Below are 144,179 nucleotides of genomic sequence, written 5' to 3' on the forward strand. Positions count from 1 at the left end.
ACCAACCCCTCAGAAGCCCCCTTGCACCCCCTTTCACTCACAGAGTCCATCTCTTGCCCCACCCAGAGTAACTACCTACTTAGTCTTCTCCCCCATCCAAGTACTAACTAGGCCTGCAGCTGCTTAGCCTCTGAGAGCAGAGAGATTGGGCACATTCAGGGTGATATGGCTGTAGGTCTCTCTTATTTACTCTTCTGACTTACAGCACTGTGGCTTTTTTGCTTGCGTCTGAACGTCATGTAAGTGGATAGGCACGATATTATTTAGGTCCATCCAGGTTGCTGCAAATGGCAGAATTTCATTCTTTTTCATGGCCAAATAATATTCCACTGAGTGTGTATGTGTGTGTGTGTGTGTGTGTATAATCTCACATCTTCTTTATCCATTTATCTGTGAGGGGCATTTGGGTTGCTTCCATATTTTGCTATTGTAAATAGTGTGTAAATAATGTTGCTACAGATATGGGGGTGCACGTATCTTTTTGAATCAGTTTTTTTGCTTTTTTGCAGATATACCCCCAGGAGTGGAATTGCTGCATCATATGGTAGTTCTATTTTTAGTTTTTTTGAGGAACCTCCACACTGTTTTCCATAGTGGCTACACCAGTTTACATTCCCACCAGCAGTGTCCAAGGGTTCCCTTTTCTCCACATCTTCTCCAACATTTGTTATTTGTGTTCCTTTTGATGATAGCCAATCTGATAGGCGCGACTGTTGTTTTATTTCCATTTCTCTAATAATTAGCAATGTTGAGCATTTTTTCACGTGCCTGTTGGCCATCTGCATGTCTTCTTTGGAAAAATGACTACTTAGATCCTCTGCCCAGGGACTTCCTTGGCAGTCCAGTGGTTAAGACTCCATGTTTCCATTGCAGAGGGGGTGGGTTCAATCCCTGGTTGGGGAACTATGATCCCATATGCCCTGTGGTGCAACCAAAAAAACAAAACGTCACTACATCCTCTGCCCATTTTTAATCACATTGTCTTTTTGCTATTAAGTTCTATGAGTTCTTTATATATTTTAGATACTAACCACTTATCAGGTATATGATTTGGAAATATTGTTTCCCATTCAGTGTGTTGCCTTTTCATTGTGTTGGTGGTTTTCTTTGCTGTGCAGAAGCTTTTTAGTTTGATGTAGTCCCGTTTGTTTATTTTTGCATCTGTTGCTTTTGCCTTTGGTGTCATATTTGGAGAATCATCACCAAGACCTTAAGACCAACGTTTTCCTGTAGGACTTTTATGGTCTTAGGTCTTAGGTTCAGGCATTAACACATTTTGAGTTAAATTGTTTTGCATTTCCTGTTTTCTCAACAACATTTATTGAAGAGACTTTCCTTTCCCACTGTATTTTTAAAGTACCATTTGTAATAGCAAAAATCCATTGAATACTTTGCTATGTCATACACTATACATGCAAGAGCTACATCCTGAAATTACAAAACACCGATTAAAGAACTCACAGAGAACTAGAGAAATTGATAAAGAAATTGATAGAGACAACATATTCATGGATTGGAAGACTCAATATTGTTAAAATGTTGACTCTTCTGAAACTGATCAGGAGGTTCAGCACAATTCCGATTAAATGCCAGCAGGAGTTTTTTGGTAGTACACATGAACAATATGATTGTAAAATGCATATATGAAGGCAAAGAAACTAAAAAAGTAAATTTACTACAGCTAAAATAATTGGAAAATTGTGGTATTAGAGAAAAGAGAGAAATATGAATCAATACACAGTGTACAAAACACCATATAGAGTCCAAAATAGGTTCACTCATGTATCGTCCACTGATCACTGACAAATGTGCAAAGACAATTCAGTGGAAAATGGTCTTGTCAACCAATGATGCTGGAAAACTTGGATTTCCACGTGAAAGAAGAAACTTTAATCCACACCTCACATTCTCAAAAAAAAAAAACAACCCAGTCTTGATGGGTCGTATGCCTACATGTTGGTATGAGTACTGAGAGGGTTTCCATGACACCCTGTTTCCTGGAGTCAGAGAAGTCCCTGAGCAGGAAGTTTGGAGCTTGAGGAGCAGAACTGAGGTGAGGTGCTGAACCCAGTGCAGAATTCAGCTACTGGTTCCTGCAGCTGTGGCTGGAATAGGAGATGAGGCTGAGAGAATTGAAAAGGGGCACGAGAAGTGTCTGGTGTAGTTCTCAAGAGAAGAGAGCTTCTACCAGGGGAAGTAACAGTGGTTTCATTGAACTGGAAGTTGAGCCAACCACTGGGACATTTTGTGGTTCTTATATGACCCCATATGCAAAGAGTAGGATTCCCAATGAGCCTGGGGTGGTGCTATAGATTAATAAGGGAAAACTGGGTTCTTCCACATGACCGGAGCAGAGAGGACCATGTCTGCAATTCTGGGGAGTTAAGTGCCACTTAGTATTTTCTGTCCAAAAATAAATAACAACAAAATTATAACAACTTGATAAGGCAAGACCAATGAGGATACTGATTCCCAAGGAATGAAGGTTTGCATTGTACATCCGAGTAAGAACCCCATACAGCTGAGATGATGGCCGAGGAGAACATGGAATGGGTAGTGAAAGGTGTCCAGAGTTAAGTGCAGCATAAAGAAGAGGTGGCAACTAGGAAGTATCCTGACACATGTGGGGAGTATTAGAGATGATGGTGGTGGCGGGTGCCATTAATGTTTTCCCACAGAGGTAAGAAGGCAGAAGTACCTTAATGGGATTCAAACTGGGTTTTCTTTTCTATCTTGGCTTGAGGAAGAATTCAACATGATCAGGGAGAGTTTGTCTTTTCACTTATTCCAGTACTTTCTATATATCTGCATATGATTGTGTCATAGATATCCACTCCCTGTTAGCTGCAAGTGGTTTATGGGAAATGGTGTTGTATTCAGAGGTTCTGCCACCTTGAGACTCTTTCCCAAATATGTGTCTTTATAAGCACTTTGCTCAAACCACCAATGGCTTCTTGTTGCCCACCGAAAACAGCCTGCTACACTGCTCAGATACTTTAGGATATTCACAGTATGGTCCTGGGCTGTTTCATGGCTTCACAAACCATCCTCTTTCATTTCCCAAAGTGTAGACTCCAACCACAAAGGTCTACTGTCCATTCCCTAAACAGGCAGTGATTAAACTTTCATGCATGAGCTTCTCTCCATCATCACTTTCCCTAAAGTATAGTCAGGTGTAATCAGTGACTAAAATCAGTCCCTGCTCCAGGACCCTGAGAGCACTTGTCCCAGAGAGGCCTTGGGTAAGTAGTTTGTCTTTAATGAGTTCCTCCAGGATTCAGACTCCTCTGGGATCCTCCAGGATCCTTTTGGCCCAAAGATGTGCAGAATGAGAGACGTGAGAAGGGATTTGGCAGATGCAGGTGATGACTACAGAGGCTGTTACTTCACATGCCTTAGTGAATAAAGGGGAACAGGACCTCAGGTCCACATCCTGGAGTCACCCTCAGACACACTGGGTAAGTTGGACAGAGCATGAATGAGCTGCTCCCTTAGGGTCCTTCCAGCTTGAAGGTCTTGATTTCCCAGGTTGTATGGTGTTCTGCAGGAGAGTTTTTCAAGTATGGTAATGCTCCTCTTTTCCACCTCTCTGCCACCTAAAATGTCACTATGTGTGAGATATTTTTTATTAATGTTCACCAGTTACAATCTGTTTCATTAATGATAACATTCTTCTGTATTACTTACTATATCAATTATTCCCACAATATTGTGTAATTTCAGCATACAAACTACTCTTGTAGGCGTTAATGCAATAGTTCTGGACCCTTGTTTTATTTTAGAACCACCTTGGAGATTGAAAAAATTATCTGCAGACATCCTCTCAAAGATTGTGGTTAAATTTATCTGAAGGGTTCAGTAATCTCTATTTTCAAAAGCTTCACGTATACTTACTACTCACTGTGTAGTCCACGGACTGCAGCATGGACGTAAACAGCCTGCTAACTTAAAATGTAGAACCTGACCTGCTCAATCAAAAACGGTGGTACATCAGAACTCCTAGGGGATTTCCATGGACATTACATTTTAGAAGCACTGTCCTAGGTTTTCTTAAGTGCAATCCTGGCTGAGAAATACTGACTTCATGGGTATAGAAGGTGAGAGGCTCACTGCATCATCAGTGACAACATCCTCAAGTGCTGTCTCTGGTTTCTGATCCCCAGTCACACTCTTGCTACAAGAGTCAGGTCCAGCTCATTCACCAGCGGAAAAAATTCTGAGAAACCAGGTCTTTCTTCCCAGTGTGACGCCAGTACATAATATCCATGTGTAAACCTGTTGACTTGGCTGGGTCAACCAGCACCAAAGAGTGAAATCCCAGCAGGTGGATTCAGTTTTGTCTTTACTGAAGGAGCTTCCCCATCTCATGATGCTTCTCCTCTGCTTTTTCTGCCAGCTTTGAGGCACACTGAGAGGTATTAGGGTTCCCCAGAGAAACGGATCCAGTAGCGGTTTACATCTCTATAACTCTGTCTATCTAGATACATGTATATATTTCTATTGTCTGTATTACCTGTATTGGCGAAATCATAGTGTGTTTGAGGCACCAAAACAAATTTCACGGGGACAGAATTCCTCCAAAATTTTTGTAATACAGTGTCAAATTCAGTGCTAGATGGTTGAGTGTAGTGGGTTGTTGTTCAGGGAGGATTTAGTAGTTTTAGTGATTCTAACTTAAAAGGAGTCTTGCTGCCTTCACAGTTGGAGGAATGCATGTCTTAGCCTGAAGCACAACCAATAAACAGTTATGAAATACCACCTGCATCCCAGCACTGGGGCAGGTGCTGGCTGTGCTGCCGTTGTGAAGGCAGACATGACCTTTCCCACATGGTGTTTATAATCCGCTAGGGAAGGCAGCTATAAAGAAATAATCCCATTGGTATGGAGCACTGTGGGGACAAGCACAGGACGCTTGGAAACATAGCAGGTTCTCATGTGGTCTGGGGAGACAGGGAAGGTCTGCTGGGTAAGTGCCATGTAATATATGAGAAGGACAAATAGGGACAAGCCATGTGAAGAGGGTGCAGAAGGAAGAGAATGCTGGGGAAGAGGACCAGCAAGTGCAAACTGCTAGAGCAAGATTGCTGCCCTGAAGTCCAGCTGTGCTGGTGAGTGAACTGTGAGTGTAGCTGTGGGGCCAGATGAGGCTGTGCAGGTAAGCAAGGGTCAGGTCATGGGTCACCTTTTGAAAGCAATTTGCCTTTAAGGAATTTGCCTTTATGTGAAGAGCAGTGGGAATCCACAAAGACTTTATGGAGAATGCTGATCAGTTCTTCGTCTTAGAATGCCTGGTGTGATGAAGGATACTGACGTGGAGGGTTTCAAGCCTGGAAGCAGGGAGATGAATTAAGAGGCTGTTCCGAAGATTGGGATTGACATGTACACACTCCTATACATAGAATAGATCATAAATAACTAGTAAGGACCTACTGTATACCACAGGGAACTCTACTCAATACTCTACAATGGCCAATATGGGAAAAGAAACTAAAAAAGAGTGAATGTATGTATATGTATAACAGATTCACTTTGCTGTGCACCTGAAACTAACACAACAGTGTAAATCAACAATACTCCAATAAAAATGTTTAAAAAAGAGGTTGTTCCAGTAGTGCAGACAATATGTGATGTCAGGCTGATCTTAAGGTAGTGACAGTGTAGGTAAGGATTGGATGAACGAGAAAAAGAACTTATAGGTCTTGCTGACAGATTGGATGTTGATAAGAGAAAGGAGGAAATGAAAGCTCTCATGTTTCTGTCTGGAGCACCTGAGCTCTTTTCCTGAGATATGGGAGACTAGAGGAGGAGGGACTTGGGAAAAGGGCAGCGTGGGAACCTGTGTTTCTTCTGGAATCTGTTTAGATGAAGATGCATGTGATACATCCAAGGAAAGATAACAATTACTCAATTGAGTATATTCTCGTATAGGTTAGAGAGACATTTACACCTGAGGTTTAAATGGTGATCAAAGCCATTGGAGTATGTGTTAGTTTTTCTTGGTGTTTAATGTAGAATTACAAGAGAATAGTGTTTAGGAAAAAGCCCTGGAACATCAATCAGTGTGAAGATATTGACAAAACAGAAATGAAATACAGTTACTGAGGATGTGTGGCCAGGCAGGTATGAGGAAAACCACTGTATTATGTGTCTCAGAAGCTAAGGGATAAGAGTGTTTTAGAAAAGTTGGAATATTGTTTCATGTTAAAAAGATGTGAAGAAAATAAGTCATTTCTCATCATAGAGATTTTGATTATAGAGAATTGGAGTACCATAAAGATTGTGATTATGTTGTGAAAAATATAGTATTTTTGCAAAGCATCTAACGGTCCATGTATCATAGAAATATGTTCATGTGGAAATGCAGGTTTTCATGGACACTCTGATTTCTTCCTAAAAATCCTGGAGACAGAGCATGACAGGGAGGAATGAAACTGTTGTCTCAGAGTTCATCCTGCTGGGACTGCCCATCCAGTCAGAGCATCGGCACCTGTTCTCTGCCCTGTTCCTGGCCATGTATGTTACCACCATCCTGGGGAACCTCGTCATCATGGTCCTCATTTGCCTGGACCCCCACCTCCACACACCCATGTATTTGTTTCTCAGCAATTTGTCCTTTTCTGATCTCTGCTTTTCCTCTGTCACAGTGCCCAAGTTGCTGGAGGACATGCAGAGCCAGGTCCCATCCATCCCCTATGCTGGCTGCCTGACCCAAATGTACTTCTTCCTATTTTTTGCAGACCTTGAGGACTTCCTCCTTGCGGCCATGGCCTGTGACCGCTATGTGGCCGTCTGCTTCCCCCTGCACTACACCACCTTTTGTGCAGACAACGTGATCCCCCACTTTTTTCTGTGATTTGTCTGCTCTGCTGAAGCTGTCCTTCTCTGACACTCGAGTTAATGAGCTGGTATATTTATCATCGGAGGACTCATCATTGTCATCCCATTCCTACTCATCATCCTGTCCTGTGCTCGAACTGTGTCCTCCATCCTTGAGATCCCTTCTGCCAAGGGCATCTGCAAAGCCTTCTCTACCCGTGGCTCCCACCTTGCTGTGCTGTCCCTGTTTTATGGGACAATAATTCGTCTCTTTTTATGCCCATCAGCTAATAATTCTACTGTTAAGGAGACTCTCATGTCTATGATGTACACTGTGGTGACCCCATGCTGAACCCCTTCACCTACAGCCTGAGGAACAGAGACATGAAGGGAGCCCTGGGGTGTCTTTTGCAAAAAGAAAATTCATTTCTCTCTATGATCATAAAGCTTGGGATTTTTACATAATTTTATCCAGTAGATATGTTAATATTGGAATGTTATTCCAGATTTCTACCTCACCATGGAAACTTTTGTTAAAATTACATAGTACATAATTGTTCAATAGGTAACGTGTAGTTGCATGGTTGAGCTATGGAAGGGTGTCTTCGTAACCTCGTAGCAAGGTCTTCCTCTTTATGCTCCCTAGGGGACCCTGAAAAATCATATTTTAAGATCTGTTATTTTGTTTATTTCATTTTTTAAAGATTTATTATTTATTTATTTATTTATTTATTTATTTATTTATCCATGTTTGGCCGCGTTGGGTGTTTTTTGCTGCACATGGGCTTTCTCTAATTGCAGCAAGTGGTGGCTACCTCTTGTTGTGGTGTGCAGGCTTCTTAGTGTGGTGGCTTCTCTTGTTGCGGAGCATGGGCTCTAGGTACGTGGGCTTCAGTAGTTGTGGCTCATAGGCTTTAGAGCACAGGCTCAGCAGTTGTGGCGCATGTGTTTAGCTGCTCCACGGCATGTGGGGTCTTCCCAGACCAGGGATCGAACCTGTGTCCCCTGCATTGGCGGGTGGATTCTTAACCACTGCACCATCAAGGAAGTCCAAGATCTGTTATTTTAAATGATCTTCATGCCTTGCATGCTTACACTAATTTAATACAGGAGGTTTGTTTGTTTGTTTCTTTATTTGTTTTTTAGCTAGAATTCTGCTTTGATTGTGGTACTATTTTAAAATAATTCTCTGTGAGGAAAAAGATGGCGGTGAAGTAGAGGGACGTGGAATGCATCCCTCTCCACAGATGCATTGGGAATGCACCGAAGGACGCAATAATTCCCACAGAGAACCAGCTGAACACCAGCAGACAGCCTTGGACATGAGAAAGGACCATAAGGAGCCCGACATAACCGGTCGGGAGGCATCTACGAGGGCTTAAAGAGGGTGAAGCGGCGGAGCTGTGGCAGACGGGAGGGAGTGAGAAACACACGGAGGGTCCGCAGCGCAGCTCAGCGTTCCTGGACCGAGACATCGATTCACAGCTGAACAGAGGGTCCGGGAGCGGAAGCGTGGGAACCGGAGAGCTGGTTCAGGGTGAGAAACATTGTTGCCAGTAAGGTGACGGACTGAGAGGACAGGAGGGAAGAGGTCCATGGCGAGGAGTGCCCACCCCTGAGAGCTGCCCAGCCATGATGGCGGCTTGAGGCTGCAGGCTCAAGGGCGGGGGGTGAGGGGGGGGAGGAGCCGTGGCCATAGCCTCTCTCTCTCTCTTTCCGGCGCCTCTGCAACAGGCAGTGGAGAGACGCACTGCGGGCCACTTAAGGCACTCAGGGATAACAAGCACCCTCAGGCACTTGGGTGGGGCTAGATTAAAACCCCTTGGAACCCAGCAGCAGGGAGGCTGCCGAGAAAAAAACAAACAAACAAAAACCCGAGAGAGGCCCAACTCTAAGACTTTCTGTTTACACCTGAGCCACCAGCGTCCCTCTGCAACAGGCACCTCCAAGCCCGACTGAAACAACAGTGTGCCACTGCTCACTCACTCCCAGGGGAAGGAGCCACTATTGTACCCTCTCCCTCCCCACACACCGAGGCTTAGACACTTACAGACGAACAATAAAGAAACCTCTGCTGGTCACACAATAATACAAAAGAACCCAAGGCGAGTAGAAGGACACTTACAGCTGAGACTCTAAGGAAATAGAAATATTAGTATCGATCCTATTGAACTGGTCCATTCTGGGACCAGTTCTGGATTTTTGTTTTTCTCTCTCTTTTTTTTTTCTTTATTAACTATGATCTTAGTCCTAAGGGATCTACAAGTTTTATAATATAATTTTTTAAATGATATTTTTTATTCTATTTTTATTTTTTTGCCTTTTTATATACTTCTATATCTAGCTAAGTTTTTGGTAGTACGGACAATATATCTCTCATACTTTCCTTTCATCCTTATCTTTTATACATTTCTATTCCTTTCTTTTTATTTCCATATTTCCAACCACACTACGCTCTTCTGTTCCCCTTTCTTCCAGCCATTTTAAGTTTATTTTATCTTAACATACTTATAAGCAACACTATCGATCTGCTCAGACTCCTTGCTGTATACTTCAGGTGACGCACCACCTTGGTATTTAATATTAGGTTTTTGTCTTTATCTTAGTTCTTAGTACAACTGTCTAATTTCATTCTGAGAATCTCCATTCTGTCTGGTGGTACTCTAGCTCTTTTCTATATTTGATCCTAGCTTACAAAATCTCCCTGGATTAGTGTTTGTATGTGTAAGGTGTTATTGGTTTGTTTGTTTGCTTTTGCTTTTGTCTCTGATTTGTTCTGTTTCATTGTCAATTTCTGTTGGGTTTCTCTTTGAATATCTGATAGCATACTGGGGTTCCATCAGGTCTTTCCAGAGCCTTATGTCTTAATGGATTCAGTAATTGTGTGTCTTATACATGTATGTGTTTCCTAGACTTCGTATTTGTTTAATCCAATACTTGGACATTAGTCTGAGGCTTGCACAGTCTTCTATAAACACCTCTATTGCCAGGTCAAGCAACCCCAAAAGTTTGGACAACCATGAGGAAACAAAGAAACACCATGCAGGCAAAGGAGCAGGAAAAAAACCCACAAGACCAAATAAATGAGGAGGAAATAGGAAAAATGCCTGAAAAAGAATTCAGAGTAATGATAGTAAAAATGATACAAAATCTCGATAACAAAATAGAGAAAGTACAAGAAACAGTTCATAAGAACTCAGAAAAACAAACAGCAATGGATAACAAAATAACTGAAATTAAAAATACTCTAGATGCTCTAACCAGCAGAATGACTGAGGCAGAAGAATGAATAAGTGAGTTGGAAGATAGAATGGGGGAAATAAATGCCACAGAGCAGGAAAAAGAAAAAAGAATAAAATGAATAGAAGACAGTCTCAGAGAACTCAGTGATAACATTAAGCATACCAACATTCGAATTATAGGCATCCCAGAAGAAGAAGAAAACAAGAAAGGGGCTGAGAAAATATTTGAAGAGGTTCTAGTGGAAAACTTCCCCAACATGGGAAAGGAAATAATTAACCAAGTCCAAGAAGCACAGAGAGTCCCATACAGAATAAACCCAAGGAGAAATACACCAAGGCACATATTAATCAAACTAACAACAATTAAACACAAAGAAAAAATATTAAAAGCAGCAAGAGAAAAGCAACAAATAATATATAAGGGAAAACTCATAAGGATAACAGCTGACCTCTCTACAGAAACTCTGCAGGCCAGAAGGGAATGGCAGGATATACTGAAAGTCCTGAAAGAGAGAAACCTACAGCCAAGAATACTCTACCCAGCAAGAATCTCATTCAGATTCAATGGAGAAATCAAAAGCTTTCCAGACAAGCAAAAGTTAAGAGAATTCAGCACCACCAAACCAGCCTTACAACAAGTGCTAAAGGAACTTCTCTAAGTAGGAAACACAAGAAAAGGAAAACACCTACAAATACAAACCCAAAACAATTAAGAAAATGGTCATTGGAACACTCATGTCAATAATCACTTTAAATGTAAATGGATTAAATGCTCCAACCAAAAGACACAGACTGGCTGAATGGATACAAAAACAAGACCCTTCTATATGCTGCCTACAAGAAACCCACTTCAGACCAAGGAATACATATAGACTGAAAGTAAAGGGATGGAAAAAGATATTCCATGCAAATGGAAGTCAAAAGAAAGCTGGAGTAGCAATACTCATATCAGACAAATTAGACTTGAAAGTAAAGACGATTAAAAGAGACAAGGAAGGACACTCCATAATGATCAAGGGATCCATTCAAGAAGAACATATCACAATGGTAAATATCTATGCCCCCAACATAGGAGCACCTCAATACATAAGGCAAATGCTAACAGCTATAAAAGGGGACATTGACAGTAACACAATAATAGTGGGAGACTTGAACACCCCACTTACATCAATGGACAGATCATCCAAACAGAAAATAAAGACACACAAGCTTTAAATGACACATTAGACCATCTCGACTTAATTGATATTTATAGGACATTCCATCCAAAAATGACACAATACACTTTCTTCTCAAGGGCACACGGAACATTTTCCAGGATAGATCACATCTTGGGTCACAAATCAAACCTCAGCAAATTCAAGAAAATTGAAATCATATCAAGCATCTTCTCAGACCACAATGCCATGAGACTAGATATCAATTACAGGAAAAAAACTGCAAAAAATACAAACTCATGGAGACTAAACAATTCACTCTTAAACAACCAAGAAATCACTACAGAAATCAAAGAGGAAATCAAAAAATATCTAGAAACAAATGACAACGAAAACACAGCAACCCAAAACCTATTGGATGCAGCAAAAGCAGTTCTAAGAGGGAATTTTATAGGATTACAGTCCTACCTTAAGAAACAAGAAAATGATCGAATAAACAACCTAACCTTACACCTAAAACAACTAGAGAAAGAAGAACAAAGAAACCCCAAAGTGAGCAGAAGGAAAGAAATCATAAAGATCAGAGCAGAAATAAATGAAAAAGAAAGGAAGGAAGCCATAGCAAAAATTAATAAAATTAAAAGCTGGTTCTTTGAGAAGATTAACAAAATTGATAAACCATTAGCCAGACTCATCAAGAAAAAAAGGGAGAAGATGCAAATCAACAGAATTAGAAATGAAACAGGAGAAGTCACAACGGACACCTCAGAAATACAAAACATCATGAGAGACTACTACAAGCAACTATATGCCAATCAATTGGATAACCTGGAAGAAATGGATAAATTCTTCGAAAAATACAATCTTCCAAGACTGAATCAGGAAGAAATAGAAACCATGAACAGACCAATCACAAGTACAGAAATTGAGGCAGTGATTAAAAATCTCCCAACACACTTAAAAGCCCAGGACCAGATGGGTTCACAGGTGAATTCTAGCAAACATTTTGAGAAGAGCTAACACCTATCCTTCTCAAACTCTTCCAAAATATCGCAGAAGGTGGAACACTCCCAAACTCATTCTACGAGGCTACCATCACCCTGATACCAAAACCAGGCAAAGATGTCACAAAAAAAGAAAACTACAGACCAATATCACTGATGAATATAGATGCAAAAATCCTCAACAAAATACTAGCTAAGAGACTGCAACAGCACATTAAAAAGATCATACACCATGATCAAGTGGGGTTTATCCCTGGGATGCAGGGATTCTTCAATATACGCAAATCAATCAACGTGATACATCATATCAACAACTTGAAGGATAAAAACCATATGATCATCTCAATAGATGCAGAAAAAGCTTTTGACAAAGTTCAACATCCATTGATGATAAAAGCTCTCCAGAAAATGGGCATAGAAGGAAATTACCTCAACCTAATAAAAGCCATATATGACAAACCAAAAGCCAACATCGTTCTCAATGGGGAAAAACTGAAAGAATTCCCTCTAAGAACAGGAACAAGACAAGGCTGTCCACTCTCACCATTATTATTCAACATAGTTTTGGAATTTTTAGCCACAGCCATCAGAGAAGAAAAAGAAATAAAAGGAATCCAAATTGGAAAAGAAGTAAAATTATCACTCTTTGCAGATGACATGATACTATATATAGAAAACCCTAAAGACTCTACCAGAAAACTGCTAGCACTCATTGATGAGTTTAGTAAAGTAGCAGGATACAAAATTAATGCACAGAAATTTCTTGCATTCCTATACACTAACAATGGAAGAGCAGAAAGAGAAATTAAGGAAACTCTCCCATTCACCATTGCAACAAAAAGAATCAAATACCTAGGAATAAACCTGCCTAAGGAGACAAAAGATCTGTATGCAGAAAACTTTAAGACATTGATGAAAGAAATCAAAGACGACACAAACAGATGGAGGGACATACCATGTTCCTGGATTGGAAGAATCAACATCGTGAAAATGACTGCACTACCCAAAGCAATTTACAGATTCAGTGCAATCCTGATCAAATTACCAATGGCATTTTTCACAGAACTAGAGCAAGAAATCTTACGATTTGTATGGAAACGCAAAAGACCCCAAATAGCCAAAGCAATCTTGAGAAGGAAAGATGGAGTTGGTGGAATCAGGTGTCCTGACTTCAAACTATACTACAAGGCCATAGTGATCAAGACAGTATGGTACCGGCACAAAAATAGAAAGGAAGATCAATGGAATAGAATAGAGAACTCAGAAGTAAGCCCAAACACATACGGGCACCTTATCTTTGACAAAGGAGGCACGAATATACAATGGAAAAAAGATAGCCTCTTCAATAAGTGGTGCTGGGAAAATTGGACAGCAACATGTAAAAGAATGAAATTAGAACACTTCCTAACACCATACACAAAAATAAACTCCAAATGGATTCAAGACCTACATGTAAGGCCAGACACTATAAAACTCCTGGAGGAAAACATAGGCAGAACACTCTATGACATCCATCAAAGCAAGATCCTTTTTGACCCACCTCCTAGAATCATGGAAATAAAATCAAGAATAAACAAATGGGACCTCATGAAACTTAAAAGCTTTTGCACAGCAAAAGAAACCATAAACAAGACTAGAAGGCAACCCTCAGAATGGGAAAAAATAATTGCCTATGAAACAATGGACAAAGGATTAACCTCCAAAATATACAAGCAGCTCATGCAGCTTAACACCAAAAAAGCAAATAACCCAATCCACAAATGGGCGGAAGACCTAAACAGACATTTCTCCAAAGAAGACATACAGATGGCCAACAAACACATGAAAAGATGCTCAACATCACTCATCATCAGAGAAATGCAAATCAAAGCCACAATGAGGTATCACCTCACACCAGTCAGAATGGCCATCATCACAAAATCTGGAAACCACAAATGTTGGAGAGGGTGTGGAGAAAAGGGAACTCTCCTGCACTGTTGGTGGGAATGTAAGTTGGTACAGCCACTATGGAAAACAATTTGGAGGTTCCTTAAAAAACTACAAATAGAACTACCATATGATCCAGTCATCCCACTACTGGGCATATACCCAAAGAAAACCATATTCCCAAAAGAAACATGTACCATAATGTTTACTGCAGCACTCTTTACAATAGCCAGGACACGGAAGCAACTGAAATGCCTATCAACAAACGAATGGATAAAGAAGATGTGGCATATATATACAATGGAATATTACTCAGCTATCAAAAGGGATGAGATGGAGCTATATGTAATGAGGTGGATAGACCTAGAGTCTGTCATACAGAGTGAAGTAAGTCAGAAAGAGAAAGACAAATATTGTATGCTAACTCACATATACGGAATCTAAAAATGGTACTGATGAACTCAGTGACAAGAACAAGGACGGAGATGCAGAGAATGGACTGGAGAACTCGAGGTTTGGGAGGGGGTGGGGGGTGAAGGGGAAGCTGAGACGAAGCGAGACAGTAGCACAGACATACATATAACACCAACTGTAAAGTAGATAGCCAGTGGGAAGTTGTTGTATAACAAAGGGAGTTCAACTTGAGGATGGAAGATGCCGTAGAGCACTGGGACGGGGAGGGTGGGGGGGGGAGTCAAGGGAGGAGGGAATATGGGGATATGTGTATAAAAACAGATGATTGAACTTGGTGTACCCCCCCAAAAATAATAAATAAATAAAATTAAAAAAATAAAATAAAATAATTCTCTATACTCTTAGTCAATGATAAATAAAATTGAAACTTCTCATCCTCCCAGCCTTACTGTAAATGTATCCTATTCACTTTTCCCATCTTCACATCATTTTATATCTTAGCTTTTTTCCCCCTCTGATTTATTTTTGTGTTTACCCTAGGTTTTCTGACCTTGTTCCTGAACTCAGGTTCAGCTGCTCATGGCTCAAGAATCCAATACTGAGAGACAAGTGTTGGGTAAAAGGAAAGACAGCTTTATTGAGGAAGCTGGCCATCCTGGGGAGCAGTGGACTCATGTCCCAAAGAACCAACTCCCCATTCTCCTGGTCTTGCTCAGAGATTATACAGGGAAAAGAGGAAGGGGCTATGTGCTGGGGAGAGGGTTATAGGGTCCATGATCAGCCCAGGGACATTCTTCTGATTGATTGGTGATGAGGTAACCGGGAGTCAATATCATCAACCTTCTGGTTCCAACCCATCTGTGGTCTGTTAATCCCGAATTCCTAATTTATCCTTCCCCTCCTTACTTACCCCTTTGTTAACCATTAGTTTGTTTTCTGTGTCTATGAGTCTATTTCTGTTTTGTAAATAAGTTCATTTGTATCACTTTTTTTAGATTTTACATGTAAGTGATATCACATGATATTTGTCTTTTTCTGCCTGACTTACTTCACTTAGTATCTCGAGGTTCATCCATGTATTTCATTCCTTTTTATGGCTGAGTAATATTCCATTGTATATATATATATATATATCACATCTTATCTATTCATCTGTCGATGGACATTTGGGTTGCTTCTATGTCTTGACTATTGTAAATAGTGCTGCAGTGAACATTGTGGCACATGTATCTTTTCAAATTAGAGTTTTCATCTTCTCCAGATATATACACAGGAGTGGGATTGCAAGGTCATATGGTAACTCTATTTTTAGTTTTTTGAGGAACCTCCATACTGTTTTCCATAGTGGTGGCACCAATTTACATTCCAACCAACAGTGTAGGAGGGATTCCCTTTTCTCCACACCTCCAGCATTTATTATTTATAGATTTTATGATGGCCATTCTGACCAGAGTGAGATGATACCTTATTGTAGTTTTTATTTGCATTTGAAGAGTAATTTTTTATACAGTAAAATCAATCCATTTGAAATTGTTCATTTTGACAAACTTTGAAAGCTCAATATTTTAACATTAGTTTTCCTCAAATATATTCAATGCAATCAAAATCAAATTCTCAATGGAATTATTTTTGTGGAAACTGACAAGTTTATTTTGATGTAAGAAAGTTTGACACATTTGACCACATAAACATATGAAAATAGTAAGAAAAATTAAGAAAGAGAAGTGACAGACTGTAACATGTCTAACAGACACGAGATTAAAATTCAGAATATCCATTCCCTGTATCTGCTTCCCTGTTCTTGTCACTGAGTTCATCAGTACCATTTTTAGATTCCGTATATGTGAGTTAGCATACAATATTTGTCTTTCTCTTTCTGACTTACTTCACTCTGTATGACAGATTGTAGTTCTATCCACCTCATTACATATAGCTCCATCTCATCCCTTTTTATAGCTGAGTAATATTCCATTGTATATATATGCCACATCTTCTGTATCCATTCATTTGTTGATGGGCATTTAGGTTGCTTCCATGTCCTGGCTATTGTAAAGAGTGCTGCAATAAACATTATGGTACAAGTTTCTTTTGGGATTATGGTTTTCTTTGGGTATATGCCCAGGAGTGGGATTACTGGATCATATGGTAGTTCTATTTGTAGTTTTTTAAGGAACCTCCAAATTGTTTTCCATCGTGGCTGTACCAACTTACAGTCCCACCAACAGTGCAGGAGAGTTCCCTTTTCTCCACACCCTCTCCAACATTTGTTGTTTCCAGACTTTGTGATGATGGCCATTCTGATTGGTGTGAGGTGATACCTCATTGTGGCTTTGACTTGCATTTCTCTGATGATGAGTGATGTTGAGCATCTTTTCATGTGTTTGTTGGCCATCTGTATGTCTTCTTTGGAGAAATGTCTATTTAGGTCTTCTGCCCATTTGTGGATTGGGTTATTTGCTTTTTTGGTATGAAGCTTCATGAGCTGCTTGTATATTTTGGAGGTTAATCCTTTGTCCGTTGTTTCATAGGCAATTATTTTTTCCCATTCTGAGGGTTGCCTTTTAGTCTTGTTTATGGTTTCTTTTGCTGTGCAAAAGCTTTTAAGTTTCATGAGGTCCCATTCGTTTATTCTTGATTTTATTTCCATGATTCTAGGAGGTGGGTCAAAAAGGATGTTGCTTTGATGTATGTCAAAGAGTGTTCTGCCTATGTTTTCCTCGAGGAGTTTGATAGTGTCTGGCCTTATATGTAGGTCTTTAATCCATTTGGAGTTTATTTTTGTGTATGGTGTTAGGAAGTGTTCTAATTTCATTCTTTTACATGTTGCTGTCCAATTTTCCCAGCACCACTTATTGAAGAGGCTGTCTTTTTTCCATTGTATACTCGTGCCTCCTTTGTCAAAGATAAGGTGCCCATATGTGTTTGGGCTTACTTCTGAGTTCTCTATTCTATTCCATTGATCGTCCTTTCTATTTTTGTGCCAGTACCATACTGTCTTGATCACTATGGCCTTGTAGTATAGTTTGAAGTCAGGAAGCCTGATTCCACCAACTCCATTTTTCCTTCTCAAGATTGCTTTGGCTATTCGGGGTCTTTTGCGTTTCCATACAAATTGTAAGATTTCTTGCTCTAGTTCTGTGAAAAATGCCATTGGTAATCTGATCGGGATTGCATTAAATCTGTAAATTGCTTTGGGTAGTACACTCATTTTCACGATGTTGATTCTTCCAATCCAGGAACATGGTATGTCCCTCCATCTGTTTATGTCATCTTTGATTTCTTTCATCAATGTCTTAAAGTTTTCTGCATACAGATCTTTTGCCTCCTTAGGCAGGTTTATTCCTAGGTATTTGATTCTTTTGGTTGCAATGGTGAATGGGAGAGTTTCCTTAATTTCTCTTTCTGCTCTTCCATTGTTAGTGTATAGGAATGCAAGAGATTTCTGTGCATTAATTTTGTATCCTGCTACTTTACTAAACTCATCAATGAGTGCTAGCAGTTTTCTGGTAGAGTCTTTAGGGTTTTCTATATATAGTATCATGTCATCTGCAAAGAGTGATAATTTTACTTCTTCTTTTCCAATTTGGATTCCTTTAATTTCTTTTTCTTCTCTGATTGCTGTGGCTAACACTTCCAAAACTATGTTGAATAACAGTGGTGAGAGTGGACACCCTTGTCTTGTTCCTGTTCTTAGAGGGAATTCTTCCAGTTTTTCTCCATTGAGAACAATGTTGGCTTTTGGTTTGTCATATATGGCTTTTATGATGTTGAGGTAATTTCCTTCTATGCCCATTTTCTGGAGAGCTTTTATCATCAATGGATGTTGAACTTTGTCAAAAGCTTTTTCTGCATCTATTGAGATGATCATATGGTTTTTATCCTTCAAGTTGTTGATATGATGTATCACGTTGATTGATTTGCGTATATTGAAGAATCCTTGCATCCCAGGGATAAACCCCACTTGATCGTGGTGTATGATTTTTTTAATGTGCTGTTGCAGTCTGTTAGCTAGTATTTTGTTGAGGATTTTTGCATCTATATTCATCAGTGATATTGGTCTGTAGTTTTCTTTTTTTGTGACATCTTTGCCTGGTTTTGGTATCAGGGTGATGGTAGCCTCATAGAATGAGTTTGGGAGTGCTCCGCCTTCTGCAATATTTTGGAAGAGTTTCAGAAGGATAGGTGTTAACTCTTCTCGAAATGTTTGATAGAATTCGCCTGTGAATCCATCTGGTCCTGGGCTTTTGTGTGTTGGGAGATTTTTAATCACTGCCTCAATTTCTGTACTTGTGATTGGTCTGTTCATGGTTTCTATTTCTTCCTGGTTCAGTCTTGGAAGATTGTATTTTTCTAAGAATGTATCCATTTCTTCCAGGTTATCCAATTGATTGGCATAGAGTTGCTTGTAGTAGTCTCTCATGATGTTTTGTATTTCTGAGGTGTCTGTTGTGACTTCTCCTTTTTCATTTCTAATTCTGTTGATTTGCATCTTCTCCCTTTTTTTCTTGATGAGTCTGGCTAATGGTTTATCAATTTTGTTAATCTTCTCAAAGAACCAGCTTTTAGTGTTATTTATTTTTCTTATGGTTTCTTTCCTTTCTTTTTCATTTATTTCTGCTCTGATCTTTACGATTTCTTTCCTTCTGCTCACTTTGGGGTTTCTTTGTTCTTCTTTCTCTAGTTGTTTGAGGTGTAAGGTTAGGTTGTTTATTCGATCATTTTCTTGTTTCTTAAGGTAGGACTGTATTGCTATAAACTTCCCTCTTAGAACTGCTTTTGCTGCGTCCCATAGGTTTTGGGTTGTTGTGTTTTCGTTGTCATTTGTTTCTAGATACTTTTTGATTTCCTCTTTGATTTCTTTAGTGATTCCTTGGTTGTTTAATAGTGAATTGTTTAGCCTCCATGTGTTTGTATTTTTTGCAGTTTTTTTCCTGTAATTGATATCTAGTCTCATGGCGTTGTGGTCTGAGAAGATGCTTGATATGATTTCAATTTTCTTGAATTTGCTGAGGTTTGATTTGTGACCCAAGATGTGATCTATCCTGGAAAATGTTCCGTGTGCACTTGAGAAGAAAGTGTAGTCTGTCGTTTTTGGATGGAATGTCCTATAAATATCAATTAAGTCGAGATGGTCTAATGTGTCATTTAAAGCTTGTGTGTCTATTTATTGTCTGTTTGGATGATCTGTCCATTGATGTAAGTGGGGTGTTCAAGTCTCCCACTATAATTGTGTTACTGTCGATGTCCCCTTTTATAGCTGTTAGCATTTGCCTTATGTATTGAGGTGCTCCTATATTGGGGGCATAGATATTTACCATTGTGATATGTTCTTCTTGGATGGATCCCTTGATCATTATGTAGTGTCCTTCCTTGTCTCTTTTAATCGTCTTTACTTTCAAGTCTAATTTGTCTGATATGAGTATTGCTACTCCAGCTTTCTTTTGACTTCCATTTGCATGGAATATCTTTTTCCATCCCTTCACTTTCAGTCTATATGTATCCCTTGGTCTGAAGTGGGTTTCTTGTAGGCAGCATATAGAAGGGTCTTGTTTTTGTATCCATTCAGCCAGTCTGTGTCTTTTGGTTGGAGCATTTAATCCATTTACATTTAAAGTGATTATTGACATGTGTGTTCCAATGACCATTTTCTTAATTGTTTTGGGTTTGTATTTGTAGGTGTTTTCCTTTTCTTGTGTTTCCTACTTAGAGAAGTTCCTTTAGCACTTGTTGTAAGGCTGGTTTGGTGGTGCTGAATTCTCTTAACTTTTGCTTGTCTGGAAAGCTTTTGATTTCTCCCTCAAATCTGAATGAGATTCTTGCTGGGTAGAGTATTCTTGGCTGTAGGTTTCTCTCTTTCAGGACTTTCAGTATATCCTGCCATTCCCTTCTGGCCTGCAGAGTTTCTGTAGAAAGGTCAGCTGTTATCCTGATGGGTTTTCCCTTATATGTTGTTTGTTGCTTTTCTCTTGCTGCTTTTAATATTTTTTCTTTGTGTTGAATTGTCGTTAGTTTGATTAATATGTGTCTTGGTGTATTTCTCCTTGGGTTTATTCTGTATGGGACTCTCTGTGCTTCTTGGACTTGGTTAATTATTTCCTTTCCCATGTTGGGGAAGTTTTCCACTAGAACCTCTTCAAATATTTTCTCAGACCCTTTCTTGTTTTCTTCTTCTTCTGGGATGCCTATAATTCGAATGTTGGTACGTTTAAGGTTATCACTGAGGTCTCTGAGGCTGTCTTCTAGTCTTTTTATTTTTTTATCTTTTTCCTGCTCTGTGGCGTTTATTTCTTCCATTCTATCTTCCAACTCACTTATTCGTTCTTCTGCCTCAGTCATTCTGCTGGTTAGAGCATCTAGAGTATTTTTAATTTCAGTTATTTTGTTATCCATTGCTGTTTGTTTTTCTGAGTTCTTATGAACTGTTTCTTGTACTTTCTCTATTTTGTTATTGAGATTTTGTATCATTTTTACTATCATTACTCTGAATTCTTTTTCAGGCATTTTTCCTATTTCCTCCTCATTTATTTGGTCTTGTGGGTTTTTTTCCTGCTCCTTTGCCTGCATGGTGTTTCTTTGTTTCCTCATGGTTGTCCAAGCTTTTGGGGTTGCTTGTCCTGGTGATAGAGGTGTTTATAGAAGACTGTCCAAGCCTCAGACTAATGTCCAAGTATTGGATTAGACGAATATTCAGTTGGCTATGTCAGGTTCCCCGCAGTCCTTTCTGGTGTCCGAGGCCGTCTGCTGGTGTTCAGCTGGTTCTCTGTGGGAATTACTGCGTCCTTCCGTGCATTCCCAATGCATCTGTGGAGAGGGATGCACTCCACGTCTCTCTACTTCGCTGCCATCTTTAGGATCCTTCTAGGGAAGAGTTTTTAAAGGCAGTGGCCTCTTTCAACTGGCATAATGTTTTCAAGATTCATCCATATTGTAGTATGAACCAGTACTTCGTTTATTTTTATTGCTGAATAATATTCCACTGTAAGGATATACCACATTTTATTTACCTAGCTATCCGTTGATGGTTGTTTCTACTTTGGGGTTATTGTGAATAGTGCCACTGTGAACATTCATATACAAGCATTTGTTTGAGTACCTCACATTTTTTAGGTGTATACCTGGGAGTGGAATTTCTGGGTCATGGAGTAATTCTATATATGACTTTTTGAGGAATTTCCAAACTGCATATCACTCACCTCTCCCTTCTTCCAGGGACCCCCATCCTCTGCTCTCCTCCACAACCACACACTGTATCTCAGCCACAATGAACTTGTTACACTTTGTAAAAAGCACCAGGCTCTCTCACCTCCGGATTTTTCCATTTACCAGTTTCTCTCTCTGGATACTTTCATTGCCTTTTCCTAGAAGACCCCTCAGACACCACCTAAACTTCATTTTAAAAAATGTCTTGTCTGACCCGCTGGATGTGCACTCCTTGGTATGTTCTCTTATCTCATCCTCTATTCCCCCTATGATAACATTTGTAACACTTGATTGTAGCTTGTTTCGTGGTAATGTCTGCCAGCTAGACAACAAGCTCCCAGAGCGCGCGGACCGTGTCTTCCTTGGCCACTGTTTTTCTTAGGGCACATGGCTCAGTGTCTTGTACATGGCGGTTACCCAGTAAATATTTCTTGAAGGACTGCATTAATGATTTAATGGATTAAGTATTTCCTGGGTGAGTCCATCTACACATTACTGGCTGTCATGGAGCTTAAAGCCCAGCTGGGGAGAGAAGGCTGGTATATTTGGAAGCAATCATTGGATGACAGAAAATAGTGGGGATGAAGTGCTACAGTATTGGATTCTGATGACTGTTGTAGAAGGCCAGACACTGCAGAAGATAGAGAAGGGAGATATCGTGGGCTGTGATGGTCAAGGAAAATTTCCTTGAGAAGCTCTGACTTGCGGTGAACCCAGAATTCTGTCTCTGCACATGACTTATTCAGCAATGTGGCTTGGAACTGTGACTCAGTAAGGGGTGGGGGTGGGGAGGCAAGTACTGGGTTTGTTACTAATGAGTTTCTTTGGGACCCAGAGATCCCAGGGGTCAGGACATTGTAGAAGAGAGGAGTCAGAAGACCGTGGCAGAGGCTCTGGCTGGAAATGCATGATGTGGAAGTAGCAAACAGGAAGCCGGCTTGGAGCCACACTCAGGCAAGCTGGGTAAGCTGGGACTGCAGAAGTTATTCTAAAATTCCTTTTAATGAATGTTGGGATTCCATAATTCTGCAGGGCCACTCCTGCAGGATGATTTAGAAGTCCTCATCCTCATTGTTTTCTGCTCTCAACAGTGATTCCCAGAGCCGTTAATGGGAACTAATAAATTGTATATTTGTGGAGTACTTTATTCTTTGCAAACATCCGTCATGCTAAACCCACACTTCTTCGAGGTGTATAAGATTCACTGATGGTGGAGCATAAGGTTGGAAATTTGCCAAGATCACAGGCCGGTAAATGACGGAATCTTATTCCTCTGGGTTCCTACATAGTTGCTTGAGGGTGGGGTAAATAGAAAGAGGCCATCCTGGGAGCCCCTTTCCATGAAGCCAGTCTCCCTCACTCTCCTTTGAACTGCCCTAATGTTAATATTTTTGACTCGGGATAGATTCAATTCATAAGTTGAGAGGAAACTCTCACTATTTGGGTTTCAACCTGGCATTGCCAGGTCTGCCCTGTTCTTTAGATCCACTGACCATCCTCCCACCCTTCCTCTGCCCCCTAGCTCAAGGAAATCTCTTTTTGATTTGCTGGGACCAAGCTTAATTCACCTCCTAATTCTGGCCAAATCATTTTTTCTTTACCAGTAAATTCTGTCCTCAATCTGGGGCTCAGCCTTTTGGAAATAAAAGCCAGGAAAACATGTGGACAATTTCTGCTTTTCTGCCATATCTACATCCTAAGGCGATGAACACAGCGCTGACTACCTACCTGAATGGGGGGACGTGAAAGTGAAAAGCAAGGAAACAAAACCTTCGAAGATTAATGTCTCAAAAATTGCTCCAGCCATAATTTTTGAGATAGTCACAAATTGAGAGAATTCAAGATTAATGTCTCAAAAATTACTCCAGCCATAAATTTTGAGATATTCGCAAATTTAGTTTCTCATTCCATGAACTGGTTGTTTTGCCCCACATGTTTCCTGGTTTCTGATGCTTTTGTGCACCTCCACCAAAGGGAATATTTTGCTTGCTCTCCTGCTCTATTCTATGACCAAGAGGAGGTGGTTGTATTTTTGGGTATTCTGAAACTGTCTGTGGGTATCTCTCTTTAGTGATCAGATGTGTAAATAAAAACATTCCCCTGAATTTCCTGGCAATCCAGTGGTTAGAACTCTATGCTTTCACTGCTCAGGGCCCAGGTTCAATCCCTGGTTGGGGAATTAAGATTCCTGTGCAGTGTGGCCAAAAAAAACCCCATATTTCCCACTCCCTCTTCCAGAATAATTTACTCTCAGAACTCATTCTCTCTGTGCTTCCATCCGTAAGACTTTCTCTCAATAATACATGCTCACCTGCAATGTGTAACTCAGTCCTGGAAGCCCTCCTGGCTAAAAGTTAAGCTCTGAAGTTAGAATGTTGGACTTAAGTACCAGATCTGTTGCTTCATAGGAGTGTGACCTTGGGCAAGTTACTTAATTTTTATCTAAAAAAAAGTGAAGGTAGTAGTACCTATCTCATAGGGTTGCTGTGAAGAGTAAATGAGTTGATGCATATTATGCTTTTACCCCAGTGTTTGGCAAAAGCAAGCACTGACAGATGTTTTCATGGTCTTATTACCACTGTCATCAATTGTCATCACCATCACCACCACCAGCACCATCATTTTTTTTTTTTTTCTGTGTTGGGTCTTCATTGCTGCGTGTGGGCTTTCTCTTGTTGCGGCAAGCAGGGGCTACTCTTCATTGTGGTGTGCAGTGGCTTCTCTTGTTGTGGAGCACAGCCTCTAGGGAGCACGGGCTTCAGTAGTTGCAGCATGCAGGCACAGTAGTTGTGGCTCAAGGGCTCTAGAGTGCAGGCTCAGTAGTTGTGGCACATGGGCTTAGTTGCTCCACTGCAATGTGGGATCTTCCCGGCCCAGGGATCAAACCCATGACCCCTGCATTGGCAGGTGGATTCTTAACCACTGCGCCACCAGGGAAGCCCACCAGCACCATCATCTGAATCACCATCAGCATCATTCCTGAGTGGAAAGGATGCTGACTGGTTTTCTGGTTGATATTATACTATTTGTATCTCTAAGCGAGAGGCATACAGAGTTAGACGACTTCCTGTCTACTTTCAGATCACATTGTTCTGACCCCATTCATGGTTCTGTTATGGAACATTCATTTAGAATTCTAGAATCTGATTGAATTTGACCCATAACTTCATATATTCTTGCGCTTTTCCTTTATGCAAATATTTATTTACATTTCTCGGGAGATGTCAAATAAATCATTAAACTTAATTGTTATTACTTACAGGTATTAAAAATATCTTTTTGAAATTTCTGCAATGTGTATATATATGTGTGTGTGTGTGTGTGTGTGTGTGTGTATACTCATACTTTCATACAGATTATTCTTAATTTTTAAAAAGGTAAAATGAAAATCAGCAAAATGGGAAACCAAACTGTCATCTCTGAGTTCCTCCTTCTGGGCCTGCCCATTGAACCAGATCAGCGAGACCTGTTCTCTGCCCTGTTCCTGGCCATGTATGTTACCACCGTCCTGGGGAACCTCCTCATCATGGTCCTCATTTGCCTGGACCCCCACCTCCACACACCCATGTATTTGTTTCTCAGCAATTTGTCCTTCTCTGATCTCTGCTTCTCTTCTGTGACAATCCCCAAGTTGCTGCAGAACATGCGGAGCCACGTCCCATCCATCCCCTATGCTGGCTGCCTGGCCCAGATGTATTTCTTCCTGCTTTTTGCAGACCTGGAGAGCTTCCTCCTTGTGGCCATGGCCTATGACCGCTATGTGGCCATCTGCTTCCCCCTGCACTACACCACCATCATGAGCCCCAAGCTCTGTCTCCTCCTGGTGGTGCTGTCCTGGGTGCTGACCACGTTCATCTCTTTGTTGCACACCCTGCTGACGGCTCGGCTGTCTTTCTGTGATGAAAATGTGATCCCTCACTTTTTCTGTGACATGTCAGCTCTGCTAAAGTTGGCCTGCTCTGACATTCAGATAAATGAAATGGTGATTTTTATCTTGGGAGGGCTTGTCATTATTGTTCCATTCCTGTTGATCTTTTCATCCTATGCACGAATCATGTGCTCCATCCTCAAGGTCCCTTCTGCCAGGGGTATCCGCAAGGCCTTCTCCACCTGTGGCTCCCACCTTTCCATGGTGTCTCTCTTTTATGGGATGATCATTGGCCTCTACCTGTGCCCTTCAGCTAACAATTCTTCTGTTAAGGAGACTGTCATGGCTGTGATGTACACTGTGGTGACCCCCATGCTGAACCCCTTTATTTACAGCCTAAGGAATCAAGACATAAAGGGAGCCCTGGGAAGAGTCTTTTCAAAGCGGACAATTCACTTTTCTCTTAGTGACTTTACAGATTAAAGTATGTTTCCAAACAGTAGGTGTAATATTGACAATGAGTAGTATTCTAAATAGTCTAGTAACACCTAAGCTTGGCACTGCTAATTCAGCCCCCATAGCACTTCCAAGGGGGAGTTTTCCCAACTGTCATTAGAGGCAGGTACACCGTGCTGCTTGAGTTTACTACTGCGTCTTCGGTGTGATGCAGCACAAGGACTGACATGTAGTGGACACGCAATAACTATTATTCAATTTTGAATAAATACCACTTAACCTTGGTGTCTATTGCACTTAAAGAATGTATAGTAGTTCCTAATTCTCTAAGAAATAAATCCAAATTTCTCAGCCAAACATATCCATTCCACAAAGAATATCTTCCAATGTATTATGTGTTGCTCTCCAGGATCATCATTTCTCCCCTTTCTAACCTATTCAGGTTTTTTAATATATAAATTTGTTTGTTTGTTTGTTTGTTTGTTTACTGCATTGGGTCTTCATTTCTGCACACGGGCTTTCTCTACCTGTGGCGAGTGGGGGCTACTCTTCATTGTGGTGCGTGGGCTTCTCACTGCGGTGGCTTCTCTTGTTGCTGAGCACAGCTCTGGGAGCGTGGGCTTCAGTAGTTGCAGCACACGGGTTCAATAGTTGTGGCTCACGTGCTCTAGAGTGCAGGCTCAATAGTTGTGGTGCACGGGCTCAGTTGCTCCTCGGCATGTGGGATCTTCCCAGACCGCGGTTCGAACCCGTGTCTCCTGCATTGGCAGGCGGCTTCTCAACCACTGTGCCACCTAGGAAGTCCCATAACCTATTCAGTTTTTAATTTTATTTTCAGGTATTGATTGATTCATTCATTTAATGATCACATTCTAAAATGATCTCTTTTTCCTTTAACTGTACCAGGTAATGAGAAGTTAATTTCTTCTTTTGATAGTATCTGTATTTTGGATGAGAATTCCTCTTTTGAATTAAAATCATATTACATGGAATGAAGCATAGAGTTCTCTTATGCATTGCTTAATTTATAGACAGTAAAATGGTGGCCCATCTATCGCCTAAGGTAGCACAAATAGACAGAAGAACTAGAGTCTGTTCATGACTCCCAGGTAGATTTTTTTCCTCTGGAATATTATGCTGAAATCATGTAATGCTTTCTTTGTTTACTTCTTTTCTTACCAAGTATATTACAAGTGTCTTGAAGGCAGGTGCCCTCTACTCTCTGCAGTGCCTCGTTCAGTGCCTTGTATCTGATAGATATGGAATAAATATTTAGTGATTTGATTCGAATGCACTTTGATATGTTTCTTGAAATGAATTTATGTCTTTAAAAAAATCTCACCTTTTAAAAAGTCTTCCTAATAATGCCAGCTGTTACTTCATTTCTTCTTCAAAATTTTTTTTATTGATTATGAAAATAATACATTCTCACCGGAAAACATCCAAACAACAAAGAAAGAAATAATAAAGTGAAATATGTGGGTCCTCCGCTGTTCTGTACCCCTATCCATGATGGCAGTTAAAAGTTATGGAGTACTCTTCCAGATATTTTCTATGTACAGACTAACTTTATATATAATAATAAATAGGACTAAATCATAGCTGCCATTTTCTCGTTGTTGTCACTTAAAATATATTCTGAATTCATCATTTCATATAAGGACATGTAACTCTTCTAGAAGCTAATAATGTCTTGTTAAATGGATGCATTTATCATAATTTGTTTAAATGATCTATTCTTGATGGACATTTGGGTTGTTTTCAGTTTTTTATTACTTTGAACAATGCTTCAATTTTATTTCCTGGTTCATATCCTTGTTTTGTTCATATGCTCTGTTTCTATGGACATGTTCTTAGAAATGCATATACTCAATCAAAGGATATGAACATTTTATAACTGGGTAGAAACTGCCAGATTGCCTTCAAGGAATTCTTCTAAGGTAAACTCCCTCCAAAATTAAATGAGTGGTCATTTCTTTACAATGTTCCCAATGCCAAATATTTTGCTTTCAAAATATTTATCAACCTGATATTCAAAATATGAGGTTTTACTATTTTTTTCCACCTGTTTATTGGAGTATGATTGCTTTACACTGTTGCGCCAGTTTCTGCTCTGCACAAAGTGAATCAGCTGCATTTATACATATATCCCCACATCCCCTCCCTCTTAAGCCTCCCTCCCACCCTCCCTATCCCACCCCTCTAGGTCATCACCAATTGTCGAGTTGATCTCCCTGTGTTATGCAGCAGATTCCCATACCCTGAGAAAACCATAATTCAAAAAGAGATTTTACCATTTTAAAATTGAATTTCTGTTTGTGTCAGTGAGGTCAAACATCTCTTTATATTGATTAGCCTTTGGTATGTTATTTGTGTGTGTGTTTTGCCTTGAGTCTATTTTCCTTTTTCTTACTATGGATAGTGTCAACCTAAAACCTATCTTGTAGGTTACATTTCCCTCAGTTTTTTATTCATCTTTTGACTTTGATGTGGTGTATTTTTCCCCTCATTGGAGATTGTAAATTTCAAAGCAGACAACTTGATTTTTATTTTGGATATATATTTTTTCTTTGCCATGCTTGGAAAGGGCTTTTCTATCCCAAAATTGTGTTATCCATTCTTTTTTTCTAGTTCTTGTACAATTGTTTCTATATCTTTGTCTTTGGCCCACCTGATTTGGTTTGGCTTATGGGCAGTTACCCTCTTTCTCGTCTCCCTTCCCCCTCCTGTCTCCATCTTCACGGATGTGAAAGACTATAATTACAATGTACTGAGTGTTCATATGTACTTGGTCTATTTCCAGACTCTATTGTATTGATGTCATACTATTTATGTACTAGTACTATATAATGTATGCCTTCATAATAATATGTTTTAAATACCTTGTATGACAAACCTTCTTCAATATTCTCTTCCAAACTTTCCTGACACACTTATCCTTTCAGATATGTTTCAGATCTATCTTGTTATATGCCAGTAAAAAAAAAGCAGGGAAATTAACTGGAGTTATGTTGAATTATGATTGAATTATGATTTACGAAACAGGGTGGGCTCTTTATCAAGTTGTCTTACAAACTGTAAATAAAAAATACCTTTTCATTTATTCAAGTTTTTTTTCCAAGTTGAATTCTGTAGATTTCTTAATGTGTTATCTACTTTCTACATTTAGTACTAGGTATTTTACATTTTTTTTAAATGTTGGAGGGAGGAGGTCACTACTGTGTTTTTGGACAGGTAATTTTTTGTACCGTTTGCAATTGTTTGGTGTACCAATTTTGCAAGTCTACCTTATTAATTACTAATTGTACTCTAAGAAGGATTTTCAGTTACACATCTTGGGCACTGGAGATACACAATCACATCTAACATAAATATTGATGTGTGCATATTCCTTTTAAATATTTTGCTCTATTATTTATTTCTCTTTTCTAATTGCATAGACTACCATTTCGAGAATAATGTAAAATACTCGTGTTTCTAATGAGAGTTTGGATGTTAGTGTGGCACCCTGGCCTTTGTCCCCCAACAACCAGGTGAGGGGATGATAGACTCTTCCAGATAGTTCTGGGTATTGGAGGGCACAGTGAGCTTTCCCCGCTTGTTGGGTGGTACTCCGGGAGAAGGCAGCTTTGCAGACGAGCCCACCACTACACGGGGCAGCCACCTCATGGCAGGGCTGGTCTAGGAAGGGGTGTCTATAACTCCACCTGCACCTTCAGATGCACACAAACATGTATCTTCTCAACCACCTCGGGCCATGAATGACCGAAAAGTTCTTACACACACTGGTGGAGCCCAGACAGTAGCTAGGAGTTGAGAGCCAGTGTGTCTCCAGAGGCTGTCAGAGTAAGAGGTGAGGGGACCCTGTAACAGCAGCTAAGGTCACAGCCCAGAACCAGGTAAAAGACACGGCTGAGTCTAAAGGAATCAGCAGAACCAGTGTGCCCCGAGAAGGTCATCAGCTCCCTTTTCAAAAGAAGAGCCATGCATTGTTCCTGTGAGAAGAGAGATGCCAAGTTCCACCAACAGTGGCTAGTAGCAGAGACACCCTCTCCTGAAGTCACGAGGATACATAAGCCTTGAGAATCTAGAAAAAGTACAATAAAGTCAACACAAAGAAAACAAGAAGAAGGAATTAATACATACGGAAGTGAAAGATTACTGGAGTTGAAGACCAAGAAACAATAATAATAACAAACTAAACGTTGGTTCTTAGGAAATATTAGTAGAACAGATAAAATGCTGGCATGTAAAACAGGACCAAAAAGAGAAAAGGCATAAAGAACACTAGGAGTGAAAAAGAAGCAAAATCAACTAAAGGGGCAATTTAAAAATCAGTATATACAACTTTCAAGTCCCCAAACTGAAAATGTGGACAAAATTATGTTTTAGAAACATAACTAAAATTTGCTCGATGTGATGAAAAAAACTGAGTAGACTACAAATTGTTGAAGAAGATGAACTTCTTGGTCTTATGACTTTGGGGAAACTGCTTGGTTTCTCTAAGCCTGTTTCCTGTCTTGCGCAACAACAAGAATAATGGTATCTCCCTCCTGGGATCTTGTGAGGTTTAAATGAGATATATGCATAGAGCATCTAGGACAGTGCCTGGCACATAACAATTCCTCATTAAATGTTATATTTTATTATTTTATTACAGAGATTACACCACTGTAATAATGAAACATTGGAAAAGCCTGAGTATTTATCCATAAGGGAATGGTTAAACAGTAGAACATCCACAGTTCAGGATTCTATGCCCTGAAGTTAAAAATGAAGAAGTTCTATTTGTAGTGATTAGAAAAGATCTCATAGATGCATTGTTTCATGAAAAAGGGAAATTTCAGAAGAATATGTGGAGAATGAAACTATTGATGTTTCAAAACTGGGAGGGTGGGAGTGAGAGACACACACAGAGACAGAGACAGAGACAGAGAAAGCGAGGCAGAGAAGGGGTATTGAATTAATAACTGGGGTAGGAGTTGAGTTTGAATTGGGTGGTTGCCAAGGAGAATTTTATCTTTATCTCTGTTTTTGAATTCTTACCATGAAAAAGGTGGATATAGTATCTAAGGAATGGAATAATTTTTTTTAAACTAAAAAAAAATAACTAGATCTTTCCCAATGTTTCTGGAAAAGGAGCCTGTCGAGGTGTGGGCTACACTGCATAAAAAACCTCTTAAAAATCCTTAGCCCTGCCTTGTTTCCCCAGTTTCCTCTCCACCCACGGGTGGCAGCTGCTCAGGCTGCCTTCTCTCCACAATATTCATTCCCCACTCTGCTGTTTTTTCCCCTCTCATTTTCCCAAAATTTAAAAGTAGACTCTATTTCAAACATTCAGACAACACGGAAACACCGGTAGCTTATTGCTCTGTACCTGTCCCTATGAATAAACACTTTGTCAAGTTGGCTTCAGGTCTAATTTTTAATATAACAAGAAATAAGACCCTGTAGGATTAAAAATTGCTAGTGCTTTGGAAAGCAACATACAAGGGTGGGTGGGGTTCTTTGGTAATCCTTATGATTGAAATGCCAGTAAATCCAGACCTGCCCTCACACCTCTTGGGGTGCAGCCCTCCATCGGAGCCCCCTTTTTAGGGCGCCCTTGACTTCTTTGTTGCGAAGGCTGTAGATGAAAGGGTTCAGGGTCGGTGTGACCACCGCATAGACCACACTGGCCAGGCGATCGTAGCGGGCCGAGTAGGCAGACGCCGGCCGGAAATAGACGGAGAGGACCGAGCCGAAGAAAAGCAACACCACCACCAGGTGGGTCCCGCAGGTGGAGAAGGCGCGGTGCCGGCCCCCTGCCGACCGCACCCCCAGCACCGCGACGAGGATGCGCGCGTAGGACAGGGACACGAGGAACAGCGGGGTCAGCACCACGGCCAGGCCCTCGGAGAAGATGGCAGTCTCCGAGGCCGACGTGTCCGAGGTCGCCAAGCGCAGCATCACCGTCATGTCGCAGAAGAAGTGGCACACGGGGGCGGGGCGCGGGAAGGAGAGCCGGGAGATGAGCAGCGTGTGCAGCAGCGAGTGCAGGTGGGCCACGGCCCAGGACGCCCCCACCAGCGCCGCGCAGCGCCGGGGAGTCATGAGCGCGCCGTAGTGCAGCGGGCGGCACACGGCCACCGCGCGGTCGTAGCACATGGCTGCCAGCAGGTAGCTCTCGGTGATGCCCAGCGCCACGAAGAAGTACATCTGCGCAAAGCATCCCTGGGAGGACACGGCCTGGCCCGGGTGGAGCAGGCCGGCCAGCAGTCTGGGGACCGTGACGGTGGTGAAGCAGATGTCCACGAGGCCCAGGTGACCCAGAAAGTAATACATGGGGGAGCGGAGGGCCCCGTCGGACCTCACCACCACCACCACCATGCTCAGGTTGCCCAGGGCGTTGACCAGGTAGACGCCAAGGAAGAGCAGGAACAACAGCGGGTGGATGTCTGTTCCGTCCATCAGGCCGAGGAGGAGGAACTCGGGGGCGGAGGTGAGGTTCGCCAGAGCCATGCGGTGCCCGCACCGGAGGGGGTGCTGAGGGGAGAGAGGAGGCAGCCGACCTTAAAGGCTGGCATCTCTAGGTCGATTTCTGCATGTTTTAAAATATGGAATATTTTAAAACTTCTGCCTGCTAAAATGGTTTAGAAACCAGATTGTTCGTCCAGTAATCCTAGTTTTATGAAGAAACCGCATCTCAGAAGTGTGTCCTGGAGTACTGGGTAGTATCAAGCTTTGAAATAGATCTGACCTGATTTTGAGTCCTGGCTCTGTCGCTCAGGTGGTATGACCTTTCTCAGTTTCCTCTTCTTTAAGTGAGAAAAACACTAGTCGCTACCCCTACAGTTGTGAGGATAGAATGGGTAATAAATCTAAAATACCTGGCACAGTGCCCAGCACATAATAAGCATTCAAAACTGTCATCTGCCTATCATCTATCTGTCATCTGTCTATTATCTATCATCTATCTATCATCTATCTATTATCTATCATCTACTTATTATCTATTTATCTAGCTATCTATCATCTATCATCTATTATCTATTTATCTAGCTATCTATTATCTATCAATTATCTATTTATCTAGCTACCTATTATCTATCTGTCATCTATCTATTATCTATTTATCTATCTATTATCTATCTATCTTCTATCTATATCTATCTATCATCATCTATCTATCATCTATCTATCTATCTTCATCAAAATCCTCATCATTTGTTTAGTCAAACCAATAGTTAGGGGCAGAATTGGGACCGAGGCCATATGAATACCAGTCAAAGTTTTTTCCCAAGACAACCACCGTATTTGCCATTCATGTATTCACCACATATTATGGGGTAGCTCAGGGGGGCTCTAGTTATTTAAGTGTTTTTCTTAATCTCAGCTGAAACCTGCTTCCCTGTAACTTCCACAAGTGGTACCAGTTTTGGCCACTGGGGACCACACACCAAATCTGCTTTCTCTGCAGTTTTTCACACAGTGTTTGAAGAAATCTATTGTAGGTCTACTAAGTCTTCTTTTATCCAACCTAAACAACACTGGTGCCTTAGATTCTTTCTTATAGGACCCAGTTTCCAGGTCTTTTTCCATTCTGGTCACCCTCTACTTTGTCAATGTTTTTCTTTTCTTTCGTTTTCTTCCTTCCTTTCTTTTTTTTTTTTGTTTTTGGTAGGTTGTTTGTCAATGTTTTTCTTAATGGGACTTGGACATAGTACCCTGGCTGGGGTTGGGCTGTATAGAGTCCCCTGGGGCACCAAACAGCTCAACAGTACACTTCCCACCTATTCATCAAGTTCCTGCTTTGGGTCAGGTGTTGTGTCAGGTCTGTAGGACGATAAAGGTAGGTCAGCCATTGTCCTTGACCTCCAACCATGCACAATCTCATAAGCACTACTAACTATGAACAAAGTGGGAATGATTTCCTCTGCTTGGCTGGTTCAGGGAAGATTCCAAAGAAGAAGAGGTTTGAATTGGGGGTTGGAAGAATGAGTAGGAGTTGGCCAGACAGAGACTTGGGAGTGAGAAGGGAATTTCAGGTAAGGGGGAAGAGTGAAAACGTGGCTGCTTCTTCCCTGTAAGGCAGAGTGGCGTGGGGGAGGGGGGAGGAAAATAGCCCCAAGGTGAGAAGATAGCAGAGGAGTGCTGGGTTTGTCACCTGCGGGGCAGCGTGCCAGGTCTCAGCGCTGTCTGCAGCATCTGTGGGCTGGTCTCCCTCCTGGCCAGAGGCCCCCAGGCTTGAGGACATACGCATTGTCAGCTGTGTCTGCCCAGAGGCTTCAGTGTGTTTTCCGTGGGCTGGGACAGCAGCCTTAGAGACAGAGAGAGAGAAAGCCAGACCTACTGTAAGGGCCCTGGGAATTCCTGAGCATGCTCTTTCCACCCAGCTCTGCTGCCTTGCCCGTCTCCCCACTGCCCGCCGGATACGGTACAAACCAGTCAGACTGGCATCCAAAGCTTTCCAGCTTAGCTCCCAGGATTCCTCTCCCGCCTCAGGTCCGACGGCTTCCACATGCTGCCCTTCCCCGATCCCAGCCAGGTTGGTCTTGTCATGGTCTCTTGCTTACATCTTTCTTGCACACCTTTCCTGCACACTGCTCCCTGCCTGCCATGCTCTTCCTACCTCATCCCAATACCCAGCTCCAGCCCCACCTCCTCCAGGATGCCCCGCCTCCTCACTTGACTCCTTCAAGGCACAGGAATTCCTCTCTCCTCTGTCTCTTGGGAGCCTCATTTGGAACTTAGCCCTCATTTGCTGGTATTAAAGCGGCTTTTGCTGCCGTGATGCTCACCTTCCCCACTAGAGGACGAGCCCTCTGAGGGCAAATGTTTAGTTGTCTGTTCCTATCTGGCATTAGGCCTGGCCCAGGGCTTTGTCTTAACTCTCCTGGCAGTCAGGGAAGGCCCCAGTGAGGAGGTGGCATTTGAGCAGGACCAGCTTTAAGCTCAAGGTCATTCACTGGACAGACAAGAGTGGAAAGGGTTTCTAGAAAGAAGGAATAGCGTGTGTAAGGGAAATGACAAGGGAAACCTCAGAGAAGTTACCTAATCTCTTCACTTAGAAAATAGTAAGTGGGACTTCCCTGGTGGTGCAGTGGTTAGGAATCTGCCTGCCAAAGCAGGGAACATGGGTTCGATCCCTGGTCTGGGAAGATCCCACATGCCATGGAGCAACTAAGCCCGTGTGCCACACTACTGAGCCCACACACCACAACTACTGAGCCCACACGCCACAACTACTGCAGCCTGCGTGCCTAGAGCCGTGCTCTGCAACAAGAGAAGCCACCGCAATGAGAAGCCCCTGCACCGCAACAAAGAGTAGCTCCTGCTCTCTGCGACTAAAGAAAGCCTGCGCTCAGCAATGAAGATGCCACACAGCCAAAATATAAAAATAAAAATAATTTAAAAAAATAAAGTGAAAAAAAAAGAAAATAGTAAGTGCTTAATAAATGTCCATTTCCTCCCCTACCCAGTCCCTAGACACGTTTGGTGAAAGAGACATACTGACGGAGCTCATGTTGGCTCAGGACTGCTTTCCCTGGAGGCTGAGCTGCTGTTTTGGACTCAGAGCCCTTTCCTGAGGCCCAGGTGTGGCAGGGTCTGCTTTGAAATGGATAGGAAAGTTTAACCTAAGCTCACCAAATGAAGCAGAGACACTTAAGGTCTAAGACCAGGAACCTCATCTCCCAGGCAGCTTGCAGCCCTAAATCTTATATGGAAAAGGTCACCTTTGTAGGAAACACTCAGATGCACCGAGACACAGAAGCCCAAGGGGATACAGGCTGGCACACAGACACAGACACGTCCTGATAAGTCCAGACACGCATGCCAGAGATACACCCACACCCACTAGGACAGGAATATGTACATGTGGGCAAACGTGGACACCCACTTACAGGCGTTTACACACAGGATAGACGCATACACAGAGCCACCGATAAACATACATGCCACATACACATAGAGACCCAGACCCAGACCCAGACACCCCCGCCACCCACAAATGCCAGAGGCACAACGAGACCTCCACGGACCTTCCCAGGCACGCTGAGACCCACGCAGGAATCTGCACCCAAAACCAACAGCTTCTTCCTTCCTCTCTCTTGCCTCAGGCTTCCAACTGCCTTCACAGAGTGGGGAGTGGGCAGTGTCCTCCCACACTCTCAGTTCTGGGAGTTTCTACCCAATTCCTTGACCCTGGTCTCTTGCTGGTGAGCCCAGATTCTTCTCTCAATGGCGTCCCAAGTAGCTTTCTCAGCAGCTGCTGTTTTAACCCAAGATGAGCCCCTTCTATTCCAAGGGCTTCCTCTCCTCCTCTGCTTTCCTCGGCCAACTTCTCATTCATTTTTTTTTAAGCTCTTTATTGGAATGTAATTGCTTTACACTCTTGTACCAGTTTTTGAGGTACACCAAAGTGAATCAGCTGTATTTAGACATATATCTCCATATTCCCTCCCTCCCGCGACTCCCTCCCACCCTCCCTGTCCTGGCCCTCTAAAGCATCACCCATCGTCGAGTTGATCTCCCTTTGTTATACAGCAACTTCCCACTAGCTATCTATTTTACATTTGGTAGTGTATCTATGTCTATGCTACTCTCTCACTTCGTCCCAGCTTCCCCTTTGCCCCCCATCCCCCAGCCCCATGTCTGCCAGTCCATTCTCTACATCCGCATCTTTATTCTTGCCCTGTCACTGGGTTCATTAGTACCATTTTTCATTCATTTTTCCTTAATAACTTACCCAATATATACATTACTAATAAGAAAAAAATCAAATTGTACACTTTAAATATATACAGTTTATCGTCTGTCAATTATATCTCAATAAAAGTTCTTTAAAAAATTCCCAGACTTCCTAGGTTGCGCAGTGGTTAAGAATCCACCTGTCAATTCAGGAGACACTGGTTCGAGCCCTGCTCTAGGAAGATTCCACATGCCGGGGACCAACTAAGCCCATGTGCCACAACTACTGAGCCTGTGCTCTAGAGCCCGTGAGCCACAACTATTGAGCCCATGTGCCGCAACTATTGAAGCCCAAGTGCCTAGAGCCTGTGCTCCACAACAAGAGAAGCCACTACAATGAGGAGCCCGTGCACCACAATGAAGAGTAGCTCCCGCTCTCAGCAACTAGGGAAAGCCCGTGTGCAGCAATGAAGACCCAACGCAGCCAATAAATAAAATAATTTTAAAAAAATTGCCAAAGAAAAAAAACAATAGATTGTGTGGAATTTAAATACACTTTTAAATTAGGTCATTTGGCTTTCCAAGAGAATAATCATTCAGTAAATGAAATTCAATAAATATCTTTTGAGTTTGGGGGAGAAAAAAAAAACTTCCCCAGCAATCTTACCTGCTGTAGCTACTCCACACCAGGCAGGGAGGGCATTCGGAGCTGAATGAGACATCCTTAAAGATTTCACTTTCCTTCCTATCTTGGTATCAGCCAGCTGGCAGTGATTCTCAGATACCATCTCCCCCAGCACCCACGTCACAAGCCGGAAGCAAGGCCCAGAGACCCCTGCCTGATGTCATTCAGCCATCTGGCAAGAGAGCCAGCATTTGAATCCCAGGCTCTGATCCTACCCATGGTTTCTTCCACTTCCCAGTCCTGCCTGCCACGCGTTGGAGGCTACCCCTCATTTCTCTCTCCCTCGGATGTTCAGTTTCCCACTTTGCCTTCCTGCCTTTGGTTACTCTGCCAGCAAGTCTCCTGCCTGACCACTCCTCTGCCAGCACAACCGGGCTGTGCCCGCCGCGCCACATACCGGAAGCTGATCTGCTTCCAGCAGGGGAGCCAAGGAAGGTGTGCCCGGGAGAGGAAGATTTACCTCCACAGCCAAAGGCCATGCAGGCTGGGAGAAGAGGGGTCACTAATCAATTAGCCAGGAAACTCCATGCAGAGCTACGGAGGCCTCTGCGCCCACTGGCCCCGTGAGGACCGCTCTGCTCTCACCAGCATGGCTTCTTCTCTCCTACCCTGCCAAAGAGACTGAGCGGGAGAGGGGAATGCAGGGGTCTGGGAGCCCAGGACTGGGACAGACACTCCTGTACATGGTGACACCTGTGCTGGCCCCGTGTGCTCAGAGGATGCTATCACTCCTCTGCCTCCTTTTTTTTTAAAAAATAAATTTATTTATTTATTGGCTGCGTTGGGTCTTCGTTGCTGCACGTGGGCTTTCTCTAGTTGCGGCAAGTGGAGGCTACTCTTCACTGTGGTGAGTGGGCTTCTCATTGTGGGGGCTTCTCTTGTTTTGGAGCACAGGCTCTAGGCACGTGGGCTTCAGTAGCTGCAGCATATGGGCTCAACAGTTGCAGCTCACGGGCTCTAGAGCACAGGCTCAGTAGTTGTGGCACACGGGCTTAGTTGCTCCATGGCATGTGGTATCTTCCTGGGGCAGGGATGAACCCATGTCCCCTGCATTGGCAGGCGGATTCTTAACCATTGCACCTCCTAGGAAGTCCCCTCCTCGGCCTCCTTTTGAGGGGGCACTAATGGTCTGAGAGGGGCAGGGCTTGTGGACAATCACACAGCCAGGAGACCCTGGTCTCTTCTCCCTGGCGGTACCTACGCGGAGCTGCAACCATCACCCCTAAACCTGCCACCTCACTGTGATTCCTCTGCCCAGAGAAGAGCTCTTTCTTCTGAACCCATCGTGAAGAGAGTGGTGAAGTGGAGCTGGGGACCTCCATGCCCAGTTTCCCATCATGGGCCCCAGGACTTCTTCCCTGAGTCCCAGGCAGCAGCCCCAGAGGTCCCATCTAACCTGGAAGCCCAGGGAGGCAGGAGGGGCTGGAAGTGCTGGCACATTCACCCCAGGAAAGCAGATCATGGGACACGTGTGGGGCTGCTGCTGCGGAACGTCAAAGATGCTGCTCTCCGTAATCCCACAGCCCAGCTCGGAGACACCAGGGCCTCAGCCCTGACCCGCTGGGGCCTGGCTGAGATGGTTTCTGCTCCTGGTTCTGAAGCTTATGAGTGTCTTGTCCTTCTCACCGGCCTGGCAAAGCAGCCTTCCCGCATCTGGTGGGTCCGAATTCCCAGGCTGATCAATTTCTCCTGAGGACCGTCTCCATCTTTCTCTCTCATCTGCCTGTCCTCCACCTGGAGTGCCTTTAACACTCGCGGGACCGATAGCCACATCTCAGGGGATGAGCCTCTCCATCTCGACTGTTCATTCATTCGAAAACACTGCTCGGGGTCCGTGGGGGTGCTGGCCCTGCTGGGCTCCGAGGAGAGTCAGAGACGTCTTGGAATGCGTGAGGAACCCCGGGCAAGTCTCTTCTCCCTTCTGGGTCCGTTTCCTTTTTGGTAGATGGACAGAGGTGAACTGACAGAGTCTGATGATCCCTTCATGATGTAGGATGGAACGTTCTGAGGTTGCACCCTGAGTGGTTAACATGCAGGTCAGGGAGAGAAGACGTGGGTGCAGGAAGTACAAGGGCGGGCAGTAAAGGCCTGGGGGGCTCGGAATAGAAGCCATGCCTGCGGCTCGGGGTGTTCAGGGAGCACTTCTGGAAGTGGACCTTAAATGGAGCAGAGGGATGGCAGGACTTGGGGGTGTGGGAGCCCAGTGTGGGCAGATCAACGTGTCTGGGAAACACAGTTTACACAGGGAAATAGAAGGGAGGGAAAGCCTGCCTGTGGAAGCTTCCAGTAAGGGAGCAGGCCCATGCATCCACTTCCCTGGGACACCCTCATCATCCTGTCCTCACCAGCTGTGAAGTTACTCAAAGTTTCTGTACCGCAGTGTCTCACCTGTAAGATAGGAAAATAGTAGAACCTGCTCCATGGGGTGCTACATGGACCAGATGAGGTAACGAACCTAGAACAGTGCCCAGCACGCAGCAACCACAAGCTGCAGGTCGGCTGTCACTCTCATCACCCTGCTGCGTGCCAGGGCTTTTAGGTTCCTGACCTGGATTTTTTTTTTTTTTTAAAGAAGCCACTTTGAATCTTTCCATTCCCCTGATAAACATGAAATGGCTATTGGGCAACAATAAAGAGGCGCTATCTTCATGTTGCTAGCAGCTTTCAAATAGATTTGGGGATACCGACTAATGTCCGAAGAATAGCATTGTTAGAGCACATGGTCACACGTGGTTCTACCTTGTGTGTTCTTACTGTTAACCAACACCAAGTACCACTACCAATGGAAACATGGTTACCACAGAAAAGTGGCAATAACTAAAACAAGGGGATTCTTTAGAGACCTGCTAACTTTAAATACATAAGGCATGCTTTTTCTTTTCAAAATTTTTTTATTATGGTGAAATACACAGAACATAAAATTGACCATCTTAACCATTTTAAGTGTACAGTTTAGTGGTATTAAGTACTGCTTCCCTTTTCAAATTTATTTTTTTCTTATAAAAATTAAAAGGTATTCTTGTTTTTTTTTTTCTCTTCCTTACCTTTAAAATTTCTTTATTGACTTTTTTCTTTGCCTATTCTAAGGATAATATATGCTTGTTATAATGAATGAAAAGTGCAGAGAAAAAAAAAATCATGTCTCCTGACCTCTTTCCATATCCTATCTCTACAAGGTGATCAGTGTTGACAGGCGGGCTCCACACCTTTTTGCAGCTCATACAAACTTACATCTATCATCTATCTATCCATCTATCTATCTATCATCTATCTATTATCTATCTACCTATCTATCATCTATCTATCATCATATATTCATCCACACATACACACATATAAAGTTTTTCAAAGAATACTTTTTTAGCATAAAGAAAACACAGGAAATATATAAGGATGTTGGCAAAAGATTTTATATTCTAGCAAAACAAATATTTTTATTTGTATTTCTTTCTTTCTAATACGCACATAATGCTGAACATTTTTCCCTTTTCCTTTTCAACCACGATTCTTAAGTTAAAAAGAAAATAAACTACGTGGTATTCATGCTAATGACCGCATGTTTCAATGCAGTGGACATGCCACAAGTTATTTAATCATTGTGGTAATTTTGAACAAATAGTTAAGGGAGGTATGTCAACTTAGGCCTTTTTTCTTCCTTGAAACTTTGCTAAGACCCCAGAGTAAAAATCCAGGGTCAAAGAGGTGAACATTTCTGTGACTGCTGACAAATGCGGAGAAGAATTTTATCGAGCAAGCTTTTCACTAATTACACAGCCATCAGCAATGGCCTGAATGTGCCTTCTCCCCACTGTGAAATACTATTATGATTTTTAGTATTAATTTTTCTTTTCTTGCTTTTTTGCTTCTGTGGAAAATACAACTTTGTTTTCATTTCCTTTGACTGCTAAATACATTTCTCTACCATCGAGCACATGAGGTGTAGCTGTGCTCATGGCTTTACCTGCCTGTTTCTAGTAGAGTGTAGCCAACTCTGAACTGGGGTCTTGGTCTGTCTTGGGCCTTGCATCTAAAAAGCAGTAATCTATAAAACAAGACGTCTAATCTTTGCATTTTTTTCTTTAGTGTAAACCATTTAAAATAACTTCTATTTTTATATTACGATAGTTATAATTCTCAGACAAATGAATATAAACAAAATGAATATCATCAGGTTTTGCATTGGTTTGAATTGACTTGTGATTTCCAAATATGTACCATGCCACATGAACACAGGAAGAAGTATGTATATAATATTTTAAAATATTTATATTATAATTTAATAATATATTATAATAATATAAATATTTTTGTTTTAAAACACTTATATACTAATATTTATAACAATATATACTACTTATTTTATGTTTCTATTTTATAAAAATAAATGTGTTTTTCATATTTCACACTCTATGCACAATTATTAGCATTGTTACTATTTTGTAAAGAGGGTATCACGTTAGTTTATGTTAATCTTATTTAGGTAAATAGAAAGATGCTGAAATCGTAAATGCTATTTATGAAGGATCAGAGGCCTAACTGGACTTCTTTGTATTTAGAAAGAGTATAGATTCAGAGTCTGGAGGAAGAACCTCAGATGCCAGGTCAAGTCTTTCCACACAACTGGACATCTGATTCCAACTTGAGAAGTATGTCCGAGTCACCTTCCAAGAGTATGGACTCAGGCTGAATTTTCACCGTGGATTCTTTTTAAGGACCTTTCATGTTCTGAGAAGTTTATATGCAACTGGAAATGCTTCAGAGCAAGAATTTATATTGAATAATTTCTTGTCTTAGAATGTGTGTAAAAATGGAATTAGGAATGTTGGTTTAATATTGTAATGTATTGCTAAATTAAGAACAGACTTTGTTATGAATAAACCTAGAAGACTTTGTTAAAATAATATAGGCATTATAGTTCTGAGCTATGACAATGGTGTAATTTGTAAATGTGCCCTGGGTCAAAAATTTTACATGAGTGTTGAACTGTCTTCTTAAGTCAATCTTTATATCTTCTGGCTCTCATGATTCTAAATAAGTTAAATCCAACATTTTAGAGTATGAAGGCCTGCTTCCAAAACTGCTATTTTAAGTAAGAGTTGTTTGAGTCACCCATGACCGTATAGTAAAGTATTAGTATTAGTATCTCTGAAACTCATAGCACAAAGCATACTATCAGGCGTAGAAAACATGCAATATAGAAATCAAGACTTCTTGGAGAGCAGACCCTACAGAAATTATATCAATTTGCCAAAAATTGTGAGAGTTTTCCTAATGGAAACAAGTTGTTTTTTGTTGTCAATCGCAATATTTGAGAATATAATCTCACAGGAAAAGAATAAAATGGGAGTCATCTGGAAAAGACACATTAAGAAAGAAAATCCAACAGGTAGGATTAAACTTGTTTTTAAGAATTCACATCACTTTAAAATTTAGGGTCTCCCCTGGTGGCACAGTGGTTAAGAATCCACCTGCCAATGCAGGGAACAGGGTTCAGGCCCTGGTCCAGGAAGATCCCACATACCACGGAGCAACTAAGCCCGTGCGCCACAACTACTGAGCCTGCGCTCTAGAGCCTGAGAGCCACAACTACTGAGCCCATGTGCTGCAACTACTGAAGACCGAGTGCCTGGAGCCCGTGTTCCGCAACAAGAGAAGCCACTGCAATTAGAAGCATGCACACCACAGCAAAGAGTAGCCCCTGCTCACAGTTACTAGAGAAAAGCCCGAGCAGCAATGAAGACCCAAGGCAGCCAATAATAAATAAATAAATTTATTTAAAAACTTTAAATGTGAAGGAGAAGGCAAGGTGTAAACGAGAATAAAATCAAATCATGTAACTGAACAACGTCAGGTCCTCACAAACATGCTCAGGATGGGGAGATCTTCGACATGCCATTTTATTTAGAACTGATAGAGAAGGGTACATTTGAAACCACAAACATGAAAGATGTAAAATGGAGAGAGAAAACATGTTACTTCAGAAAGAACACACCTAAGTAGTTAAATGTAATGAAAAAGTTTACTAGATGGTTAAAGACACCCTAAGACAGAGACGTTGGGTTGAATTCTGTCTCTGAGAATTATCTGGGAAACCAATCCAAATTGATAGGATAGATCATTTATTCATTCACCCACCCACTCACTCATTCATTCAACCAACAAATATTTACTGAGTACCTACCTTATGCTAGGAACTATTGTGGACATTGGAGACATTGCAGGCAAAAAGAAGACCATAATCGTGCCCCCAGAGAGCTTACATTATTTTCACCATGAGATTTTATTTTATTCCTTTATTTTAAAAAATTTTTATTTAGTTACTTATGTATTCATTGACTGCATTGGGTCTTCATTGCTGTGTGCGGGCTTTCTCTAGTTGTGGTGAGGTGAGCGGCGGCTACTCTTCATTGTGGTGCGTGGGCTTCTCATTGCGGTGGCTTCTCTTGTTGTGGAGCACGGGATCTAGGTGCTTGGGCTTCAGTAGTTGTGGCTCGTGTGCTTAGTTGCTCTGTGACATGTGGGATCTTCCTGGACCAGGGCTTGAACCCATATCCACTGCATTGTCAGGAGGACTCTTAACCACTGTGCCACCAGGGAAGTCCTATTTTATTCCTTTATGAAGAAGCAAAAATAGAGGAATATGGTCAATACATTGGATGTAGCTTGAACTGTCCTCTCCATGAACTTTGAAGTAAATTTGTCCTCTGAGAGTTAAACCAGTAAAATCCACACACACATTATATGCTCAGCCACATGTTGAAGTAAATGAAGAGACTGGCTGTAAACTGCCTTTGAAGAATTTTGAAAAACTTCCAACTAAATCAAGGTGACCTAGGGGTAATCTCAGGAAGGCAGGATTGTAAGTGGCTTTAACTTACTAAGTAAAAGCTAATTAGCTGCAGTAAACCCTATTGGGAGAAAAATGGTAAGAAGAGAAAAAAATAAGGGGGGGGGGTGGAGCTCTGCACCTTTGTGGAGATCGTCTGCTCAAGATGAACCTCACTGCCATGACCCACACCTTCCTCATATTGTGTCTTTCCTCCTGCTCTTCGGTGTCATCCCTGACATTTTCTGTGATCTGGAACCCTGATGAAAGTATTTTTCACTGACATGCATTTGATAAGCTTGTTCTCTTGCTCTTGGAGGAGTAATTATTTTAGACCTTTTATTTCTTATTTTTGATTTACTGAGATATAATTCATATATAGTAAAACGCATAGGTCAGTAAGTTCTATAAATTCTGACAAAATGTATACACCCATGTTATCATCCTCCAAATCAAGAGATGGAATATTTCCATTTTCCCTTTTGCTAATCATCCCCTGCTTTGGCAACTACTAATCTGACTTCTATCATCATAGATTTACCTCTTCATTGACTTCATATAAATGGAATCATACAGTATATAGACAGTATGCACTCTTCTGGGTTTGGCTTCTTTTTCTCAATATAATATTTTTGCAACTCATCTATATTGTTACATGTGTTAGTAGTTTGTTCCTTTTTTATTGCTGAATAGTATTCATTTGTAGGATTTACAGTTATTTTTTTCTTATCAGTTCTCCAATTGATTAATGTTTAAGTTATGTCCAGATTTTGGCAATTATGAATAAAGCTTCTATGAGCATTCTCATGTTAGTCTTCTTGTGGACATGGGTTTTCATTTCTCTTAGATATGCATTTAGGAATAGAACTGCTGGGTCAAAAGGTAGATATATGTTTAACTTTCTTAGAAACTGCCAAACAGTTATCTAGAATGGTTGTATGAATTTACACTCCCACTGGTGATGTTTGAAAGTTCCAGTTGCTCCACAGCCTTGTCAACACTTCGTATTGCCAATCGTTTAATTTTAGCCATTCTAGCAGCTCTCTTAAATCTTGATATCTCTATCTGTATTGTCTCAGCTATCCTTAGAGTCTTCTTTTCCTAAGAGAGGCAGTGATGACCCTCACCTTGCTGTCATCTCCCTGGTCTGTGGGATCATACAGAAGGAGAGACCCAGCAGCCACTGACCTGTACACACTAAACCCTTTCATCTAACGCCTCAGGAACAAAAGCATGAAAACTCTCTAGGGATAACTCTTAAGGCCAACATCTCCTTCTCATGGGCTCAATGAGGTGAGAAAGAATGTGGGCTCAGTAAGGAAGATAGAGAAAAAAACAGACAAAATGGGCAATAACAATAATAATACTAGTAGTAGTTACTCCTTATTGAACGCCTATCAGGCACCATATTTGTTGCACATATATATTGTCATTTAATATTCCTAACAGCTCCATGAAGTCAGGCATTGTTTTATTCATTTTATAGATGACAAAACTGCAGATGAGACATAAATGGCCAGAAGTTGCAAAGCTTGTAAATAGAAGATTCAGGACTTGCACTGGGTCTTTCTGACCCTGAAGGGGTGGCCCTGTCACAGTTGTCTCCCAGAGACTGCCTTCTGTGGATTAGTATTCAAATTTCCTAGAACCTCCACTAGCTGACTGGCTAGTGGGGGAAACATGCGACCCACTAATGCCCTGGACATGAGATGGGCTCCTTCACCTGACGCATCCAAAGCTTACCAAGCTCCACTTAAGCTACAATAATCCTCTGGAAAAAGCTTGTGCAGCCCAGCTTTCTTGCTTCAAACTAAGCTATAAGTCCTCATAGCACAGTCCCTGAGATTCTGGGCTTAGCGAGGGTGGAAGAAGTATATTGAACTACCAGGATGAAGATGAAAGTGAGAACATCAGCATAGTGGTCATCCTAAGTCCATTCTCCATTTCTAACAGTGCTATGATTTCCCTTTGGGGAGTTACTTCATCCCATTGTATGCGATCCTGGTTGGAGGCAATAAATCCATGCACCCTGCCTTTGCACTATATTGAATTGGAGGCATTATTGGAGGGTCCTTTCCTCAAACCTTTTCTTTTCCCACTTCATCTTTGGGACTGTGACTCTTGTGTGGACATACACAAGGACTGAAGGACGACTAGGGTCATTTATTCCAATGGTGGTGCCCAGGAGAGATACTCAAGGACTTCCTGTTTTCAAGAACCCCCGAGGCTGAGTCCTATTTGATACTATGATCTACCCCATATCATTTCAATAAATTTTCCTTTTTGCATGAGTAAACGAGTGATTTCTGTTGAGTGTAGTTAAAGAAATGGTGGCAGAGACGGTAGGGATTTCTTAGCCTCCCCTGCACTTGCGCGGGGGCTGTGAGCAGAAGCGCTGTGTGTCACTTCCGGTTTGATTCAGTGACGAGCTTATGCACCTTCTCCATCCCTCTTTCCTGCAGCAGTGACTTCAGAGGTGTTGGGTTCCAGATTCAAAATGGTAGAGCCTCTGTCAACGTGGGTCCTTGAATATGGGGCGCAGAGCTTTCCTGCCCTATGGACATACAGCATGAATGAGAAGCAAACCTTGTTGTATTCATTCACCGAGATTTTGAAATTAATTGTCACCTAGAACTCAACGTTAATTGATAGGAACGAAATGAGACAAATTCAGTGCTGTGGCTTCTGACACATTCACATGCAACCACTTGCCTTTGTCTCAATTTCTGTCTCTTTCTCCTCCAACAAAAAATACTGCTTCACCTAGAAATGCCTGGATCATCAAATCTAAGTTATGTTTTTCTGTTCACTCCTGCATTTTATGTTTGCCTTTGTAAGCTTTGTGTAGTGAGAGATTCCATCAATTTTAGTTTTTGTATCACCCCAGCATACTTCATCTAGATCCTGGAACAATGAATATTTATAGGATAAATTGTCAAATTCATAGAGACAGAAAGCAAAACAATGACTGCCCGTGGCTGGGGGAGGGGAAACGGGGAGTTAGTGTTTACTGGGTACAGAGTTTCAGTTGGAGAAGATGAAAAAGTTCTGGAGATGGATGATAGGGATGATTGCACAATACTATGAATATACTTAATGCCCCTGAAGTATACACTTAAAAGTGGTTAAAATGGTAAATTTTATGTTATCTCCATTGTACCACAATTTTTTTTTAAAGCATCAAATAGCTAACAGGCTAGTGGAGCTTTGCCCAGAAGAGGTCAGGGAGTGGACCAGATTACTGTGTGTACTTTGAGTAAGTTTTTCTAATCACTCTATGCCTTGACATGTCTGTATATTTATGAGTGAAATAATGATACCAACCACTTGAAATTATTCTTTGCGTGTGTGAAGAAGAAATGAAGTAATGTATGTGAAGTGCTTAGTGCAGAGCTTGGCACAAAATCGAGATTCAGTAAATGTTAGCCATAATAAAAATCAATATATTATTAACAATAATAATTATATCATAAAAATGCAAGCATTGGATGTTATACTATATTACATTAATAATAATACATTACTGTTTTATTTTCCATCTCCTTAGAGAGCTCGAGAAGGAAAACACAAATTTGCTAGATTTTGCTTGACTTTTGCTTGATTTCCTACTCCAGAGTCCTTGATAGGACCACTTCAACACACAATTTTTTTTCCAGCTCTTTATTGGAGTATAATTGCTTTGCACTGTTGTGCCAGTTTCTGCTGTACCACAAAGTGAGTCAGCTGTATTTGTACATATATCCCCATATCCCCTCCCTCTTGAGTCTCTCTCCCACCCTCTACCCCACCCCTCTAGGTCATCACCCATCATCGAGTTGATCTCCCTGTGTTATGCAGCAGCTTTCCATTAACACACAATTTGCTTTAATCTTCAAAGTATATAAAGTGTTAACAAAGTAGGTTTTGGGAGATTAACTTCTTAATTGAGACTCTGACTATCCCAGAACACCTGAGCCCAATATCACAAGCAGATTTCCTTTTTGCCTTCCTCATCCACCTCTCTGACCATGACCACACGCACCCCATTCCAACCTGTCTGAGCAGAGGGTCTTAGACTTTGTACCACCGTATATTCTTGGAATGAGACTGTCCTCAGACTTGGGAAAAGAGAAAAGAATAGGAGACTAGGAGAAAGTGTAAGACAAGGAGAAGATGGAACTTTGCCTGCAACTGCAGGAATGATGAGATGGATCTGAATTTGCATAATTTAACATACTTTTTCAGTGACTGAGCTGAGAATGTGGAAGTCAAAGGAGGTGCTCCTTTCAGGTCTGAGTTGATGGACTGCCGCACAAAGCCTGTATGTCTGTAAGCAGAACCCTAGCGGAAGTCAGGATTTTGTAAAGCTTTCCAGAAAGCCTCCGTTTTGTGGAGGACTTAGAACCCACCCTCGCTGTGGTCTTTGAAAGCTTGAAAGTTCAAGGCAGTTTTACCTGGATCTCTAAACTAGGAGGGCCCCAGCTGACATCTGACAACCAATTTTCCAACGTTCACTACATAAAAGAGAATGTATATGTTCGTTATACCGCAGTAACACTGGGAAGAAAAGAATGGAAGGTAGTGTACTGAAATGACAATAGTAGGATTATAGTTATTTTCTTCTTTGTATTTTAAAAATAACAGCCTTTTGGGTTCTGGTTCAAGGTAGTGATGTAGGAAGAATCTGAACTCTCTCCTCCCACAGACACACTGAATCTGCAGCTTCAGATGGAACAATTTCCTCTAAAAACAATAGCCCTCATTTCCCACAATGGCTTTTAAATACTAAATAATCTATGGACACTTAATGAGACGAGGACAGAAACTTCGCACATGTTCCTATTATTGACTAGTTGATCCTGGTGGAGCCAATAAAAGATTTACATATAGTTTGACAAAATTCACTGATGGGAATTTAAACTTGGCTGACAGGGCTCGGTGATACCCATCCCGAATACGGACTCACCATTTGCCCACAAGAGGTTTGTAGTAGACCCAGCAGTTCCTGCCTATGTGATGTCTTGGGAACACTCAAGGTCAAAGTTTTAAAATCCTGGGACAGGGAAAATCAGGACGCTCTAAAATAATAACTCTATCTCATAGAGTTTACAAAAGAGGGCTACAAAAGAGATGTAAAATGAATGTAAAGGCATGGAAAGTGTCAAATAGGGAAGCTAGCACAGAGCATGATAGCTTCCATTCCCAGACCTTCCCGAGGGCCATGCTCCCCTCCCGGGGGTCATGCAAAGCCCAAAGCTTGAGATTCTGACCTGAACAATCCTGAGAACCCAGAGGGCTTTCCCATATTGCTCTTGGGAGGCACTGTCAGTTTATCAGCTTATATCTCACCACCACCCCACCCCACCCCGGACCCCCTGAAGCCAGACCTGCACAGAAGCTTAGGGAACTCACCCTTGTTCCCATTGCTCTGGACTCCTGCAGACAAGGATCAACAAATGAAGGTTAGGGCTTCCCTGGTAGCACAGTGGTTAAGAATCCGCCTGCCAATGCAGGGGACACGGGTTCAATCCCTGGTACGGGAAGATACCATGGAGCAACTAAGCCCGTGTGCCACAGCTACTGAGCCCACATGCTACAACTACTGAAGGGCACGTGCCTAGAGCCTGTGCTCCACAACAAGAGAAGTCACCACAATGAGAAGCCTGTGCACTGCAACAAAGAAGTATCTCCTGCTCGCTGCAACTAGAGAAAGCCCATGTGCAGTAACAAAAACCCAACACAGCCAATAAATAAAAAATAAAAATAAAAAACCAAACAAACAAAAATGAAGGTTAGTAGACAGCTAGGAGGGAGAGCCAAGCTGAATACTCTAAATACATGGCTCTCATTGGAACAGATTTAATGGAGGACACAGGAAAGTGCTTAAAAGTTCTTTTCATTAAAAAATTTTGCCTGCACCATGCAGCAGGTGGGATCCTAATTCCCCGACCAGGAATGGAGCCTGTGCTCCCTGCAGTGGAAGTGCAGAGTCTCAACCACTGGACCACCAGGGAATTTCCATAAAGTTCTAAGGCATGTTCTATTTGAGATCCTGAAAGATGTTGTTTTGTTAAACCAAGAGAAGGTTGCAAAGAAAGGGGTTCAAAAACAAAGTTCTTGGGGAAACCCCCTCTTCAAATTTTAAAATTAAGAATTAGGGTTATCACTGTAGATAACTGAATTAAGACTCTAGAACCAACTTCTAGAACTTTAGCATTTTTAACTTTACCGACTTTACCATCCTTGACCAAGAAATAGAGAAGGCTGCCGATTAGAAAAGACTTTATTTTAGGTCTTAGGAATTACAATTCAGGAGATGCAGATTTGGGTAAAATGAAAGAGTGTTCCAGGGAGGGGAAAGAGTCAGGGGCTTATGAAAGTAAAAGCCATAAGGTTGTTAAAATTGTCTGGCAAGAATTATGATTGACTCTGATGCAAGAAAATATTTGTCCTTAAGTGTTAGATTGTTATGAGTTATTTAGGGTAAGGGTCTGATAAGTATTTTGAGTTTCTAGAATATTGGGCAAATGTTCTGGATGCCTGCATTAAGACAATAAATGGTCAAAGTTCAGATTCCATCTGGGCTGTGAGGTTGATAAGTCGCACTTCTTCAATGGCCTCCTGGCTGCATTTTAGACAGCTCTATTAGCAATACAACTCCATTTTGATTTTCCTTTCACATCAGGCACATACGTCTTGTTTAAATGCGGAGGGGGTGGATGTTGGGGACGGGGGGGGGGGGGGTTTGCTGTGATTCTGAATTTCCAACACTTTCACATATGCAGATGCTGCTGGGCTGCAGACCATACTTTAAGTAGCAAGGTCTAGAAGATTTACAGAAAGGATTATAGAAAAACAAGAAGAAAAAAAAAAGAATTAGAAATGATCAATTAAAAGATATGGAGAAGACTATAATGGACCTTTTTTTTTTTTTTCCTACTTAGCATTCATTCTCTTTTAACTCTCTACCCTAGTTTCCTTTTGTGTTATTTTCCTCTCTTCCTCTGTGGACAGTTTTGATAAGTCTGACTCTCACTGCCAGATTCTTGCCTGGCTAAGGAATGGGCTCAGGATCTTAGCCCAGTTGGACACTCTCTCCTGGGGTCCACATATATATGGAACTCGTGTAATACATATTCTCTTTTCCTTAATACGCTTCCAAGGTTCTTCCAAGTATTCAGGTATTAGTTTAGTTTGAGGACCTAAGGCAAACAGACGGCCAGATATTTCTCCAGCAAAGATGGGTTTATTCGAGATCAGCAGAGAATTGCAGTTCAAGGTCTGCAACCATGGAGAGCCACGTGCAAGTCCCCACATGGCAACGGAAAGAGAGTATTTTTATAGTGGGTGGGGGAGGGGGAAGGAAGTTGGGAGGGCTGTAGCAAACAAAGAGTTCATTGCTTTTCATTAGCTGAGTCCTTGCCAGGTAAAAACAGGAGTCTTTCTTCTTCCTGTTGGGCTCTGCTATCGTCACAGGGTGAGAGAGCCCCCCCTTCTGGTCTCCCAACTCTATCTAGATGAGTTTTCTGTTTATAAATTCTTAACAAGTTCATGTTCATGGCTGTATTACACTCTATTGTATTAATACACAACAGAATGTTTTTCTATTCTACTGATGATGGATATTTGGGTTTTCTTTTTTTTTTAAGGACTTGTATTGAGATACAGTTAACATACAATAACCTGCATATATTTAGAGTGCACAATTTGGTATCCCAATCTCCCGATTCATTCCCCCCCAACCCTCCCTGCTTGATATTTGGGTTTTCAATGGGCGATCACAAATAATGCTTCTGTGAACATTCTTATGTATGTGCTTCTTGGTGCATTTGTCTTGGGTGTAAACCTAAGGAGTGACACTGCTGAGTCATAAAGTATGTACATTTTCATCTTTACTAGATACTGACACACTGCTCTCCAAAGATGTTGTAACAATTTGCCACCATAAATTAAGCCTTATAAACCAGTGGAGGTAGGGCAGGGAATGGAATATTCAATAGTGTTGAAGCAACTGATTGCTCATTTGAAATATAAAGACCACTTAGATGCATATATTACAGAATGTGCCAAAATAAATGCAGGATGGATTTAAGAGTTAAATACAAAGCTCAAAAATTTTTAAAGCTGAAGGGAACAGATAGGTGAATATTTTTCATAATTGTCAATGACAGGTATTCTAGGCATGTAAGCAATGGAAGGAGGCAAAAGATCCACAGATCGGACCACATAAACATTTTTTTAAATGTATGTCAAAAAGTTACCCAAACTAAAAGGCAAACAACAAACTTGGAGAGATATTTGCAGAAAAATACAAAATGGTTAATATATTTACCCTGTAAACATCTAATAGAAACCTGAAACAAACTGAAAGAGAAAAAGAAAAATATTGAAGTGAAAATACCGAGATCTCCCTGAATAAATAAGCCAAGAAGATAAAAGGCAATTTACAAGAGGGAAAAATGAAATCATGGTTAATAGACAGGAGAAAATACTCAGCTTCACTAATAAACAGAAAAAGCAAAGTAAAATTTTAATTTTTGCCTCTCAAATTAGAAATGATTAAAAATAATTAATATTTGTGATGATGGGGAAACGGACATGAACCATTTCTAAGTGGAGACTAAGCCATCACCTTTCTGTTGGCAGATAGTTTAACAATACGGATTAAGAGTCCTAAAATATTCACATCTCATATTAAAATACCCACTTGGGGAAAGCAGGGGAGGAGAGGTTGGGGTGGGATGATTGGGAGAGTGCGATCGCCATACACACATTACTAATAAGAAAAAAATTTTTTAATTTTACGCTTTAAATATATGCAGTTTATTGTATGTCAATTGTATCTCAATAAAAGTTCTTAAAGAAAAATTAGATAAATTGTAAAAAGACCAAAGTCATTTCAAGCTCTTAAAAAATAAATAAATAAAATAAAATACCCACTTCATAAAAGTAAAAAAAAACTATTATATATTTAGAAATAAACTTAAAGAACTTCCCTAGTGGTCCAGAGGTTAAGACTCTGTGCTTCCACTGCAAGGGGCATGGGTTTGAGCCCTGCTTGGGGAACTAGATCCCACATGCTACACACTGCAGCCAAAAACAAACAAACAAAATCAAACAAACAAAAACCCCCCAAAAACCCACTTAAAAATGTAGAAACTCATTTTTTTAAATCTTCAAAACTCTTCTTTAGAAATAACACTTGAATAAGTGGATAGACCATACCATGTCCCTGTCTAGAAAGATCCAATATTGTAAAGCTTTCAATTATCCCCAAATTATCTATAAATTCAACACAAGCTAATTAAAATCCCAATGGTAGAAGATTCCAGAGAGAAAAATGATTCCGTAGTTAAACTGGAGGAGAGAACATGTGAAACTAATCAACTACATTTGGGAAGAAAGAGAGTAATGACAACGTGATGTGAATATGAGCTTTCCAGAGCAGCATGTGCTTATATTCCAAAGCTACAGTGGTTGAAAGATTATGGCACAAGTACAGAATGGCAGAACAGAATATAAAATTCAGAAGCAGAAACAAGTGTACAAAAACATTTACTATTTGACAAAAGCATTCTTCAAGTTATTGGGAATAATCTTGAGAGCACGGGCTATAGAGTTAAAAAAAATAACATCGTATCCCTATGTCAAATCATGTACTAAAATTTTGGACGTAAAGATGTAAAACATAAAAATGTAAAAAACAGAATTATAAAATAAGTAGTAGAAAATATAGATGAGTATTTATGTAACTTTGAGATGGGGAAAATAATTTCAAGTATGGCAGCAAAGACAGAAGTCATAAAGCAAAATATTTATATACTTGACTAAAGAAAATAAAAGTGCGCATGTCAAAAAAACCATTAGCACTAATGAGAGACAAATGTAAATAAGGAAACTATTTGCAGCAAAGAGTTAATACTTGCACTGAAAGCAGAAGAGAAGAAACCTTCACAATCAAAGAAATGCAAACAAAAATAGTAATTGAAAATAGGGGTTATCACATTGTAAAGACTGGTTTAAATGATAATACCTAGAGTTGGTTAAGGTTAGGAAAGTAGCCCTCTTGCACTGAATTGGCAGAAAAGTCAAACGGTACAATCCGCCTAGTTGATAATTTGTCAATATTCACAAATGTGTTGAAAATATGTATTGTACATGCATATGGTCTAATCAAGGAAATAGCTGTTTAAAGACATATAAAAGCTTTGCATTTCACAGTGGAAAACTGGAAATACTCTAAAGGGTCAAAAGAGGGTTGATTAAGGAAGGCCTGATGCAGTTACAAAATGATACAGCCATTACACACGATGGAGCAGGCTCATTTATTTAATATCGGTTTGAAAAACACCAGGCTGTGATGGGAGGAGGAGTAGGAGGTCAGGGGAGTTTTGGGGTGTGAAGAAGGGTGGAAGCACACAATGCCAAAAGTCAGACAAAAAGTGAGGAAATGGAAGCCAGTGTCTGCAGGGAGGCTGAGCCTCCTGCTCAGGCACCCTCCTTTTGAACACATCTTCCCTCTACTCACAACTTTGCTAATGAGTTTGGTTAACGATACTACTGAGACCATGCATCACCAATCGGCCTCCTCCACCCTCCTCTCTAAGGTCTGATTTCTTTCTCTCTAAAGCACCAAAAAGAAAGCAAATCATTTCTGCGCATCGCTTCCCTCTGGCCTTGTTAGCAGAGATGCAGAAGATAATCAGCAAATCCCCAGCCTCCCCTCAGCCACGTTATCCTGTGCTCTCATTTGGGAGCTAATTAGAGGATTCCGTTTGTGGAACTTACAAGGACGTCATTCCCATCCCGGTCCTGGCTGTCTCAGTGGGAGACTTTGTTAGGAAGGTGGACGGATGGGTGTGCCTCTGGAGGCCCTGCCGAGCTGGAGAAATTAGCGAAGTGCTTTGGGACCCAAGACATTAATTATGCTCCCTTCCAAGTGTCCACAGCGGGGCAGGGCAGCAGCTTCTATGGTTCTGAGTCTTTCACTAGTTCATTCAAGGGAAGTGAGGGCCAGCATGCTACAAAGGGCATGACACTGGCTGGGGAAGCCTGGAGTTTGGGCAGTAAGTTCCTGCTCTGGTCTTTATTAGAGAGAGGCCACAAACTCCTACTCAAAACCCAACGGAATACTAACATCTTCTACATTATACTTATCAACTAATTCTGCATTTCAATTCATTTAATCCTCAGAACAATGATTGGAAGTGCACGTTATGATTCCCATTTCATAGATGAGAAAACTGGGGCCCACAGAGAGGAACTGACCTGTCCAGGGTCACATCACTAACAAGCAGCAGTGCCAGCCCAGAAGCCAGGTCTCCCAGTTTCTCAGTCCGATGCTGCCTTGGCCACAGCTGATTAATGCAACAAGGCGTGTGGGCTTCTCAGCTTCCTGCCGGGCACATGCAGGATGCTTGCTTTGTATTTGCTTTTCCTTATATCCTGGCCTGGGCAACGACCTGTAAATACCAAATAAAGGTCTGAAGTCTTTTAGGGCCCCGATGTCATTATCTCCTCAGATCCTACAAACATAAACTCTGAAAGCAAGGGTAGATATTTTCTGGCTGTGTTCCAAGATTCCTTCCCAAGTTCACTTCTTTTGGTTTCAATTATCACTGCCTCTCAGGCCATCATATCTCTGCCTGGCCCACTGCTACCACCTCTAATCTGGGCATCTCTCCAGTTGCTGCAGAACAAGAAACAACTTTTACTCATTAGAGCTCCACTGTGCATGAATTATTCCTGGGCTTGTACCCTTGCTCTCAACCTTATCATTTGTCCATTTCATTTAATGGTCCTTTATTTCCCCCTCACCTTTGGCATCCTGGGGTAGGCGTGGAGTCTGAGTATTTATCATATAATAGGTGAATGAAAAAAAAGTCCAAGATATATGGAAGGGACTAATTTTATAGATAAAGGAATTGACGGCTTAGAAAGTTCACGTAGCCTGAAGTAGAAGAGGCTGTGTTAGAATGCAGGTCTCCGAGTGTCCTGAGGCTCTCTTCGCTCAACTGCACCACCTTTGTCATTTCTGAGACTCATTGTACCAAGAGTCCGTGTCACTCTGCTTAGTGCAGAATTCTTTGGTGATTTACTAGAGGCAGGCAGGGAGGGAGGCAAAGATACTGGGCTAGGAGTCAGCACTTGGAGGGTGGCCTTTGGAAAATCACTTAGCTTCTCCCTCTCTCTCTTTTTTTTTTTTAATCTGTGAAGTGAATATAATAAAAGCTGGACTTCTTACTTTCTAATCCTGGCCCTGGTTGTGGGTGCTATTCCACTGTACGGATGCAATATTCAAGTGAGAACACAGATTTCAAAGTGCTTTGTAAACGCTGCTATGTGCTAATAGTATAATGAGAAATCGTACTACTTATATAATTCTCTTGAGTTCTAACACTGTCTTTATCTGTGTCGCACATATGGTGGGCCTCTAGGTCAGCTGTCCCCAAACTTTTTGGTACCAGGGGCCTTTTTTGTGGGAGGCAATTTTTCCAAGGGCCGGGGTGGGGGATGGTTTCAGGATGATTCGAGAACATTACATTTATTGTGCACTTTATTTCTATTCTTATTATATCAGCTCCACCTCTGATCATCAGGCATTAGGTCCCAGGGGTTGGGGACCCATGCTGTAGATGGTGGGATGGATGTGGGGGAAGGAAGCATTGTGAAGATGTTTCTGAGGACTTCTCCAAGTAGGCATATAGAGATGCCTGTGGTGTATAAAATGACATCTGCTGAGCCTGGCAGATGGGTCCTGGGTGTCCTCAAAAAGTTCACAGGTGTGTTGCAGACTGCCAACAACTGGAACAAGTTTCTTTAGATGTGAGCTATCTGAAGTCAGGCTTGCTGGACCAAAATATCTCTAGAAATTTCTTTTAGCTCCAGGAGTCCATGAACCTCTATCTGCCACACAGGGAATTATGAAAAGTCTACATGAGCCCCACAAAGGTTAGGCACTACATTTGACTGGAATTACATTAAAAAGATTCAAAACTAGGCAACAGAGCAAGAGTGTTGGAGGGAGGGGTGTTAGTGCTGGTGTAAGATCAGCGTTGGTGTGGAATGGAGGGTGAAATTTGAATTTTCAGGGCCAGGAGATGGGAGGAGGGGGAAAGATCCACTGGGAATATTTCCTAGGATAGAGATGGTTGGATTTAGCTCTTGACTCAGAAGAGGAGGCATGGACAAGATGACCAATAACTGTCTCTCCTGAGCCTCTGAAAGTTGATCAAGTGAACCCGGTGGCCTTATATTGGATGAACAAGCCAACTTACTATTTTTTCTCAAAGATGAGGATGACAGAGAACACGTTGAAGGCTGGAGACAAAACACTACCGTCAATTGATTTTACTCCCCCCACTCCCCATATTCACCAATAGCACTTATTTGTTTGTTTTTTAGATTACAGAATTCAGTGAGAAACTTCAAATAAGAGTAAATGGAGTAGAAACTGAAAGTCCTTCTGCATTTCGCGCCCCCCTGCTCGGTCCCATTCCCCTCTGCAGTGGGAATCACGGACGAAAACTGGGGGTTGTTCCCCAGGACTTTTTTGCCTGATACACATTACGTCACCTCATCACCACCTTCTAAATTTAGCAATAGGTGCCGTACATCTTTTCATGTCAATACATTCACTCTTCTTTTAAAACAAAAATATGTTTTATTAAAATGATTTATACCACACATGAATTACTCATATTTGCATAGCAGAGGTCAAAACTATTCACTTCAGGACATCACTTAAAGAAAGACAAACACTTTGTCATAACTTGTGAGCACTCATCTATTATTATTATTATTACACCACCCGTGTAATGTGCTCCAAACGGAATGGATCCCATTCTTGGATGTTACAAGATTTCGGACCTTGGTGCTCCAAGCTCCAATTAGCTTTTGCTAATTAAACAATCTCTTTCATTCCTTTGCAAGAGGGAGACACTTTTCTGGCTCTAGCTTCAGGTGGTTTCTCTTCGTTTTGGGGAGAAATGACATCGTAGTTCACACAAAATCAGGAAAGCTTCCTCCTGTTAGTCAAACTCAATGACTGTCTACTTCCTCACAAGAAAGCTTCTCGCTCTTTTTTTTTTTTCCTTTCATATCTTTATATCTTGGATTTAGGGCATATTGAAAACATCTAACTGATTCACTGACCTCCCATGCAGAACACACGTTTCCTGCTGTAGGTCAGGCTCTCTGTTAGTTAATGGAAGATTAACTAATAGAAGGCAAGATTGCCTTATGCGCTCAGCACTGTGCTGTGTGTCTGGAGGACACAATATAATAGAAAACATGGTCCTCGTCTTTAATCTAGTCGGAGAGAGCAAAAAACAAGCTGCAAGGCATACAGAAAAGATTATGACGGTGTCTTTCTTGCTGTGCAGGGCACACTCTTTCAGAGGAGATTATGAACAGTGAATAAAAGTGAAGTGATGGAGTCTTGGCGGAGAGTCACCGCGATTTCCTGCTTCAGCAGTGCTTGGACAGACACCAGCACTCGTCCCCCTCTCCGGTGGGCCGCTCAGAGCCTGCCTTTGCCATCACCTCCCAGCGCCCTCCGACCACCCAAGGTCCCCGCCGCCGGCACCGCCTCTGCTCAGCCGCCCGCAGGACCACCGCGTCCCCCTCACAGGTGCGCCAGAACTACCACCAGGACTCGGAGGCTGCCATCCACCACCGGATCAACCTGGAGCTCTACGCCTCCTACGTCTACCTGTCCAGATCATACTATTTTGACCGCGATGATGTGGTTTTGAAGAACTTTGCCGTATACTTTCTTCACCAATCTCGTGAAGAAAGGGAACATGCTGAGAAACTGATGAAGCTGCAGAACCAATGGGGTGGCCAAATCCTCCTTCAGGATGTCAAGAAACCAGACCGTGACGACTGGGAGAATGAGCTGAATGCAACGGAATGTGCGCTATACTTGGGAAAAAACGTCAATCAGGAACTACTGGAACTGCACAAACTGGCCACTGACAAAAATGACCCCCATTTGTGTGACTTCATTGAGACTCATTACCTGAATGAGCAGGTGAAATCCATCAAAGAACTGGGTGACCACCTAACCAACTTGTGCAAGATAGGGGCTCCCGGATCCGGCACGGCAGAGTATCTCTTTGACAAGCACACACTGGGAAACAGTGACAGCAAGAGCTAAGCCTTAGGCTGGCTTCCCGTAGCCACTGGGGTGACGTCCCTGCTCACCAAGGCAGTGCGTGCATGTTTGGGTTACCTTTACCTTTTCTATAAGTTGTACCAAAACATCTACAAGTTCTTTCCTTAGTACCGTTCCTTCAAATAAAGTAATTTGGTAACCCCCGCAAAAAAAAAAAAAAAAAAAAAAAGTGAAGGGATGTGTGAGTTGCCTGACAAGGAAAAGCCCTCACGGAGCTAGAGGCTGTGGCTGAGAGAGAAAGACTGAAGGGAGAGGCCAGGAAGAAATCAATGATAGAGGGCCGTGCACCCCCAGCGGAGGTCTGGATGTGATACGCTGGCCATCAGAAAGAAATCGGAGATAGCTCGTGAGAAGCTGCTGCGGAGCACAGGGAGATCAGCTCGGTGCTTTGTGACCACCTAGAGGGGTGGGGTAGGGAGGGTGGGAGGGAGGCTCACGAGGGAGAAGATATGGGGATAAACGTACACATGTAGCTGATTCACTTTGTTGTACAGCAGAAACTAACACAACATTGTAGAGCAATTATATTCCAATTAAGATATTAAAAAAAATCAATTATTCTCAGAAAAAAAAAGAAAGAAATCGGGTGGAATGGCATGGGACAGACACTGCTCCAGAGGCTTAACCGGGCAGTGCAGGCACCCTGTGTGCAGGAGGGGGACAAGCCCAGAGGCTGCTACAGGAGACCCCATGGCACCTGGCAGGGGCACGGGGCCTCATGGGGAGGCAGCTGTCTGCAGGGAGAACAGAATGACAGTGGGAACCTCCGTTTGACTGGGGAATATTCTCAGACACCGTGGGAGTCCATGCTGCCCTCCTCTAGCAATTAATAAGCATGTAGGTAAGATCGCTCTTCTCAGACTTCCAACTTCCAGGCCAGGAAGTGTCTGAAAGATTCACGGAAAAAATTCTAGGAGTGGTCACAACTTCATGTGAAGTCAATCATCATTCTATTCACCATTCCTGTCTGGTGAGGAATGCCTTCATGTCACCCTTTTGGTAAAATCTTGGTTTCCAGTACTCATTCACTGATAAATTGTAATGTTCAATTTTCCCTTCCTTTTCTACCATTACTAATTTTCTATATGTATTAAATAGAATGCCCATTTATAAATCAGTGTATTTTGCCATTAAAAATAAAAACAAAACTGACTATTCTGAATGCTTCTCCTCATCATATGATGATACACTCTCATGGTTTTGGTGGAGGGGTTGGTAGAGTCAGCTCATGCAGTGACATGAAAATGTGTTGTCTCCACTCATGGTTAGTCAGGATGGGGACTCTGGTTTCAGGAACAGGTATCGTATTGCTCTGAAGAAGATGCTGGCAGGTGTCCTGACAGGTCCTAGGCTATGCCAAACCCCAATTTAATTTCACAATCTTAGGTTTATTTCCCGAAGAAGACTCTTTTAAAAACCAGACCCCATTTTCTAGTACAAATATATTATCTTAAAAAAAAAAAAGGAAAATAAACACAGAGAGTAACTGCAAAAACCAAAAAACAAAAAAACCCCACGAATATATCTTATCTTAAAAGGGGGGGGCAAATATTTTAATTAAGATTTTAAATATATTTCAATCTAACAGTCATTACATTTAAAAAACACAACACAGTTGATGTCTGTCCCATTTCCTGACCCACATTAAAATTTTCTCCCATCTGTCTCTAATCCACCTTCTATCAGCTATTTGGATACTCTTTTCTCTAAGCTTCAGCCTTACTCCCCAAATTCAAGGCAAGCCATATTCTACCCTGGCCCAATCTATCTACTTTCCTTCCTTCTTAATCCACCCTTGACTCTTCTGCTGCCCACATCCAAGCCTTCAGCATAAGAAAGTGGAGGTGCTCAAGGAGGGAAGGGTGTCTTGACGGCCCTGCCTTCTCCCTCGGGGGGCTGCTTCCCCACCAGCACCCTCTTCAGGGCGCCCTGCACATCAGGGTTCCTAAGGCTATAGATGACTGGGTTCAGCATGGGGCTGAGGATAGTATCAAGGATCCCAATGCCCTTGTCCTTATCTGAGGCTGACACTGAGCCCAGACGCATGTAGCTGAAGAAGCCAGTTCCATAAAAAATGCAGACCACGGTGAGGTGGGAGCCACACGTGGAGAAGGCCTTCCTCCTGCCCTCCGCTGAGCGGATCCGCAGGACGGCAGCTGCGACGTGGGCATAGGACACCGAGATGAGAATCATGGGGACCACCCCCATGAAAGTGGCCCCCACAAAAAGCAGCTGCCCGTTGAGGTGGGTGCTGGAGCAGGAGAGCTGGAAGAGGGGCGGGAGGTCGCAGTAGAAGTGGTTGACCACGTTGGGGCCGCAGAAGTCCAGCGTGGACACAGCTGCCGTGTGGGTCAGAGCATTGATGAAGGAGAGTGAGCAGCAGATGCCCACCAGGGCTCCCTGGACTTCAGGGCTCATGCGGGTGCTGTAGGTGAGGGGCTGACAGATGGCCAGGTAGCGGTCATAGGCCATGGCTGTCAAGAGGTGACAGTCCACACCAGCCAGGAGGTGGAAGAAGAAGAGCTGGGAGATGCAGGCTGCATAGGGAACTTGGCATTGGCGGGTCAGGAGACACGCCAGCATCGGAGGAACAGTGACAGTGATGCATCCGATGTCCAGCAGAGACAGGGTCCCCAGGAAGTAGTACATAGGAGTGTGGAGCTTGGGCTCCACAAAGATGGCGGCCAGGTTGCTTAAGTTGCCCCCGACTGTGATTACATAGGCAAAGAGGAAGACAGCAAAAAGGATGGGTTGCAGTCTTATGTTCTCTGTTAGGCCAAGGAGGATGAACTCCGTGACAGTCGTCCTGTTGCCCCAGGCCCCTGGCTCCATAGGCCACTGCTGAGAGCTGTAGAGGGAGAAGACTTGGGTCTGCTGAAAGGGGGAGAGACACACAGAGACACTGTCTGTATCTGCTGGATGCTGGGGTAACACAGCATCATGGAATGGATACTGGCTTAGAGTTTGAGCAGGATTCCGGAGGCCCCCTACCTTGCCATATATTAACCCTTGAATTGCTCATTCAGGTTGAGATCCAGGGATCCCAGGGAAGGAGCTGGGCCAGAGGGAACTGCTCTGCGGACCCAGGATGGTGGCTATTTACCAAGATGGAATGGAAGCGTTTCATTATTTTAATGACTACGAAGGCTGTATCAGTGTAGAGTGACTGACCTTAGGAAATATTACAGGTGGATTTTCCTAGTTTAACAAGGCAAGCCCAATCTGGGTTTGAAACCATAGGAGTAACACAGTACAGTGTCACATGGTACAGAGTTCAGCCTTGCTCTGAGCAGCAGTTGCATCTCTCTCCTGGATGCATTTGTTCCCCACCCTCCACCCCCACTACTCCAATCATCCCCACCCTGCCTGTCCATACAAGGTTCAGTTTACCTCGGGTCCTGTGGTCCAACTTGCCGTAAGTAGTTCTTTCTCTGCACAAGCCATACACATTCCACCTCACCTTTGTTTCTTTCTTCCTCCCTCCCCCCCCCACCTCTCTCCCTTCCTTCTTTCCTTCCTTCCTTCCTTCCTTCCTTCCTTCCTTCCACCTGGTCTATAAGGACAGCTCAGCACAGTGGAAAGAGCTGTGGAGTTGGACTCCACATGCTTGTGTTACTTGTGTTATAAACAAGTTTCTACTACTAACTAGCACTGGGACTTTGGAGAAAGGATAATAGAAAGGAGAAAAATATGAAAGGAAGGAAGGAAGAGAGGAAAGAGAGAAAGAAGGAAGGAAAAAAGAAAATTGGAAGCTAAACATTTACTTGAATATAAACTTTTTGTCAGGTATGTTACTCCATTTAAACTTTACAAAAATTCTTGATGATAGGTGATCATTTTAAAATGAGAAAAGTGAGGCTCAAAAAAGGTAACCCGTTTAAGTTCACATATGCAAAAGTTTGTTTTGGAGAACTTGGGGGTTCTGGAGGGTTTTGGGTTTTTGTTTTTGTTTTTGTTTGTTTCTTTGTTTTTTGTTTTGTCAACCCCTGCTGCCTTCCAAGTCCCTTTGCCAGTATCTTAGTATCTATCTATCTATCTATCTATATCTATCTATCTATCTATCTATCTATCTATCTATCTATCTATCTATCAAATGTCTATCAAACATCTGTCTATCCATCTATCAATCATCTGTCTATCTATTTTCCCTTCTGTAATATGAAAGGCTGTATTGCATTATCTCTAGGTTTACTTAGAGGTATAAGATTTTACAGATATTGATTGCTTTCCCCAGATCAACTTAAAAACCCACACTTGACTCTCCCCAGACTCTCTTCATTTCCCCACTCTTGCCCCCAATCTGTTCCCTTCTGACTTCCTCTACTTGCCAGCTCTGCCCTTCATTCTTCCAGTCACTAAGTGCAGAGACATCACCATTGTGTTTCACTACCACTCCCTGAATCCAATGATCACTCAGTCCTTTATTCTCCTAGAACCAAGGAAAAAGCCACATGAAGATCATGAGGGATCGTCATCCACCCTTACTCATGAAGGAAGGAGATTAGGAGTCCTGGAGCAGAGGCACTGACCTGTCTACTCTGAGTTCCTGGGTGGGGGTTCTTGTAGAGATGGGGGTGAGTGCTAAGCTGACCCAAGGTGGCCTGTTTCCAGAAGCCTTATAATTGGAGTGAGGCAGGGGCTGCGAGAGTCTGTTTGGGTGCTCTCTCTGTATTTGGGAGCTAACAAGCACCTAGGGGCCCTAAAAATTACACTCCCCTCCCCAGGGATTGCACAAGAAGCCAGAGGCAGACAAACAACCTCAGTCCTTCAGTCCTCAAGGGCTTCTCCCATCTGCCTAATATTTTGGACTCTATTAATGAAACATTAGATTCATAACATCATTCCGGGTTCCTAATGTCCCTGAGAAAGGAGCAAAGATACAGTCACCGTATTATTGTTGGAAAAAATAAGATCCAGCAGGTTTAGCTGACTTGGCAAAGCCAGAGAGTGTGTCTCTGGTGGAGCTCAGGCTGGGTCCCAGATAAGTTGATTCTGGTACTGCTTCTCTTATTTAGTTTTCACATTGGGTTTTTTATTTTATTTTATTTTATTTTATTTTTTTTTTGGGGGGTACATCAGGTTCAATCATCTGTTTTTATACACATATCCCCGTATTCCCTCCCTTCCTTGACTCCCCCCCTTCGAGTCTGCCCCACCCTCCCTGCCCCAGTCCTCTAAGGCATCTTCCATCCTCGAGTTGGACTCCCTTTGTTATACAACAACTTCCCACTGACTGTTTTACAGTTGGTAGTATATATATGTCTGTGCTACTCTCTCGCTTCGTCTCAGCTTCCCCTTCACCCCCCGCCCCCTCCCATACCTCGAGTTCTCCAGTCCATTCTCTGTATCTGCATCCTTATTCTTGTCACTGAGTTCATCAGTACCATTTTTAGATTCCGTATATGTGAGTTAGCATACAATATTTGTCCTTCTCTTTCTGACTTACTTCACTCTGTATGACAGATTGTAGTTCTATCCCCCTCATTACATATAGCTCCATCTCATCCCTTTTTATAGCTGAGTAATATTCCATTGTATATATATGCCACATCTTCTGTATCCATTCATTTGTTGATGGGCATTTAGGTTGCTTCCATGTCCTGGCTATTGTAAAGAGTGCTGCAATAAACATTATGGTACAAGTTTCTTTTGGGATTCTGGTTTTCTTTGGGTATATGCCCAGGAGTGGGATTACTGGATCATATGGTAGTTCTATTTGTAGTTTTTTAAGGAACCTCCAAATAGTTTTCCATAGTGGCTGTACCAACTTACATTCCCACCAACAGTGCAGGAGAGTTCCCTTTTCTCCACACCCTCTCCAACATTTGTGGTTTCCAGACTTTGTGATGATGGCCATTCTGATTGGTGTGAGGTGATACCTCATTGTGGCTTTGACTTGCATTTCTCTGATGATGAGTGATGTTGAGCATCTTTTCATGTGTTTGTTGGCCATCTGTATGTCCTCTTTGGAGGAATGTCTATTTAGGTCTTCTGCCCATTTGTGGATTGGGTTATTTGCTTTTTTGGTGTTAAGCTTCATGAGCTGCTTGTATATTTTGGAGGTTAATCCTTTGTCCGTTGTTTCATAGGCAATTATTTTTTCCCACTCTGAGGGTTGCCTTTTAGTCTTGTTTATGGTTTCTTTTGCTGTGCAAAAGCTTTTGAGTTTCATGAGGTCTCACATTGGGTTTTTTAAGGTATAACTTTTATTTTTTTAAAGCTCTTTATTGGAATATAATTGCCCCACATTGCTGTGCCAGTTTTTTGCTGTACAACAAAGTGAATCATATCACTTTTAAAAGTTGGGTTAACTAAAGTATGATTTTAATTGTGAGGTTTGATGAGTTTTGATAAAAGTATATAGTCATGTATCTACCATCTCCATCAATATATGGAACACTTCAACAGCTCCAGAAAGTTCCCTTCTGCCCCTTTGCAGGCAACTCCCTCCCACACCACAGCTATGGCAACCTCGGATCTGATTTCTGTCCCTATGATTTTGCCTTTTTCATTGTATCGTATAAATGGAATCACACACTACATAGACTTTTAAAAAATTGGACTCATTCTATTTGCATAATCCTTTTGAGCTTCATGCATGTTGGCTGTACTAGTAGTAAAGTCCTTTTTTCACTGAGTCATATTCCATGTTTTGCAATTTGTTTAGCTATTTATCAGTTAATGAGCATTTGGGTTATTTCCAGATTTTAGCCATTACAAATAAAGATACAATAAATATGTGCAGACAGTTCTTTGTGTGTATATATGTCTTCATTTCTCCTTGGAAAATACCTAGGAGTGTAATTGCTGGACCCTATGTAAGTGGATGTTTAATTTAAAAAAAAATTGTCAAACTGCTTTCCAAAATGCCTGTACCATTTTGCATTCCTCCCAGCAATGTATGAGGTTGCCAGTTGCTCATCAACACTTGATATCATCAGTCTTTTTAATATTAATCATTCTACTAGGTTTGCAGTAGTATCTCATTGTGGTTAACTCTGTCTTTCCTTAATGATACGGAGCTTCTTTTCATGTGGTTATTTACCATCTGTACGTCATTGATAAAGTATTTATTTAAATAATTTGTTTCCCCCCAATAAAAAATGGGCTGTTTTTCTACTTCTTATTGAGTTATTTTAAAAAATATATTCTGGATACTAGCCTTTAATCAGCGTTTTGCAGATAGTTTCCCAGTCTGTGACTTGTATTTTCAATTTATTAACAGTGTCCTTTGAATAATCGACATTTAAATTTTTGATGATATCCAATTCATCCGTTTTTTCCTTTTATGATTCATGCTTTTTGTGCCTTATCTAAGGATATTTTGTGTTGGTTTGCAAACTGGCCCCACACAGAGAAGGCAAGGAGAGACCAAAGAAAGAGGCAGACCACTCCAGATTAGTAGGTAGTATTTTTCCTGCTACATTCTAGGTGCTCAGTGAAAGTTTCTGGACTCAATTAATAACTTATTAAAATTATATTTTATGGACACAGGTCAGGTTTCACTTAGTGTCAGGTCCAATTTAGCGACAAGTCTGTACCTCTTTTCTCCTCCCTAGATAATGCCCAACTGTTGAGACCATCTTCCTTAAAATAAGACACCTTCCTTAAAACAAAATAATTCATCCTATTAGTATTACTTGAGTGCCTTATGTGCTAGTACAATTTCCTGTATTGTAAGTTTAGGATTCAGAAAGAGCCAGAAAATTCTAGGAAACAAACATCCATTACAGATCAAGACTTTGTTCAATAGTGACAAAGACTAGACCATCATGTCTAGATCAGGGATGACATGCAAATGCCTACAAGGGCAACGCAAATGGTGTGGTCCGTTGGAAGCCTGACAAACTGGAGGGTTCTGGCCCTCTTCAGTGAGGGCCATGGAAGCTGAGCCCCAGGTGACTGCTGACAAATGAGAAGGTAGGTCCACTGTTGACAGATTTCATTTTACAAAAGCTGAAAACCATGGGAAGTCTGATTACTTTTATTTTTAAATCTTGTAAACTACATGCCTGTGCTCCAGGTACAGCTAGGGGGTCTAAAAGCTGGTGAACTCTGTAAAACACACAAAAATGATCCCTTTCCATTGCTTTTCTAAGTGCAAATGTTCCTGATTATCAGAATAATAAATTCACATAGAACCTTTTCCCAGGGTTCCAAATGGTGTGTGGGAGTTTCAGAGATTCTCTACATCCAGCTGCTGCAGAATGAGCAAGTATCCACTAACTCTTATCTTTGGGACGTGCCTTCTTGGCCTCCTGAACCACCCTGGATAAATCTGCCTCCTGGCAAGGGAAATTCAACTTTCTGTTTCATATGATCTTAGGGTTTTTGTTTGTTTGTTTGTTTTTGTTGTTTTTTAAAACTCTTATGCTATAAAAGAAGACTTGAATAATTGAAGATACTTTTTTTTTTAAATGCTGGTAAAATATACATAACATAAAATTTACCATTTTAACCATTCATAAATGCATAGTTAAGGAGCATTAACATTCACAATGTTGTATGACAATCACCGCCATCCTTCTCCAGAAGTTTTTCATCACCCCAAACTGAAACTCTGTCCAACTCCCCCTCTCCCTCCTCCCAGCCCCCAGCACCCATCATTCTTCTTTCTACAAAGTTAACTATTCCAGGTAGCTCATGTAAGTTGAATCACATAGTATTGGTCCTTCTTGTGACTGGTTAATTTCACTAAGCATACTGTTAAAGAGATATATCTTGTTTCAGATTGGAAAAATCAATAATTCAAAGGTGTCAATTCTTCCTAAATTTACACATTGATGCTCTATTAGTAGAATTTTACAAACAGATTTTTTAAATTAATCTGGAAGGATGATTGTATGAGAGTAAGCAACTGGAGGAATGAGTAAGGCTGGGACAGGCCAATCCTAGGGAAATGAAAGCAACAAGAAAGGCCTTAACAACTACGTACTACCTTGTATTGTAACACCACAGTGATTAAAAAGCGCAAGAGAGAGTCCAACAACAGACCCCAAACTATAAGGATGTTTAGTAGATAGTGAAGGTGTCATTTCATATCACTGGGGAAAGAACCAATGAATCTATCCCTTCAAAAATAAAAAAGGTTCTTTCTAGGGTCATTGCAACACTCCATACGACAAGATTATTTGAACCAAAGCAGATTCACTAACAGAAGTTTGTTAAATCCATTTTATTTTATCCATTCAAAGGAACACTATGCAATATAGGAAAAGGTGAGCAAGATCTATTATTGAGAGTCACAGAAAGATGTCCATCTACATTATTAAGCAAAAAAAAGGTTATAGAGTTTTAGGTACAGAATAATTCTATTTTTACAAATATGTATGAGGTGCAAAAAGTTATTTTAACAACTGTAGACTAAGTATCAATAATTATTATCTCTGAATGAACTTTTGAGTAATTTTATTCTTTTCATACTTTCTAATTTTTAATGTGTGCATTTTATTGCATTATGTAAAAAGCTGTTTAAAGCTATAAATGGAATAAATGAAGTGTTTTCTTCCTTACAGCAATGCAGAGGGAGAGTCTGGTTCAAGTTTACATCAGAGAGGGCAAAGATCTCCAGTCAGTCAGTCAGGGAGACTTTTCCAGGTGAGCTGAAACTCTTTCTCTAACTAATTTTATTACATGTATTTTTTGTTATTGTTGGTCCAATATTCTACCTCATCTCTATGAATTTTCTGAACAATGCCTCTCCCCTCAGATTTGGGTTTTAAAATTTATTCTCTTTTTGTTGGTTTATTTGCTGAAGTCGGCCTTCAGCAATTCCCTCAACCGCTACCAGCTGCTCTGGAACAAATTATAAAATTGTTAAGGAAACAAAACTTCTTAATTCATGTTTTTATTTTATTTAAATATTTTTCCTATAACACTGATCTTCCTTTTCTTTTCTTCCCTCTTTCTCACCCATCCATCCATCCTACCTTACAGATACCCTCCCTCTTTGAAATGATTTATTACTCTTGAGAGGCAGTAAAGACATAGCCTGCCTAGGTTTAAATCCCAGCTCTGATATTCCTTAGCTGTGTGACTGTGGGCAAGTTACTTAACCTCTCTGAGGTTCGGTTTCCTAATCTGTAATTTGTAAGTCTGTATCTACCTCATAAGGTTGTTCTGAGGGCTAAATGAGTTACTAGATGTCAGTCACTTAGAGGAGTGGCCTGACACATGGTAATCATGATATAAGTAACAGCTATTACTGTTTTTATGGTACTTTCCTTCCTAAGCTAGTCTCTGATTCGATTTCATCACAGTCACATTCCACTTGCTCTAATCACAATACCTCTCGGAAGAGGTAAGCGGAGCCATGACATTCTTTAAGGCCAGAGGAAGGGATTTCATGTAGGGGGCCGTCTCTCTGTGAGCACCCGCCGCAGGGCACCCTGCACATCAGGGTTCCGGAGGCTGTAGATGAGTGGGTTCAGCATGGGGCTGATGACAGTGTTGAGGATGCAAATCCCCTTGTCCTTGTCCGAAGCCTCCAGTGAGCCCAGCCTCATGTAGCTGAAGACGCCTGTACCATAGAAGATGCCCACCACGGTGAGGTGGGAGCCACATGTGGAGAAGGCTTTCTTCCTGCCCTCTGCAGAGCGGATCCGCAGGACTGCAGCTGCCACATGTCCGTAGGACACAGTGATGAGGGCCAAGGGGGCCACACCCATGAAGGCTGCTGCTACAAAGAGTAATTGCTCATTGAGTTGGGTGCTGGAGCAGGAGAGCTGGAAGAGCTGTGGGAGGTCACAGTAGAAGTGATTGATCACATTGGGACCACAGAAGTTAACAGTAGATAAGGCGACAGTTTGGGTCAGTGCATTGGTGAAGGAAAAGACACAGGACATGCCCGCCAGGGCTTGCTGGATTCCCCAGCTCATGCGGGTGCTGTAGGTGAGGGGCTGGCAGATGGCCAGATAGCGGTCATAGGCCATGACGGTCAGCAGGAAGCAGTCCACTCCGGCCAGGAGGTGGAAGAAGAAGAGCTGGGAGAGGCAGGATCTATAGGGAATGCTTCTGTTATTGGACATGAAATGCCTCAGCATGGCAGGGACAGTGACACTGATGCACCCGACATCCAGTAGGGACAAGTTCCCCAGGAAGAAGTACATGGGGGTGTGGAGTCTGGGTTCAGCGAAGATGGCAGCCAGGATGCTGAAATTGCCACCCACAGTAGCTACATAAGTGAGAAGGAAGATGATGAAGAGGACAGGCTGTAGAGCCGGAGTCTCTGTGAGGCCCAGCAGGACAAACTCAGTGACAACTGAATCATTTCGTGAGGCTCCCAGATCCATGGCTCTCTCCCACCAGCAGTGGAACTGAGCAAAGCTAGAAGGTGCCAATGGTGGCAAAAGGAGAATGAGATCTTTTTTCTTTTTTTATAAATTTATTTATTTTTATTGACTGTGTTGGGTCTTCGTTGCTGCACGTGGGCTTTCTCTAGTCGCTGAGAGTGGGGAATACTCTTTGTTGTGGTGCATGGGCTTAGTGCAGCGGCTTCTCTTATTGCGGAGCATGGGCTCTAGGCACTCATGGGCTTCACAGGCTCAGTAGTTGTGGCTCGTGGGCTCTAGACTGCAGCCTCAGTAGTTGTGGCACCCTGCTTGGTTGCTCCGTGCCATGCGGGATCCTCCTGGACCAGAGATGGAACCCGTGTCCCTTGCATTGGCAGGCAGATTCTTAACCACTGCACCACAAGGGAAGTCCTGAGAATGAGATCTTGATAGCAACCACCAAGTGTAACAATGTCCAGGAGAGGGCGGGGAGGTAAGGACATGTAAATTTAACAGAAAGTTAAAGATTGAGACATAATAGCAAAAGACTTAACTACATCTAACTCTTAATGGGTAAGAACAGGGCTTTGGACAGACTCAAACAGAGATTGATGAATTGACATAAAAGGGGAAACAAATGTAAATTTGAAAGTTAAAGGGGACGATTACTTTCTTGAAGCCAAAGTGCCAGGAAGAAAACTACAAGCCATGGTGGCATGGCCATAATTTTGGTGCACAAGATTCAAGAGGATAAAAGGGAGGCTTCAGAGGAAGGGTAGAGGAAGGCATGCTCCCTCCAAACCTGTATCCTTGCAGTCTCCACATACACATGTTGACATATATGATGGCAGTAGTGAGATGACTACTGTCACCCAGACTATTAAGAGGTTAACTTTTTTTTCCTTCAGATCTTTATTGGAGTATAATTGCTTTACGATGTTGTGCCAGTTTCCACTGTACAACAAAGTGAATCAGCTGTATGTATACATATATCCCCATATCGCCTCCTTCTTGAGCCTCCCTCCCACCCTCCCTATCCCACCCCTCTAGGTCATCACCAAGGAGATTAACTTTTGAAGCCATGAGACTTGGTCTGGACTTTCTGGAAAAACAGTGAAATGAAGTGAAAACTGTGAAACTAAATGAGGAGATACCATTGAGGACATCTCCAGCTCCACCGATGGTAACTACCAGCCTTTTAGATATTCTAAATAGTAAGATTTTACTGCATTTCTCCATGTAGAGTCTGGGAAATTTAGGCTCCAAACTACTGACTAAGAAAAATGTAAAGCTTTTGAGCAGCGTGAGTTTCCAGGCTTAAGCTCCAAGTGGGGTTAGTGGATACCCGACTGAGCTGCCTCCCTGGATGCCCAGTGGAGGTCTCTCACATGCCAGACAAGCAGATACCCAGACCCCGAGTTCCCTTCTGCTTCCACCTCCACCATCATCTGGCATCATCCAACACACATACTATCAGATAAGGCTGAAGTCTTTAGCGGTGCTGTGACCTGCCCACATACATGAGCCCTTAGATAATGCTTTCCCTTCCCCAACCCCAGGTGGTCTCACTAATAAAACACACAGTGGTCCCCCTCAACCTCTGGCTGAAGGATGAATACTTAAGTCACTCACATGGTGTCTACTCTGAATAGGAAGAGGCTGGAGTTGTAGCTCCCCGGAAAGCAAAAGGCATGAGTAGAGGAAAATGTTTTCTGATGGTTCATCAAGAATAATGCTCTCAAGTTCACAAAGGGTCAACCACCATCTAATGGTCTGGACTTTTCTGCATGGACATGTTCTGACCATCACGTCAGTCTCTCCAGATATAAACTGGTCTTCACTCTCAATCTGTTCTTGACTTAACTATTTTGGTGACAACCCTGCCCTCCTCCCAGTGAGTGAGTCTTTAAACCTTGGTTATCACTGACCCCTTCCTGTCTCTAACCCTCACATTCAAGCAGCCAAGTCCCACTGGATCTTTCCAGGAGAAGGGAGGAGCCATTCCAGAGCCCAGAGGATGAACATGACTTGTATGGAAACCAAGCTGGGAGCACACAGTGAGGGGTCATGGGGCACTCACCCAGCCAAGGGGATGGACATGTCTTGGGCACAGGGCAGGGACAGTCATGCCGGCCCATAGACCTCCATGTGGAGATAGCTTATAAAGGGACAGAGAGACAAGGAGACAAACAACTCAGCTGACATCACCCTCACCCTGGGATTTTTCTCCGCCCAGCTGTTACTCTGGAGGCCTCGGAAATTAGCACAATCCAGGGGGAGCCAGAGCTGGATAAACACTTGGCTTTGCCACAGGCATAATGATCTCTAGTATCTTGAAAATGTTTGGACTTTCTGAAAATGCTTCCAAGTATGACCTTCATGGACATGGCAAAATTCATTCATTTATTTAACAAAAATGTTCTGAGCAATTCCTGTAAACTGGCATTCTTATCAGCACTTTAGAGAGTTAAAATGAATCTCACAGAGTCTTAAAAGGCAGTAAAGGTTACAATGTGTTGGAGATGGAGTTGGGACTTTGGATTTCTGGTTTAGTCCAGCCTACCATCTTGGGAGGAAAGGAGCAGTGACTTGTGACATCCTAGCCTTGCCTGCCGCATGAGGCTGAGAGGAGGGTAGAGCCGGGGGCAGGATTTGCTCCTATCTCATCCCCTCCATCATCTCACACCTCCCGTCACAGCGCACCATCACCATCCTCAAACCCGGCTTCTTTTCTAGTTTCAAACAAATATCTTGCCCTTTCTTTGCTCTCATAGTTTAATCTAGTATCCTGACCCTAAATATTTTCTAGCCTCATGCCCTCAACACCATAAGGGAAGATAAAGGTTTGGAGTATCTTCTAGACCAGGACCACTCTACTTTTGCCAATTCCTGAAAGTGGCTTGAGGCATCAAAAAACCCATTAAGGGTTCCTTGTTAATTAAGAAAGCTTTCAACAGTGGCTCTCGTTAGCAAGTTTGAGAGAAGTTCTTCGCAGGATCAACGGAAGAGCCTCACAGTGACTCTAGACTGACACCAAGGAGGCGCTGGCAGGAAATTAGGATGAGCTGAGATCTCTATTGACAGCTGTCCATGGACGGGAACCTCTAGGTTACAGAGCCCACATGGAACCCATTACTGCACATTTGCCACCTGACATAACAAAGGCTGTGTTCTCTCCCTGGACAGTCTCCTTTTCTCCCACCCTGTTAACCCAGGAAACTCCACCCTTGAAGACCCATCCCAGGTCTTCTCTCTTCCAGGAAATCATCCATGCGCTCCTGTGCTGGGTTAGGTGCCGTTCCTCTACACTCCCATAGCAACCTACAGGCAATGCATGCTAATGACCCTCAATTTTTATTTCCATCCCAGGTGCTAACCTGTTGATCCTAATACCTGTGTGTTGAATATTTCTACATTAACATCCCAAAGGAACCTCAAGCTCAACACATACAAAACCAAATACATCATTTCCCCCTATTGTACAAGATACACACACACACACACACACACACACACACACACAGTATTTTCTTGTTTGTTTACAAAAAGGCATGATATTAAATTGAAATTTTATTTTCCTCTTTTTCTCTTTTATTTTTTGAGCTTCATGTAATGTATTATTCTTCAAAATTTTATAATAACTTTCTAACATTCTATCATTTGCATTTGCCAACATTCACTTAACCACGGGGTATTTCATTTCCAATTTATCACCATTATATCACCATGAATAATAATGCAACCAAGTCTCTCCATCTCTGATTTTTGTCTTATGTCCTGAGTAGTTTCTGGCCCCAATTTGTGCAACGATCTTGTCTCATCCATTGATGTTCTATTACCTTCTCAAGATGAGATTCCTTGTTATCTCATGACAAAAGTGCAGATTACTTATGTTTTATAGAAGGGGCAGGAGACAAGGGTATTCTTCATATCCCTCACCTATAGTCTTTATATTCCTTGCCTATATCCTTGTTTTGAGGAGAGTTTTAACTGGCTCCAAAGCCTGTTGGCTTGTTTGTTAACAGAAGTTATTTTAACTCAGTTAACTATGAAGGAAAAGAAAAAAGATTCATTGCATAAACGTGAAAATTCAAAGCCCTTATGTAATAAAGATCAGCTAATGAGAAAAAAAGCAAATTTGCTTGAGTTTTTAGACCATTTAATTTATATTTAGATGGATGATGATGGATGATGATGGCTGCATCATGTTTACTTAAGGTGACAGTGACACAGATGTTACTCAACAGGATGACCTTGCTACAACAAGCAGACTTCAGCTCCCAGCAGAGATGAAAAAGGCTATAATGTCTCTCTTTCTGATTATTTTTTATCTCATTAATAATACTTTGTGCATTTATTTTTATTTTTAATACATTTCCTAAATAAACCACTTGTATAACAATGTTGCATATGCAGTGGTATTCTCAGCTTGAGAATGAAAGTTACTTCACCTTAGAATTTAGACAAATATGGCAGTGATGGGAGGGTCCCACTGAGGTCGATTTGCATGAGGGATGGAAGACCCTCTCAGAAGAGGGTGCAGGGCATCGATATGCCCAAGTCCAAGGACAATGGGTAGAATATCAGGGGGAACCTCATCTTCTGGTGCCATTCCCTCCCTAGCCTCACCTCCAGACTTACACTGGATCAAGGAAGAGAGAGAGTTTCAGTAAAGGAATGATGAACATAAAGTTTTCTTAATTATTCCCTTATTGGTAGGTGTGTACGATACTTAAAATTTCCCTTATTATGGCTCTTCTACATTTAGAACAGATTCCTAGAAGTGGTTTCAAAGGTTACAAAAACTGATAGCAAGATATCTAGCCAGGACAAACTGTTTTCCCCTAATATTTTATTGTAAAACTTTTTGAGCACATCATAAAGTTCAAAAATTATACAGTGAACCCCCATGTGCCTATCATCTAGATTTTACCATCATATTTGGTCTTTATATAAATGAGATCCTTCAATAGTTATTCTTCTTTGGCTTGTTTATTTCACTTACTATTATGTTTGTGTGATTCTCATATTAGTGTCTACAACCATTGCTTGTTTTTTTAAGGTTGTATAGCAGTGCAGTACGAATACACCACAATTTATCATTTCTTTTCTGTTTGAAGATATTTTGCTTCTGTGAACACTCTTGTACATATTTCTTGGTGCGCATATGCAAGAACTTCTCTGTGGTCCCTAATTAGAAATAGAGTTTGTAATGGCACTGATGAACCCAGTGACAGGGCAAGAACAGAGATGCAGTTGTAGAGAATGGACTTGAGAACACGGGGTCGGGGGGTGAAGGGGAAGCTGGGACGAAGTGATAGAGTAGTATTGCCATATATACACTACCAAATGTAAAACAGATAGCTAGTGGGAAACTGCTGCATAAAACGGGGATATCAACTTGATGATGGGCCATGACTTGGAGGGATGGGATAGGGAGGGTGGGAGGGAATTGCGGGAGGGCGGGGATATGGGGATATATGTATAAATACAGCTGATTCATTTTGTTGTACAGCAAAAACTGGCACAACAGTGTAAAGCAATTATATTTCAATACAGAGCTTTAAAATGTGAAAAAAATAATAAATAAATAAATAAATAATAAAAAATAAGAGGGGCTCGGGAGGGAGGGGATATGGGGATATATGTATATATGTGGCTCTTTCGCTTTGTTGTATGGCGGAGACTGACACAATAGTGTAAAGCAATTATACTCCAATAAAGATTAAATTTTTTAAAAAAAGCTACTGCGTAGCAAAGGAAACAAAATGAAAAGGCAACCTACTGAGTGGGAGAAAATATTTGTAAGCCATATATCTGATAAGGGGCTAATATTCAAAATATATGAAGAACTCATACCAAAAAAAAAAGAGAGTTTGTGCATCTTCAGATTTAAAGGATATGTTCTAACTGTTTCCCAAGGACTTGTACCACTTTAAGTCTTACCAGTTGTGTATAAGATTTTTTTAAACTCTATATTCTCATTGAAGTTTGTTATTATCTCATTTCTTCATTTAGACTGATATAGTAAGTGTGAAATGATGTCTCCAGTGTGATTTAAATGTGCATTTGCTAGATCACAAACCAGGGCTGAACTTCCTTTCCCAAATTCACTGGCCATTTGTGTTTCCTCTTCTGTGAAATCCTGGTTCAGATCTTTTGCCTATTTTCTATTGGATCCCTTGTATTTTTTTTTTATTGATTGTAGAAGTGTTGGATATATTTTGGATATTCCAGGATAGCTATGTGTTACAAGTCTCTTTTAAATTGTAACTATCTTTTCACTTTAAAAAAGTTATCCTATGATGAGTAGAGATTTTAAATTTTAATGCAGGCAAATTTCTGTCTTTTTAAAATGTTTTTAATTAATTAATTAATTAATTTTATTGGCTGCGTTTGGGCTTCATTGCTACATGCGGGCTTTCTCTAGCTGCAGCAAGCAGGGGCTACTCTTTGTTGTGGTGCGAAGGCTTCTCATTTTGGTGGCTTCTCTTCTTGCGGAGCTTGGGCTCTAGGCACATGGGCTTCAATAGTTGCAGCATGTAGGCTCAGTAGTTGTGGCACATGGGCTTAGCTGCTTCGAGGCATGTGGGATCTTCCCGGACCAGGGATCGAACCCACATCCCCTGCATTGGCAGGAGGATTCTTAACTGCTGTGCCACCAGGGAAGTCCTTCAGTCTTTTTTAAATGATTAATGCTTTTTGGACTTCTGTAAGAATGATTGAGAAGATCATGAAGATATTCCACAGACTATTTTTAAGGTTCGACATTTTTAATCTTCAATATAAGTATCTCAACCTCCTGAAATTGATTTTTGTGCACGAAGTGAGAGAGACGGCTAATGTCATTTTCCCTATGGATATCCGATTGCCCCAGCATTGTTTATGGGAAGGCTTGTCCTTTTCCTACTGCTCTATTGGCTGCCCATGTCATATACCAAATCTCCACATATTGTTTCCAGGCTCTAATTTGTTCTTTTGGTTCCTTTCTCTAATTTTGCTCAAATATGACACAGTCAATTACTGTAGCTTTACAACATGTTATGATGCCTTGTAGGGGAGGTAGGAGCAAGTTTTGTGAGACGGGAAGAGAATCATACTGTGGGCAGTAGCAGCTTTTAGCTGGAATTAGAGTCCAGAGCTGAGGACTGGGCTTGGACAGAATGAGCACAGCTTGGACGTGGAGCCCCAGGCTCAGCCACTGTATGACAGACATCAGGCATATTGTAAGATGGATGGCAAGCATCTGAAGGTGAAAATACATCCACTAACTCTTTCCCAATTGGCTAACATCTGGTAGGTGAAGACATCTACCTCTGACCATGAAGGAGCTGATAAAGTTGGCATCAACATCAGAGTCTATCTCGATGGCAGAGACAGAGTCACAGGAGTGCAAGATGTGGCAGCTGCTACTTTAAACAGCTGGAAGAAAAGAAAATGGAAAGTGTCACTGAAAGGTGTTAACACCACATTATGGGGTTTGAGTTCCAGCTCTGTTACATCCTAGATGTACAACATCGAGCAGGTTACTAAACCTCTCTGAGCCTCGGTTTCCTCCTCTGCAAAGTGGGGCAAATAACAAAGTTACGTCGAAGAGTTATTGGAGACTAATAAGAAAAAAAAATCAGATTGTACACTTTAAATATGTGCAGTTTACTGTATGTCAATTATATGTCAATAAAAGTTCTTAAAAAAATTAATGAAGTAAATATGGCAAAAGGCTACAACCTAAGTTTTGAGAATAGGAATGTTTATTATACCCTTTCCCCTAGTTTCCTGTATGTTTTAAATTTTTCATAATAAAAAATTTTTTTAATGTTTTTTAACTCCGTGAAAAAAAAAAGAGTTATTGGGAGGATTAAGAAAGAAAATTCACTAAAATGCAGAAAATATTAGTGATTGCTATTTTAGTAGTAGCAGTCATTGCTGATCCCTTGCCAAGGTATTTAAGCACGTTATTTCATTTAATTCTCAGACCAACCCAGTGTGGTCAATATATTGTTCTCATTTCACAGATGAGGAAACTTCAGAGTTGTTCAGCAGCTGGTCCTAAGTCACACCATTAATAACTGGAGAAGTGAGTCTGTAGACCACAACCATGCTTTTCATACCACATCAGGCTGCCCTGGCAAAATGAGGAGCTGGGGTTCTACAGCTAAGGAAATGCAAGGTCTCCAACATGGTGGGCATAACACAACTCAATTCTTCTATTGCCACTTCCAGAATCATTAGGAGACCCCCAAGATGCAATCCCAGTGGCCTCCACTTAACAAGGTCTTGAGGGAGAAGGCTTTGCATTCCTGAGAACTCATTAGGAAACTGAGTTTGCAGAAGACTTCTCCCCTTTGCCTCCTTTCTTGTGCTTCCCCTCATCCCCAGGTCAAGGTAAGCCTGAGAGTTGGCTGCACTCTGCTCAAAGCTCTCCCTTAAGCCAGGAATCTGGGAGAGCAAAGCACTCAGTCTGGACTCCGGTCTAGTCCCAGCTCCACCATTAGCTCCATGGGTGACTTTGGGAACCTCTTTGGAGTTTGCCCTTGTGTGATAAAGGGGATTAATAACATCCCCCAGTCACTCCATGGAACCAATATGAGAGGTGGAGTAAGGAGTCAGATGGGAGGCCTTTTTCGAGAAAATCAAAAGTATCACAAAGTCGTGAAGTATCATTATTGGGCTCACTAGAGACCTGGGTTGTTTACTGGTCTGTGGCTTCCCAAACCCCAACCCTTCCTGGGAGGACTAATTTCTGAGGTCCCCAGGGGATGGCATCGCAATGCGTAGCACCTCACAACAGAGAAGATCTCATCTCTCTTTCACCCTTTTTCTTATATAGGGCCCCTTCCTTGCTCTCCAAGGCCAGGGCTTGCACAGCGCTACACCCTCTTCCCTTCCCTTCACCAGGAACCTCTCTGGCTTCTGTACCTGTAATAAGGTGGGTATTCTCCAGGGGTCCCATTCTGCTCCCTTGTAATGGAGAAGGCACTTGAGTTGTTACCAGGCAAGTCAAATCTCCTCTTTCACAGAGAATTCAGCAGAGAAAGAGAGTCTTACTCAGGGTAACACATCAGGTGAGGGGAAGAGCTGAGACTTTCTATCCCAGGCCACTTTGCCAACGCCTGTCATTCTTGGATGAAGCCTGCTTTCTATTTTTATTAGAGTGAGTATGAGGGCATTTACTGAATCAAACTTTCCTGCTGGACACATTCCCCAGGGAGCGACTTTGGACCAGACCCCCAACATCAGAGGGCCTGTTGAGCCTTCCTCATCAGATGTATAAAGGGTGTAGCTGGAATAGCAGAGCAGGGAGCCGTGAACACTGAGTATGGGCAGGCTGGGGCTCATTTTGGACACCTGAGAGTTGTAATCTAGGAGGACCTCTTCAGTGACGGTCACCGTGGTGATCTCATTTAAGATGGACTTCTTAGATGCATAGACCAGTGGTCATCCTAGACTCTTGGTAGCAACAAGTAAGCTTCGCCTCTACAGAGGGAGAATTACATGGCATGCCCTTGGGGTGTCCTCTTCTTGCCTAGCTTTATTTATTCATAGGGTCTGCCCCTCCTAATTGCCAAATTCTTTTGGGCTGTTTCAAGAAAAGATGTGTGTCAGTGAATGGATTATTTTAACTAGTGTCTTAATTGTCCTGATGCCCAATCTAGCTAAAGGATCAGAGATTCCTACAGAAGTACTTCTCTGCCTTTTATTCAAGTTTATACCTCCTTCGAATTGTATTCGTCTTGCAGAAATGCCATCTCACCCAGAAACCTTTCCCAAATCCATGGTCTTGGTTGCCAAATTCATTCATTTACTTATTTCAGAAATACTAAGCACCTACTGTATGCAAAGTATAATGATAGGCACTGAGAATGCAAAGCTCACTCAGGCATAAATCTGTCCTGAAGCCGTTTATAGTGAGTAGAGGAGGAGTGGAGCGCTCTGTAGAGAAATGGCCACGCAGGAGGTTAACAGAGATAAGTGCTTTGAAACGTACAATTAAAGTGCTGCAGGAGTTTAGTGGAGAAGAGTGTGAGATGGGGAAGGGTCAGGAAAACTTTTACAGATGAGAAAAATTTTAGTTGAGTCTTAAAGGATTTGAGCCCTTGGAGTTATTAGCAAGAGAACATTCTAGATAAACAGTTTGAGCAAAGAGAGGGAGGTATGAAATCAAAGCGTATGAAACTTTATAACCCAAGTAAAATTGGATTTGAGAGGGCAACTAGGAGGCAGTTTAATTATTCTTTAATAATTTAACATGTATGGGGAGCTATTTTGGTCCAATTCACATAGTATTTATTGAATGAGTCTAGGTTTATAGTTAGACCCAGATGCCAACACATGAGGAGTTAAGGATTTCAGCATTTTGAGGAGACTGTAAGAGACACCGTATCAAATTTCTCACCCATCCGGAATCCTCTGTGCAGCATCCCTAACACACACAGCCACCACAATACAAGGACCTAATTTGGACTCTGGCATTGAGGTTCCTACTAACTATCCCTGCATGTCTGAAGTTGCTGTCCTACCTTAGTTGCATATACAAAATGAACCTGTATAGAAAAGAGGATGTCCAAAGGGTCTAGAGGAGTCAGCTGCTGGCCAAGAGAACAGAGTATGGAAGAAGAGAGCCAGAGGTCATTGGGTGGTTTCCAGGGATTTACCAGACAGAGCAAGAGGACATTCATGACAAGGACTTTGCGGGATATCCTAAACTGTAATTTTCTATATTTGTCATTGTTTTAACGCACTATCTATAATTATCAGAAAAAAACTCTTAACCTGAGAAGAACCAGGTTCTTATTTTGAGAGAATAACAAGAAAGGGTGATGATTACGGGTGGATGGGAGGCTGGAGCTGGCGGGTGGAGAGGAAATGTAGTCTGCCATCGGCCAGAGGAAGACCATGAGATACAGCATTGAAGGCATGGAAATAAGGCTGGTTTTCTTTGGGCAAGATGGGAAAGCTTTGGGGAAAATGGAAAGCAGGGGGCTGGCCAATAGATTGTTGGTGCCTGAGAAGTGGCCTCAGGGACCTGCACTCATGAGAAACCTGTGATTCTGTGACATTTGGTGGCAGATTTAGAAAACCTGAATCAGGTAGACATATCAAAGGAAAGGCTCTCCCAGGATAGGTGAGGGAGGAGAGCCCCAGAGGGAACTGTGTGGTTGGTGGGAGGCAGAATGAAGTGAAACAGGTGATGATCGTAACCATGACCTATCCAAAGAGCTTGCTTATTCATGAGCTACTTACGTTAGGACAGGTCTACCAGCATGAGAACACGAGGTTCAAAAGGCACTGCCACAAAGGGTAGAGCATAGGTTTCACAGTCAGAAGAGTGTGTCCAGAGTAGCTCTAGAGAGAACTGCAGAGAGATATGGATCTTTTAATCCCTTGGTAAGTATCAGGAACTTGGTATCAAGTATCAAGCAGCACCTTGAACCTGGTGGAAACATGACAGACAGGAGGAACTACTGAGCTATTATTGCTGGCCTTTAAAGATCTCTGGAATTTGGAGGAAATAGAACATTTAAAGACGTGTTAACTATTATGAAAGTAATCTGATAATAGATCACTCAACAGCAAAAGGAAAGTGAAAAAAAAAAGGAATAAAAAATCTCCCATATTCCTACCAATCAGTGGAACTGAGTGATATTTATTTTGGGTCATTTTTCTAGGTATCTGCATCTATGATTGAGGTATAAATTTACTTCCTCCTTCACTCTTAATTTTATAAGATTTCAGCCTACAATGGACTTTTGAGTTTTATAGCTGATTATTATTGGCATGTAAGGAATCTATTGACTTGTGTATAGTTATTTTTTATCTAACTTGCTAATATCTAGATAATACCAAGAGTTGCCCAGTTTTTTCTTCTCTTGTGGGTGTTCTGTTTAGACAATGTTATTATTTTCAATTTACTCTTTTCTTTCTTGTTCCTGTTACTTGAGCATTTTATTTTTCTTTGCCTAAAACCTTTAGAATAATGAGAAATACTTGAAGTAACAAAGGCCATTGCTTTCCTTGCTCCTGATTTTAATAGAAAAATCACTACTACTTTCCCATTATGAATGATTCAGATTTGCAATGGATATGCCCTGTAACATAAAGTAGTGTATTTCCATTTCAAGTAGCTACAAGTGTTTTTTGTCTTTTTTCTTTTTTTCTCTACATCAGGGATGTATGTAGATGTTTCTGAATTGCCTTTATAAAAATTTCCCCTTTTTAAGTCAACTAATATGCTATAGTATATTAATAGATTTACTAATATTAAATTATCCTCTTTTATAAAATCTATTTGATAATGGTAGATTCATGTATTGTACTTAGGATTTTTTACATACGTATTATCAAATGTGGGTAGTGTAGAATAATTCCTTTTTTGCTATCATTGCTACATTTATTTTATTTTTAATTTAATTTATTTTGGGGGCTGCATCGGGTCTTCATTGTGGCATGCAGGATTTTCACTGAGGCATCTGGGCTTCTCTCTGCTTGTGGCATGCGCGTTTTCTCTTCTCTAGTTGTGGCCTGTGAGCTCCAGGGTGCGTGGGCTCTGTAGTTGTGGCACGCAGGCTTAGTTGTCCCATGGCATGTGGGATCTTAGTTCCCCCACCAGGGATTGAACCCGCGTCCCCTGCATGGTAGGACAGATTTGTTACCCCTGGACCACTAGGGAAGTCCCTCATTGTTACATTTCAATATCAGGATTTGCTGACTTTAAAAGTATAAATTGGAAAGCTTTCATTGTTTCTAAGTTAATAAAAGTTTATATTACAATTATAAAAAAATAATTTGTCTAAGAAGCATATGAGCCTGGAGCCTACAAATGGAAGTACACTATCAACCACTTTTTCCTTTTTTTTTTTTTTTTTTTTTAGTTGTAGCTGGTTTATTTGGTTTGGGGACTGCTCTTGAATTGCTTGTTCAAAATAAGGAGCAAATAGTATTCCATTATTATTTTATTTATTTTTGGCCCTTTCAAGTCATAATTTTGTATATCTTTACATTTTTCTTGCTTAGATATTGACCAGATATTTATTTCTTTGAAATATATTTATAAGGACTTATGCTCAATTCTGCTCCTTTCTGTTTCACTGTCTATTCATTTGTACTTCAGCATTATGTTTTCCCCAAATCTTCTCATACAGGTTGTCGGTGGGAGGACCTCCTTCCTTGATTCTAGGGATTGAAGGAAGAAAGGGTTTATGTATCTTTCACAAGGAAGGGGGGAAGTCCCAGGTAGTTGTGGCATCAGGCAACTCACCTGGAAGTTGGGTAAGGACACTGAGATGAAGACAGAGAGGGTTAATGAGTGAGGTGTGGCCTGAGAGGGAAAATACCCACTAGGACACTAGGGAATTTACCCTGGGGCTTGACATATGAAAGGGAGTCAACACATTTCTATTGAACAACTAAATTGGGAAGACTGATCCCTTCCATTATGGGATGTCTCCTTATAGGGACCCATGGAGCCAGAATCTGGGGCCAATGGAACAGCCGTTACTGAGTTCACCCTGCTGGGCTTGGTGGAGGCGCCAGAGCTGTGGCCGGTGGTCTCTGCGCTGTTCCTCTTTGTCTACCTGGTCACTGTTGGCGGCAACCTCAGCATCCTGGCAGCCATCTGGGTGGAGCCCAAGCTCCACACGCCCATGTACTTCTTCCTGGGGAACCTATCCGTGCTGGACGTTGGGTGCATCACCGTCACTGTTCCCTCCATGTTGGGTCGCCTCTTGTCCCACAAGCGCACAGTTCCCCATGCAGCCTGCCTCACACAGCTTTTCTTCTTCCATCAGCTGGCTGGTGTAGACTGCTTCCTGTTGACAGCCATGGCCTATGACCGATTCCTGGCCATCTGCCGACCTCTCACCTACAGCACCCGCATGAGCCAGACGGTCCAGAGGATATTGGTGGTTGTGTCCTGGGCTTGTGCCTTTACCAATGCAGTGACCCACACTGTAGCTGTATCCACACTCAACTTCTGTGGTCCCAATGTGATCAATCACTTCTACTGTGACCTCCCCCAGCTCTTCCAGCTCTCCTGCTCCAGCACCCAACTCAACGAGCTGCTGATCTTTGGTCTGGGTTTCCTCATGGCAGGTGCACCTGTGATTCTCATTGTCACCTCCTACATCCACGTGGCAGCTGCAGTCCTGCGGATCCGCTCTGCAGAGGGCAGGAAGAAAGCCTTCTCCACGTGTGGCTCCCACCTCACCGTGGTGGGCATCTTCTATGGTACAGGCGTCTTCAGCTACATGAAGCTGGGCTCAGTGGAGGCTTCGGACAAGGACAAGGGGATTGGCATCCTCAACACTGTCATCAGCCCCATGCTGAACCCACTCATCTACAGCCTCCGGAACCCTGATGTGCAGGGTGCCCTGTGGCGGGTGCTCACGGGGAAGCGAGCCCTTGCATGAGGGGTGTCTCAGGAGGGTGGGACCATAGCAAGTGTTCCCTGTCCTTCCTATATCTTGAGCGAGATGACTTTTTTAGGAAGTGAGACTTCTTGTTCCCCAAGGAGGCTTTACCTGATAATATGTGTGTAGGTTCTGTAGACCAGAACCCTTGGCTAGTTACCATTTGGTCCTAGCTACCCTTCCCACTCCAGATGGAGATGGAACCCAGGAAGCTCTGTATCCTGGAAGGCTTATGACCCTATAGGAAGGACCCTTTTTTTTTTTCTTGCTGAGGTTCCCAAAACTACACCAGCAGAGATTCTATCCAGACTGGAGTATGGAAAGTCACAGCCTGGTGCCAAGTATTAGCACATCTTCCTGTCAGGCTTCCTCTGAAAGCAGCATTTCCAACCTGCTTTTACACAAGAGTCCCACACAAGAATCCAGACCTAGTATGGTATAATTTGAGACATTGATTTCCAGTACCTTGTCTACACTGCAAGATTCTAGGGTTCTTAACAATGGAGGAGTTTACATTTCCTTTGGCATTTCTTTTTATTTTTTTTCTAAAATGGAACTATCCATTGATTTAAACATTTTAATTAGAAATTGTTTGTTAATTGACAGACCTACAGTCTGTCATACAGAGTGAAGTAAGTCAGAAAGAGAAAGACAAATATTGTACGCTAACTCACATATACGGAATCTAAAAATGGTACTGATGAACTCAGTAACAAGAACAAGGACGCAGATGCAGAGAATGGACTGGAGAACTCGAGGTTTGGGAGGGGGTGGGGGGTGAAGGGGAAGCTGAGACGAAACGAGAGAGTAGCACAGACATATATATACTACCAACTGTAAAATAGATAGCCAGTTCGAAGTTGTTATATAACAAAGGGTGTTCAACTCGAGGATGGATGATGCCTTAGAGGACAGGGATGGGGAGGGTGGGGGGGACTCGAGGGATGGTGATGGGGGAGTCGAGGGAGGGAGGGAATACAGGGATATATGTATAAAAACAGATGATTGAACTTGGTGTACCCCCCCCAAAAAATAATAAATAAATAAATTAATTAAAAAATGAAAACAAAACAAAATTTTACCAATGAAAAATTAAAGTCAAAACCTTCGTCCTTTCTGTCTGCACCCTTAATAATTCAATTTTCCAGAAGAAACTACTGTTAAGAATTAGGTGTTTGCCATTCTAGTTTTTTTTTAACACATACATAAACATGTATATATATTTTTATATCAATATAAACATGTTTATGTATATTTCATATCAGTAGAGGCATATATGTCATGCTTTTTGTTTACACATTACACGGTAGACTTTTCTACCTGTCAAATATCTAAAAACTTACCGTATCCATTTTAATGACTGCCTAGTGTTAATTTGGAAGCTAACCATAAATTAACCAGATACCTTTTGATGGAGTTTAGATTGTTTCTAGATTTATTGCAATTACAATCGATGATGTAAAAAAATTCTTTAGATATGTATTTCTATTATCCTGCAAGCATTTCCATAAGTTCTAATTAATAAAATTCCTGAATTGAGTAAAATAAAAATTTAGATTTTTGATATGCATGTCTTATCCTACAAAATATTTATACTATTTTATTATTTCAATGGTGAGTGAAACCACTTCATCCCCATACCCTTGTCAACAGTAGCTATTATAAATAAATTCTTCTAATTTTTCATAATATAATGGTTGAAAATTACCAATTAATATTTGAATATACATTTTTTTCTTTTTTTTTCTTTTTAATATGCATTTTTTTTGATGTTCACATAAGGTCAAATATATTTTCAAATGTTTATTTTTCATGATGTGGATTTAATTGTGTCCCATCAAAATTCATATGTTGAAGCCCTAAAAACTCCAATGTGACTGTATCTGGAGACAGCATCTTTAAAAAGTAATTAAGGGCCTCCCTGGTGGTGCAGTAGTTAAGAATCCATCTGCCAATGCAGCGGACACAGGTTCGATCCCTGGGCCAGGAAGATCCCACATGCTGCAGAGCAACTAAGCCTGTGTGCCACAACTATGAAGCCCGCACACCTAGAGCCCGAGCTCTGCAACAAGAGAAGCCACTGCAATGAGAAGTCTGCGCACCGCAACAAAGAGTAGCCCCCGCTCAGCACAACCAGAGAAAGCCAGCACACAGCAACAAAGACCCAATGCAGCCAAAAAGAAAATAAAGAAAATAAATAAATAAATTTATTTTTAAAAGTAATTAAGATTGGATGAGATTAATTTTAGGAAGTAATTAAGGTTAAGTTAGGGTGGGGCTTTAATCCAATAGGACTGTAGGCTCATATGGGAGGAAAAGGCAGAAAGAAGACTCTGCCATGTAAGGGTGCAGCAGGAAGGTGGCCCTGGGCAAACCAGGAGGTGAGCTCTCACCAGAACCTGACCATGCTGGCACCCTGAACTTGGACTTCTAGCATCCAGACCTGTGGGAAAATAAACTTCTGGTGTTTACACCACCCATAGCTAACGAGTACAATCCACTAAAGAATTGAGAATTATTTTTTCCTAGTTTATTGAGGAGTAATTGACAAACATAATCATATCTATTTAAAATGTACATTATATATATGTATACACACAAACACACAACCAGGATCAAGATAATTAACACATCCATCCATCACTCACATGGGTAACTCTTTTTTTGTATGTGATGAGAATACTTAAGATCTACTCTCAGCAAATTTCAAGTATACAATACTGTATTATTAACTATAATCATCATGCTGTATATTAGATCCTCAGAACTTATTCATCTTATACTAAAAGTCTGTACCCTTTGATCCACATCCCCCCACTTCCCTCTCCCCCTAGTTCCACATACAAGTGATACCATATATACCATATAGAATTTTGTCTTTCTCTGGCTCATTTCATTTGGCATAATGCCATCAAATTCCTTATATGTTGCTGCAAGTGACAGGAGTGTCTCCTTTTTTATAGCTGAATAATATCCCTGTGTGTGTGTGTGTGTGTGTGTGCGTGCGTGCATGTGTGTGTGTGTGACATTTTCTTTATCCACTCATCCACAGAAGGAAATTTGGGTTATTTCCATATCTTGAATATGGGAGTACAGAAATCTCTTTGAGACAGTGATCTCATTTCCTTTGGATACATAACTAGATGTGGGATTGCCAGATCATATGGTAGTTCCATTTTTAATTTTTTGAGGAAACTCCATACTGTTTTCCATATGGCTATACCAATTTACATTCCCACCAGCAAGGCATGAGGATTCCCTTTTCTCCATATCCTCACCGACATCTATTTCTTGTCTTTTTGATAGTAGCCATATCAACAGGTGTGAGGTGATATCTCATTGTGGTTTTTATTTGCATTTCCCTGATGACTAGTGACGTTGAATACCTTTTCGTGTACCTGTTGGCCATTTGGATGTCTTCTTTGGAAAAATGTTTATATTCAGGTCCTTTTCCCATTTTAAAACTGGACTTTTTGCTTTTATTTGATTTTGTGTTGTATGAGTTCTTTATATATTTTGGATATTAACCCCTTACCAGATACATGGTTTGCAAATATTTTCTCCCATTCTGTAGGTTGCCCTTTCAGTGTATTGATAACTTCCTTTGCTGTGCACATTAGTTGATGTGGCTCCCTCTGCTGAAGGAAGCAAAGACCATGGAGGTCTTTGGTGGCCAAAAATGTGGGGGCCCTGTAGGTGGCAGTAGCAGAGCTATTGGGGTCCTCAGTGTGAAGGCTGCAGGCATCCTCCTGTGTTCCTATTTTGCCCGTGGGGGAAAGCTGTAGCTGAGGGGATCCCTCTTGGCACTGGTCTGGTGCACTGTCACTCAGAGAGGCAGCAGAGTCAGTGTCCTGGGATCAGGTCCACTTGCTGTGGTGGTGGAGCTGGTGTCTGAGATGCAGGCATGCACAGATCTCCCGCAGAACTGAGGTCTGGATTTCTGATGCTCACGCAGGGACTCAGGCTCTGAAGGGGAGAGAAATACAGCAGTGACACAGGCCCAGGGATGAGAGGGTGCAGCAGTGGCTTGGGCTCAGGTGGCAGGGTGCAGCAACAGCACACCTGGAGGTGGCAGCTCTGCTTGGTGATGGTGGGTCTATGCCAAGAATCAGGACTCAGGGACGGCACACAGGGCAACGTCAGTACTCCCTGGTGATGGCGGGTCAAAGCTTCTTCTTAAGCCCAGGATGCAGTCACAGAGCAGCACAGCTTGGCCTGGTGATGGTGGGTCAAAGCTGTGACTTGGAACCCAGGGGGCAGGGTGCAGAGCAGTGGCAGCTCCCATCCTGTCAATGGGGAGGTGCTTTGGGATTCTCAGAGAGGGGGGCACAGTAGTTACTGGGGACAGGTCTCACTGCAGTGACAGCTTCAGCCCCAAGGAGGAGACTCAGTGGCAGGGACTCCAGGCAGCTCCCTCAGCTATATTCAGCTTTGGTGAATACTGTGGGGGTCCTTGGTAGCAAAGGCTGCAGATATCCACAGTGTGATGAGGCTCACTGGGGTTCTCACCCCCCCTTTCCCCGTGGGGTAAATCCCTTCAAGGATTTGTCTCTTGGTGACAACCTGCTCTGGACTGGGGGATGGGATGACACAGGTAAAAAGCTCCCTACACTTTTCTGTGCAGTCATCCTCAGTGTTTGCACTCCACAGGGTTTCTGCTGCTTCTCTGTAGTGGTCCAGAGCTTTCCCACAGCTATTTTTGTCAGTTTGTAGTTGTTTATTTATTGTTTTTTGGGGAGAGGAGCATAAAGACCTCTTATCCTGCTATCTCATTGATGCCATGGCCTCCTGGGAATTGGTTTTTAATGTCCTTTGCTTCTTTTTCTACTGGATTATTATTTTTATTGATTTGTAATAACTCTTTTTATGTATTGTGGATATGAACCATTCACCATATATTTTGCAATAATTCCACACAGTCTCCCAATTTGCCACTTTTCTTTCATCTTTGTTTTTGATGTCTTCCAATGACTGGAAGTTCAATTTTTATGTTTTCAAATACTTCCTTTTTAATATACTCATGGGTAACACTTTAAGTATTACTATTTCCCCATGATCTTCAAACAAATTCTAGAGCTCCAATTGAATATGACCTTCATCTGTCTTTATCAATTTATCCTCAGTGATTTCTTATGGTCTTCATTTTCCATCTTTTTGCCTTTAAATATTGATATAGCTCTGCTACATTCTGGATAAGTGCTTCTAGTCTATGTTTTTGTCCAGTAATTTTCTCTTCCGCTCTGTCTACCCTGCTGTCAAAACTGTTCATTGAGTTTTTAAAATTTTTATATTTTTTGTTTCTGAAACATCTATTGATTTTTTTAGGATCTTATTCCAAGTCACTTTTCATGGTTTTTGTTCTACAGGTATTTGCAAGTTTTAAAAAATTACTTTAAACAGAGTAAACATGGCTATTTATGACCTGTGTATTTTAATATCTAAAGTCTTTTAGGTCTGTTTTGTTGTCTCTTTTTTATACTAGTTCTTAATTATGATGCTTTGTTTCTTTGTGTGCCTCCTGTTATAGGCTGAATTGTGTCTTCCAAAAAAGATATGTTGACATCCTAGCCCCTAGTACTTCAGAATGTGACCTCATTGCAGATATAATTAGTTATGTTAAGAGATGAAGTCACGTTGCAGTAGAGCAGCCTTCTAATCCATTATGAGCAGGGTCCTTATAAGAAGACAGCCATGTGAAAACACAAACACACAAGGGAAAAGTGCCATGTGATGAGAAAGGCAGAGATTGCAATTATGCAGTTGTAAGTCAAGTAATGCCAAAGTTTGTGGTAAACCACCAGAAGTTAGGATTCCCGGACAGGTTTCAAATAAACCATAGCCCTTCCTACACCTTGATTTCAGACTTCCAGGCTCCAGAACTGTGAGAAAATAAATCTCTGCTGTTTAAAGCCAACCAGTTCACAGTACTTTGTTATGGCAACCTAGGAAACTAATATATCTGGTTTTCTTTGACTGTGTGTTAGTCAGACTGTGTTCTAGTGAGAAGTAATTTATATGAATAATTTCAAACCTTGGGTAAAGGTATCTTCTTCCGAAGATCATTTACTTCTTTCAAAGATAATTTGTTTCCACTTCTGGTGGCATATGTCTACTTTTGCCTATCCACACTGCTAGAATATCATAGACTGGGTGAATTGCAAAGACGACAGAAATTTGTTTCTTACAATTTTGGAGGCTGGGAAATCTAAGACCAAAGCTCCAGCAGGTTCAGTGTCTAGTGAGGACCTCTTCCTGGTTCATTTCATAGATGGCCATCTTCTCACTGGGTCCTCACACAGCAGAAGGGGTGAGAGAGCTCTTGAGGATCTCTTTTATAAGGGCACTAATCCCTTTCATGAAGGCTCCACCCTCAAGACCTAATCACCTACCAAATGCCCCACCTCTTAACACCATCTCTTCAGGGATTAGGATTTCAGCTTATGAATTTGGGAGAGGGATACAAACATTCAGTCCATAACAGTGGCACTATCTGCCCAACAAAACTTTAAACTAGTTTCAAGCCTTGAAGATCTTTGACCACCAAGATAATGTGTACCTAGACTGAAAATCCATATGAAGCCTGGTTCATATTGATCTCTCTACTCCTATCTTCGTATAATACTGGAGTGGTAGTATTTTCTCTTTTACACAAGAATTATTTAGGGACTATATTTAATTTCTTTGTAGATTTGGTTTATGTGTAAGCATCTGCTATTGTTTATAATTTTATAGATAGTACTTTTATAGTTTTATGTTTAGAAAAGTGTTACTGATTACAAAAAGCCTTAACAATCATACATTAACAATCATACATTAACAATCATTCTTAAGCCAACAATGCAAGCCTAACACTGGAGTGTCAGTTCCCCATAAGATCATCAAGTCAAGGTTATAATTCTTTGCAGTGAGAGTAAGTAGCAGATATAACGGGAGAGCAAGAGAGTTACATGGCCATGGTGGTACCAGTTGGAAGCTGATCTTAGTGCTACAGACTGGGCTATTGGGGTGGAGCAGAGGCTGCTATCCCTGAGAGCTTGATGTCTTGGGCTCATCCCTGGAGCGTAATCCATGGTGTATTTGAAGCCATATTTATCACAAACAACAGAAGCTAACAGTATATTGTTTGGGGGAGAGAGGTTAATTGGAAGAGGGTCGGAGACTAAACCACATAGCATAATTTCTGCAATCATGTACCTTGGAATCAGGCAAATGCAAGATTGAACCCCAACTCCTCAAAGTCCTAACTATGTGGCCTTAGGCAAATTACCAAATCACTCTGCATCTCAACTTATTTATCTGTAAAATGGGAATAATAAAGGTGTCTACCTCATAGAACTGTTGTAAGGGTTGACTGGGATTCCATATATATAAAGCTCATGGTATAGTGTCATGTACACAACAAGCACGTGACAAAAATGTTATCCATTATTATTATGTTACTATCATCACTGGTGGTCTCCTAATAGGAACTTTATGTGTGTTACTTTATTTAATTCTACCAGCAACCTAAGAGGCAATATTACTCTCATTTTACGGATAAGGGAACTGGGGTCCAAAGAGATTCAGTAGTTGTTAATAACTGGATGAGCAGGTCTATCCATCTATGAAGTCCAGCAGGCTTTCCACAGGGAGTGTGCTGTCACATGGGCTCTGGTGAGTAATTAATTAAGGAGGATGTAAGAATCCAGGGGTTGCATTACACAGCCTCTGCAATTTCCTCTCTCCATCATCTCTAGCCCTAGACTCCCATCCTCTAAGGGCCTGGCCCAGAAAATCAGGGTGGTAGGGGGACAACTTTCCAGGTAGGTCTTTGGTTCCTCCCAGCACAGCACAGTGTTTCTACCACCCCTCAGGATCATTACAGAACTCCTAAGAGTCTGTGGCCCTTGCTAACAAAGCCCCAGGTGGGAATGTATTTTCTTCCTGAAGATCTTTTACAAATTTGAAGTTGGAAAAGGAGCCTCTGCCTCCTTTCCTGGGTTTCTTCCTCATCCCCAGGTTTAGGAGTCAGCTTGTCTATGCCCCCAGGTCTTGTTTGGACAAGACCTCTGGGAGAGCAAAACCCTCAGTCTGGGACGCAGATTCAGTCCTGGCTCTACCTCTGGTTTTCTGAGTGACTTTGGGAAAGCTGAGAGCTCCCTATGTCCCCATGTGTTAAATGGAGTTATTTTGACAGCTGCCCTAACCTTCTCTGTAAATTAATTTGGGGGATGGTGATGAGGATGTTTGGAAAAATTCTAAATCATCACAGAGGTGTAAGGCTCCATTGCTTTGCCACTGCAGTATTTATTAGGGTTTGTATTATTTACCTGTCCTTAGCTTTCCCCATCTCCTCCTCCCCCTTTTGGGGCTAATTTTGAGGTCCCAAGAGGATACCACTATGGTGGAGAAGTCCCATGACAGCGATGGTCTCAGCCTCTCTTTATCTCATTTCCATATATATAGCCCCTTACTTGCCCCCAGAGCAGCAGACTGAGCTTGTGCAGATTCTCATCCCCTTCTGAGCCATAATGAAGTGGATTCTTTAGTTGTGACTGAGCAAGCCAAGCCTCCTGGTTTTACAGATGCAGTAACCAAGGGCTCCAAAGCAAAAATAAGAGACTTGCTCAGGATCAGGTGAGAGGAAGAGCTGGAATTCAAAGATTGAGGTTTCTCTCTCAGACACCTTTTCCAATTCCCTCTTTTTTTTTTTTCAGGTGAAGCCTGTTTTCTGATCTTGGTAGGGGTAAAAGGGAGGATATTCAGTGTTCAACCTCCCTGTCCAGAACCTAATCCTAACTGGGTAGCGTGACCAGATCCGGAAGACCAACCCTAGAGCATGAAGGACCTATTGGAACTTCAGAGCAGGGAGTGGTCACAGCACTAATGAGGGAAGCCCAGGACTCATATGAACCCTCCAAGAATAGTGATCCAGAAGGGCCTCCGGATTACTCTTGTGATTTCATCAGCCACAGATGCCCTGGAGGGATAGTCTGGTCAACACCAGAATTTAGGAGATTGTTTGTAAGCTTCATCCTTTGTTGACTGAAATCTGGACAGAAGCTACTAGGAGAGCATATTATTCTGGTTCATGACTTTTTTTTTATGGAGGAATTTTTATTTTATTTATTTATTTATTTATTGGCTGGGTTGGGTCTTCAATGCTGCGCCCAGGCTTCCTCTAGTTGTGGTGAGCTGGGGGCTACTCTTGGTTGCGGTGTGCAGGCTTCTCATTGCGGTGCCTTCTCTTGCTGTGGAGCATGGGCTCTAGCTGCATGGACTTCAGTAGTTGCAGCACGCAGGCTCAGTAGTTGTGGCTCATGGGCTCAAAAGCACAGGCTCAGTAGTTGTGGCACACGGGCTTAGTTGCTCCGAGGCATGTGGGACCTTCCCAACCTAGGGATCAAACCTGTGTCCCCTGCATTGGCAAGCAGATTCTTAACAACTGTGCAACCAGGGAAGCCCCATGACTTACTTGTTTTTGAAGAATATTTCTTCCAACTGTAGAAAATATGTGGGAAGTTTATATAAAGAGCTATATGTCAATGTATGGATGCTACAACCACTGCATGTTCATCTAGACAAATGCAGGAGTCATCCCTACAGCACTCACCTTGTGCCCTTCCCTCAACTCTTAGCCTTCTCCAAATCATATCAATCCTTCAAAGTCTAGCACAATTTCTACTTGTCCAGAAATCCTTTCCTCACCACTATAGCCCACAACGATGCCCTCTTTGTCAGAAAACTTTTGTCAACCAGTAGAGTTATTCATTTATTTATAAAATGATGCACAAGTAAAATCAGTTTATGCATATGGTTCTTAAGGTTGAGTCAGCCATGAATCTCATCCTTAAAGTGGACTGGAGGAACTATACTTAATCACTAAATGATTGTGCTAGAAGGCACAGTGGTAGTGCTGTAGCATACAATGAAAGTGCAATGGGAATGTCGAAGATGTAAATATCACTTTAAAGTGGGCACAGATCAGGGAGGCATTTCTGGAGGAGAGAGCGTTTGAGCCGAGTCTTGAAGACTTTGACCATGTAACATTGGAAGAAGGATGTTCAATATCGAGAAAACAGCATAAGCAAAGGTGGGGATATACGAAGTCACAGAGTTTGCAATCTGAAGACATGGGTTAAAGTAAAAAGGGAAATCAGGGGGCTTCTGCTGACTGTGGCCATGATCCACCCAAGGCACTCATTTGGACTTGAGCTACTGCAGCCCACAAGGCAAGACTTTGAGATCTACAAGGGCCCAGCCATTGTGACATGGGAGTAGGTCTTTGAATCATAAGAATGGGTCAGAAATACAATTGAGAGAGAGCTGCAGGAGAAGGATGTGGCTTTCTGATCCTTGAGGTGCCTTGGTGGTATTTGTAAAGGTTAAGAGCAGGTTAAGAGTCAAAATACCTCAGTTAAAACCTTACCTTCAGCCACTTACTATATGTGACTCATATTCTTTCTGTAAAATATGGATTAAAAATGGTATCCATTTCTGATGAACCCGGTGACAAGACAAGAATAAGGATGCAGATGCAGAGAATGTACTGGAGGACATGAAGTTGGGGGGGTGAGGGGCGAAGGGGAAGCTGGGACAAAGTGAGAGAATAGCATAGACATATATACACTACCAACTGTAAAATAGATAGCCAGTGGGAAGTTGCTGTATAACAAAGGGAGATCAACTCCATGACGGATGATGCCTTAGAGGGCCGGGACGGGGAGGGTTGGGGGAGTCATGGGAGGGAGGGAATATGGGGAAATGTGTATAAATACAGCTGATTGACTTTGGTGTACCTCAAAAACTGGTACAAGACTGTAAAGCAATTATATTCCAATAAAGAGCTAAAAAAAATGGTATCCATTTCACAGGGAGGTTGTGAGAAATAAATGAGTTAATCACATGCAAAGCACCTGAAACTGCACTGTGCCTAGCCCAGTGTAAGTCTCCTAATAACTGTTAGCTGGGCTTATTAGCAGGGAATGCCCCCAAGGAGATTCTGTCTGTACCAAAGATATTGAGACAGCCTAAACAGCGGACAGCGTAGGGGATGAGATTTCTGGTTTCTCTTTTGTTCAGTTTGTTGTGATGTGGCGTTTAGCAGATACGTCATCATCATGCCCAGGGGGTGATACTTCATAAAATATTATTAAAAATCTGTATTAACTGTAGATAAATCAGAAGGTAGGGAAGAGTAGAAGAAAGATAATATAAACCACCTATTTAATTACTCAAACCACTGATAATTTTGGTGTTTCCTTCTAGTCTTGTTTCTGTGTATGTCAGAGAGTATGTGTGTATTTGTGCGTTTCAATATTGAACTAATACATGTTGTGTAGTTTTGCATTCCAATTTAGTTACCTAACATTATAACATAAAAATTTAATTTTTAACTTGCTTTTTGAATGTATTTTGCATTTTGTTTTCCACTAGTATATACCAATGGTATAAAGGAAATATATGGAGTTTAGTATATTTCCTTTTTATTTTGCTACTCTTTTCTAATAGTTCTTTTCCATTTATTTTTCTTACAATCAAAAATCTTTTTCTCTTCCTTTCTAACATATAAACTTGATTTTTCTATTTCTTTTTTTTAAGCTCTTTATTGGAATATAATTGCTTCACACTGTTGTGCCAGTTTTTGCTGTATGAAAAAGTGAATCAGCTGTATTTATATATATATTCCCATATCCCCTCCCTCCTGCGACTCCTTCCCACCTCCCCTATCTCAGCCCTCTAGGTCATCACCCATCATTGAGTAGATCTCCCTGTGTTATCCACCAGCTTCCCACTAGCTATCTATTTCACATTTGGTAGTGTATATATGTCAGTGCTACTCTCTCACTTCATCCCAGCTTCCCCTTTGCCCCCTACCCCATGTCCTCAAGTCCATTCTCTACATCCGCATCTTTATTTTTGCCCTGTCACTGGGTTCATCAGTAGCATTTTTTTAGATTCCATATATACAAGTTAGCATATGGTATTTGTTTTTCTCTTTCTGGCTTACTTTGCTCTGTATGACAGACGCTAGTTCCATCCACCTCACTACAAATAACTCAATTTCATTTCTTTCTAGGGCTGAGTAATATTCCATTGTATATATGTGCCACAGCTCCTTTATCCATTCATCTGTTATTGGGCATTTAGGTTGCTTCCATGTCCTGGCTATTGTAAACAGTGCTGCAATAAACATTATGGTTCATGTTTCTTTTGGGATTATGGTTTTCTCAAGGTATCTGCCCAGGAGCGGGATTGCTGGGTCATATGGTAGTTCTATTTTTAGTTTTTTAAGGAACCTCCATACTGTTTTCCATAGTGGCTGTTACCAATTTACATTCCCACCAACAGTGCAGGAGGGTTCCCTTTTCTCTGCACCCTCTCCAGCATTTATTGTTTCTAGATTTTTTGATGATGGCCATTCTGACTGATGTAAGGTTATACCTCATTGTGGCTTTGACTTGCATTTCTCTCACAATTAGCGATGTTGAGCATCTTTTCATGTGTTTGTTAGCCATCTGCATGTCTTCTTTGGAGAAATGTCTATTTAGGTCTTCTGCCCATTTATGGATTAGGTTATTTGCTTTTTTAGTATTAAGCTGCGTGAGCTGCTTGTATATTTTGGAGATTAATCCTTTTTCCATTGCTTCGTTGTCAAATATTTTCTCCCATTCTGAGGGTTGTCTTCTTGTCTTGTTTATGGTTTCTTTTGCTGTGCAAAAGCTTTTAAGTTTCATTAGGTCCCATTTGTTTATTTTTGATTTTATTTCCATGATTCTAGGAGGTGGGTCAAAAGGATCTTGCTTTGATGTATGTCATAGAGTGTTCTGCCTATGTTTTCCTCTAAGAGTTTTATAGTGTCTGGCCTTACATTTAGCTCTTTGATTTTTCTATTTCTTGACTTTAATTTTACTAATGATTCTAGGACGATTAAAAAAAATAGATGCAATGGTGGGAATCCCTCTCTTGCTCCTGTTTGCATGGGATAATTTGTTATTCTCCATTAGGAGGGATCCTCCAATATTCTTCCATTCCTTGATAACTACAACTGGGTAGTTTCTTCTTTTAGATCAAGAAAGTATCTTGACCTCTAAAAAGTCAATTAATCTGATATATACATAATATATTTACTTATATCAAATTATTCTCAATTTCTTATGAGTTCTCTTTAATATTGGTAGATTAATCTTTTGAACATTCTGCCTTTTAAAATTCCCTGGAGGTATTAGCATTTTGTTTCTATAGTCATAACTAAAGTTCCTCTCCAATGATATTTTATATATTTCTTCCAAATATTTTCAGATTTTTAGTGTCAAATGTAGTCTAATTCATAAAAAGTATTGGGATGCTTAAATTATTTTCTCTGCTGCAGGAAAGTTTATATAGCAGGAGAATATTGTATTCATTAAAGTTGAGACAAAAATTCTTTTAACAGCTTGATGAGTCTAGAGACTGCTACCAGGGTAATTATTTCTTTGACAATTTTTTTTCACTTTCTTCCATGTTTCTGGTTTATTTGGGTTTTGAAACTGGTCCTGAATATATTTTAATTTATATATTCCTACAATTATGCCTATTTTATTGAAATTTTCCATTTAAACAATACAGAGTTATGGGGGTATTCTCTTAAAATTTAACTTTTTCCCAGCTTATCTCTGGCTGTAACCCTTTCTAATTTCTAATTCTTTGCATTTATCCATTTCTTTCTTGTTGACACTTGCCCAGATGTCAGTCTTTTTGATTACTGAAATGGGTTTATTTTTCTTTTGTTTTTCTGATTTAATATCCTTTCATTCATTCTATCACTCTGTTTCCAATCCATGCAATCCTCAGCCCCAGAGAAAACCAATACTTCCAGTTTCTTAAGTATACTTCTGGATATATATTTACAAACAAAAAATGTATTTATATTATATATTATATTATAGTATATTATATTATAGTATAGTATACTATATACGTGTCCCTCCTTTTTAACGCAAATCAAAGCATATGGCATATATATTCTACAAGTTGTACCTTCCATTTAATAATATTGTTTTGATATCTTTCAAATCAGCACAGACAGAGCTCTTTCCTACAGCTGCATAGTATTTCTTTGGAAGGATATTCCATAATTAATTTAGTAAGCCCTCTAATAATGAAGAGATAGGTTATTTTCAATTATTTGCTCTTACAAACAATGCTGCAGCAAATAAGCTCACACATACCTCATTTCTTACATGTGACCATATATCTGTGGGATTAATTCCCAGAGGTGGAATTGTCAGGTAAAAGGAAAAATACATTTGTAATTTGGAAGATGTTGCCAAATTGCCCTTTTCGCTTCCCACCTACAGCTAATATGCAAATTCCCCTTGTGGCCTACCCTAACCTGGAAGCATACAGAGAATGGGGTTTTGGGGGAAGTAGTTCTGCTTAGTTAATTTGCCAGAATTTTTGAATTTTAACAGATTCATCAATTTTGGTTATCTTTAATTTTTTCTATATTTAGAGTCATCCTTGCATTCTTAAAAGTCTCCAAGTTTTTCCCCAATAACTTTATGATTTAATATTTGCATTTAAATCTTTGACCCATTTAAAAATCGAGTTTGCAAAATACATGAGGTATGTATACAACTTATGTTTTTCCCAGATAGCTATCAACATATTATTGCCCTAATAAGCATTTATTGGATAATACATTTTCCCGTTCAAGATGCCGCTTATATCATATACTAAATGCCTGTATTACTTTAGGTCTATTCCTGGACTCTTCATTTTTTTAAGCTTATAAAATGTTGTTTTTTAGCTTAATAGAGGTATAATTGACAAATAAAATTGTAAACATTTAAAGTATAAGGTGATGATTTGATATATGTATACACTGTGAAGGGATTCCCACGTACCTGAGAAATGCAGTAAAGCTATTGAGGTACATGTAGTGAGAGCGTTAACAGATGTGGTGAGGACTGGAGAGTGGGAAAGTCCCTACTTGGAGAGGGAGACCTTAGCAGAGGGCTCAGCACATAGAGAGAAGTCTGTTTCTTCTTTTTGAATAAATATATTGAGAGGAATGATTCTTTATCTCCTTGGATATTTCCTTGCAGGAACTAATGCAGCCAAAACCTGAGGCCAATAGAACAGCCGTTACTGAGTTCATCCTGCTGGGCTTGGTGGAGACGCCAGAGCTGTGGCCAGTGGTCTCTGCACTGTTCCTCTTTGCCTACCTGGTCACTGTTGGCGGCAACCTCAGCATCCTGGCAGCCATCTGGGTGGAGCCCAAACTCCACACGCCCATGTACTTCTTCCTGGGGAACCTATCCGTGCTGGATGTTGGGTGCATCACCGTCACTGTTCCCTCCATGTTGGGTCGCCTCTTGTCCCACAAGCGCACAGTTCCCCATGCAGCCTGCCTCACACAGCTCTTCTTCTTCCATCTCCTGGTTGGGGTGGACTGCTTCCTGTTGACAGCCATGGCCTATGACCGATTCCTGGCCATCTGCCGACCTCTCACCTACAGCACCCGCATGAGCCAGACGGTTCAGAGGATACTGGTGGCTGTGTCCTGGGCTTGTGCCTTCACCAATGCACTGACCCACACTGTAGCCATATCCACACTCAACTTCTGTGGTCCCAATGTGATCAATCACTTCTACTGTGACCTCCCCCAGCTCTTCCAGCTCTCCTGCTCCAGCACCCAACTCAACGAGCTGCTGCTCTTTGGTGTGGGTTTCATAATGGCAGGTACCCCCATGGCTCTTGTTGTCACCTCCTACATTCATGTGGCGGCTGCAGTTCTACGAATTCGCTCAGTGGAGGGCAGGAAGAAAGCCTTCTCCACATGTGGCTCCCACCTCACTGTGGTTGTCATATTTTACGGTTCGGGCATCTTTAACTACATGCGACTAAGTTCAGCCAAGCTTTCAGATAAGGATAAAGCTGTTGGAATTTTTAACACTGTTGCCAACCCCATGCTGAATCCAATCATCTACAGCCTCCGGAACCCTGATGTCCAGGGTGCCCTCCGGCGGGTGCTCATGGGGAAGTGGTCACTGGCTTGAGGTCTCGTGTCACTTCCTACCTTTCTCTTTTTGGACTAAAGGAGAAATCCCCTGGGGCCAGTAATTAGGATAAACGGTCCAGAACCACTTCTATCTCCCTGAGCATTTGGATGTGGTGGGAGCGGGGGGCGGGTAGTAGTTATTGTTTTCCAAAGAAGCCCTGCCCAATTACAGGCAATGGATATGCAGGTTCTGCTAGGTCAGCCCCCTTGGCAAATTACAACTTCAGTCACTGCGTGCTCCTTTTCTGGGTAGAGGTGAAACCCAGGAAGCCTTGAATGCTTACAGGTGCGTGTCGCACAGGTAATGACTCTTTGGTTGTTTACAGCCAAAAATATCCCAGCAACCTCCCAGGTGATCATATGATTCCTTCAAGGTCAGGTATGTTTGGTCTGCTTATAAAACATAGGCCTAGAGATCAGAGTTACTTTACTTCTCCCATGAGGCTTCCACAAGCCAAAAAAAAACAGCTCATTCCTCTCCTATCACACCTTCATCAAGGTAATAAAATTAGTGGGTCAAAGATGAGAGACGTGGGAGATTCCCTTTCCTTTGGAATTTGTCTCTTCTTTTTTATTTCAAACTGGGAATCTCTTCGCTACTTAAAAATTGTATCATACGTGTAATATATCATGTTGTAAAGGTTCAGACAATACAGAATGTCATTATCACACTTTTACACCGTTCCCACAACAAGCCCATTCTTTAAAAGGAACAATGGATAACAGTTGTCATTTAGGGTTCCAGACAAACAGTCCCCCACATACACACAAACATATATGCAAAACACCATACTGTTTTGTAATCTATTTTTTCCCTTTCCACATATCAACCTACAAATCTACCTTATCTATTTTAAAGCTGCAGAATATTCCCATTTTATATATAAACTATAATCCATTTAACCAAACCCCTATTGATATAATTTATTTCCTATTTTTTGCAATTCCTAATAATAATAGAATTAATGTCCCATACAACAGAAATCATTTCCACTGGTTAAATTCATAAAAGTGATTTGTGTGTGTGTGTGTGTGTGTGTACCCATGCTAAGGAAGTGTAAATTTAAAATTTGGAAAATATTCTGCCTTTTCATTTGCCAAGAAAATGTGCACCATTTTACATCCTGATTGGCAGTTTATGAGAATACTTGTTATCTTGCTTGATTTCACTGGGTCTTATAAATAAAACTTTTTATCTTTGATAATTAGATTAAATGTTGCTTTTTTTATTTGAATTTTTTTGGTTTATGAGTGTGGTTGGATAGATTTTTATATCTTTCTTTGCTATTTGTATTTATTCTTTCAAAATAGCCTGTTCAAAGACTAAAAGGCAACCCTCAGAATGGGAAAAAATAATTGCCTATGAAACAACGGACAAAGGATTAACCTCCAAAATATACAAGCAGCTCATGCAGCTTAAGACCAAAAAAGCAAATAACCCAATCCACAAATGGGCAGAAGACCTAAATAGACATTTCTCCAAAGAAGACATACAGATGGCCAACAAACACATGAAAAGATGCTCAACATCACTCATCATCAGAGAAATGCAAGTCAAAGCCACATGAGGTATCACCTCACACCAGTCAGAATGGCCATCATCACAAAATCTGGAAACAACAAATGTTGGAGAGGGTGTGGAGAAAAGGGAACTCTCCTGCACTGTTGGTGGGACTGTAAGTTGGTACAGCCACTATGGAAAACAATTTGGAGGTTCCTTAAAAAACTACAAATAGAACTACCATATGATCCAGTCATCCCACTCCTAAGCATATACCCAAAGAAATCCATAATCCCAAAAGAAACTTGTACCATAATGTTTATTGCAGCACTATTTACAATAGCCAGGACATGGAAGCAACCGAAATGCCCATCAACAAATGAATGGATACAGAAGATGTGGCATATATATACAATGGAATATTACTCAGCTATAAAAAGGGATGAGATGGAGCTATATGTAATGAGGTGGATAGAACTACAATCCGTCATACAGAGTGAAGTAAGTCAGAAAGAGAAAGACAAATATTGTATGCTAACTCATATATACGGAATCTAAACATGGTACTGATGAACTTAGTGACAAGAACAAGGATGTAGATACAGAGAATGGACTGGAGAACTCGAGGTATGGGAGGGGGCGGGGGGTGAAGGGGAAACTGAGACGAAGCGAGAGAGTAGCACAGACATATATATACTACCAACTGTAAAATAGTTAGTGGGAAGTTGACGTATAACAAAGGGAGTCCAACTCGAGGATGGAAGATGCCTTAGAGGACTGGGGCGGGGAGGGTTGGGGGGACTCGAGGGGGGGGAGTCAAGGAAGGGAGGGAATACGGGGATATGTGTATAAAAACAGATGATTGAACCTGGTGTACCCCCCCCAAAAAATAAAAAAAAAATAGCCTGTTCATATTTTTGTCCCTTTGGGGGTAATTTATCTTAATGATCGGCAGGAATAATATCTCTCTGCCATATATATTGCAAATATATTTCCAGCTTTTCCATTTGTATTTAACTTTGTTTAGGGTGTCTCTTGCCCAAGTTAAGTTTGACATTTTTATGAAGCTAATCTTCATAAACTTCATGTTTTGTGTCATGCTTAGAAAAAATGACTTTTGCATCTAAATGCTGTATAAATATTTGTCAGTGATGTTTTTCTAGCACTTTTACATTTCTTTTTAAGTCAAATAGTTAATATATAAGAATTCATTTTTGTGTTATGTTATCACTTTTCCCCATTGAAAAAAACTGCCCCAATACCTGAAGTGTAAGCTTGATCATATATATAGTGTATGTGACATTATACACATATATTATAACAGCAAGAAAGAAGAGGAGGTTCCCCCACTCATATTCCCTTCTTAGAAATGATAATTTGGACAAAAAGTGCCTTTGTGGGAGCTCTGGGATCTAGGTAGGAGCTTGTGAGACCCTTGGCTCCTTGTAAGCCAAGTCCAAGGAAGGCTGTTTTGAGAAGACAGGTCTGTGCCCAGGTGGCAGACTTGCAGACAGGAGTCCTGGACACATAACTGGAAACAGCCCTGTGGACTCAGCTACAGCCCCACTTGGCCTTGATTCTGTCACCCACAACATGACCCAGCAGGAGTCACGCCCACCTGTGTCCTAGGTAACAGGCACACCGACCTCAGCCCCGGCTGTGGATGCTGAAGTGGCCCATGGCCCATTCCCAGCCCCTCTTAGCTGCCAGTCCTACCCACCCAAGGATAAGGCAGGTGATATCCATGCCCCTAAGACAAGCCCTCCAACCTTGGTCCAACAACAGACACAGAAACAGCCCTGTAACCTGGCTCCAGCACCCTGCAGTCACAGGCCAAGAACTCGCCTGCTTGTCCAGGGACCCGTCAGAAGACGCAGTCTTCTGTGCCCTCAGGGGTAGGCCCACTGACTTCTGTCTGACTGCGGGTCTCAAAGTGGCCCCATAACCCAGCTCCTAACCCTTGAAGCCACAGTCTGGGAACATGTCCACCCATCTAGGGACCCACAGGAAGATATATTCACAGACGTGGGCCAGCCAGATGTGGTCTGACAGATCTTGAAGACGCCCTATAACCAATACCTCAGCAGTTTATTACAACCAACTCTGGCATCATTGCCTGGATGTTACATCCTGAATCATGAAAGGTGCTCCCATGTCAGTGAACTCTCCCTGTCCAGCCTTACTTTCTACCCCACTCATGATCTACTCCCACATTGCTCCTCTACAAACTGGAGGAAATTCCAGTTCCTGCCAGGATGTACTGGCCAGTGTATTCATTTCCTACTGCTGCTGTAATAAATTACCACAAATTTAGTGACTTAAAACAGCAGAAATATATCCTCTTATGGTTCTGGAGGCCAAAAGTCCAAAGTGAGTCCTACAGGGCTAACTTCCAGGTGTCAGCAGGGAAAGTTCTTTCGGGAGGCTCCAGGGGGTTGGGAAATCTATTCCTTGTCTCCCCAGTTTCTGGAGGCTGCAAGTGTTCCTTGGCTTGTGGCCACATCACTCCAGGCTCTACTCCATTGCCACACTGTCTTTTTCACTTCTGTAGCCAAATACGTCTCCACTTGTCTCTTATAAGAATTCCTGTGATTGCACGTAGGGCCCACTTGGATAATCCAGGATAATCTACCCAGATGAAGACCCCTAACAATCACATCCTCAAAGTCCTTTTTATTTTATTTTTTATTTTTTTTAATTTTTTTGGAAACTACATATTTATTATATTTCATATAGAAAAAAATTAAAAACATCCCACTGGTCTCTCGTGGTGTGGCTGTTCCCTTGGACTTCAGTCCCCTTGTCTGGGGAAGGGGATGGTGGTCCTAGTGGTCTCCTGGAGTTGCTGGATCCACCCACAAAAGTCTTTTTTACAATGTTTAATGTTGATTTTGGGGATTAAGACTTGGATATCTTTGGGGCCCTACAAGAGCCAGGTATAGGAATTACTTTCAATGAATAAATTATTTCCTCTTGGACATAGATGGGATTTCCTTTCTTGGAATATGCTGAGACCTAACCAACTTACCTCTTCTACCAGCACTTCCTGTATCATTATAGGATCCCCAAGACACAGTCCCAGAAGCCACACTAATGAGGCCCTGAGGGAGAAAGCACCACATTCTCAAGGACTGATTAGGAAACTGGGTTTGAAGAAAGCTTCTCCCTCTTGCCTCTCTTCTGGGGCCTCCTCCTCATCCCCAGGTCCAAGGCACGTCTGGAAAGTAGCTTTGTTCTACTCAAAGGCTCTGTGTGGGGCTGACATCTGGGAAAGAGAACCACTCCCTCAGGAAACTATATCTAGTCTCAATTACATCCCTAACTTCCTGGCTGACTTTGAGAATATGGACAAGTCCTGCAGGCCTCAGCAACCCCACCGCTAGTGGACTTTATATCACCTGCCTTAACTACCTGTCATAAAGCCAATTTTTTTTAAAAAAGGAAAGTATAGATACCAGAAGGTGTGAGGCATTGTTGCTATATTTATGAAGAGCTTGATTTGTTTATAAAACAACTCATCTGTCTCCCCACCTGTCTCCTCTTTCCTGGGAGGGCTAATTTCTGAGGCCACCAGGGGATGACACCATAGAGAAGACAGCCCTATGATTCCCCTCATTTTCTTATAAATACCCCCTTCCTTGCTTTCTGGGTGGATACCTGGGTCTGCATAGCTCCTCGTCTTCTCCTGAAGAACCCTCACTGGCTTCTAGGCCCATGCCAGGGTGAGTACTCTTACAGGTCCTTCCTCTGCTCTTACAAAACAGAGACGGGACTTCCGTTGCCATCAGCTCAAACCTGATTTTACACTTGGTGCAACTGATGCCCCTGAAGAGGGAAGCCTTTTTAGAAGATCTGAAAATGTAACCCAAAGATCCTGGCTCCTTTTCTGGGCCCCTTTGTCCATGCCCTCTTTTCTTGGATGAACCTTGCTCTCTTGAGGGGATTCACGGAGTCCAGTTTACTGCCCAGGACCCACTTCATCGGGCAGCTAGAACCTTCACTCCAGTCAGATGCCTTGCTGAGCCATTTCATCACTGGGAGCTTGGAGGGATTGGGTGGATTTCCAGAGTAGGGGGCTGTCATGGCTCAGCAGGGAGAACTTGAGGCTCATTGTGAAGCCCTGAGAGTGGTACCCTCAGTGATGGGCATGATGTCCATCAGGCCCTCTGGCTGTCTCTGGATGATCAGAGGTCATCTCAGAATCCCACTGATTTCAAGCAAGATGTGTCTCTGGCCAGCTAAGGGTTGGCAGCAGCTATTTTGCTGCTCCTTGGCTATAACTTATTCATCTGTAAGGTATACCCCTCCTAAGGGCCTCATTCTTTTGAGTGGCTTACATGAAAAGAAACATGTCCGGATGTGGATTGCTACATTATCTGTATCATCAAAACCAAAGAAAGCAGTAGTCTCTGAAGCAACCTCGCACCCTGCACTTGCCCCTACACCTTCCCTAATTCATACTAATCCATAAAAACCTAGCCCAAATTCCAATACATCCAGACAGTCTTCCATGACAAGTCTAGCTCATACTGATGTTCCCTTTCTATGAAACCCTACGGACATTTGTCCATCCATTTAGTTAAGACATAATTGAGTACCTACTATTTGTGAAGTATTAAGGTAAGTATTACTACTGGAAAACTGAATCGAACACGTACTCTGTCTTCGAGTCGCTTACAGAGAAGTAGGGGAGATATGCTCTATAGAAAAATGACTTAGGTAGAAGAGAAACAGTAATAAGTTCCATGAAATAATGTGTAGTTGGAGCTTAGGAGAGACACACAGAGGCAGAGATAGAGACAGAATCAGAAATTCTTTTGAGATGAGGAAGTTTCCAGGGAAGATTCATTCAGAAGTCAGCATTTGAGTCAATTCTTGAAATACTTGGGCCTGTGGCGTTGGAAGGAAGTCACCGCCGGTACAGAAAACAGCATAAGCAAGGAGGTTAGAGAATCACAGGGTTAGAATCCAATGCTTGGGTTAAAATGGACCCAAAAGCAAAAACAGATAGTAGTTAATTGTTTTTAATATAATATATGAAAGAACTGTTATCCATCCAGTGATCTGCCTATTTGCCAAGCATTTATCAATTATCAATTTCATAAATGATGATCAGGCCTGAAGATGATCCCCATATCTCACCAATCATGTGATCTCAGAATTTTAAGGATATCTTAGAGATCACCGCACCCAACTTTCCATCCAAGCTCAGGCTCTCATCACTCTTTCCCTTCTGGTAGAGTTACCAGAGTCCTTCCACTTCCCATCCTCTGATCCAGTGTGTTCTAGGGAATAACATGACTCTTAGGGAAGCCCTAGCTCTGCTTATTTCATGGGCAATAGAGAGACACCTGGTACTTCTTGATCAAGAGCTTATTATAAGATTTGAAAGACTTAGCTCAATCTGGCTCTCTGCTTTGTGCCTGCTTCATTTGAAGACCTCTACTTAGAGCTATTGGTCAATCTACCATGCCCGAGTCAAGGGCAAGTGGAAGATGGGTGGTTTTGCTATGCAGAAAACTAACTACACCTCGCAGCAGCCAACTCGCAGGTCATGCTTACAATTTTGATTTCACAGGCAGGTAGCAGATACTATGAAAAGGACAAATAATTTAAAATTAAGCCATTACTCAAAGTCTCATGTGAGGGCTTAATTAGCAACAACAATACTAGCAATTCACTGATCTAAAGATTTTTAATTTGTACTTCAGACTATGTCCCCCACCTCGGATACATGGCTGGAGTGTCTCATAGTCACGGTCATAGGTATCTTCTTTCTGATTCTTGCCATACCTTTGCTTGGTCTTCAGTATTTCTAGAAGTCTTGAAACCTAGGTTGTGTTTTCAAATGCTTTCTGGATGTTTCTCTGGAAATACCATTAATTTTTCTATTTTGAAATAGACTTATTGATTTGGGCTGACAGAGTAAAACAGGGAAATTCCATTTTAGTCTCACTGCATTCGAAGAGGAACTCTGCTTTTATCTTAATTTATTTTCCCAGGTATTCAGACATTTCTCAGCTGGGAGAAGGTGGGAGGGACAAGGTGTTGGTGGTTTTGGGCATCTCATCCAAGAGTAGGGTAAAGGCATGGGGTGATGGAGGAAGTCAGTGAGTGAGGAGTGAGGGAGCCTGGGCAGTGGGAAAATCATCCCCCGGACAGCTAGGATTAACCGTGGGACTTTGAACATAGGTGGTTTAAAATATTTATGTTGAGTAAGTACATTGAGTAGCATGAAAGTTCCACTCCTGGGATACTTCCTTACAGAGAGTCATGGAGCCAGAAGCTGGAACCAACAGGACAGCTGTTACTGAGTTCATCCTGCTGGGCTTGGTGGAGACACCAGAGCTGTGGCTGGTGGTCTTTGCACTGTTCCTCTTTGCCTACCTGGTCACTGTTGGCGGCAACCTCAGCATCCTGGCAGCCACCTGGGTGGAGCCCAAACTCCACACGCCCATGTACTTCTTCCTGGGGAACCTATCAGCTCTGGATATTGGATGTATCACTGTCACTGTTCCTGCAATGTTGGTTCGTCTCCTGTCCCACAAACGTACAATTTCCTATGAAGCCTGCCTCTCCCAGCTCTTCTTCTTCCACCTTCTGGCTGGGATGGACTGCTTCCTGTTGACAGCCATGGCCTATGACCGATTCCTGGCCATCTGCCGACCTCTCACCTACAGCACCCGCATGAGCCAGACGGTCCAGAGGATATTGGTGGCTGTGTCCTGGGCTTCTGCCCTCATCAATGCACTGACCCACACTATTGCCCTAACTACCCTTAACTTCTGTGGTCCCAATGAGGTCAATCACTTCTACTGTGACCTCCCACAGCTCTTCCAGCTCTCCTGCTCCAGCACCCAACTCAATGAGCTGCTGCTTTTTGGTGTGGGTTTCATAATGGCAGGTGCACCTGTAGTTCTCATCATCACCTCCTATATCCATGTAGCAGCTGCAGTTCTACAAATCCGTTCAGTGGAGGGCAGGAAGAAAGCCGTCTCCACGTGTGGCTCCCACCTCACTGTGGTTTGCCTCTTCTATGGGACTGGTATCTTTAACTACATGCGTCTGGGTTCAGAGGAGGCTTCCAACAAGGATAAAGGAGTTGGAGTTTTCAACACAGTCATCAACCCCATGCTGAACCCACTTATCTATAGCCTTAGAAACCCTGATGTTCAGGGTGCCTTGCGGCAGGTACTTGTACAGAGGCGGTCACTGATGTGAGGGTTGATAGGGTCCCTCCTTTCCTGCTTTTTCTGGGTTGGGGAAATTTTCCCATGAGGGCAGTAACCTGGAAAAATGGTCCATAACCATTTTCCTATCTTTTGGTGCCTAAAGGTTTGAGTGATGTGTTTGTTCTGCAAAGAAACCCTACATAATTCATTCATTTATTCATACAACAGGTATTTATCAAACTGCTTCTATGATCCAGACAGTCTTTTAGGGCACTGGTGAACAAAACAGACAGAAGCCTCTGCACTCATGCGGCTCACATTCTAATGAAGGGAGGTAAAATGAATAAAGTAAACAAGCATCCTATATGGTATATCACATGGGGATAAGTGCTGTAGAGAAAAACAAATGAGGGGTGTATGAAGTTAGGTTCTGCAGAGCAAGTTCCCAGGGCAAGCGGCTACCTTGTTTTTGGCTGTGCTCAATTTCCAGGTATAGTTGAGGACTTGGAAGTCTGGTAGATCTGGGTAGCAATGTCTTACAGGGAAGGGCTATTTGGTTAATCACAGTCTAAGTGACCAAGAATATCACTGTAAAGTTTTCTTCTGAGAGTCCATCTAGATCAGAGTGCAGAATGCCGTCTTAAATTGTAGGCCGAGTGCTAAGAATTATTCTACTCTCCTGTTCACCTTTCACCTCCAAGAAAATCACTTCCTTCTCTTCACAACCACACAAGAATCCCATAGTATGTCTAGGGCACAGGTAGGGTCTAGAGAGGGAAAGAGCCCACCAATGAAAACTACATTAATGCATTCATGATATATCTTAAGATCAAAAAAGGAACGTTCCCTCTGCATCCCCTACCGTCTTTCTCTTTTATTTGATAAGTTTCCTTCCTCACATATATGATAAAGCCTTTGAAAGAATAAACACGTGTACTACTACCATGTCCTTAGAATTTCCCATGTACACAGGTGAGTCAAAAATTATCCACACTCTGGATGTAGAATTTATTTTAATTAACGTGTAGAAAAGACAAATACATCATTTTTGACATAATCGCCTTGCTTTTCAATATACTTTGTCCATCTGTCAACACACTTTTGTATTCCTTCATTAAAAAATGTTCTAGACTGAGATTTGAGCCATGAATGCACCGCTGTCTTCACTTCGTCAGAAGTGAATCTTTGTCCTCCTAGGGCTGCTTTCAGGGGACCAAACAGGTGAAAGTCCAATGGAGCAAGATCAGGACTATAGGGAGGATGCTTTAACACCTCAAAATGAAGGTTTTGCAGAATGTCAACAGTGTGGGCAGAAGTGTGTGGACTTGCATTGTCGTGCAAGATCATAATGCTCTTGGATAGCAGCAGCATCTCTATCCATTCATACACACTTCACAACAAAATACTTTCTCCACACTGTGCACAAAGTCTTCAATAAATAATGGCACCGGGTATACCCTCAGACCACAAAAAAATGAAGGTGAAGCTGGGATGAAGTGAGAGAGTAGCTTTGACATATATACACTACCAAATATAAAATAGCTAGCTAGTGGGAAGCTGCTGCATAACACAGGGAGATCAACTCGATGATGGGTGATGACTTAGGGAGCTGGGATAGGGAAGGCAGGAAGGAGTCGCAGGAGGGAGGGGATATGGGTATGTATGTGTAGATGCAGCTGATTCCCTTTGTTGTACAGCAAAAACTGGCACAAAGTATAAAGGACTTTAAAAAAAAAGCTTTTGAAAAATCAGAATAAATTCCATCTACTAACTCACCTTTTCCTTAATCTTTTCTGAGAAATTTGAAAGACTAAAAAAATAAAGTTCAAAGAAAATTCATAATTTCTTTCTAAGAGGAACATTTTCCAAAGTCCATCAAGCTGGAATTTTCAAACTACAGGAGAAATAAGGAGCCTCATTAAGAGAGAATTCTGCTTTCATTTGTCTACTCGGAGTGCAGAATTGTGTTCTCCTGATCTAGGTATCTATATTTAACTTAATACTTTGTAAAAATGGTTCAAGAATTCATTGCAAAGAATTGAAACTTGCAATATAATGATAATCAGGCATAGATTATAACACCTAGGACCCGACTAACAAAGAATATTAGGTTGGTTCTGAGACTGAATACCTCTTTGTTAAAGACCAGTGAAGCTCCTTTACCAGTGAAATTAAGGGACTGGACTCTGTTCAGTCTCATTCCAACTCTGTGGGTGCCATATGGCTATTGCCCCACTAGGGCTTTTGTCAAAATCTTTACAACTCAGATTTGAACTTTTCTTAGGTACTTATTAAATTAATAAAAGTAATCTATAATGTTATAGTATACATATATGATTTTATAATAAATGTAATATATATAATATCATTCATTCAAGGTTCACTCTTCTAAGTGTCCTACTAAAGACGGCATTGTTTTTATTTCATTTAGTTCTCCTCTAATAAAACATGAACTCCATAAAGGCATGGACATTTTTTCCTATTCACCACTGTATCACTAGTGACTGAAACAGTGCCTGCTATGTAATTTGTCAAATGAATGTATGAATGTTGAAAGTAGTATGATAAATATTTGACAGATGAAAAAACTAAGGCTCAGCAATATTCCCTTGCCAAAAAGCTATCAAAGAACAAGTCCCTTATCCAAGGTCAAACAGCAAGTTTTGAGGCTAAAGTATAACACAGTTTTATCTGACTTCAAAAGCCAAAAGATATATTTCAGAGTAATCACGTCTACTGCTATAAAAAGAAATTGCTTTTCTCCATATGTTGTCTGTGAATTGTTAGCTTTGTCCCTCCAGCCTGAGTCAGACACTTGGTTTCTTGCAGGGGACTCCATTCTTTCCTCTGCTATTAAGATAGGAAGAATTAAAGCCCTTTGTCGAAATACTGTCACTACTTGGTATCCAACTGAAAAGTGGTCTCCCATGTGGGCAGGAAGGTGATACTTCCTACATACCACCATTACACACTACCTCACAGCAACAGCTCAATTCAGTACACACTTTTTAATGCCCAAAATCATATAGCTTGTATTGGGTCCCTCCATTCTCAGCCACTTACCTTCTTTGCTTTGGATATTTATAATTTTCCTGCTTTTCCCCAAACTAGCTTCCTACCCTCAATGTTTTAAGATACAGGCTGCATTCAGAAACTGAATTTTATTTGTAACAAAATCTTGTGTTCAAAATTGAGCAAAAACTAGGAAGCGGTGAAACATGGATGGACCTTGAGGGTATTATGCTAAGTGAAACGACTCAGATGGAGAAAGGCAAATCCCATAAGATTTCACTCATATACGAATAAAGAAAACAAGGAAATAAACAAAATAAATGAGGAAACCAAACCAGACAAAAACAAACACGTAGATACAAAGAACACAGTAGTGGTTACCAGAGGGGAAGGGGCAGGGAGGAGAATGCAATAGATAAAGGGTTAGGGTTAGGGTTAACTAAATTTTTCCTGGTGAACATGCTGTAGTGAATACAGAAGTGGAAACATAATGTTGTACACCTGAGACTTGTGTAGTGTTATAAACCAGTTACCTCAATAAAAAATAAGCCAAACAAAAAATAAATAAAATTAGTGTTAGAAATGTGAAAAAAAAAAGACAGGAAGAAAAGACATGAGAATGAGAAGCAGGACAGGATTGGGAGTGGAGGAAGGAAGACAAAATATGAGGATACAGGGAGGCAATGGGACGGGATGGTAAGCAAAAGGAGTGAGAAGGAAAAACAGAAATTAGGGAAAGGACATGAGAGGATGGGAGATGGGAAAGGATGAGAGAATTAAGGGTATCAAACTGGATGCCTAAGGAATGTAGATGAGGTCAAAGATGGGTGTAGAGAAAATGAAGAATGAGTAGGGATAGGAGATGACAATACATTCATATATGGAATCACTTCCTATTAGCATACGGGCACGGAATAACCAGCACTTTTCATGTTACTGATGGGCTCCCACCCTTCCAACCAGGAAAAGAAAAGTTTAAGTTGTGATGAAGGTGTGATGATGCAAGGCAGTCTAGGTGCTCCTCTTCTGCTTCCTCTGGCCAGGAGATGAGCCTAGAAGGACAGAGAGTAGGACTGAAGGAGGAGAGGGAGGGAGGATGTGTGTGCTGAGGGTTCATCCTCCACAACCCCATTTGGCCATCAAAGTCGCCAGCCTCCCTGCTTTTGGGTGCAGTGCCTGCCAATACAATCTAAAGAACAGAGATGAAGTATGTCTCTTTCCTGATCCTCTTGGGTTTCCAGACACTTTTGGGTTAAAGAGAATGAGCTTCCCTCAAAGGGAAGAATTCTTGAGAATGAAAACCATGAACGTGGGCTGTAACCACTGCTCTGTGACCTTAGACAGTCCTTTTCTATAGCTGGGCTTGTTTCTACCTACACCATAAAGAACTGGGATGAGGGGGCTTCCCTGGTGGTGCAGTAGTTAGGAATCCGCCTGCCAATGCAGGGGACATGGGTTTGATCCCTGGTCCAGGAAGATCCCACACGCTTCGGAGCAACTGAGCCCGTGCGCCACAACTACTGAGCCTGCGCTCTAGAGCCCACGAGCCACAACAGTTGAGCCTGCGTGCCACAACTACTGAAGCCCGCATGCCTAGAGCCTGTGCTCCACAACAAGAGATGCCACGGCTCTGAGAAGCTTGCGCACCGCAGCAAAGAGTAGCTCCCACTCACCAGAACTAGAGAAAACCTGCGCACAGCAACGAAGGCCCAACACAGCCAAAAATTAATTAATTAATTTTTAAAAAAAGAACTGGGATGAGATCATATCTCCAGAGCCTGGATGAACCAGAAAACATTTTGAGAGACTTACTACCACCACTTTCACCACTCCATCTATCCCACGAACACTTAACACTGCCCCCAATCCTCTTATCTATTTACCCACAAAGAGCCCCAGGCTTTGGCACCATTCCTCCTTAAAATTCATTCCAAACTTTTAAGGATGCTTTCCTTGGAAGTTATTTCCTATGTTCTGCCTAGCTTCCAAGACCAAAAGGTTTCTTTAACAGGTAAAAAAATTCTATTTCCTTTGGGATTTCTCTCTTTGTGCAGCCAAACGTAACGATCTTTATTTTTAAATTATTTAGAAATGTTATATCTGGTAGCAGAAATGTTCAGACAATATCATTTCATCAAGTAGAAAATAAAAATCCAAGTGTCTTTTGACACTTGGATCCAAGTATCACTGCACCCAAAATACCATTATTCAGGGTTAATTCCACTAAAATTTTATGTTTATTTCTCCCGAGATTTCACACACATATGATATGCATATTTCACATCCGTAGAACCATTACTGTTCTATTATCTGCTTCTTATTTTTCCAAAACATTACACAGTATAATCTTTCACATGACAAAGACTAAACTTGTGCTTTATCTGTTTCAGTGGCTGTATGGTATATCACTGTGCACACAAACCAGAATTTATTTAATCAAACATCCATTGATACAATTTTGTTTGTTTCCAATTGTTTTGTAATAACAAACAGTGCTGTGATGAATATCATTACAGAGGTGTTTTTCTAAATTTCTGTAATTAATTACCTAGGATTAATTCCTATGAATAATTTTATCAAATTAAAGGAAGTACAAATACAAATTTTGAGATACACATGCACACATATAGATATTGTCCTCTTACTCTCCAAAACTTTGCTCCAATTTGTACATCCACTAAGTTATGACAGGGTCTGTTTACCACTTCCCTTCCATAAAGGGTTGTTACAAATAAATATTTTTAATTTTTATAATCTGAAGGTTGAGAAATGGCAGTATTTTTACTTGAATTTTTAATTCCAGTTAAAACTGCAGTTGGATATCTTTTCACATATTAATTGGCCAGTTGCAGTTCTTCTTTTGGAATTGCATTTTGGTAGCTTTTGCCCTCTTTTCCACTGGATCGTTTGTTAGGAAATCTTAATTGTTGTGGATATCAGCTTTTGGTCATGTAGGTCGCAAATACTTTAATTCGCCATTTGTCTTTCAATTTGATGTGTGTTTTGCCTAAAGCTGTGTTCCATTTCTATGTGGTCAAATGTATTTGTCTTCTATCATAATTCTCTTTGATTTTGTGTCTCACTTTGAGTGGAAAAGTTATTTCCATCTGTATCAGGCAAAATAGGTTAGGTTACGTGGTGTAACAAATAGCCCCTAAATCTCAGGGGTTTACAATAGCAAAAGGTTAATTTCATATTCATGTGACCTCAATTATCTGATGGATCTAAGAAAGGATGTTGGTTTTTAGCTTATCTTCTTTCTCATTGTGAGGATGAGAGCAATGACTTTCAAGATCTTTATATGTCAGAGTGAAAACCTGAAACCTACATTCGATTTGATTTGATAATTGCTTGGGGTGAACATTTATGATGTCTGACATATATTTCCCCATTTCTAATAGATGCCAACTTCCATGGGCATCCAGGTGGTTCCAGAGTGTGGTCCCAAGACTCCAGAGTGGAGGTAACAGAACATCTCACTGGCCTGGCCCCAGTGATGGTTCTACATGGGCAGTGACCTAAATTAATCTAACAAGATTCTACTAGCATTTCTCACCTGGGTTTCCATGACGGAATTAAGCTCCAAACAAAATGTCTGAATGACTATTTTCTTAATCCTCCCAAGGTTACATGGCTAGCAACATTCTAGGCTTGCGGGTCAGAAGTTAATTCATTACACAGAATGGATACCTTAGGTTAATTAGAACTTAATTCCCTTTGGGAACTCTGGTTGAAAAGGGCCGCTCTAGACTTTTGCTCCTAGTCAAGCAAAGAAACATCCTTGTCCTCAGAAGTCTGAGAGGCATCCAAGAGCTGCCAGGAGGGGCCAAAACCCAGGAGAGAAAGGAATCCCAAAGAGATGTTGTTGACAATTGTACTGCTTTCCCTACAAGGTGCACACTGATTCCAACAAAGGGGCAGAGAGGCTGGCAGCAGAAGGTGCAGCCAAGAGGCTAAGAAGTGAGCAGACATTTTAGCAGGCTTATGGGTCTGGAGGGAAAAAAATTGGAGTTACAGTCCTAACAAAGGGCAAATACTCAAGGCTTTCAACTGGGACTTCCAACATGCTACTTCCTAGAAGTAACACCTAACAGGGAATACACCAACCTTCACCCACAACAAAAACTCAGTGGGGCTTTTTTGTTTGTTAGTTTGTTTTTTGGGTGTTTTTTTTTTTTTTTTTGGCCACACTGCATGGCTTGTGGGATTTAGTTCTCTGACCAGGGATCGAACCTGGGCCCTCAGCAATGAGAGCATGGAGTCCTAACTACTGGACCACCAGGGAATTCCCCAAAACTCAGTTTTGAATCAGCTCAATCCCAGATTGAATAAAAGTGATCTATTCTTCCTGCCTACTAGAAGCAAAAATAAATCATTTTTGGAGGAAAAGATTTCATCCAGAGCAAAGCCATGCAATAGAAACTTAATCTGAGCCACACACATAATTTTAAATTTTCTAGTAGCCACATGTTTTAAAGTAAAAGGAAACAAGTGAAATTAATTTAAATGATATATTTTATTTTATTCAGCATCTCTAAAACTATCATTTCAACATGTAATCAATATTATGAAATTACAAATGAGATAGTTTACATTCTTGTTTTTTCATACTGTCTTTAAAATCTTGTGTGTATTTTAAACTTACAGCACATCTCAACACAGATGCTAAACTTTCATCAAAAATATTTGACCTGTATCCTCTCACATGGCTGTGATCAAGCTGTGGTATAACTATTTCAAGGCCTGACTGGAGAAGGGAAAGCTTCCGTGTTCATTCACATGGTCGTTGGTAGGACTCAGTTCCTTGCAAGTTATGGGACGGAGGGCCTCAGGACCTGACTGGCTGTTAGCTGGAGGCTGCTTTCAGTTCCTTGACCCTAGGGCCTCTCAAAATGTGTTGCCTTCCCTCTTCAGAGCAAGAAAAGAACCAGAAAGAAAGACAAGAAAGATGGCAAAATAGGTCCCCTTCTTCTATCCCACCCCCCACCCCCCACCCCCACAACAACAATTTAGCAGCTATACACAGACAAAAGGGACTTTGTGGAGCTTTGGGATCCAGGTAGGAGCCTGGAACCCTGGTAGAGCTCAGGACCAAGGAGGGCTGTCTTGAGAAGGCAGGTCAGCTCTCAGAGGGCGGGCTCATGGATCATGGTCAGCCACAGACCCAGAAACAGTCTTGTCCCCTGTGGACTTGACAACAGTCCTGTTTGCTGTTTGTTCTGCCAACGGCGCTGTTTACCGAGGATCCAAGCAGGCATCATACACATCTGTGCCTCAGGTAACTTTGGTCCCGGCGGTGGACCCTGAAGCAGTCCATAGCCAGGCTCCAGCCCCTCTTAGTCACCAGTTTGCCTGCCCAGGGATGGAGCAGAAGACACACCTGTCTGAACCTTCGGCAGGCCCTCAGACCTCAGTTCAACTGCAGATCCAAAAATGGCCCCATAACAGCTCCAGACCCTTCCAGCTATAGGCTGCGAGGTTATTTGTACATGATCTCTTTTATATGTGGACGTGAAAAAAGTCAAACTCATAGAACTAGAGAGTAGGACAGTAGTTGCCAGGAACTGGTGGGTGGGGAAAATGGGGAATATTGGTCAAAGGGTACAAAGTTTCAGTTATAAGTTGAATATTGTATACCCCAAAAGTGCTCTGGAGAACATTTTTGCATAGATAGATAGATGATAGATAGATAGATATAGATAGATGATAGATATAGATGAGAGAGAGAGAGATTATAGTCTTTTAAGATGTAATATCAGAAATGATGCCCCATCACTTTTACTGTATTCTGTTTGATAGAATTGTTGACCTGAAACAAATAGGCTACCAGATATTTCTCCAGTAAAGATGGGTTCATTTGGGATCAGCAGAGAATTGCAATTTGGGACCCGCAGCCATGGTGAGCCGTGTGCAAGTCCCCACACCGCAAGGGAAGGAGTACGCTTTCATAGAGGGGAAAAGGAAGTTAGGAAGGCTGTGGTAAACAAAGAGTCCATGGCTTTTCATTGGCTGAGTCCTTGCCAGGAAAGAAGAGGAGTCTTTCCTCTTCCTGTTGGGCTCTGCTGTAGTCACAGGGGGTGAGAGCTTGACTGTCTGCTGCAAATGTGAACATTTCCCCCATACCATTCGCCAAGCAATCTGACCTTGCCTTCCCTGCCCACTTTTCCTATGTAGCTCATTGGCATGCCTTAACTCTCAGCTGAGCTGTCACCATCTTAAGGAAGCCCTCCCTGAACTCCCCATCACTAACAAGCCAGGCTAGCCTTCCTCCTTTGTTTCCACAGTCCTCCTGCTCAGAGCAGAGCCACTGCCTTCAGACACTGCATTAAGGTAGCCTTCTTTCTCAGTCCATTATGAGCTCCTGATTCATGTCTGTAACACAGTATAAGTCCCCACTAGGTATTCAGTCATTATCAATGGAATGAATTGAACTCTTCCGTCTGTCAAAGCCTAGGTCAGTGCTGGCTCTGCTGATTCATCTGTAAAGGATTGTTCCCTCCTTCACACTGCCAGAGCCCAGTGACTCATTTTCTTTTCTTTTCTTTCTTTTTTTAAAATTTTTATTTATTTATTTTTTTGGCTGCGTTGGGTCTTCATTGCTGCACGTGGGCTTTCTCTAATTGCGGCAATCGGGGCTATTCTTCATTGCAGTGTGTGGGCTTCTCATTGCAGTGGCCTCTCCTGTCGCAGAGCATGGGTGGGCGGGCTCAGTAGTTGTGGCCTGTGGGCTCAGTAGTTGTGGCACACAGGCTTAGTTGCTTCATGGCATGTGGGATCTTCCGGGGCCAGGGCTCAAACCTGTGTCTCCTGCATTGGCAGACAGATTCCCCACCACTGCGCCATCAGGGAATTTCCAGTGACTCATATTTCATTTCCAAGTAACTCTTCCCTTTCTATCCGCTGCACTTTCCACTAGGCTGGTGGAACCTAAGTAGAGACTGGATCTCACAATTACCTCCTGCACTTCTGTTTCCGCCACCACCCCTGTCCATGGGCATGTGTTGATCATGCTGGAGCGTTTTGCTCTGAGCGAAGGGTAGAGTGGTTGCAAGTAGGAGAGGTGGGGCGCTGGAGGGAGGGGCTGCCATAACAAGGGATAGGGTGGGCGACCCAGGGACGAGGTCTTCCCACAGGGAAAGGAAGGCAGGAGAAAGCCACAGTCAGTATTGCTTTGAGGTCCAAGAGACAAAAATCAACTCAGAGCAAAGAAGAACTTTTCTACAAGTTTTGTCTGAGCAGCAGGGACTGCAGGTCAGCATTGAAGCCGTGGGACTGTGCCCAGCGGAGCATCAGGAAATGGGCAGCCTCATGCAGGGCACCTGCCATGGGGGTAATGCAGGTATCTCCTCCAAAGAGCTCACAGGCAGCAGGCCCCTTACAGAAGGCCAGAGCTCAAGACCATGAGTGGATGTGTGCTAGAGAACACAAGAAACAACCCCCCCCCACCACCACGCCACAGTTGGGTATATAGTGAAAGTCTGGGATGGTGGCACTGTGGTCCTATGGTCAGAAAAGTTGAAGGATTTGATCCTGCAAAATTCTAGTATTAGTGTTAGCATGACCTTATTTATTGCCAGGGTTGGTGAGGCCTGGGGGACACTGGGTTACACATAGGTGTCTTTTCCTCATCACAGACATACACGCTCATTTTGAGCTGGTTCTGTGTCCTCATCACTCCTCTGTCCTCCATAGGATAATACCTTGCACACGGATTGAAGCAATCTGCAGTTCAATGCCCCAAATTATCTCATGTCAACCTCTGGAAGGCTCTCCCTAAGAGGAGTCTTCCCAGAGCCCCATGCATGTCCTTGTTCCTCAAGCTGTAGATGAAGGGGTTCATCATGGGGGTCACCACAGCATACATCACTGTGGCTACTGAGTCCTTCATGGAGTAGGTGTGGAGGGGCTGCAGATATACCATCCCAAGTGTCCCATAGAAGAGGGAGACCACAGCCAAATGGGAGGCACAGGTGGAGAAGGCTTTGTACTTCCTAGAGGCGGAGGGTATTCGGAGGATGGCCCTAACAATCCGGACATAGGACATCATCATGAACCCTAAAGGCGTGAAGAAGATGAAGCAGCCTGTGACAATTAGCACTGTGTGATTGATGTGAGTGTCGGAACAGGCGAGCCTCAGCAGGACATACATCTCACAGAAGATGTAGTGGATCTTCTGGGACCCACAGAAGGTCACCCTGGTCATGAGGAGGGTGTGGATGAGGCCATAGAGGACAGAGAGTGCCCAACACAAGGTGAGGAGTGAAATACAGAGCCCAGGGCTCATGGCCGTGGTGTAGTGGAGGGGGCGGCAGATGGCCACATAGCGGTCATACGCCATCGTGGCCAGGATGAGGTTGTCCAGAGCAACCAAGGAAACCAGGAAGTAGAGCTGTGTCAGACACCCTGCATATGAGATGGCTTTGTTCTGGGACTGAAGATTCACTAGCATCTTGGGGATTGTGTTGGTGACAAAGAAGAGGTCAGTGAAGGAGAGGTTGGCCAGGAAGAAGTACATGGGAGTGTGCAGGCGGGAGTCAGAGCCGATGGCCAGGAGGATAAGCACATTCCCCACCACTGTGACTAGGTACATGGACAGGAACATCCAAAACAGGACCCGCTGCTGCTCAGGATTCTCCGAGATCCCGAGGAGTAGGAACTCGGAAACTCCACTCTGGTTGCCTCCATCCATTTCTCCAACTGTCTGCAACATTGGCACCAGCAATCTTCCTTTACTAAGTGCCCGCAATTGAACGAGGACATTTACGTAAGCAAAATTAACTATTTTCTTGGCATTAAAATATCTTGGCCTAAATTTTATAACATGTATAATGTAGATTAGCAACAAAGTAATAACAGGCACAAACACATAACATGGAAAATCTTTGTGCAACCTAGTCATTACAGCAACTTCTCATCTGGCATACTCAGTATTACAGGAATAATGTCCATGTCTTATTTAAAATCCTATCATGGACCTAGAGTCTGTCATACAGAGTGAAGTAAGTCAGAAAGAGAAGAACAAATACCGTATGCTAACACATATACATGGAATCTTAAAAAAATGGTATTGATGCACTCAGTGCTAAAGGAAGAATAAAGACGCAGAGGTAGAGAACAGACTTGAGGACATGTGGAGGTGGGGAAGGAGAAGCTGGAACAAAGTGAGAGAGTAGTATTGACGTATATACACTACCAACTGTAAAATAGATAGCTAGTGGGAAGAAATTGCCTGACTCAGGGAGATCAACTCGATGATTGCTGATGACCTAGAGGGGTGGGATACGGACGGTGGGAGGGATGCTCGGGAGGGAGGCTCAAGAGGGAGGGGATATAGGGATATATATCAATATATATAGGGATATGTATAAATATAGCTGATTCACTTTGTTGTACAGCAGAAACCGGCACAACAGTGTAAAGCTATTATACCCAATAAATTTCGAAAAAACAAAATCCTATCATCTTACAATACCCTTGAAGTGCTTAAAGACTAGTATATCATGATATTGAATAGATTTTAAATAATATTTAAAACAGGTGTATGCATTATAAGAAATGGCTATCGTATAATTGGACAAAGGGAGGTAGTAAAAATATGGGAAAGGAGAAGGAATAATTATCATTATTTGTTGATAGGATGGTCTATCTGGGAAAAATAAGACAATCAATTGAAATGCCATTTGAGATAAAAAGCGACCTCAGTAAAGTGGCCAATCACACAATAAATAGACCCAAACTAGCAGTGGCCCAGTAAGGCATGAATGCAGTGGTTAAGACTTAAGATGAAGATTGTAGACGCTGGAATTCACGTCTGAGCTCTGTCACCTGCTATGAAACCCCAGCCCGGTTACCTGAGCTCTTCAAGACTTCCTTTCTCCGTGTGAAAAATGAGTTGTGGAAAGGATAAAATTAAGCAATAAAGTGCTTAACACAAAGTAGTGGCCTATAGTGGCAATAAATATTGCCTATTAGTATTAAAAATATTATATATAGGTAAACAATCGAGGTGAAAATATAACATGAACAATCCCATTCACATTATCAACAAAATAATTAAAGCATTAAGATGTTAATAGGAAAAGGGCAGGACCTTCCAGTTCTCCATGTCTCCATTTAAATAATAAATGGCTGGACTTACTAATTTCTAGATATAAAGATGAAATATTGCACAGGTGCATATTTTCCTGAATTAATCCAACATTTAAGTCAAAATCATAATAGAATTTTTGGGAAACAGAGACTATTCTAAGTTTCATCTAAAAATAAATATGAAAATAAACCAGGACAATGTTGAAAGGAGTGTTAGAAAGAGAACACTTTTTTTCTGCCAAATACAAAGGGCTCTAAAGCAGTGTGGTACTGGTGCTGGAGTAAACAGATCAGTAGAGCTGGACAAAACTTTATATGCAGAGCCAAGAGCTGAGTGGCTTGGGACTGAGTGGCTTATTACGGCAATACTTCCAACTGGCAGGCAAGGGCTGCATTATTCAATAAATGGCACTGGGACAGCAGTCTAATTATTTAGGGGGAAACCTTAGATCAATATTTCATATCTTACAAACACATTTTTAAAGTATTAAAGATTAAAATGATTTATTGTGCATTTTTTCCTTTTGAAAACCTAATGTGGCTGGAATAAAATTTTTTTTAAAAAAATGAGACTATAAATAGACTTGATTTAATGTCACCATGTAGAGAAAGATAACCACTTTTCATATTTTGAAGTCTTTTATGTTGAGACATGAAAGATGAAAAAAAGTCTTATGAAGTCCTGAGCAAGGAGACTTGCAGACAGAGAGATGTATGTGCAAAGGCCCTGAGGTGGGAAAGGGCTTGCTGTGTTTAAGGAACTAAACACAAGCCAGTGTAGCTGGAGTGAAGAGGAGAGTGGTGAGATGTGAAGTTATGCAGGTCAGCAGGGTCCAGATCATGCCTCTTGTTAGGGTTTTAAAATTTTATTCTAATTGTAATAAGGAGCCTTTTAAGCAAAAGAGAGTATCTATATTTATCAACTATCTTTCTATTTGTATTTTGCAATAGGGTTTTTTAAAATAAATTTACTTATTTTATTGGCTGTGTTGGGTCTTCTTTGCTGTGCACGGGCTTTCTTTGGTTGCGGTGAGTGGGGGCTACTCTTCATTGCAGTGTGTGGGCTCCTCATTGCCCTGGCTTCTCTTGTTGCGGAGCACGGGCTCTTGGCACGTGGGCTTCAGTTGTTGCAGCACATGGGCTCAATAGTTGTGGCTCACGGGCTCTAAAGCGCAGGCTCAGTGGCTGTGGTGCACAGGCTTAGTTGCTCTGCGGCATGTGGGATCTTCCTGGAGCAGGGATCGAACCCGTGTCCCCTGCATTGGCAGGCGGATTCTTAACCACTGCGCCACCTAGGAAGCCCTGCAATAGGGTTTTAATAATCAGATATGGCTGTGGAATTTCTGATCAGATGCTTTTTACAGTGCCTATCACTGGTAATAGCTTTCCTAATATTAAATCATATTTGTGTCCCAGTATAAACTAATGAAATATGATTTGTGAATGTTTTATTCAGGCTTTTGTAGTTATATTTATAAATAAGACTGGTCCACAGCTTCTTTTCATATGTGCCAACTTTACTTATTTTTTATTATGACATGTGTGTCATATATGAAGCTTGTATTCACTTATTTTAATGACTACTATTTGGAATTTGTTGAAATTTCTTCAATACCCTTACATGTAAAATTTAAAAAATATTCCATTGATTTTTTCCAAATAAAATAGTTTTTACTATATTACGATCTATTGATTATAAAAATTTCATTATGGAAAATTCAAAGGTTACAGAAAAATGTAAAGAAAGTAAAAATCACCTCATATTCTGTTAACATTTTGGTGAAATTCTTCCAGTTTTGTTTTTTCACTAAGTCATTTTTATTCGATCAATAGTGTACTGGTGAACATTCTCTAAGTCAATATTTTCATCATTTTTACTGGCTGCATATTACATCTTATGATTATATTATATACATTTTTAATTGATACTCTGAGGATGGATGTTTAGATTTTTTCCTCTTTTCCCTATTACAGACAAAATCAGTGAATATCTTTATACACACATATTTGGATATATTTCCAGTTATAGTCAAAGGGACACACACTTTTCATTTTCATACGTATGCCAGAGTGTTCTCCCAGGAGATAGTTTCAACTTGTGCTCCTCTAATTATGTCATAGAAAGTGTCAGGCTCATTTGTCCTCACCAATCTGATCTATGAAACATGTTTTAATTTTCACAGTTTTCATTACTTACTTGTAAATCAAGATAAAGACAAAGAAGTTTTCAAATTAACTTAATACCTCAAGGAAATAGCAAAATGGACTTTTTGGCACTAAATCACAAATACACAGAAAGGTATCTCCCAGAGAAGCAAGGATGACAGTCGTAAACTATACTGACAGTTATTGAAGATACTTGAGATCCAGGAACCTCTTATTTTTATGCTAGAAATTATTATAATAGTGCTAAACACTGAAGTGAATGCCAGACTGCTTGTGCTTGGTCTCACAGTTTTTTGTAAATTTAATTTTATATTTCTTGAAGATCACGGAAGTATGCTATAAAACCCATATTCTCATACACACACACACACAGACATACACACACTGTTGTTCTTGAAAAATATTTCCTCCGTATTACTGAGTATTTTTCCATGTATGCCAAAAAAGAGAAAAATCTATATGCAACAAATGTCACTTTGTGACTTTGGAAATAAAAAGGACATGCTTTTGATTAAGAAAACTCTATTTTTAGAAATTCATCTTAAAAATGTAATCTGACAAAATGTACAAAAATGCATTCTTAGATGTTTATCAGAGCCTTGTTAATAACAGTAAAAATATAGAAACAATGTAAACATTCAACATCAGAGGTTTTGTTAAAAAATTACAGTATAGGCAAATCCATAGAGACAGAAGGTAGACTTGTGGTTTCCAGCAGTTGTGGGAAGGGAGAAATAGGAGTGACTGAAGGGTACATGGGGTTTCTTTTGAGAGTGATGAAACTGTTCCAAAATTAGATTGTGGTGACAGTTGCACAATTCTGTGACTATATTAAAACCATAAATTGTACACTTTAAATGGGTGAATTTTAATGGTATTGATTTATACCTCAATAAAGCTGTTTTCAAAATTATGTAATCCATTAAATCAGAGGAACACTCTGAATCTATCAGAAATGATGATGTTAAATTTTTAAATTGATATATGAAAAGTTTATAATAACTGTTCAATTAAAAACCCAGTTTACTCTTATACAGTAAAATAGAAAACCTGCAGTTTACCCCTACCTGCTGCTAGGGACCCCTGCTCCACCTGCTCCACGGTGTCACTGTGAGGAGGCGGAACGAGGAAATAAATAAGGTGCTGGGTGCTGTCTGAGCCCCCTCCCTAACCAGGCTGGTGCGGGGAGTTCAGGGCCCTCTGTGACGTCTCATGACAGAAGTGCGGGTGAGAGGCAGGTAACAGGGCCCGGGAAAGCCAGCCAAAGGACACTCAAGGACATTGGCCCATCTACTTCCTTGGCCTCAAGGCAAGAGTCCCCCACACTTCCGTGTGCATCAGAATCACCTGCAATGCTCATCTTAACAAAAAGAAGTTCAGGTCCCCTTTCTTGAGATGATTCAGTAGGTCTGTTCTGAGAACAATCACCCCATGATTTTGATCCTACATGTTGGAAAACACTGTTCTGAGCCTGTAAAAGTCAGTGGGTTCTGAACACTTGAGTGGCCAGATGGCCTTAGAGACTCAAATCCCTCTGCAGTGTGGCTCAGCAGAGAGAATGCAGGTGTGATTTGGAAAAGGGCTCCAAACTCAATGTTGTAAACCTGGCCATTAGTACCTCTTGGGTTGCTTCCCAGCTGTGTGACTTTGAGGAGAGCACACAACCTTCCTGAGCCTCCTCATCTCACTCATAAACCCACTTTTGGAGATTGAAGAATCACATGTAACAGAGCGTGTGACAGCACTGTGAAAACTGCAGAGCACTAAAGACTGAAGGAATTGTTAATAACTTTTAAACAAGAAGGAATTAGAGAATAAAGACTTTCCAAAGTATGGATGTTTGTATGAGAGAGAAAATGGAGAAGAAAGAATATTTAAAAAGGGTAAAGAGAAAGAAAGAGGGAGAGAGAGAGAATGAATGAGGCTGGGACGCCCAGACCTTATCCACTGCTCTGTGCTGGTTTCAGAGTTCACTGGTTCTGCTGTCTCCACTTTTCTCCTCCATTCAATGAAAATTTATAGTCAGGACATAAAGCATCTTAAGTACGACTGTAGGACTCGGAGTTGGAACAGAGTAAAGGTGAAAAGCAGGAGAACTGGTACCTGGATCTTTGGTCCCTAGCAGAGGAGACAGAATGTAAGGCTGTGGGTGCTCCAACGAGGATGGGGGACCTGACTACTGATTCCAGAGCCTCAAATTCAGGAAGGAAGGGTCTGAGTCAGACTGTGTCAGGCCTATTTATCGGTTTTGGGGAGCCCTCAGGGAAGCAATCCCAAGAGAGCTTCTTCAGATGAACATGCATAATTTTTCCAATGAGCAAGGGTCTTGGGAAATGAGGCTTGTTTACAGGGAATAAGCCAGGCTCTTTTTCTCTCTCTTCCTTCACTTTGTCCCCTCCCCTGTATTCCTTCCTCCCCCCTCCCTCTCTCTATTTTAGGTGAATAAGAGGAGTTTGGATCTCCCAAACCATAGATCCTTCAGCCTGTTCTCCCTCTGACCAAACTCTTAGCACCAACTCAGAGCTGAAAGGATTTTAGATTCAAACAAGCCTATCTACTGTCACCCTATCCTCTCCATAGAGGAAATGGATTTTTAGCATCTGTCCAGACAACACTTTGTCTTGTCTTTGCATCTCTGCTTTGATGGGGAGCTCACTACCTTCAACTAGATTTCAAGTAAAATGTCTCCAGTCTCATAGTTGGTAGTTATAAAACAGCACCTCAGTTTGAAGTCCTCATCTAGAGCAGAGTTATGCCAAAGACACACTGCTGGAGGAGAGTGTGGATGCTTTCAGGCGTGTTCCTGGTCCCACCATTAGATGGGCCATGATTAATTTCTTGAATTGCTCTAGGTCCCGGGTTCCTCTACTTTTCAAATCTAACAATAACAAAGCCTCCGCTTGTCACATTATGAGGTGGTCACAGTTGTCTTAGCACCACCACCCAGCCATCCCACGGGGCCAGTTCGTATAGTTGGTCTCTGTCCTGCTGCTGAAGTCCTTGCACTTGGTCATCACAACCTGAGCCCCTTCCTGGAGTAGTTCAGACTCCCAACGTCTCTCAACAAAAAAACAAACTCAGTTATACTTGTGCCTGGAGGTCTATCTTCCTTCCTTCTTTTCTCGTTTTGTTCGTGTATTATTTGTTGATGGCAGGCGTTGGGCTAGGTGCTGGGGAAACCACCATGAACGAGACGGACACGATTGCCTCCCCTCATGGATTCTGCATACCAGGACAAAAGAGAGCTTCTGGAAGCAAACAGACAAGGAAAAAAATATAAACTGCTGTGTGCCCCGAGGAAAGAGTAACCTGAAATAAAGAATAATGGGGGAGGGGCAGGGACCTTCTTAGGTCGATTGGCCTGAGAGATATTTAAGCTCAGACTAGATGGCTGAGGGGGGTGTCAGCTACTCAGAGAGTTGGGAAAAGAGCTTTCCAAAAGAAGATACAGCACCTTCAAAGACACCAAAGTGTGTATTCAAGGACCGAGAGAAAGTCAGTGCTGGTGTTTTATGAGCAAGGCTGTGAGTGACACAAGTTGAGGTTGGGAGCTAAGTATGGGCAGATTAAGCCAGTGAGTCATTCTGCTTTTTATTATAAGTACAATTAAAGCCATTGAAGTATTTTAAGCAGCTGGAGTGCGATGGTTTCATTTAGGTTGAATGGATCGCTCTGGTTGCCATGAGGAGAATGGGCTGGAGACAGACAGCAATAGAAGCAGACAGAGCAGTGGTCCAGGCAAGGGGGGAGCATGGCCTGAGCTGGGATGAAAGCAGGAAAGATAGGAAAAGAAATGATCTAGCTACATTTGGAGGAGAAATTATGAAGCTTCAGTGGTGGACTGGATCCTTGAGATGTAAGAAAGGATAAAGTCAAGGAAGATCCTCCATTTCTGACTTGGGGAACTTGGGGAGGGAGCATGATGGATTAATATGGGGAAGAGTCCGAACTCCTGAGAGATGAGCAAGGGAGATGGATGGCAAGAGGGTGTGTGGATATAGAAGAGGTCTTGGATGGTGGTATAAATTTGAGAACTTTTTTTTTTTTTTTTTTTTGCACACGGGCTTAGTTGCTCCGAGGCATGTGGGATCTTCCTGGAGCTGGGATCGAACCCGTGACCTCTGCATTGTCAGGCGGATTCTTAACCACTGCACCACCTAGGAAGCCCGGTGGTATAAATTTGGAAGACATTAGCATATACAAAATATCTGGAGTCATGGAGACAGATGAGATCATCTACAGAACAAGGAGAGAGAAAGGAAAGATGGTACAGAATCAAGGTCTCAGGAAGACCAGAAGTCCCAACATGGAAGTCCAGTGGAAGAGGAAGAATCAGCAGAGGAAATGAGGAGTGGCCAGAGAAGAGAGAGTAAAACCAGGGTCGTTTGCTGTCACAAAAGGGAGGACATTTTTGTGGATTTAAGATGGGATATGAAGTCCTCTCTATCATGTTCTCCTCTCTGAAAACAGGACTGAGAAAATGCTTACTCTCACCACCACTGTTCAACATAATACTGGAGATTCTGGACAGCACTGCAAGAAAACAGAAAAAAAAAAAAGCCTACCCCCATCTTCCCACTGCCACCGACCTCCAGTCCAGGGCATACCAGTAACCAGCCCCTTTTTTTTTTTACTATAAAGCTTTCCCACTCCCCTTCCTGTCTTTGACACTCTGTCAAATGCAAGAGGTTTGTATATTATCAGAAAAACCTGCAGGTGCATGTATCAAACTATTAAGGTCAGGCATTAATTATATTATTTAAAAAATAAGATACTAAAAACTCTTACTGTTATATAATTTGACTCCTAAGGAAATACATCCTAATAAACCAACCAAAATGGAATTAGCTTTATAAACAAAGATATTCATCATGATATCATTTATAATTTTTTAAAATAAAAAGAGCCTATATAACACAGGGAATATGGCCAATCTTTTATAGTAACTATAAATGGAGTATAACCTTTAAAAATTGTGAATCACTATGTTGTATACCTATAACTTATATAATATTATACATACACACTATATATATTATATATATATACACACTATATATTATATACACACTATATAATATATACACACTATATATTATATAAACACACTACTACATATATATAATAGATAACTAATAAGGACCTATTGTATAGCACAGAAATTCTACTCAGTACCTTGTAATGGCCTATATGGGAAAGGAATCTAAAAAAGAGTGGATGTAGGTATTTATATAACAAATTCACTTTGCTGTACACCGGTAACTAACACAACATTGTAAATCAATGATACCCCAAAAAAATTTTTTAAAAAGTTGTGAATAAACAGTTTATCCAGCTCATTATCAATAAAACAAACAATGCAATCAAAAAATGGGCAGAAGACCTAAATAGGCATTTCTCTAAAGAAGACATACGGATGGCCAAGAGGCACATGAAAAGCTGCTCAACATCACTAATTATTAGAGAAATGCAAATCAAAATGGCAATGAGGTATCACCTCACACCGGTTAGAATGGGCATCACCAGAAAATCTACAAACAGTAAATGCTGGAGAGGGTGTGGAGAAAAAGGAACGCTCTTGCATTGCTGGCGGGAATGTAAATTGATTCAGCCACTATGGAAAACAGTATGGAGGTTCCTTGCAAAACTAAAAATAGAACTACCATATGACCCAGCAATCCCACTACTGGACATATACCCAGAGAACACCATAATTCAAAAAGACACATGCACTCCAATGTTCACTGCAGCACTATTTACAATAGCCAGGACATGGAAGCAACCTAAATGTCCATCAACAGATGAATGGATAAAGAAGATGTGGTACATACATACAATGGAATATTACTCAGCTGTAAAAAGCAATGAAACTGGGACATTTGTAGAGACATGGATGGACCTAGAGACTGTCATACAGAGTGAAGTGAGTCAGAAAGAGAAAAACAAATATTGTATATTAACACATATATGTGGACTATAGAAAAATGGTACAAATCAACCGGTTTGCAAGGCAGAAATAGAGACACAGATGTAGAGAACAAACATATGGACACAAGTGGGGAAAGCAGGGAGGGTTGGGGGGGAATGAATTGGGAGACTGGGATACCAAATTGTACACTCTAAATATATGCAGTTTATTGTAAAAAATAAAAAAATAAAAAGTTAAAAAATTTAAAAAAATTAAAAAAAACAAACTTGTGAATCGCTATGCTGTACACCTGTAACATATAATATTGTACGTCAACTGTACTTCAATAAAAAAATAATTGAAACAAAGAAAGAAATGGTTATGAAGGTAAATTTTATGCCATGTGGTTTTTTTATCATGATTAAATTTTTTAATTTAAAATAATAATAATAATAATAATAAAACAAAAGCCTAAATGCCTATCAATTAGGAAATGCTTCAGCACAAGATGGTACCTATAACAGGTGAAATACTGTGCAGCATGTTTACAGGTATAGGAAATTTCTTATGAGAGAATGACAATAGGAAGGACTATTCTACGTGCATGGAAAAATATTAAAAGTAAATATACCAATATGTTGCACGCAATTGTCTCTGGGTGGCGAGGATTAGAGGTGATTTTTACTTACATCTGTTTCCCTATTTCCCAGTGGACTGAGTTCTAGGGCTCCCCCTGGGCAGGAACCACACATTTTTCTCAATGTCCCTAGGATCCAGCCCAAGACTTTAGCACATCTAGACATGCCTAGAAGACATTACTAATGTTTGCCTGTTGGCAGGTTATTTGATTAAGGCCCCAGCAAGGTTTGGCTTCCCCCATGCTCCTCAGCTCAGATGTTAATCACTAAGAAACCACTACAGCCCAAGAAAGCTTGCTCAGTAAGTACACTTGGGATTTTGGAGTTTCTTGAATAGCGTCTGAGAAGGTAGCCGTGGAGCCCCTCAGAGCAGCATGTCCTTGGATAAAGCTAACATACACAGCTCCTGAAACATACTTTCTGGCCACCAGGACCAGAAAGTCTCTCAAGGCTAGACAGAGAAACAAAAGAGCCACCTTCCCAAACTCTTTGAAGGTTAATTGACAAGTATCAAATGTGCGGAGTATGCCATATGCTTCTCTGAGCACTTTCAAAAAATCTATTAAACTGAGAAGAAGCGAGAGAGTAGCACAGACATATATATACTACCAACTGTAAAATAGTCAGTGGGAAGTTGTTGTATAACAAAGGGAGTCCAACTCGAGGATGGACGATGCCTTAGAGGACTGGGGCAGGGAGGGTGGGGGGGACTCGAGGGGGGGGCGTCAAGGAAGGGAAGGAATACGGGGATATGTGTATAAAAACGTTGATTGAACCTGGTGTGCCCCCCAAAAAAAAATTAAAAAAAAATATATTAAGGACAATCTCAAGGCCCTTGCTCTCAATCACTGTTAATCACTGTTGGTCCACAGACATTTATTGATACCCAATGGGTGTCTACCCATGCCCTGAGCACTGAGGGCACAGAGCTATATCAGACATGGTAGAAGTTCAGTTTCCAGGTCTCCTGGGATCAGGACACAAACTTGTACAAGGAGGAAATAGCAAGACATCTCAGCCTAGATTCTCTTGGAGCCCAGAGACAGGGCCCGGCTCCAGGAAGCCCCCCAGGGAGACGAGAAATTAGGCTGAGACGTTGCCTCAGGAGCATCCCACCAGAATCAGTCCTGAGACCGCCTTGACACTCCCAACTGTTTCCTAACTAATGAGGCTCCAGGGAGGCTCTGCTTCCTCTAGGCTTCAGGTTCCTTGACGCAAATGCTGAATTAATCGGTAGGGAAGGTCTCTGCAACCCAGTTAAGCCCACTTAGTGAGTAAAAATTTGGATTATTTCTAATGTCTCTCAGAGAAGCTGGCCCTGGAGGCCCTCAGAGAAGCAAGTCATCTTTACTCTCGGAAGCCAAGTGGGGCCCCATCTCTGCTCCTTCCCCCTCCCAGACAAGGAGAGTGAAAATAACGGGTAGGGAAGTGGCTGGTTGCTGTTGTTCTGATTTTTGTTTTCTTGGATGTACAGTTGAGTAAATCATATGCCTCAGTTCATGAATATTATCACCACTGTTCCTTGGAAAGCATCTCTCTGGCTTTACTGTCTCTTATTACCTCCAATCACTACTCCCTTCCTCTTCCCCCACATAGGCATCCACGTTCAAGGATGTATATATATCCTTGAAGAAAACAAGCCTTCATATGTCTGTATGTTTATATACATAAACAGTACTATGCAGTAGGTCCCATTATGTTTCTTTTTTTAAATTAATTAATTAATTTATTTATTTTAGAACTTTTATTGAGATACAGTTAACATACAATAAACTGCATATATTTAGAGCATACAATTTGGTACACTCTAAATACGATTATGTTTCTTACCTTTTGCATTAACACTACTTTTTTTTAAAGATTTATTATTTATTTATTTATTTATTTATTTTGTATTTATTTTTGGCTGTGCTGGGCCTTTGCTGTTGCACACAGACTTTCTCTAGTTGTGGCAAGCGGGGTCTATTCTTTATTGTGATGTATGGGCTTCTCATCATGGTGGCTTCTCTTGTTGTGGAGCACAGGCTCTAGGCGCATGGGCTTCAGTAGTTGTGGCACATGGGCTCAGTAGTTACGGCTCACGGGCTTAGCTGCTCTGTGGTATGTGGGATCTTTCCAGACCAGGGCTCAAACCCATGTCCCCTGCATTGGCAGGCAGATTCTTAACCACTGCCCTACCAGGGAAGCCCAAGCATTAACACTAGTTTTATGATTCGTTCTCCTTGCTCCATGGACACCCAACTCCCTGCTTCTCTTATCTCGTTCCAAACCATTCTCTACACACACCAGAGTAATTTTCTTAAAGCTTAAATAGAACCTTATCACTTTCCTGCTTAAGTCATTCCAAGAACTTGCTATTACAATTAGAAAAATGAAAAATAGACTCTAAGCCTACCTCGTCTCGCTCCTATATATGATCTACAGCTTCAACTAGTGTCATCCTCTTTCTTTGGTTCCCAAAACTTCAGCCATCTTGGCTTTCTTTCAGTTTCTTGAATTCACAAAACCGTCATCTCAGAGCTTTCGCCTTTGCTTTCCTGCCACCTGGAGGCTCTTCCCTCGACTTTTTGAATGGCTCTCTCTTTCTGAGCCTTTGAGTGTTGGCTTAACTACATAAATTGGTGTAACCACTTTGGAGAGACTTTGGCACCATTAGTCATCTTGGGTCAGGTTCGCTGGAAGAAGAGTGGCTCATGGGAATTGCGAACGTGGTTTATTGACAGAGTGCCCTCAGAAGAAGACGGGGTAAGTAGGGACCAAGAGCATAATCTTCAGCTTGGTCTTGAGAAGAGCTCTGGGACACCAATTGCATCCATGACTCAAACCTATCTAGAGGTAAGAAGGCAGCCTGGTCTACCTGGTGTCAGTCAGTCATTGGCCACTGGCTGCCCTTCCCCACCCCAACTTCCCGGGATAGTGGAGGCAGGGGGTGTTTAACCTCTCTAGACACGGAAAGACCAGTCATGAGCCATTAACATCTGGCATTCACAGAAACTGGGGTGGGGAGGAGATGGGTGAACAAGACAGTGAAAGACACCAACAGCACCCACCAGTAAAATCTGAGATGCACCTGACCTTCCTTCCATCAATTCTTGACAATATACTTATGCATCCAAAGAGAAATGTACAAGAAAGTTTATTTCAGCATTGTTTATAATGGTGAAAAGCTAGAAATAACCTAAATATCCTTCAACAGAGGCACAGATTAAACCAATGGTAGTATATGCCTACCATAGTTGGTAAAAAATAATGAACTTGAGTATGTGTAGCAAATGAACAAGTCTCAAGAACATAATTTGAGTGAAAGAAGCATGTTTCAGAATACATACTGGATGATGCCATTGAAATGAAAATTTTAAATGTTCAAAACAATGCTAAAGGCTTTTTTGGGTGCACAACTTTTGAGTACAATTATAAGAACATACATAAGACAATGTTCGTAGGCTGTGATTATCTCCTGATATTTCGTGCTCCTCATGCCAACAGGAAAAGAAAGATGCGGTCACTTTTCTAACTAGGATAATTGGCAATGATTATCATGGAGACTTACGGTTGCTACTACACAATGGGGACAGGAAATAATATGTCTTAAACATAGGGCTTCCACCTGGGCATGTCTTGGTACTTCCGTGAACAGTAATAAACATTAATGAACAATTTCAGTCACCACAACACAAAAACAGCAGAGTAACTAAGAACGCAATCCCCTTCAGGCATGAAGGTCTCACTCATTCTACCAGGCATCAACACGGATCTGCCAAAGTGATGGCCACGGTGAGGGAAATCTAAAATGAGTAGTGGCGAGCAGAGATGAGGAACTTCAATTATAACCTTGGGACAACCTACAGTCATAGAGACTATGTCTTGTTTCACTCTCTTTTGCTTAAAACTTTCCAACTTATAACCAGCCACCACCCCGAGGGAAATTCTAAACTATGGGATATATACCTACCTCTTTGGGAATAAGTCAGGCTGAATGCATTTTAACAACAACAACAAAAGGAGACCCCGTATTATAGAATAGGAGCTGAATAAAATGGGAAGCTACAATCGGATTTGAATGACATAGGCATAAATGGTAACAGACGCAAACCTTGCACACCTCTTCAGGTTCTCCTGACTCTCTCCTTCTTCCTAAAGACATCACCAGCCTCCTGGATCATGTCACTACCACTGACTGCCTCACCCCTGTTGGGGGAGCACCACTCAGCACAAGGAAGCAGAAGCAATGTATGTTCGCTACCACCAACTTTACCAAACTCCCATATGCGTCTGGAATCCCAATTAAAGCCCCAGACCTGCACGGGCCATAGGCAGATATACATGTACTGAGCCAAACTATTTTGTGTTGGCTTCAACTTACAGACCTGGATGAAATGCCACGTTCAGGGCATAGGATCCAACTTCAACTGCTGGGGGGCCAAATGACGCGATCTAGAGTTTGAGGGAGATAGCACCACGCAGGCTGAAATTCCAATGGAAAATAGAAGGCAGGAGGGAGCTGGACAGAAAAATGTGCCCTCTCCTTTCTCCCTTCTGTGGATGACTCAGAGGTGCAGTTTCCCATTGCAAACCTTCTGAAGTAAATTCTCTGTGCCAAGCTCACATAAAAGTTGAATGACTTACTATTTCTCTTTGCAACTTGTTGTGAAGCAACAACCCGCACATTAATGGCTCACACACTGCATTGCTTCCCTTTTTTCCTCACCATCCTGAGTAAGGTTTGCACCTACTAAATACAGTGTCAGCATTTTAATAATTGTCTCAAGATCCAATGTCTACAGTTTCCTGGGGATTTTCTACATGGACAATCATATTATCTGCCGATACAGACAGTTTTATTTTTCCTTTCCAATTGTATGCCATTTATTTCTTTTTCTTGCCTTATCGAACTGCCTAGGATTTCCAGTATGTTGGATAGACATGATGACAGATGACACCTTTGTCTGTTTCCAAACTTAGAGGTAAAGCATTTGGTCTTTTACCATTAAGTATGATGCTAGCTTTAGATCTTTAAAGATGCCCTTTTTTTTTTTTTTTTTTTTTATAGTTGTGGCACACGGGCTTAGTTGCTCCATGGCACGTGGAATCTTCCCAGGGCAGGGCTCGAACCCGTGTCCCCTGCATTGGCAGGCAGATTCTTCACCACTGCACCACCTAGGAAGTCCTAGATGCCCTTTTTAAAATGCCCTTCATCAGGTTCAAGAAGTTCCCTCCTATTCCTAGAATTACTATCATGAATGAATGGTGAATTTTGTCAAAGGCTTTTTGTGCCTCTATTGTGATAATTCTATGGGGTTTTTTCTTCTTGAATCTGATAATATGGTGAATTAAATTATTGCCTTTAAATTTTGAATGTGTCTTACATTCTGAGAATAAACTCTACTTGGTCAGGATGCATTAATTTTTTAATAAAATTCTAAATTTGCTAAGCTCTACTTGATAATATTTTGCTGAGGATTTTTGTGTCTGTGATCATAAGGGATATTCATTTCTAGTATTCTTTTTTTTTGAAATAGCTTTGCCTGGTTTTGGCTTCAACATAACATTTGCCTCATAAATTGAGCTATGAAATGGTCTCTCCTTTTCTATTTCCAGAAGACTTGAATAGAATTTGTATTATTTATTCCTTAAATATTTTAATTCTCCCAGAAAACCTAACGATGTTCTGAGCCTAGATGTTCTTCGTTAGAATGTTTAAACTACAAGTACAATTTCTTTAATAGGACTAAAATTCAGGCTATATCTTTCTTTTAGTAAGGTTTTGTAGTTTGTTTCTTTCAGGGAATTAGCCTGTTTTATGTACCTTATTCAAATGATGTGCACAGTATTATCCTTTTTTCTTGGTCAGTCTTGCTAGAAATCTTTTTATTTTGTCAGTCTTTCCAGAGACCAGTTTTTTAGTTTGTTGAATACTGTTTTGCAATTTTTTATTTTACTGATTTCTGCCATTATCTTTTTCCCCTTCCTTATTTCTTTAGGATTACTCTTGTTGCTCTGCCTCTAATTTATTAGTTTGGATACTTAGATCATTTGTTTTCAACTGTAGTTCTTTCCTGATAAGTCTATTTAAAACCAAAACTATATCTTTGATCAAATATGCTTTTAATTTGTAGTTTTTCCTTGTTGTTTTTTAGTTCCAAATAGTCCATAATTTCTCTGATGATTTCCTTTAGAACCCAAGGTTTATTTAGTATACTTCACTTCATATTAGTCATACCTTCTTAAATTTCCAGGTATTTGGTAATTTTAGAATTATTCTTTTATGATTAATTTCTAACCTTAGTACAGTATGGTTAAAGAACATACTTGCATCATGCATTGTGGTTCAAGAACATATCAATGGAGAATAAATATATATATTCTTTAGAATGTCTTGAGACTTCATTTGTAGCATAGTACGTGCTAACATTTTAGGTTGGTTAAAAGGATGGGTATTCTCTGTTAGGTGCTGATAGTATATGTATAATAAACAAACTCAATCATTTCCATTTGCTATATTTTCTTCTGATTTTTTTTTCTTATTTACTGCTTCCCATTTAATAGGTCTTTTTTCTTGAGGTTGGTTTGAAAGCTACACATTCTATTTTGCAAGCTAGGATGCTTTCCCTTAACTTAAAATATATGTATTTTATTTTGTTTTATTTTATTTTATTTTATTTTCAGATCTTGATTGGAGTATAACTGCTTTACAACATTGCGCCAGTTTCTGCTGTACAACAAAGTGAATCAGCTGTATTTATACATATATCCCCATATCCCCTCCCTCCCGCGACTCCTTCCCACCCTCCCTATCCTACCCCTCTGAATCATCACCAATCATCGAGTTGATCTCCCTGTGTAATGAGCAGCTTCCCACTAACCATCTATTTTATATTTGGTACTGTATATATGTCAGTGCTACTCTCTCTCACTTCGTCTCAACTTCCCCTTCCTCCCGTATCCTCAAGTCCATTCTCTACATCTGCATCTTTATTCTTGCCCTGCCACTAGGTTCATCAGTACTGGGTTTCTTTTTAGATTCCATGTATATGCATTAGCATACAGTATTTGTTTTTCGCTTTCTGACTTATTTCATTCTGTATGACAGACTCTAGGTTCATCCACCTCACTACAAATAACTCAGTTTCATTCCTTTTTATAGCTGAGTAATATGCCATTGTATATACACCACATCTTCTTTATCCATTCATCTGTTGATGGACATTTAGGTTGCTTCCATGTCCTGGCTATTGTAAATAGTGTTGCAGTGAACACTGTAGTACGTATATCTTTTTGAATTATGATTTTCTCAGGGCATATGCCCAGTAGCGGGATTGCTGGGTCATATGGTAGCTCTATTTTTAGTTTTTTAAGGATCCTCCTGGAGAATTTTTTAGGCCTTGTATAATTGAGAATAATTTCATTGTGCCCTTAAATTTAAGTAACTATTTGGCTGGACACATTTATATATTTAAAAATATTTTCTTTAATACACGTACTTTATATTCAATTGTCTTTTTTATCTGACATGTTGAGAAATCTAAATTCAATCTTATTATTGCTTCTTTGTGTGTAATCCTCTCTTTCTCTCTGGAAACTTAAAAACATTTTTTTCCTGTGTGGTATTCTTAAATTTTACTATAATGTGTTTAGAGTTTTTTAATTATTACTTTTGTTTAGAATTTCATAGGCTCTTTCATTCTTAAGTTGTTCATATACTATATTTCTGGAAAATTTATGACCATTACTCCTTGAAAGATCTCCTCCCCTCTGCTTTCTCTTTCTTTTTATGAGACTCTTATTTCTAGATGTTGGCACTTTTTATATCTTCTATCTCTCTTACCACTCCCCCCCCCCCCCGCTTTTTCTATAATTTTATTTCTCACTGCTTGCTGTTTCTAAGAGAATAACACTATCTGATATTCTGGATCACTAATTCATCATTTAAAAAATTTTTTTTAAGATTTTGGTTTCTTTTAATTTTATTTTATTTTATTTTATTTTAAATTAAAAATGCTTCCTTTATTACATAAAGCCAGTACTGCTACTTCTAAATTCCACTGTTTGTGCATCTCTGTGTTGTTCAGCGGTACGCCTGTGATGTGAAAGGCAGTCACTTCCAGGCGTCCTCAGCGTGGCTTCCTGTGGGTGTCGGCCATCACACTTGCCCCCGCTTCACGTCGGCAAACTGCTCTAGGAAATGAAGAAGCTCTCCCAGGCCCCAGGGTAAACATAATGTTCTTCCAAACCTTATTGTACCAGAAGTAACAAAGTTCTGAAGGAGACACAAAGACATCCCAGCATCCCAGTCTGTCAATACACCACCTCACCATTTTCATTAACAAAAGGGATTATACTGGAGCCCGAATTTGCATTGTAATTTGCTATTACAAGACAGCACACATTCTCCTCGTTTCCAAGATGCAAGGTCACCCTCAGAACAGCCTCTCGACTAGAGTAGCGAGCAGCCGCAGGTGCAGGAGCTGCTTCCTGCGTGCCAACTACGTGCTCGAAGTAGTGCTTTGCAAGATCAGCGCTGGTTCTAAGCAGTCTCCACCACACGGCTGGCAGAATCAAGGGGCTGCCTGACAATCTTACGAAGTTAGTATACTAGTGCTGTTACATGCTGTGAGGAGAATTATCTTCCATTATTCAGTTTAGCTCAACAGAAAATAAAGAATTTGGGCCAAAATTATAACCAGATTATGACCAATTCTCTAAGCAAAAGAAACAAAGTTAACTGCTGAGGTTAACAAAGATATAATGATTCTCTCCATGTGGCCATGGACTGTTTTGCGAACCGCACTATTAAAAATCATGAGCTTAACAAAAATCTTTACAAGTCAACTCATCGAAATAGGCATTTGGCCAATAATAATTTAATTTCACACCGATGAAACTTTAGAGTTTAGATTTATTTAGGGCCATTTGCACATGTTCATAGAATAGTTCATTTACCCTAACCAAGTGACAAGACAGCTCCCTCTCAGCAAGTCCCTGGCCTAAACGTATTTGCTTTACTTATGTAGCAAGAGGATAACATTAAACACATAAGCTTTCCATCTGTGGCACTGAATGATGACCTACACAGGGCATCCTTCAAAAGCTACAATTAAGGATCCACCTAGCTTTTCTGCAATACAAGCCCGATTGAGATCTTCTGGCCCATTTGCTTGACATTCGTGTTTTATGCCTTGAAATTTCTTTTTGATCGCATCCTTGGAGCTCGCATAGATCATTTTACTTTTCAGAGGTGCTAGTTCTGGTGCCCACAAAAAAAATTTCAACTCCTCTTTTCTGGATTCCTTTGTTTCGAAGCTTGCATCATACAAAGCATAGCGACAATCTTTTTTAGGAAGCATTCCCACAAAATGCTTGAAAGGATCAGTTATGGTTACACCAATATCTCCAACCAAGATCTCTTTGCCATCTTCTACAATGATGCACTTTTTGTCTGCACTGAGACAAAAAATGACAGCCTTCTTTCTTTTCTTGATTTCTTCTGGTGTGGAGCACTTCCGAACTTTCATGTCATAAAAAATGCGACATACTTCATCAGCAACTTGCACTCCTGAGGCCATGTTCGCCGTGGCGGACGCAGAGCGCGGAGAGAGAGCCGGCCGGCACCGAGTCTGCGGAGCGTCCTCCTCACAGCAACTGCGCGAGCCTCCCAGGGGCAGGCGGGCGCCTCGAGGCTATTTTATTTTTTTATTTATTTTGGCTGCGTTGGGTTTTTCGTCGCTGTGCACGGGCTTTCTCTAGTTGTGGCAAGCGTGGGCCACTCTTCGTTGCTGCGTGCAGGCCTCTCATTGTGGTGGCTTCTCTTGTTGCCGATCATGGGCTCTAGGCATGCAGGCTTCAGCAGCTGTGGCACGTGGGCTCAGCAGTTGTGGCTCACAGGCTCTAGAGCACAGGCTCAGTAGTCGTGGTGCACAGGCCCAGCTGCTCCACAGCATGTGGGATCCCCCTGGACCAGGGCTCGAACCCATGTCCCCTGCACTGGTAGGTGGACTTCCAACCACTACGCCACCAAGGAAGCTCCATTAATTCATTCTTTACCTGTATTCATCCCACCATTTATCTCATCTGTTGAATTATTTAATTATTAATGTTTCTATAACTAGAAACCAAGTTTCCACTTGGTTCTTTTTATGCATTATAATCTTAGTATCTTCTCTAATACCCTTGAGTATATTCATCAGGCTTATTTTAAATTCTAACGCCTTTCCAATAATTTAGATTCATGTGATATACATCGTTAACATATTTTTATTCTGATCGTACTCTCAGATGTCAGGTTCATTTGAACGTGTACCCATGTTCAGAGAGATATTGCTACCTTGTTTGGTAACTGGTATTCACAAGAGCCAAGGTCAGGCCCTAGTTTCTATTCCTCTAGTTGTTCACTTGAAGGAGGGGAGGGGGACAGGATGATCCCCAGAGAAGTATGTCTCAGGCACCACACAAGTATCAGGCATTCTCATGTCTTGACACTCCATGGGGAAACGTCTATGATCACTAGAAAGAAGGTATCTTCTTAGCTTGCATTCCAAAAGTCTTAAGGATTTAGAGAATGACCAAATGAGTGCCCCTGTGCTCACCTGTTTTTTGTTTGTTTTTTTTTTTGATTATTTTAATTTTTTTTGAGGGTACACCAGGTTCAATCATCTCTTTTTATACACATATCCCCGTATTCCCTCCCTTCCTTGACTCCCCCCCCTTGAGTCCCCACCACCCTCCCTGCCCCAGTCCTCTAAGGCATCTTCCATCCTCCAGTTGGACTCCCTTTGTTATACAACAACTTCCCACTGACTATTTTACAGTTGGTAGTATATCTATGTCTGTGCTACTCTCTCGCTTCATCTCAGTTTCCCCTTCACCCCCCGCCCCCTCCCATACCTCGAGTTCTCCAGTCCATTCTCTGCATCTCCGTCCTTGTTCTTGTCACTGAGTTCATCAGTACCATTTTTAGATTCCGTATATGTGAGTTAGCATACAATATTTGTCCTTCTCTTTCTGGCTTACTTCACTATGTATGACAGATTGTAGTTCTATCCACCTCATTACATATAGCTCCATCTCATCCCTTTTGATAGCTGAGCAATATTCCATTGTATATATATGCCACATCTTCTTTATCCATTCATTTGTTGATGGGCATTTAGGTTGCTTCCATGTCCTGGCTATTGTAAATAGTGCTGCAATAAACATTATGGTACATGTTTCTTTTGGGATTATGGTTTTCTTTGGGTATATGCCCAGGAGTGGGATGACTGGATCATATGGTAGTTCTATTTGTAGTTTTTTAAGGAACCTCCAAATAGTTTTCCATAGTGGCTGTACCAACTTACATTCCCACCAACAGTGCAGGAGAGTTCCCTTTTCTCCACACCCTCTCCAACATTTGTGGTTTCCAGACTTTGTGATGATGGCCATTCTGATTGGTGTGAGGTGATACCTCATTGTGGCTTTGACTTGCATTTCTCTGATGATTAGTGATGTTGAACATCTTTTCATGTGTTTGTTGGCCATCTGTATGTCTTCTTTGGAGAAATGTCTATTTAGGTCTTCTGCCCATTTGTGGATTGGGTTATTTGCTTTTTTGGTATTAAGCTTCATGAGCTGCTTGTATATTTTGGAGGTTAATCCTTTGTCCATTGTTTCATAGGCAATTATTTTTTCCCATTCTGAGGGTTGCCTTTTAGTCTTGTTTATGGTTTCTTTTGCTGTGCAAAAGCTTTTAAGTTTCATGAGGTCCCATTTGTTTATTCTTGATTTTATTTCCCTGATTCTAGGAGGTGGGTCAAAAAGGATCTTGCTTTGATGGATGTCATAGAGTGTTCTGCCTATGTTTTCCTCTAGGAGTTTTATAGTGTCTGGCCTTACATGTAGGTCTTGAATCCATTTGGAGTTTATTTTTGTGTATGGTGTTAAGAAGTGTTCTAATTTCATTCTTTTACATGTTGCTGTCCAATTTTCCCAGCACCACTTATTGAAGAGGCTGTCTTTTTTCCATTGTATACTCGTGCTTCCTTTGTCAAAGATAAGGTGCCCATATGTGTTTGGGGTTACTTCTGAGTTCTCTATTCTATTCCATTGATCTTCCTTTCTATTTTTGTGCCAGTACCATACTGTCTTGATCACTATGGCCTTGTAGTATAGTTTGAAGTCAGGAAGCCTGATTCCACCAACTCCATCTTTCCTTCTCAAGATTGCTTTGGCTATTCGGGGTCTTTTGCGTTTCCATACAAATCGTCAGATTTCTTGCTCTAGTTCTGTGAAAAATACCATTGGTAATTTGATCGGGATTGCATTGAATCTGTAAATTGCTTTGGGTAGTACAGACATTTTCACGATGTTGATTCTTCCAATCCAGGAACATGGTATGTCCCTCCATCTGTTTGTGTCGTCTTTGATTTCTTTCATCAATGTCTTAAAGTTTTCTGCATACAGATCTTTTGCCTCCTTAGGCAGGTTTATTCCTAGGTATTTTATTCTTTTTGTTGCAATGGTGAATGGGAGAGTTTCCTTAATTTCTCTTTCTGCTCTTCCATTGTTAGTGTATAGGAATGCAAGAGATTTCTGTG

The 144,179-nt window shown here is 41.5% G+C and overlaps 10 protein-coding genes and 1 pseudogene across 10 annotated transcripts; 6 read left to right on the forward strand and 5 right to left on the reverse strand.

Moving 5' to 3' along the window:
* The first annotated feature begins 6,412 nt into the window (after positions 1-6,412).
* Positions 6,413-7,255, forward strand: LOC130840388 (olfactory receptor-like protein DTMT; annotated as a pseudogene).
* Positions 7,256-25,141: 17,886 nt separating this feature from the next.
* On the forward strand, positions 25,142-26,110 carry LOC130839542 (olfactory receptor-like protein DTMT). The gene has a single exon (XM_057713801.1). The coding sequence runs from the start codon at positions 25,142-25,144 to the stop codon at positions 26,108-26,110; it is 969 nt and encodes a 322-aa protein (XP_057569784.1).
* Positions 26,111-31,636: 5,526 nt separating this feature from the next.
* LOC130839543 (olfactory receptor 1L6) lies at positions 31,637-32,584 on the reverse strand. The gene has a single exon (XM_057713802.1). It carries the CDS (start codon positions 32,582-32,584, stop codon positions 31,637-31,639), a length of 948 nt encoding a protein of 315 aa, XP_057569785.1.
* Positions 32,585-33,945: 1,361 nt separating this feature from the next.
* On the forward strand, positions 33,946-59,404 carry LOC130839544 (uncharacterized). The gene is made up of 4 exons (XM_057713803.1): positions 33,946-34,110; positions 38,698-39,095; positions 39,180-39,342; positions 58,694-59,404. The coding sequence occupies exons 1-4, from the start codon at positions 33,946-33,948 to the stop codon at positions 59,402-59,404; spliced, it is 1,437 nt and encodes a 478-aa protein (XP_057569786.1).
* A 1,866-nt stretch (positions 59,405-61,270) lies between these two features.
* LOC130839545 (olfactory receptor 139) lies at positions 61,271-62,254 on the reverse strand. Its single transcript, XM_057713804.1, has one exon. It carries the CDS (start codon positions 62,252-62,254, stop codon positions 61,271-61,273), a length of 984 nt encoding a protein of 327 aa, XP_057569787.1.
* A 7,511-nt stretch (positions 62,255-69,765) lies between these two features.
* Positions 69,766-70,713, reverse strand: LOC130840596 (putative olfactory receptor 3A4). The gene has a single exon (XM_057716264.1). The coding sequence runs from the start codon at positions 70,711-70,713 to the stop codon at positions 69,766-69,768; it is 948 nt and encodes a 315-aa protein (XP_057572247.1).
* A 13,427-nt stretch (positions 70,714-84,140) lies between these two features.
* LOC130840598 (olfactory receptor 3A1-like) lies at positions 84,141-85,100 on the forward strand. Its single transcript, XM_057716268.1, has one exon. The coding sequence runs from the start codon at positions 84,153-84,155 to the stop codon at positions 85,098-85,100; it is 948 nt and encodes a 315-aa protein (XP_057572251.1). The 5' UTR covers positions 84,141-84,152.
* Positions 85,101-100,162: 15,062 nt separating this feature from the next.
* LOC130840600 (olfactory receptor 3A1) lies at positions 100,163-101,122 on the forward strand. Its single transcript, XM_057716272.1, has one exon. It carries the CDS (start codon positions 100,175-100,177, stop codon positions 101,120-101,122), a length of 948 nt encoding a protein of 315 aa, XP_057572255.1. The 5' UTR covers positions 100,163-100,174.
* Positions 101,123-108,889: 7,767 nt separating this feature from the next.
* LOC130840560 (olfactory receptor 3A2) lies at positions 108,890-109,846 on the forward strand. Its single transcript, XM_057716186.1, has one exon. The coding sequence runs from the start codon at positions 108,899-108,901 to the stop codon at positions 109,844-109,846; it is 948 nt and encodes a 315-aa protein (XP_057572169.1). The 5' UTR covers positions 108,890-108,898.
* A 10,710-nt stretch (positions 109,847-120,556) lies between these two features.
* Positions 120,557-121,549, reverse strand: LOC130840659 (olfactory receptor 1D2). Its single transcript, XM_057716376.1, has one exon. It carries the CDS (start codon positions 121,517-121,519, stop codon positions 120,557-120,559), a length of 963 nt encoding a protein of 320 aa, XP_057572359.1. The 5' UTR covers positions 121,520-121,549.
* Positions 121,550-140,475: 18,926 nt separating this feature from the next.
* LOC130840438 (destrin-like) lies at positions 140,476-141,238 on the reverse strand. The gene has a single exon (XM_057715955.1). It carries the CDS (start codon positions 141,171-141,173, stop codon positions 140,676-140,678), a length of 498 nt encoding a protein of 165 aa, XP_057571938.1. The 5' UTR covers positions 141,174-141,238; the 3' UTR covers positions 140,476-140,675.
* Positions 141,239-144,179: the final 2,941 nt, after the last annotated feature.

The sequence above is a fragment of the Hippopotamus amphibius genome, chromosome 17, assembly GCF_030028045.1.
Source record: "Hippopotamus amphibius kiboko isolate mHipAmp2 chromosome 17, mHipAmp2.hap2, whole genome shotgun sequence".
Taxonomy (NCBI): Eukaryota; Metazoa; Chordata; class Mammalia; order Artiodactyla; family Hippopotamidae; genus Hippopotamus; species Hippopotamus amphibius.

Excerpts from the sequence above, each read along its gene's own strand:
- LOC130840598 (XM_057716268.1), top strand. The coding sequence starts at position 84,153 with ATGGAGCCAGAATCTGGGGCCAATGGAACAGCCGTTACTGAGTTCACC.
- LOC130840438 (XM_057715955.1), bottom strand. The coding sequence starts at position 141,173 with ATGGCCTCAGGAGTGCAAGTTGCTGATGAAGTATGTCGCATTTTTTAT.
- LOC130839542 (XM_057713801.1), top strand. The coding sequence starts at position 25,142 with ATGAAAATCAGCAAAATGGGAAACCAAACTGTCATCTCTGAGTTCCTC.
- LOC130839543 (XM_057713802.1), bottom strand. The coding sequence starts at position 32,584 with ATGGCTCTGGCGAACCTCACCTCCGCCCCCGAGTTCCTCCTCCTCGGC.
- LOC130840600 (XM_057716272.1), top strand. The coding sequence starts at position 100,175 with ATGCAGCCAAAACCTGAGGCCAATAGAACAGCCGTTACTGAGTTCATC.
- LOC130840659 (XM_057716376.1), bottom strand. The coding sequence starts at position 121,519 with ATGTTGCAGACAGTTGGAGAAATGGATGGAGGCAACCAGAGTGGAGTT.
- LOC130839544 (XM_057713803.1), top strand. The coding sequence starts at position 33,946 with ATGCACAATCTCATAAGCACTACTAACTATGAACAAAGTGGGAATGAT. Across the intron at positions 34,111-38,697 it reads GAGTGAGAAGGGAATTTCAG|AGAAGAGCTCTTTCTTCTGA; the intron begins GTAAGGGGGAAG and ends TCCTCTGCCCAG. Across the intron at positions 39,096-39,179 it reads AAGCAGCCTTCCCGCATCTG|TGCCTTTAACACTCGCGGGA; the intron begins GTGGGTCCGAAT and ends CTCCACCTGGAG.
- LOC130840560 (XM_057716186.1), top strand. The coding sequence starts at position 108,899 with ATGGAGCCAGAAGCTGGAACCAACAGGACAGCTGTTACTGAGTTCATC.
- LOC130839545 (XM_057713804.1), bottom strand. The coding sequence starts at position 62,254 with ATGGAGCCAGGGGCCTGGGGCAACAGGACGACTGTCACGGAGTTCATC.
- LOC130840596 (XM_057716264.1), bottom strand. The coding sequence starts at position 70,713 with ATGGATCTGGGAGCCTCACGAAATGATTCAGTTGTCACTGAGTTTGTC.